At 36.4% G+C, this 142,698-nt stretch overlaps 13 protein-coding genes across 22 annotated transcripts in view; 8 read left to right on the top strand and 5 right to left on the bottom strand.

Annotated features, from left to right (window-relative positions):
• tbc1d10b (TBC1 domain family, member 10b) overlaps positions 1-9,012 on the top strand; it is a 23,981-nt gene extending 14,969 nt beyond the window's left edge. For both annotated transcript variants that reach the window (XM_030141157.1, XM_030141162.1), the window contains 4 exons: positions 1,739-1,804; positions 1,894-2,083; positions 6,467-6,621; positions 6,755-9,012. In XM_030141157.1, the coding sequence (XP_029997017.1) occupies positions 1,739-1,804; positions 1,894-2,083; positions 6,467-6,621; positions 6,755-7,702 (1,359 nt within the window). In that variant the 3' untranslated portion in view covers positions 7,703-9,012. The remainder of the gene's footprint in view (positions 1-1,738; positions 1,805-1,893; positions 2,084-6,466; positions 6,622-6,754) is intronic.
• Positions 9,013-23,295: 14,283 nt separating this feature from the next.
• Positions 23,296-31,069, bottom strand: mylpfa (myosin light chain, phosphorylatable, fast skeletal muscle a). Its single transcript, XM_030142379.1, has 7 exons — positions 30,945-31,069; positions 30,014-30,112; positions 28,897-28,972; positions 25,786-25,890; positions 25,620-25,698; positions 24,865-24,913; positions 23,296-24,094 (listed from the first exon to the last, which is right to left on the bottom strand). Exons 1-7 carry the CDS (start codon positions 30,945-30,947, stop codon positions 23,993-23,995), a joined length of 513 nt encoding a protein of 170 aa, XP_029998239.1. The 5' UTR covers positions 30,948-31,069; the 3' UTR covers positions 23,296-23,992.
• Positions 31,070-44,020: 12,951 nt separating this feature from the next.
• pheta2 (PH domain containing endocytic trafficking adaptor 2) lies at positions 44,021-48,853 on the bottom strand. Its single transcript, XM_030141941.1, has 5 exons — positions 48,785-48,853; positions 48,560-48,662; positions 46,357-46,444; positions 45,958-46,255; positions 44,021-44,665 (listed from the first exon to the last, which is right to left on the bottom strand). Exons 3-5 carry the CDS (start codon positions 46,435-46,437, stop codon positions 44,280-44,282), a joined length of 765 nt encoding a protein of 254 aa, XP_029997801.1. The 5' UTR covers positions 46,438-46,444; positions 48,560-48,662; positions 48,785-48,853; the 3' UTR covers positions 44,021-44,279.
• A 3,631-nt stretch (positions 48,854-52,484) lies between these two features.
• Positions 52,485-61,558, top strand: cd2bp2 (CD2 (cytoplasmic tail) binding protein 2). 2 transcript variants are annotated; one of them, XM_030140927.1, is made up of 7 exons: positions 52,485-52,569; positions 52,880-52,958; positions 54,262-54,391; positions 55,759-55,916; positions 56,585-57,185; positions 57,277-57,362; positions 61,325-61,558. In XM_030140927.1, the coding sequence occupies exons 2-7, from the start codon at positions 52,884-52,886 to the stop codon at positions 61,433-61,435; spliced, it is 1,161 nt and encodes a 386-aa protein (XP_029996787.1). In that variant the 5' UTR covers positions 52,485-52,569; positions 52,880-52,883; the 3' UTR covers positions 61,436-61,558. The 2 variants fall into 2 exon arrangements, with proteins under 2 accessions (XP_029996787.1, XP_029996786.1); XM_030140926.1 differs by having other exon boundaries at positions 52,519-52,600.
• A 903-nt stretch (positions 61,559-62,461) lies between these two features.
• prr14 (proline rich 14) lies at positions 62,462-80,396 on the top strand. Of its 5 annotated transcripts, XM_030140922.1 has the most exons (11): positions 62,472-62,551; positions 65,227-65,259; positions 65,357-65,543; positions 66,742-66,898; positions 66,990-67,055; positions 67,621-67,661; positions 69,076-71,760; positions 73,278-73,425; positions 74,210-74,319; positions 74,943-75,011; positions 78,553-80,396. In XM_030140922.1, the coding sequence occupies exons 3-11, from the start codon at positions 65,401-65,403 to the stop codon at positions 78,842-78,844; spliced, it is 3,711 nt and encodes a 1,236-aa protein (XP_029996782.1). In that variant the 5' UTR covers positions 62,472-62,551; positions 65,227-65,259; positions 65,357-65,400; the 3' UTR covers positions 78,845-80,396. The 5 variants fall into 5 exon arrangements, with proteins under 5 accessions (XP_029996783.1, XP_029996784.1, XP_029996781.1 ...); XM_030140924.1 differs by lacking the exon at positions 65,357-65,543 and having other exon boundaries at positions 62,463-62,551; XM_030140921.1 differs by lacking the exon at positions 65,227-65,259 and having other exon boundaries at positions 62,468-62,551.
• A 1,450-nt stretch (positions 80,397-81,846) lies between these two features.
• LOC115423509 (transmembrane protein 265-like) lies at positions 81,847-93,922 on the bottom strand. Its single transcript, XM_030140353.1, has 3 exons — positions 93,617-93,922; positions 88,580-88,822; positions 81,847-82,325 (listed from the first exon to the last, which is right to left on the bottom strand). The coding sequence occupies exons 2-3, from the start codon at positions 88,820-88,822 to the stop codon at positions 82,173-82,175; spliced, it is 396 nt and encodes a 131-aa protein (XP_029996213.1). The 5' UTR covers positions 93,617-93,922; the 3' UTR covers positions 81,847-82,172.
• Positions 93,923-95,826: 1,904 nt separating this feature from the next.
• Positions 95,827-104,491, top strand: rusf1 (RUS family member 1). The gene is made up of 14 exons (XM_030140055.1): positions 95,827-96,120; positions 98,311-98,388; positions 98,481-98,595; positions 99,861-99,906; positions 100,004-100,036; positions 100,116-100,221; positions 101,001-101,102; positions 102,546-102,616; positions 102,715-102,899; positions 103,634-103,691; positions 103,778-103,842; positions 103,945-104,064; positions 104,140-104,205; positions 104,298-104,491. The coding sequence occupies exons 1-14, from the start codon at positions 95,872-95,874 to the stop codon at positions 104,381-104,383; spliced, it is 1,380 nt and encodes a 459-aa protein (XP_029995915.1). The 5' UTR covers positions 95,827-95,871; the 3' UTR covers positions 104,384-104,491.
• Positions 104,492-105,651: 1,160 nt separating this feature from the next.
• Positions 105,652-112,917, top strand: LOC115424269 (uncharacterized). The gene is made up of 11 exons (XM_030141420.1): positions 105,652-105,779; positions 107,146-107,350; positions 107,518-107,550; positions 108,923-109,035; positions 109,505-109,607; positions 109,814-109,846; positions 109,934-109,966; positions 110,911-111,144; positions 111,856-111,959; positions 112,182-112,347; positions 112,441-112,917. Exons 1-11 carry the CDS (start codon positions 105,712-105,714, stop codon positions 112,483-112,485), a joined length of 1,137 nt encoding a protein of 378 aa, XP_029997280.1. The 5' UTR covers positions 105,652-105,711; the 3' UTR covers positions 112,486-112,917.
• Positions 112,918-113,291: 374 nt separating this feature from the next.
• elob (elongin B) lies at positions 113,292-118,549 on the top strand. The gene is made up of 4 exons (XM_030141421.1): positions 113,292-113,399; positions 115,179-115,313; positions 116,878-116,986; positions 117,122-118,549. The coding sequence occupies exons 1-4, from the start codon at positions 113,397-113,399 to the stop codon at positions 117,232-117,234; spliced, it is 360 nt and encodes a 119-aa protein (XP_029997281.1). The 5' UTR covers positions 113,292-113,396; the 3' UTR covers positions 117,235-118,549.
• A 1,570-nt stretch (positions 118,550-120,119) lies between these two features.
• Positions 120,120-124,169, top strand: LOC115424692 (uncharacterized). Its single transcript, XM_030142081.1, has 3 exons — positions 120,120-120,592; positions 122,052-122,283; positions 123,412-124,169. Exons 1-3 carry the CDS (start codon positions 120,278-120,280, stop codon positions 124,140-124,142), a joined length of 1,278 nt encoding a protein of 425 aa, XP_029997941.1. The 5' UTR covers positions 120,120-120,277; the 3' UTR covers positions 124,143-124,169.
• On the bottom strand, positions 124,094-128,412 carry LOC115424693 (uncharacterized). Its single transcript, XM_030142082.1, has 2 exons — positions 128,190-128,412; positions 124,094-126,435 (listed from the first exon to the last, which is right to left on the bottom strand). The coding sequence occupies exons 1-2, from the start codon at positions 128,281-128,283 to the stop codon at positions 125,837-125,839; spliced, it is 693 nt and encodes a 230-aa protein (XP_029997942.1). The 5' UTR covers positions 128,284-128,412; the 3' UTR covers positions 124,094-125,836.
• A 267-nt stretch (positions 128,413-128,679) lies between these two features.
• Positions 128,680-137,250, top strand: armc5 (armadillo repeat containing 5). Of its 4 annotated transcripts, none has more exons than XM_030141975.1 (8): positions 128,680-128,939; positions 129,191-129,592; positions 130,023-130,053; positions 130,183-130,293; positions 130,921-131,815; positions 132,774-133,534; positions 134,426-134,558; positions 135,620-137,250. In XM_030141975.1, the coding sequence occupies exons 2-8, from the start codon at positions 129,197-129,199 to the stop codon at positions 136,995-136,997; spliced, it is 3,705 nt and encodes a 1,234-aa protein (XP_029997835.1). In that variant the 5' UTR covers positions 128,680-128,939; positions 129,191-129,196; the 3' UTR covers positions 136,998-137,250. The 4 variants fall into 4 exon arrangements, with proteins under 4 accessions (XP_029997835.1, XP_029997834.1, XP_029997833.1 ...); XM_030141974.1 differs by having other exon boundaries at positions 129,179-129,592; XM_030141973.1 differs by having other exon boundaries at positions 128,680-128,966.
• A 2,513-nt stretch (positions 137,251-139,763) lies between these two features.
• The window catches only part of cox6a2 (cytochrome c oxidase subunit 6A2), a 4,251-nt gene continuing 1,316 nt past the window's right edge, over positions 139,764-142,698 (bottom strand). The window contains exons 3-4 of the mRNA XM_030140299.1: positions 141,151-141,293; positions 139,764-139,984 (exon numbers count right to left, since the gene is read on the bottom strand). Coding sequence (XP_029996159.1) covers positions 139,895-139,984; positions 141,151-141,293 — 233 coding nt within the window. The 3' untranslated portion in view covers positions 139,764-139,894. The remainder of the gene's footprint in view (positions 139,985-141,150; positions 141,294-142,698) is intronic.

Genomic DNA, 142,698 nt, shown 5'->3' with positions numbered 1-142,698 from the left:
CTTTTTCTCTGAGACTGGAAGTGGATAGATTTAAAAGAATATGGGAAAACTGGTTAGAGTACATAAAACCAATTAGGTCTGATTTTATCTGAGATGTATATTGTGGGAAAAAAAAAAAAAAAACCCTAGTTCAAGCTACAGAGGTTTAGTTTTTTCTTGTTAATTATATTTGTATACTTGTTTTGGTTTAATATATTCCCTGCACTGGTAACATAGTAAAACCCTGTTAGTGTAATCGGGCAAAATGTATGGTGGAAGGTATAGAACCACGAAGTCCCGGGCACAATTTTATTTTTGTACTTGGAAAGGAATGGTAATTCCCAAATTTGATTTAAAGTAAAAGAATGAGGATGTTTTTATATATGTATGTATGTATGTATGTGTATGTGTGTATATGTATATGTATGTGTATGTGTGTATGTATGTGTATATATATATATATATATATATATATATATGTGTGTGTGTGTGTGTATGTATGTATATATATATATATATATATGGATGGATGTGTATGTATATATATATTTATTTATTTATTTTTATTTAATTTTTGTTTGTTTGTCCTATATTTTCTATTTTTTGATTGTCATGATTAATTTAAAGATTTTAAATTTGGAGGAGAGTGGAAAGAGATGGAAAAAACAAAAAACTCAGCCATTGTGTACCAGCTGTATGTGGAATTTATTTTATAATGTTCAATAAAAAGATAATTAAAAAAAAAAAAAAAAAAAAAAGAAACATTAAAAAGATATAAAAATATTATTCGGTCGCGTGACCTCAAATTCCCGTCTGATTGGTCTCAAAAGGGGGACACAGAAAGAACGTCATCGAAATGTGAGAAAGAAATGGGGGTGGATGGTTTGTTTGTGCACAAATGTGGCGTGTTCTCCAAAGCCGATCTGATCGGCCCGTGGCACTTTACAGGTTGTTTTCGTAAAGCCAATTTAATCGGCCCATGGCACTGAAAGTGTTAATCACTGTTATAATTAAGACCAAGTTACTGAGTTCAATTCATGCCATATCAGACATTTCTCAGGTTAAACAGTGGGCGAGTGAGAAAGAAAATGTATTTGGCTCTTGATGCATTTCACTGTGGTTACTTGATAAAATAAAAATAGTAGCAGACACAATGTAACGATAAGACAGGACCAGTTTTGTGTTGCTTGGCAACAGTGGGGACCGACCACACACACCTGCCTCATGTGTTTTCTGAAACTCGACTTCGTGTATCTATAAATGGGTGTAGTTCTTTTTTAGATATTATCACAGAGAGTGATTAAGTGTTTATTCTGAAATAAGTATGTCATCTTCTAGTGATGTTTGTTTAAAGTTAAATGTTTAAAGTTTAATGAACATGCTAAAAAGAAAGTAATAAATGCATGCAGAATTTTTTTTTTATTTTTGCTGTCACAGTTTGAGTTGTATCAGATCTGTCTGTCATGTCCTGTCTGTCATGCAGAAAGATAAACACTGAATATAAACATCATCTCCTGAGCTCAACAAGTTTATTTTTTGTTTTTGTGTTTAATTATACAAGCAAGAATACAGTTCATCGATACAGAAGTTCATGTCATTATTCACTTCTCTGTCAAGAACTTCAGCTACAGACACTAACATCATCACTCTCCTTTGGTCATTTACCACAAACTATTTATCCCCCAAAACTAGGACTGATTGGACTTAATTAGCATTCAGTTTCCAGTCAAAACAACCAGCATTTGTTTCTGTTTTGCAGCAAGCGTTTTGGTGCCTGGTCCAGATATGTGAGAAGTATCTCCCTGGTTACTACAGTGCTGGGCTGGTGAGTCTGTTTGTCCCTGTTTGTCTATTATGGGATGTTTTTTATGTGCATTTTGTCACGTTTGGATTTTTTTCTTTTTCATCTTTCAGGAAGCGATCCAGCTGGACGGTGAGATCTTCTTTTCACTGTTACGACGCACGTGTCCGATGGCGTATCGTCACCTGAAGAAGTTCAAAATCGACCCGATTCTTTACATGACGGAGTGGTTCATGTGCATCTTCTCACGTACCCTGCCGTGGGCCTGTGTCCTACGTGTGTGGGACATGTTCTTCTGTGAAGGTAAGGCCACATCCCTGTTGGTTATTCACATTTATTTAACCTTTGTTTAACCAGGTTGGTCCCATTGAGGTTAGGGATCTCTTTTCAAGGGAAACCGGGTGAAGACAGCAGTGATACAGTCACATACTTACAGTTTTACAATAATAAAAGCGTTTTGTTGGTCTCATAGCATAACTGCCTAAGTCATACACAAATAGACAAAAGTATGTGGACATGTTGAATTCAGGTGTTTCTTTTCTAACAGGGGTCTGGGACACAAAACAATGACAAATGTCAAAATATAGTTTTGTATTGGGATAGATATCATTGCATTAGTTGGTTGGGGGTTCTGGGTGTTCCAAGTCAATGAGTAAATGAGTAAAAAAGACCAAAATGATTAACAAAATGAACAAAATAATCATCAAAATGAGCAAAACAATAGTGACAAATGTCAAAATGTAGTTTTATATTGGGATAAATATCATTGCATCGGTCAGTTTGGTTTACATTGTTATCTTTGCTTCCAAAATGCCTTTAGATGGTTTTGACTTAATTTCTCTCAACATTATCCATGACTATGATTTTAAATGTTCTACCTCGAAATTTCCATGCTCTGACTAAATAATAATTTTCTACCACAACTAACCATCTACTTTCTTCACATCTCACTGTGGAAGAAAAATCTCCCATTAAACTTTGAGGAAATATTGATGTTTATAAACTGCATGGACGTAAATATTGGGACACATCGTGTCTACAGCTGTAAGATGTTCTGTTCATGATGATCTGACATATAAACATCAATATTAATAATCAGCATGATATTTAACACAATATAAAACTATATTATGACATTTGTCATTTTTGTTTTGTATCCCAGAACCCTGTCAGAAAAAAACACCTGAATTCAGCTGAATTTGTCCCAATACTTTCCTCCATTTGTGTATGAGTTAGGTAATTATGCCATGATGCTAATGATTAGCAATGCAGAAAAAACATATACAGTCAGTTGAAACATTTATAGACCAACAGCTTTGATTCCAGAGATTTATCGCTCTGTTTAAAATCAGTCAAAGGAATCAGTGTTTGTAGACGGAGCTCAGAGTGAAGCTTGTTTTAGGAGCTGAAAACCTCAAACATGTCTTTACTGATTCAGTCCTTATCTTTGGAACCAACAGTTTCAAAGTGATCACTGAGCAGAGATTAGAACAGTGAACATAAATAAGATGGAAGTCTCCCCAAAACAGCTTTATAAATTAAAATATACCAGTGACTGAGCCGATAACGATGACAAGTTTACTTTTCTGTCTCACTGTTTCTATTTGTATATTTACCAGAATGAACAGAAACAACAGATTTTATACTTTGGTTTACATCTAATTAGCTTAGCTGGTGCTGTGCAATTTGACCAAGACAATCATTAAATAAATATCCAGATAACGATGCATATCACGACAGAGATAGAGCACATTTCTGTAAAAATTAAATAAGTAGCTTCTATCAAATGACCTAAAGGGATTTCCAGTGTCTCAGTGCATTTTGAAAACTTGGAAAAAGCAACTTTTCAAATAACGTGTGACAAAGTGTAAAATCTATAAATTTGAAATTCAAACAATAAAAACAAGTACATGTATAAAATATAAAAAGGTTAATAGACACTTCAACAAAAATAATAGCAGTTTAAGTAACAGAAATATTCCCATAATCCTCCTGACAGCAGTCTAAAACACTTCTTACATTTATCCGGGGGTTTATCCCACTTTATGTTACGCAGGATGCTTTGCACAACACATGTTGTCTGCCTCTAATCCATTACAACAAGCTTACGTACATAACCTGTTACTGGTTAAAAGGAAAGAAAGGCATTTGACAACTCCAACTGTGTATAATACAAACAGCTGTTTCTAATTGACAGAAGTGACCCACATCAGTATGTGAACGTCACTACATGAAAAGCATAAAACCTTCTGCAACGCTTTACAATTAGTCGTGGAAGAAATGATTAGACCATCCTTGTTTTCTTCAATCTCTTGTTCATTTTAATGCCTCGTACAACTAATAGTACATTTGTTTGGACAAATATAATGATAACAACAAAAATGGCTCATAGTAATTTAATTTCAGAGCTTATATCTATCCATTTAACATGTTTTCTTGATAAAAACCAAAATCACTTCAGTTCTTACATCAATATCTATGGCATTGTACTGACAAAAACAGTGCTTTTAGGCTTTCCATGTTGTCTTTTCTGTCTGTTTTAGTCACATGACACACACAGGAGTTAGTGCTGGATTGCATAACCTTTGTTTTTGATGGCTTTTGATGGTCTAATAATTTTTTCTGCGACTGTAGAGATGTGAAATGCACTGGCTTCATTGGATTATGATGTCTGCATTCCATCTCTGAAACAAACAATTTCCACACCTGTCGTTCTGAGTCACAAACTCTATGATGATTTGCCTTCATGCAAAGTGTTGCCTGATTGATGAAAAACATTGACATACAGTGTGATCTATGACAAAACTAAACAAACTACAAAGCATATTATAAAATAATTCTTTTCTACAGTTGTCACAACATATACGTCATCAAAATGCACAACCATGAGCTGATGGTAAATATGTTTTGATTGATAAAATTATAACCAGTGTTTCCAGATTGTTGCCCTTTTTCTGTTTCCAGAAATAGAAAATTCTCATTTTGAAGCAACCAAAATGCTTTCCGCTGTGTGAGAGAACAGGCCACAGCAATCTTGATATCATTGAAAACAAAACAGGAGTTAAAATGTGAGCTGAACTGACACTCCTACACAGAGCTGCCTCGACATGTCGTCCAACTTTCTGCGTAGGAGTGTAAACCGAACGGACAAAATATGAATCCTGGTTGACCATAGATTCCAAAGGGGGAAAGAAATGTAGACGCAAAGTTTGAGTAAAATTAGTCACCATAGGGAAAGGTACGATGTTTTAGGCCCCAAAACGCTTAATCATTTCATAATAATAATAATGGATTAGATTTCTATAGCGCTTTTCAAGGCACCCAAAGTGCTTTACATTATTCGTCCATTATTCATTCACTCACACATGCACACTCTGCTGGTGGCAAACTACATTTAGCATTTAACCTTTTAACCCCTGACATGTCTGTGGTGAGCATTCTGAATGTATGATTTATTTTAAATTTTCATAAAAATTCAACCGTTTGCTCAATAGGAAACATTTCAGAACATGCTGATAGAATAGACCTTGTTCTTTCCATAGACATCTGAGCATGCTCAGTGCACCCCCCAGCTGCCTGTGGAATGGGGGTAAAACACAGAGCAGTGAGTGAGAACAAACTGTCTATACAAAAATAGACTGTTTGGGCCTTTTTTTTTTTTCTTACACTGTTTTCCTTGTCATTTTTTGTTTTTACTGTTGTTTGCAGTGTTGTAGTGGTTTTCATTTCTTTTTTTTTTCTGTGTTTTTACTGAGTTTTGACTGTATAACTGCTTTTTGGAGTTCAACCAGGTGTCAAAAAGCAGCTGGACTGATTTAGAAAAAAAGAGCCCAAAACTAAAATTACTGGGTCTAAATTCAAATCTTTGTTGTTGTTCAGGGTGTTCCAGTTCGCAGTTGATGTTCAGCATCCTAAATCTCTTATTAATGTACATTCTGAGTGCCTTATTTAGTCCAAACTTGTCAAACTTCAGTTCCTCTGTTTGTCTTTTTCTGTTATTCCACTGGTTTTACCCTAAAACACACAGTAAAACAAAACCACTGAAGAAAAGGAACACAAGCACATACTCACAGCAGCTTTAATGAACCTGAAACAGATGACATTTACCTGGAATCATGTCTCAGGGGTTAAAGGGTTAAAGTTATTTAATAGTATTTTGCTGTATTCTCTAGTTAGGTGATGATTACAGAACCTCAAATGGTGGAAATAATGATGGAAATATGATGTTTCTGTAAGTTTTGTTTGTTTTTATACAGGTGAACGGAAATTATATGATGCACAAAGAATTTAGTTGGCTAGAGTAATCACACAACACACTGAAACTTCTACAGCCGCAGACTCACAGCAGCCCGTTTCATTGTAATAATTTCTCAGGGGTTAAAGGGTTAAACATATTTAATACTGTTTTGCAGTATTCTCTAGTTAGGTGATGATTACAGAACCACACATGGTGGAAATAATGATGGAAATATGATGTTTCTGCAATTTTTCTTTCTTGTTTTTATTATACAGGTGAATAGAAATTATATAATGCACATTGACTGTAGATAGCTAGAATAATCACACAGCACGCTGAAACTTCTACATCCACATATTCACAGCAGTCCGTTTGATTGTAATAATGTCTCAGGGGTTAAAGGGTTAAACTTTGTAGGAACAGTTAACAGCTTCAGTTTGTTGTTGCAGGAGTGAAGATCGTGTTTCGTGTGGGTCTGGTGTTACTCAAGCAGATGCTGGGCTCAGTGGATAAACTTCGGGAGCTCCAGGGCATGTATGAAACCATGGAGCGTCTGAGGAACATCTCCCCTGAATCCATCAGAGAGGACATACTGGTACAGGAGGTAAGACCACACCGTCCCTTTATGAGCGTCACACTCACACATCCTGATTCTGTTCTTACTCAGCGACACGAGTTATGAGTCATTTGGTCTCAACTTCCTCTGTCTGTCTCTGAATCTGCCCGACGCCGGCCAGATCGTTACGCTCCCAGTGACGGAGGCGCTCATCGAGAGGGAGTGCAACATCCAGGTGAGGAAGTGGAGGGAGTCCAGAGGGGATCTGACCCACCAGCCGGGCCGCCGCCTCCACGGCACCAGAGCCATCTACGAGTACAAGCGCCGCGCCGCTTCCATCAGCTCCGGTGGCAGCTTCTCTTTCCTGGGGAGCCCCGTCCCGCCTCCAGGACCCCTCAGAGCCTCCTCCAGCCTCCTGTCACTACCCGGGTTCCGCAAGTCTAAGGGTCCTTTCCACTCCCAGACCAAGAAGGGCTCCTTTTCCGGGCCGTCGGGGGTGGACTTCCTGCCGCCTCAGTCTCCGCCTGTGGTTACGTCGAGTCAGACCCGAGTCTCCGGCCACAAGCCCCCTATTCCACCGGGAGCGGGTCAAAGGGCGCCGGCGCCACAGAGCCCGTTAGTCGCCGCCCAGTCACGTGGTCCTCCTCAGACCTCAGAGACCACCTCGGCACTGGGTCAAGCTGTTCCTACTGCACACGCTCAAAGCACACCAACGCCACCGCCCAGCACTCTGTCGCCCTCCCCTAAAATCGTCTCTGAACAAATCACCCCCACGATCCCCTCCCCGACCGCCAACAACGCTCCTCTGCCGCCGTGTCCGGATCCGAAAAAAGAAGCGGCGGCACAACAACCGCCGCCGCCACAGCCACCAGCAGCGACGGCCGATGCACCAAGTACAGAAGAAGATGGGAAGAAGAAGAAGAAAAGCAAAGACGACAAGAAGAAGGAAAAGGACGACGAGAAGAAGAAACTGAAGGAGAAGAAGGAGAAGGAGAAGATGGAGAAAGAGCGGCTCAAAAAGGAGAAAGAAAAGATGGAGAAAGAAAAGAAGAAATCGGGGAAGAAAAAGGACAAAGGGGGCGGAGAGGCCGAGGACAAAAACGGAGCCGCCGCCAAAGACTCGGCCTAGTTTTCAACCCGGTCACTCTACAATAAAGAAAAAGGGACAAAAAAAGAGGTCAGGGGAACAAAAGACCCCCACAAACACGGAGCGTGATTAAAAACTGGGATGGCTTCTTCTGTAACCCATTATCTGAAGACATAATGTAGGTGGAGGAAACTGGATCATGGTTTTAATAGCACCTCGGGGGAGCCGTTACTGCTCCGAGCTCAATGCTTTCGTTTTCCACCGGGTCGTATCAAGGTGGGACTAATTTCCATTTTTTTTTCAACTGGAGCGCGGACTGCGAATCAGAGTCTTCGCAGTCAGCATCTTTTAGGTTTTTTTTTTTTTTTAATTTAGTTTTTATTATTTTAATCAGGTCGACGGCAGCAGTTCGAACTGACAACAGACATGGTTATGGTGCCACAGAGTATGTAAATAACAAAAATCTACATCACATAGGATCCTCCTGGCGCTCCATATACCCCCAACAGTAAAAAAAAAAAAAAGAAGAAGAAGAAGAAATGTCAAACGCAGGCACTGAAGACAGAACTGCTTGTAACGTTATGGAGGATGTATTTATTGTCATGTTCAATGTCGTGAGTGAGTGTGTGCCTTAGTAGTCTAGTGAAATGTGTTACTGTTCTATGTGCCGCCTCCCTGTTTTCAGCCTCCATCCGATCCATTCTGTGCTTCAACATTAACATTTTACTTTGTCCGACCATTAGAGGAAATCTGATGGCGACGAGGAGAAACGAACACAGACAAGGGAGAGAGAGAAAACCCCAAGAGCGTCCACCCTCCTCGGAGTAGTGGCTGTTGAAGGGTCGGTTTGGGTTCGTTTAGTTGGATCTGGGGTTGTATGAAGTTCAGAGTCCACTGTATTTACCTGCAGGAAAACTGGAACTGCTGCAGCAAAATGAAGTGTACACCGATCGGACCAGGGTCTGACAGGTGTGTTTTTACCATTATTAGCAGCCAACGAGTTCATTACAGATGTTTGGAACCAGAGCTGCAACAATTAGTCAATTTACTCGTCAACTATTAAATGAATTAACACAAATTTTGTGATTTTTGAGGATAGAAGAAGTCTTAATTCTCTGATTTAAGCATCTTCAGTGGGAATATTTTCATTTTTTTCATCCTCTGTGACAGTAATCTGACTCGAGGACAACATGAAACAGTTTTTCACTATTTTCTGACACATTTTAGACCAAAATTAAATAACTGTCAGATTAAAAATTAAACAAATCATAAGAAGTCGGAGCCTTCCAAAAAAAAAAAAAGGAAAAAAAAAAAGAAATTGTTTATGGTAGATTTCAGTGCAGTTTAACCCATAAAGACCCAGTGCTACTTTTATGTCAGTTCAGAAATAAATTTGTCTCTATATTTAACCTTTCTCAAGTGATTTATCACCATTTATTATTTTATCCTCTGTTTTGCATTTTTATGTGAACATCAGGTATTTTCCCCATGTTTAATTCACTGATAATGTAGATGTTCATAAAAGCTCAGATTAAAGTTGAGACTTATTATTTCAAAAACAGAGAAAACTAAAGAAAAAGTGACTTTTTCAGTAAAATCTATCAACTGAAGATAAACCCAGTGTGTCCATCCACTGTCATTGATTAAACTCCATGGGTTTTGCTGGTTTTGTGTAGTCAGACTCTGGATAAGCACCTCATACAACCTCTTTTCCATCCAAACGAACCCATTACTAGTCCACGTATGTGTGTTTTTATGTCGCTGACACAAAAAAAAAAAAGACACAGGGAGATTTTATTTTTGTGTTTTTATTTCAAGCCTCTGTTTAACTGTCTTAAGCGAAGGCTGATGTTGCTAAAGGAGGTGAAACGTCGTCGACAGCGGTGGAATACTAGTCCTGCAGACCAAATCTGTCTAAATCTATCTAGTATTACTTCTAATGAACAAACTATATCGTTAGACTCAGAGCATAAAGACCTGAGTCATATACTGTATGGACAAAAGTATGTAGACATGTTGAATTCAGGTGTTTCTTTTCTAATGGGGGTCTGGGATACAAAATAATAATGACTAATGACATAATATAGTTTTATATTGAGATAAATATCATTGCATTGCTTTGTTTTTTTTTTCTTAATCTTCTGAATTTGTAGACTCGGTCGGGGGTCTTGGATGTTCCGAGTAAATGTGTAAAAAAGGCCAAAATAATCAACAAAATCAACAAAAAATACCAAAAATGAACAAAAAAAGACCAAAATAATCAACAAATCAAATATAAATGAACAAAAGAACCAACAAATCCATGAAAATTTTGACCTGTTGAATTCGACCTGTTGAATTCAGGTGTTTCTTTTCTAACAGGGGTCTGGGATACAAAACAATAATGACTAATGTCAGAATAGAGTTTTATATTATGGGATAAAAATCATTGCGTTGGTTAGTTTGGTTTAAATTGTTATCTTTGTTTCCAAAATGCCTCAGAGATGGTTTTTACTTAATTTCTCTCAACATTGATTAGTATTTTTTTTTTTTTATCCATGACTATGATTTTAAATGTTCTACCTCTAAATTTCTAAAATATCTCTCATGCTCTGACTGTAAATAATTTTCTGCCACAACTAACCATCTACTTTCTTCACATCTCTCATTAAACTTTAAGGAAATAGTGATGTTTCTAAACTATATGGACATAAATATTGGGATGGATAAATATCATAAATATTGATGTTTATATGTCAAATCATCATGAACAACACATCTTACAGCTGTAGACATGATGTGTCCCAATATTTATGTCCATATAGTTTATAAACATCAATATTTCCTTAAAGTTTAATGGAAAGCATGTTAAGAGAGATGGTTAGTCATGGTAGAAGATTATTATTTGCAGTCAGAGCAAGAAAAATGCCTCATATTTGAGATATTTACAGGTAGAACGTTTAAAATCAGTCACAGATAAAAAACCTCAAAACAAAACACAGAAGCAAAGATAACAATTTAAACCAAACTAACCAATGCAATGATATTTATTCCAAAATAATGACTTTTATCATTATTCCCTGTTAGAAAAGAAACACCTGAATTCAACGTATTTTTTTTTAACCCATGACTGATTTTTAATGTTCTGTTTTAAATTTCTTACATATTTTTCATGCTCTGACTGTAAATAATCATTTTCTACCACAACTAACCATCTACTTTCTTCACATCTCTCATTAAACTTTAAGGAATTATTGATGTTTATAAACTGTATGGACAAAAATATTGGGACAGATAAATATAAATATTGACATTTATATGTCAACTCCTCATAAAGAGGACATTTTCCAGCTGTAGACATGATGTATCCCAATATTTTTGTCCATATAGTTGATAAACATCAATATTTCCTTAAAGTTAAATGGAAAGCATGTGAAGAAAGATGGTTATTTGTGGTAGAAAATTATTATTTGCAGTCAGAGCATGAAAAATGCCTCATATTTTAGTTATTTACAGGTAGAACGTTTAAAATCAGTCACGGATAAAACAAAACACAAAAGTAAAGATAACAATTTAAACCAAACTAACCAATGCAATGATATTTATTCCAAAATAGTAACTTTTGTCATTATTCCCTGTTAGAAAAGAAACACCTGAATTCAACGCGTCCACATACTTTTGTCCACACGGTGTATGACTTAGGCAGCTATGCTACGAGGCTAACGATATGTAATATATATGTATATGCATTACGTCGTCTTCAGCCAAATTTCAGCGTGGGTCGGGGCCTGGGCTCCAGAACCCATCAGAATGTGATCGAAGAGAATGAAGGATGATTTTTGCACTTGTGGTTGAGTCCCGGGGCACCGCTGAAGTCCACCACTCCGTTAGTCTGAACAGGCGTCCGTGCCTTTGGAGGAAAACCATAGGAAGCCACTCGACTGGAGGTGCCAGGTGCCAATGTAGCATTAACCCTCGATCTCTGATGTATTTATGTACAAAGTGGTTAATTTAATCAAATATAGTATATCCTGAATTCTTATTATTATTATTATTATTTTGGATCGGACTATTTTTCTATGTGGGTAAGAGACGCCTGGATGACTGGAACGACGGCTACGACATGAAGGCGTAGTCGCAGGGGGATCATAAAGTGTTTATTTTTGAGTTTTGGATTTTTTTTTTTCTTCTTTGCACGTTAAATCCTCCGCTTTTACAACTCGATGCATGTCTTTTTTTTTGCTATTGTTTACCGTCATTGTCGGTTGGGTCACGAGTCTCCGGTTTACTGAAAGCGCAGTATTAAAACAGACTTGAGTGGAAAAAGACGTCGAGGCGAGTGATTCAGACAGAACTTTTGGGAGTCGAAAGGTCTTAAATCGTACTGTATAAAAAAAATAAAAAAACAACTAAAACGGTGATTTCTGAGTTTAACTGAAGATCTTAAGTACGTCTGTCTCACCAGGTTGTGTTGTAACGTTCGTAACGGACTAACTCCCCCTGATCTATTTACACTCAGTGTTCTGTACTGTAAGATATTTATGCATACGTTCAACGGCACTGAACCCCGTCAGTATACGATGACCGTGTCGGATAGTTAGTATAAAACATTTGATGGCAAAAAAAAACAAAAAAACACATTGATGCTCTTTAACCGTACTGTTTTCGTAGTTAAGGATTAGACCAGGGGTCTCAAACGTGCGGCCCAGGGGCCAAATGCGGCCCGCCAAAGGTTCCAATCCGGCCCTGGGAATGAATTTACAAAATGTAAAAATTCCACAGTCAAGGCTGTGGAAGTCATTTTAGTTTGTTCCACATACAGACCAACAGGATCTACAGTAGAATAATAGCATCATAACCTACAAAAAATAATGACTCCATATTTTCTTCTTGGTTTGATGTGAAAAAAATATTACATTATGCCTATAAATAATGACAACTTCAAATTTTTTGTCTTTTAGTGCAAAAAATAACATTAAATTATGAAAATATTTATATTTACGAGCTGTCCTGTAACAATAAAATGTGAACCTGAAACATATAAAGAAAATTACGCGCAATTTTAACAATTTTCTGCCTGTTACTAAGTGTTTAGTGTCTTTGTAGATCTGATCCATAATGCACATGGAGAAATGATAAGTTGAGGCCAAGGTTATTATCATTAACGAAAACTAACGAAATGACGAAAACTAGAATAGAAAAAACACTTTCATTAACTGAAATAAATAAAAACTGTAATTAAAAGAAAAAACGATAATTAACTGAAACTGTATTATGTGTTTACAAAAGTAACTAAAACATATAAAAATTCTGGATAAAATTCCCGTCATTTTTGTCTTTGTCGATGTCGGATTGATACGAAAGCGATTTATTTTGCTCTAGCAATGTCAGCTAGCGGCACCGTACGACACTTGACGGTCCGTCACTTGTGGTTTCCAGTCGTCTTCTGGTCCCCACTCTACATGGAAACATGGAGACTAAAGTTAGGAGAAAGCAGCAGAGTCCTGTCTGGGATTTATTTGAATACGACGACAGAGAAGAAGAGAGAAGATATAAAGAAACTAAAACTAAGCATTTAGAAAAAAATTTAAACTAATAAAAACCAGCGAACGTACTCTAAAAACGAATTAAAACTAACTGAATTAGAGAAAAAAGTCAAAATTAAATAAAACTAAACTAGAATGACAAATCCAAAACTATTAGAACCTTGGTTGAGGCATAATATGGTCAAAATTACACTTATTTTTCTTGAGAAATTTCATTTTTTTTCAGGTTATTCACATCTTTTTTGTTTGGATAGTTTATAAAAGTAAGTATTTTCATAATTTAATAGGGGTTTTTTTGCACTAAAAAAAAGACAAAAATTTGGAGTTGTCAATATTTCTAGGTTCTTCTGTTGTTATTTTCCTGTTCCGGTCCACTGCAGATCAAATCGGGCTGAATGTGGAACCTGAAAGAACATGAGTTTGAGAGCCCTGGATTAGAGGGACTTTCGTGTCAGTGTAGCCAACACGTCCTCCATTTTCATCATTTTTCACTTATTTCAGGTCTGTCATCGAACTATAAAAACACTTTTCTCCCTTTTTTTTTTTTTTTTTTCTCCTTCTCTTTCGACGCCGGTGCATCAAAGCCCAGATTGTTGTGGTGTTAGTGAGAACAAACCTGAACACATCTATGCAAACCTTCCTCCATCCTGACTGTTTTAATGTTCGAGGACAGCAGCACTGATTTCACCTCCGTTCGGTGCCACGAAAAGTCAATTCCGTGCTCCGTCGGAGTTTTTTTCCCCGAGCACCTTCTCAGACCTGTGGATGACCATATTTTTTACGAGCAATACGTCCTCGCGGCTCATTTCTATTAACCTGTCGTCGTCGGTCTTGGGTCGGAGGGTTTTCGACGGGCAGATTAAACCCCTCATTAGCTCGCGCTCGGCTGTGCAATATGGAGGACGGATCCACACTTCCATCTGTACCAGGTCCTTTGTGCATTTCTGCATCCATCCTGAAAGCGATGCAAATACTTAAAGAAGCTGTTTTCTCCTCCCCTCCCCACACCGTTTTTGTCTCGTGTGTTTTTAAGTTTACATGTCACACTCTTTGGCGGAAAGTGAAATAAAATCATAGCTAATTGAGTTCATTCCTTCAGATCTACAACTGATGTATTTAATTGATGATAATGACATTTGTGATGAGTAATAAACCATAATATATTAAATCAGCCTCGTGGTTTTGTCTTTGTGTTTTTCATCAGTTTTCAAATCACTGAAAACAACAACGATGCACAGTTCAGAACTTTATTAACATTCATTATCCAGACAATAAATGAAATTCTTAAAACTTGGTTTGATGTCGATAGATTGTCACTTAACATTAAAAAAAAAAAAATTATGGTTTTTGGAAATCGAAAAGAAATTGATGGGGACATTAAAAATATGTTTATGCATTTGGCAGACGCTTTTTTCCAAAGCGACTGTAAAATAATATTAATAATAAAATATGTGATGCTAAAACTGAAATAATGATATAAAACTTTTAAGGGTTGTTATTGATCACAAATTAACATGGAAACAACATATTAGATATATAAAAGGAAAGATCGCAAAGTTAATGGCAAGTACTCGGATACAAGTAAAAATACTGAACCACAGATCAGGGGTGTCAAACTTCTTTCAGTTCAGGTTCCACATTCAGCCCAGTTTGATCTCAAATGGGTTTGTACCAGGAAAATAATAACATGATACCCTTTAAATAATGACTATTCTTTTCTATAAAGTGGCTTGGAATGAATAATGGCACCAGAAGGAGGCGCTGTAGACGCTACGCTTGAGTAACAGTAGAAGAAGCTGAGCATTCTGTCACTGTTTTCATCTGTTTTTTTTCTTCTGTTGGATGAGAGGAAACATTCTGTCTCTTCATTCGTCCTCCTGACCTGTTGGAGCAGACATGTTACAATTTCAATGGAAGTTAAATCTTTGCAACTTCAGAATTTATGTCAAAAAGATGTTTTTTTTGTCTCCTTAAAGCACATCTACTGTTTTTCAGGAAGTGATCTTAGGTGAGGGGAAAATATATTTGTGAAATTTGACAAGTGTTGATGTTTTCATTATAAATTCCTGATATAAATCCTCAAAAATGCTCATTAAATATGTTTATGAAAACCAAACGACATGGAGTCAAAGTGCAAAAGGAGGAACATGGCGAGTGGAGATGAATACACCTGGAATTGTGTTTACTTTAACTCTATGTCCATTGGAGTTAATGTCATTTCACTTTTAAATCACTGAAAATAACAAAGATGCACAGTTCAGAACTTTAACATCCATAATCCAGATGAGAATGCCTCTTAAGTCAGAAATATTTAATAATATCAGCTGACAGAGATAATGGAAGAAGTACTCGGATACTTCAGCACAAGTAAAAAAAAAAAAAAAAAAGTTTTTGATTTATTTTCTTCTTTTAATTAATTTTGTTTACTTATGATTGTATATCATTATTAGACACTGCAAATACTTTTTTTTATTTCACGTCGTTGGGAAGGCCCACGATAAACCACTTTGGTTTTTGGCTTCCCCGGCATGTGTTTCACTGTTATTATTATTGTGTTTTTATTGTCTTGTATACATGCGAATGAACAATAAATAATCAACCATATTAAACCACAGACCAGGGATGTCAAACTTGGAAGAAGTACTCGGATACTTCAGTACGAGTAAAAATACTAAACCACAGACCAGGGATGTCAAACTTGGAAGAAGTACTCGGATACTTCAGTACGAGTAAAAATACTAAACCACAGACCAGGGATGTCAAACTTGGAAGAAGTACTCGGATACTTCAGTGCAAGTAAAAATACTAAACCACAGATCAGGGGTGTCAAACTTGGAAGAAGTACTCGGATACTTCAGTACATATAAAAATACTAAACCACAGACCAGGGGTGTCAAATTTGCAAGAAGTACTCAGATACTTCAGTACAAGTAAAAATACTAAACCACAGATCAGGGGTGTCAAACTTGGAAGAAGTACTCGGATACTTCAGTACATATAAAAATACTAAACCACAGACCAGGGGTGTCAAATTTGCAAGAAGTACTCGGATACTTCAGTACAAGTAAAAATACTAAACCACAGATCAGGGGTGTCAGACTTGGAAGAAGTACTCTGATACTTCAGTACAAGTAAAAATACTAAACCACAGACCAGGGGTGTCAAATTTGCAAGAAGTACTCGGATACATCAGTACAAGTAAAAATACTAAACCACAGACCAGGGGTGTCAAATTTGCAAGAAGTACTCGGATACTTCAGTACAAGTAAAAATACTAAACCACAGACCAGGGATGTCAAACTTGGAAGAAGTACTCGGATACTTCAGTGCAAGTAAAAATACTAAACCACAGACCAGGGGTGTCAGACTTGGAAGAAGTACTCGGATACTTCAGTACATATAAAAATACTAAACCACAGACCAGGGGTGTCAAATTTGCAAGAAGTACTCAGATACTTCAGTACAAGTAAAAATACTAAACCACAGACCAGGGATGTCAAACTTGGAAGAAGTACTCGGATACTTCAGTGCAAGTAAAAATACTAAACCACAGACCAGGGGTGTCAGACTTGGAAGAAGTACTCGGATACTTCAGTACATATAAAAATACTAAACCACAGACCAGGGGTGTCAAATTTCCAAGAAGTACTCGGATACTTCAGTCCATATAAAAATACTAAACCACAGACCAGGGATGTCAAACTTGGAAGAAGTACTCGGATACTTCAGTACATATAAAAATACTAAACCACAGACCAGGGGTGTCAAATTTCCAAGAAGTACTCAGATACTTCAGTGCAAGTAAAAATACTAAACCACAGACCAGGGGTGTCAGACTTGGAAGAAGTACTCGGATACTTCAGTACATATAAAAATACTAAACCACAGACCAGGGGTGTCAAATTTGCAAGAAGTACTCAGATACTTCAGTGCAAGTAAAAATACTAAACCACAGACCAGGGGTGTCAGACTTGGAAGAAGTACTCGGATACTTCAGTACATATAAAAATACTAAACCACAGACCAGGGGTGTCAAATTTGCAAGAAGTACTCAGATACTTCAGTACAAGTAAAAATACTAAACCACAGACCAGGGGTGTCAAATTTGCAAGAAGTACTCGGATACTTCAGTACAAGTAAAAATACTAAACCACAGATCAGGGGTGTCAGACTTGGAAGAAGTACTCTGATACTTCAGTACAAGTAAAAATACTAAACCACAGACCAGGGGTGTCAAATTTGCAAGAAGTACTCGGATACATCAGTACAAGTAAAAATACTAAACCACAGACCAGGGGTGTCAAATTTGCAAGAAGTACTCGGATTCTTCAGTACAAGTAAAAATACTAAACCACAGACCAGGGATGTCAAACTTGGAAGAAGTACTCGGATACTTCAGTGCAAGTAAAAATACTAAACCACAGATCAGGGGTGTCAAACTTGGAAGAAGTACTCGGATACTTCAGTACATATAAAAATACTAAACCACAGACCAGGGGTGTCAAATTTGCAAGAAGTACTCGGATACTTCAGTACAAGTAAAAATACTAAACCACAGATCAGGGGTGTCAAACTTGGAAGAAGTACTCGGATACTTCAGTACATATAAAAATACTAAACCACAGACCAGGGGTGTCAAATTTGCAAGAAGTACTCGGGTACTTCAGTACAAGTAAAAATACTAAACCACAGATCAGGGGTGTCAGACTTGGAAGAAGTACTCTGATACTTCAGTACAAGTAAAAATACTAAACCACAGACCAGGGGTGTCAAATTTGCAAGAAGTACTCGGATACATCAGTACAAGTAAAAATACTAAACCACAGACCAGGGGTGTCAAATTTGCAAGAAGTACTCGGATTCTTCAGTACAAGTAAAAATACTAAACCACAGACCAGGGATGTCAAACTTGGAAGAAGTACTCGGATACTTCAGTGCAAGTAAAAATACTAAACCACAGACCAGGGGTGTCAGACTTGGAAGAAGTACTCGGATACTTCAGTACATATAAAAATACTAAACCACAGACCAGGGGTGTCAAATTTGCAAGAAGTACTCAGATACTTCAGTACAAGTAAAAATACTAAACCACAGATCAGGGGTGTCAAACTTGGAAGAAGTACTCGGATACTTCAGTACATATAAAAATACTAAACCACAGACCAGGGGTGTCAAATTTGCAAGAAGTACTCGGATACTTCAGTACAAGTAAAAATACTAAACCACAGATCAGGGGTGTCAGACTTGGAAGAAGTACTCTGATACTTCAGTACAAGTAAAAATACTAAACCACAGACCAGGGGTGTCAAATTTGCAAGAAGTACTCGGATACATCAGTACAAGTAAAAATACTAAACCACAGACCAGGGGTGTCAAATTTGCAAGAAGTACTCGGATTCTTCAGTACAAGTAAAAATACTAAACCACAGACCAGGGATGTCAAACTTGGAAGAAGTACTCGGATACTTCAGTGCAAGTAAAAATACTAAACCACAGACCAGGGGTGTCAGACTTGGAAGAAGTACTCGGATACTTCAGTACATATAAAAATACTAAACCACAGACCAGGGGTGTCAAATTTGCAAGAAGTACTCAGATACTTCAGTACAAGTAAAAATACTAAACCACAGACCAGGGATGTCAAACTTGGAAGAAGTACTCGGATACTTCAGTGCAAGTAAAAATACTAAACCACAGACCAGGGGTGTCAGACTTGGAAGAAGTACTCGGATACTTCAGTACATATAAAAATACTAAACCACAGACCAGGGGTGTCAAATTTCCAAGAAGTACTCGGATACTTCAGTCCATATAAAAATACTAAACCACAGACCAGGGATGTCAAACTTGGAAGAAGTACTCGGATACTTCAGTACATATAAAAATACTAAACCACAGACCAGGGGTGTCAAATTTCCAAGAAGTACTCAGATACTTCAGTGCAAGTAAAAATACTAAACCACAGACCAGGGGTGTCAGACTTGGAAGAAGTACTCGGATACTTCAGTACATATAAAAATACTAAACCACAGACCAGGGGTGTCAAATTTGCAAGAAGTACTCAGATACTTCAGTGCAAGTAAAAATACTAAACCACAGACCAGGGGTGTCAGACTTGGAAGAAGTACTCGGATACTTCAGTACATATAAAAATACTAAACCACAGACCAGGGGTGTCAAATTTGCAAGAAGTACTCAGATACTTCAGTACAAGTAAAAATACTAAACCACAGACCAGGGGTGTCAAATTTGCAAGAAGTACTCGGATACTTCAGTACAAGTAAAAATACTAAACCACAGATCAGGGGTGTCAGACTTGGAAGAAGTACTCTGATACTTCAGTACAAGTAAAAATACTAAACCACAGACCAGGGGTGTCAAATTTGCAAGAAGTACTCGGATACATCAGTACAAGTAAAAATACTAAACCACAGACCAGGGGTGTCAAATTTGCAAGAAGTACTCGGATACTTCAGTACAAGTAAAAATACTAAACCACAGACCAGGGATGTCAAACTTGGAAGAAGTACTCGGATACTTCAGTGCAAGTAAAAATACTAAACCACAGATCAGGGGTGTCAAACTTGGAAGAAGTACTCGGATACTTCAGTACATATAAAAATACTAAACCACAGACCAGGGGTGTCAAATTTGCAAGAAGTACTCGGATACTTCAGTACAAGTAAAAATACTAAACCACAGATCAGGGGTGTCAAACTTGGAAGAAGTACTCGGATACTTCAGTACATATAAAAATACTAAACCACAGACCAGGGGTGTCAAATTTGCAAGAAGTACTCGGATACTTCAGTACAAGTAAAAATACTAAACCACAGATCAGGGGTGTCAGACTTGGAAGAAGTACTCTGATACTTCAGTACAAGTAAAAATACTAAACCACAGACCAGGGGTGTCAAATTTGCAAGAAGTACTCGGATACATCAGTACAAGTAAAAATACTAAACCACAGACCAGGGGTGTCAAATTTGCAAGAAGTACTCGGATTCTTCAGTACAAGTAAAAATACTAAACCACAGACCAGGGATGTCAAACTTGGAAGAAGTACTCGGATACTTCAGTGCAAGTAAAAATACTAAACCACAGACCAGGGGTGTCAGACTTGGAAGAAGTACTCGGATACTTCAGTACATATAAAAATACTAAACCACAGACCAGGGGTGTCAAATTTGCAAGAAGTACTCGGATACTTCAGTACAAGTAAAAATACTAAACCACAGATCAGGGGTGTCAGACTTGGAAGAAGTACTCTGATACTTCAGTACAAGTAAAAATACTAAACCACAGACCAGGGGTGTCAAATTTGCAAGAAGTACTCGGATACATCAGTACAAGTAAAAATACTAAACCACAGACCAGGGGTGTCAAATTTGCAAGAAGTACTCGGATTCTTCAGTACAAGTAAAAATACTAAACCACAGACCAGGGATGTCAAACTTGGAAGAAGTACTCGGATACTTCAGTGCAAGTAAAAATACTAAACCACAGACCAGGGGTGTCAGACTTGGAAGAAGTACTCGGATACTTCAGTACATATAAAAATACTAAACCACAGACCAGGGGTGTCAAATTTGCAAGAAGTACTCAGATACTTCAGTACAAGTAAAAATACTAAACCACAGACCAGGGATGTCAAACTTGGAAGAAGTACTCGGATACTTCAGTGCAAGTAAAAATACTAAACCACAGACCAGGGGTGTCAGACTTGGAAGAAGTACTCGGATACTTCAGTACATATAAAAATACTAAACCACAGACCAGGGGTGTCAAATTTGCAAGAAGTACTCGGATACTTCAGTCCATATAAAAATACTAAACCACAGACCAGGGATGTCAAACTTGGAAGAAGTACTCGGATACTTCAGTACATATAAAAATACTAAACCACAGACCAGGGGTGTCAAATTTCCAAGAAGTACTCAGATACTTCAGTGCAAGTAAAAATACTAAACCACAGACCAGGGGTGTCAGACTTGGAAGAAGTACTCGGATACTTCAGTACATATAAAAATACTAAACCACAGACCAGGGGTGTCAAATTTGCAAGAAGTACTCAGATACTTCAGTGCAAGTAAAAATACTAAACCACAGATCAGGGGTGTCAAATTTGCAAGAAGTACTCAGATACTTCAGTACAAGTAAAAATACTAAACCACAGATCAGGGATGTCAAACTTGGAAGAAGTACTCGGATACTTCAGTACAAGTAAAAATACTAAACCACAGATCAGGGATGTCAAACTTCTTTCAGTTCAGGTTCCACATTCAGCCCAGTTTGATCTCAAATGGGTTTGTACCAGGAAAATAATAACATAACCTGTGGATAATGACAATTCTGAATTCTGTTTTTTTAAGTGCAAAAACGAACTTTAAATTCTGAAAATATTTACATTTCCAAACTATCCAAACAAAAAAATGTGAATAACCTGAAAAAAGTCAAATTTCTTAAGAAAAATAAGTGCAATTTTAACAATATTATGCATCAACTTATCATTTATACATGTGCATCACAGATCAAATCTACAAAGACACAAAACATTTCGGGTTCCAGATGTGATGGTTTTAATGCTGTTGTGTTCGTGCATGCTGTACTGCATCTGTCCAGCAGTCACCGCCAAAGTCTTCAGTATGGAGACATTTGTTTCTTCATTCATTAATCAAATAGAAAAGACATGACATGTCTGTTTCTGCACACCATGGAAACTATATGGACACATCATGTCGACAGCTGTAAGATGTCCTGTTCCTGAGGATTTGAGATAAAAACATCAATATTAATTATCAATATGACATCTATCCCATAATATAAAACTCTATTCTGACATTAGTCATTATTGTTTTGTATCCCAGAGCCCTGTTAGAAAAGAAACACCTGAATTTAACATGTCCACATACTTTTGTCCATATAGTTTATAAACATCCATATCATTGATTTCACTGATTTGTTCATTTTTGTTCATTTTGTTGATTATTTTAGTCTTTTTTACTCATTGACTCAGAACACGCAGAATCCCCGACCAACCAATGCACTGATGTTTATCCCATAATATAAAACTATATTCTGACATGAGTCCTTATTGTTTTGTATCCCAGAGCCCTGTTAGAAAAGAAACACCTGCATTCAACGTATCCACATACTTTTGTGCATATAGTTTATAAACACCAATATTTTCATTGATTTGTTCATTTTTGTACATTTCTTTTGTTATTTTGTTCATTTTTGTTCATTTTGTTCATTATTTTGTTCATTTTGTTTATTGTTTTGTCCATTTTTATTTATTTTATTTATTATTTTGGCCTTTTTACTCATTGACTCGGAACACCCAGAATCCCTGACTAACCAATGCACTGATGTTTATCCCATAATATAAAACTCTATTCTAACATTTGTCATTATTGTTTTGTATCCCAGACCCTGTTAGAAAAGAAACACCTGAATTCAACATGTCCACATACTTTTGTCCATATAGTTTAGAAACATCAAAATTTTCATTGATTTGTTCATTTTTGTTCATTTTGTTATTTTCTTCATTTTATTGAATATTTTGTTGATTATTTTGTCATTTTGTTGATTATTTTCTTCATTTTATTGAATATTTTTTTCATTTTGTTGACTCTTTTGTTCATTTTGTTGATTATTTTGGTCTTTTTTTACTCATTTACTCATTGACTCTCAGATTCATCCTCCAGGACTAGAAATTAAAAAACTAACCAATGCACTGATATTTATCCCATAATCTAAAACTCTATTCTGACATGAGTCCTTATTGTTTTGTATCCCAGACCCCTGTTAGAAAAGAAACACCTGAATTCAACGTGTCCACATACTTTTGTCCATATAATGTATGACTTACTCAAGTATGCTATGAGGATAACGATATAATATTTTTCATCAGTAATATTACTGTCTATAATATTTGTCATTTTCCTATCTGATTATTTCCACTCTTCTTTCTTGTAAACCTGCATTTATCACTGATCTCTTCTGAATCGTTGTCCTCCACATGTTAAGGAACTTAAAGTCCACCAGAGGTCAGTAGAACCTGCCCCCCCCCCCCCTCCCCCCCCCCAGAGCCACTGAACAGAGACACTATTGTACAAAAGAAAAGAGGTTTATTCACAGTTTGTCCCTTTTTATTCAGTCCAGAGGAAAGGCGAGGAAGAGTCCGGTGACTGTTTCAGACACAGCTTATGGAAAACAGGTGATTGAACAGACGTCAGAAGGAGCCGAGGGAAAGAAGGCGAAGAGGATATGTTTTCTTTCGTCCCTTTCCCTCCTCTCCTTCGGTCTATTTTTGTCACTTTTTTGGGGGGAAACGCTGCCGTCGCTTTAAGGAGACAACGTTTTCCCATAACCTGCGAACGCTCTCCCTCCTCTCACCCCCTCTACCCATGAGTGAGGACATCTTCAAAATAGAGAATGACGTCCTTAAATCCACCTGAGGGAGGCGTGGTTTCACTCCCAAAAACACCTCAGAGGTTCAACACCACAGAGCAGACACAGATGGAGAGGTGAGAAGACAGAAGACAGTTACCAGGAAAGGAAAACCACGGTGTTAAAGGTGTGCGTGGAAATGATGTTCCAGGATCATTTTATTATAAATCATCCCTTATTCCCCATAAGCCAACACAGACAGAGCAGGGCCGCCTCATGCGGCAGGTGGACGAGTCTTTGGTTCGACATGAGCGGCCCGACACACACAGGTGGAAAGAAGGGAGGAGAAGGACGGACAGGGAAGGCAGAATAACAAAGGGATGGCTGTTGTTCTGTTGTTCTTCTATCTTCCTCTTTACTCCTCCTTCTCCTCTCCGTGTGTGATGACGTAGCAGATGTTCTTGTAGTCTACGTTGCCAGCGACATCTGGGGGGAAGGCGGCCCACATGTTCTTAATCTGAGGAGAAAAAATACGACCAAAAAAAAAGTCAGAAAAACTACTGTGTGTACATATACATATATATACTGTTATTATAGACAATATATATATACTGTTAATACTGTTCATAGATATACAAACTGGTTATATAGATATACATATGTACTGTTATTATAGACAATATATATATATTGTTAATACTGTTCATAGATATACATATATACTGTTATTATAGGCAATACATATACTTTTAATACTGTTCATAGATATACAAACGGTTTACATATATATATACATATATACTGTTATTATAGACAATATATATGCTGTTAATACTGTTCATAGATATATACATTTACTGTTAATAGATATACATACTGTCACATACTGTTAATATTGTTCATATATATATATATATATATATATATATATATATATATATACTGTCACATACTGTTAATTCTGTAAATTTGCGTCCATTCGTATTTTTTTTCCAGTTCTGTGTTTTATTCTACTTAGCTTTATTCTTACGTTATTTGGTTAAATTTTAAAATTTCTATTCTATTTTCTTATCTTGTTTTTAGTTTTTGTAATTTTCTATTTGCTCTGTTCTTATTTTTTTCTAAAATACTGATGTTTTGTTAATATTGTTGCACTGACTGGAGTTGAACAATGACAATAAGGGCTGTTCTATTCTATTCTATTCTATTCTATTCTATTCTATTCTATTCTATTCTATTCTATTCTATTCAAAGAAATAACGTATTTCCTGTGTGGTTTAGTTTTACCTCCTCCTTGGAGAACCTGTCGCACTGAGTGGTCAGGAGCTCCTCGAGGCTGGAAAAACAAACACATTTCATGGGTCAAAAAAAATGTTTTCCCTCATCTTGTAAATCGTTATCCTCATAACATAATTACTAAACTCATACACAAATGGACAAAAGTATGTGGACACGTTGAATTCAGGTGTTTCTTTTCTAACAGGGGTCTGAGATCCAAAACTATAATGACTAATGTCAGAATAGAGTTTTATATTATGGGATGAATATCATATTGATTATTCATTCAATATTTATGTCCACAGAGTTTATAAACATCCTTAAAGTTTAATAGGAGATTTTTATTCCTCAGTGAGATGTGAAGAAAGTAGATGGTTAGATGTGCTGAAAATTATTATTTACAGTCAGAGCATGAAAAATATTTTAGAAATTTAGAGGAAGAACATTTAAAATCAGTCATGGATAAAAAAAAAAAAAAAAAAATCAACTTTGTGAGAAATGAAGTCAAAACCATCTCTGCGGCATTTTGGAAACAAAGATAACACTTTAAACCAAATTAACCAATGCACTGATATTCATCCCATAATATAAAACTGTAATCTGTCCTTAGTCATTGTTGTTTTGGATCCCAGAACCCTGTTAGAAAAGAAACACCTGGATTCAGCATGTCCACATACTTTTGTCCATTTGTGTTTGAGTTGAATTATACTACGAGACTGTAACGACATGTGGTTTATTGTTCGTAAAGTTGTACAAATACGTACAACTCCTTCTTGATGGTTCCGGTACCCTCGGGGTCCAGGACCTTGAAGGCGCTAAGAATAACGTCCTCGGGGTCAGCACCTGCGGGGGAAAGCGGATCAGGTCACATGATCTGTCAGTGCACCTTTATTCATTTTAGGCGTAATCTGACAGAGACGGGACGCCCACCCTTCAGCTTCTCTCCGAACATGGTGAGGAAGACGGTGAAGTTGATGGGGCCGCTGGCCTCCTTGATCATGGCCTCCAGCTCCTCATTCTTCACGTTCAGCTGGCCTGAACACACACACACACACACACACAAACACACACAAACACACATATATCAGAATTAGGATGTGACTCAAGGACCAGTGTGTGTATTCTGAGGCATCTAGAGGTGATTTAGACCCCACCCCCTTTTAACCCAGGGCTGTCAAACTCATTTTAGTTCAGTTCCACATTCAGCTACATTTGATCTGCAGTGGGCCCAACCAGTCAAATAATAACAGAATAATATAGAAATCATGTCAACTCCAAACTTTTCTCTATGTTTTAGAGCGAAAAAAGTGAATTTACATTCTGAACAGGTTTCCATCTACAACAGTGGTGATTTCTCTCAGACTGCAGTGGAAGCCCGGCCTCCCCTAAAATTACGAAAATGAAATGGTTAAATCTGTTCGGTTGTGTTGACATTTCATTGACTCCAAAGGCGTTAGAACACGTTCATCTCAAAGACGAATTCGTTCAGAATCAAAATGCCATGATGTTGTCCTGCCCCCGGACGCCAGGCGTCTCTGGGGGTGAATGGAGCTGTGGGCGGAGCTTGGCCGGGCTGGACGCCAGGGATTTCACATGCTGATTGGAGGATCAGTGGAAAGGCTGAATCCCATTTGATTGACAGCTGTTTTCAGATCTCCTCCCTCACTGACACAGTTCAGTTTAATTTAATACCGTCACACATTCTGCTGTGAAATCAGAGAAACCACTACCAAATGACTTGTTCATTTCTTGCTCTGTAAATAAAACACACTCATTGTAATTCCTTGTTTCAATTTAACATAATTTCAGTGTTTTCTTGTTTCAGTTCCAGAATTTAATCATTTCTTGTTCGAGTTTAACATCGTTTTGTAGATAGTTAAATCAGTCATACTGTTGGCTAGGTCGGAATAAACTAGCTATCTGGCAAGGTGCACATGATGGCAGACGGCTAATGTTGTCGACCTAATTTTGGCAAAGCCATTTGATAGTCTTCCTTATGAGGAGAAACTTTGAATTAAACAGCAGGGCAGATCAACACCTGACAAGACGCCTACTTGGTACGATAAGGTCACTGACCATTTCCTTAAAAAGGAACGGAGGGCCGAATGTATGTTTAAATAACTTGACAAATTTTTTGATGTAAGCCGACAATGAGCTTCCCCTGTCTGAAAGACGAGCAGCCGCCACTGATCTACAAACCATCCTTTCAAAACATGTGAATAACATGAACAAACTGAAAAAATCAGTGTAGTTTTAACACTATTCTGCCTCAGTTTATCATTTCCACATGTACATTATAACGTACAGATCACAGTGGATCTACAAACACACAAAACATTTAATAACAGGCAGAATCTTGTTAAAATTGTACTTACTTCTCTTAAGACATTTCAGGTCGTTCATATTTATTCGGGTTATTCAGATATTTTTGCAATATTATACTGAATTTTAGTGTAAAATACATGAAAATATTTACATTTACAAAGAGAAAAAATTGGAGTTGTCATTATTTCTATGTTCTTATGGTAGTATTTGACTGGTCTGACCCACTTGAGATTGAATTGTTCTGAATGTGGAACCTGAACTAAAAGGATTGTTCATATTTTAGTGTAATTTTTGCATTTCATAAATTCATCCCAAGGGCCGGACTGGACCATTTGGTGGGCCGGATTTGGGCCCCAGGACGCATGTTTGACACCTGTGGTTTAACCCATAAAGACCCAAACAACCACTGGCAACTAATATCATTTACTGATATAAAAAGTTAAATAACTATTGATCCATTAATAACTTAAAAATGATGACCACTTCTTATTATCATCATTAAACTTTTGTCATCGCGGTCGTCACTGTCACATTCATCTTTCCTTATGAAGTAGAAATAAAGCGATTAAAAACAAGTGGAAGAGGAACAGGAAGCAATAAAATCATCTTTACTACAACAGAAAGATGCTCAAACAATGTCCTTTTTTAGTTTTAAGCTGTTTTACTATGTGTTATACGCTTCAAACAAAAAGTTAAGGATATTTTTAATTTTGGGGCTATTTTTTTTTTTCAGTTGGGATTCTTGCACAGCGCTGTTTAGTTTTTTGAGATTGACTTGAATTGAAACACATTTTTTTTATTGACCAGACATAGTTTTATTTACAAATGGCAAAAATTACCAAAAAAAGGACAAAAAAAAAAAAGAAAAAAAGGAAATATCCTTAACTTTTTGTTTGTACTGTATGTGATTGAATTTTTTTAAGAACCTATTTTTCATGAAGTTACGCAGCTGGACACTGTGTGTTTAATTTTAGAAACAAAGAAACATGTATTTACTGACATACTGTGCAAAAACGATGAAATAAAAACATTTTTAATGCAGCTAATCTGATGTTTTCTCACATTTGAACATACTCTAATACTAGAGATAAAATGCAAAACAATCAAAACAAAGCTTTTTGTTTAAAAAAAAAAAAAAAACCTTCATGATAATTGTTCTGGTCCTCCTCTTTGTTTTTCCATCCGGTAATTTACGTCATGTAACACATAACGCATCAGTATTCTAAATGTGAACCTTTCAAGCCTTTTTTTTTTGTTTGTTAATGGAGAAGGTTGGTGTAGTTGTTCTTGGGTTTGTTTTGTTTTTGTATAAAGGTTAAAAAAAAAAAAAAGGAAATTGTGCAACAATTCATTTTCAGTGTATTTGTCACATATGATACCATGTTTGTATTTTCCAATTTCTGCAAAACTCCAAATAAACAAAGGTTGGGTGAAATTTTTTTTTAATTACAGTCTAATAACAATTAGGTATTTTTTTTTACACTCAAACATGTTTCTGCAGATCAGGTTTTTCTAGAACAGCACAGTTACAGTAATGGTTTTAAATGCAGTGTATGGGATGACGCCTAAACGTCCACTGTGTCGGCTGATGTGGAATTAAAACAACAAAAACCATGAATATCCAACTGTACTGACCACTGTGCATGAAAGGGTTCATTTTAACCCCTATATTCTAATTATTTTCCATGAATTAAACACATATCTATCTTTTCTCACCCATTGAGGCCAACACGTCCCTAAGGTCGTCTTTGCTGATGATACCGTCTCTGTTCTGGTCAATAATTGTGAAAGCCTGAAAAAAAAAAAAAACAGTATTTCAGAGCTTATTCAGTGATGACAGATGCGTTCAAGTTCAGTCAACAGAGGAACAGCAGCTGCATGGGGGGGGGGGGGGGGGGGGGGGGGGGGGGGGTCTGGAACACTTGGTAGAGGATATTGTGAAAAGTCTGAGATGCCTGTGGTGATATCCTTAAGGGGTGGGGGGGTGGGGGGTGAGTCTTTTCTTACATGTTAAATTTGGGAAGGCATCATTAGGAACAGCTGTCTGATGTGATCACACTCTGCAACTCTATGAAACTTAAGATAACCCCCTGGACTTGAACTTGAACTCGGGCTCTGACCTCCTCCCGTCACCCCCCCACCCCCAGTACAAATGCGTTCCCGCGGCTGCCCTCGCTCCATCTGCACGAGGCGCTAAGATCATCCAAATCATCGTGCCATGCGCTCCCCGGTTGGCGCTCAAGGAGACTGTATCACTTATCGCCGCAGGAATGTTTCCTCTATTCGGAGCACGGATCCCTGACAACCCCACTGCAAACACAGACACCATCATCATCCGATCTCTTGACACGGTATCCTTATAAAATCCCATCTCCTTGACCTTAACGCACCCTGAACGCCTCATTTTTACACCTTCCACTTCTGTGCGTAAAATCCAAAATGCCTTAAAAAAACAAAACAAAAACAAAAACAAAACAAAAACGCTGCTGTTCTCTTTTTAAAAGCGACTTAAGGAGATGTTTGAGTGACAGCTGAGGGGAGGGTCAAAGGTGACCAAAACACTGACAGCTTCAAATGGCGTCAGAAATTTCAGAGCTCCTCCTTAATGACATTCTCCTGCTGATTAAATTGTCAGGGGAGAAGAGGGCGCGACGCAAAATAGATAGCAACTGCTGTGAAAATAGACCCCCCCCCAAAGCCCCAAACTCTAAATCTGGTTTAAGCATGAATGAAACCATCTTTAATCCGCATTTACGTGTCTCTGCTCACTAACCAGACACAATAAAGATGTCTAACAGCTCATAAAGTGGGAACAGAGGCCGGGGAACCTCACCTCCTTGTACTCCTGGATCTGGCTCTGCTCGAACATGGAGAACACGTTGGAGGAGCCGCTGTCTCCTGCTGCCTGCCTCCTCTTGGCCTTCTTTGGTGCCTGGTACACAAAGACAGACGTGGCATCTCAGACCAAATCAGACGGATTTGGTTCAAACGCACAGTGACGCAAAAATATACGTGCGTAAAAGTTACCAAAAATCTGATTTTTCCACCTTTAACTTTGCTTACTTTGACATTTTATTTCAAAAATGGCATCATTCTGCCTTCAAGAGTAAACATTTAGGGATCACAGTGTAAAATTAAACATGTATTTAACCTCCTAAGACCCTCTGTCCACATTTTTGGACAAGAGTTTCACAACTTTATACAAGAAAAAAGAAAAGAAAACTGTCCACCACAAAGGAGATTCTATAAAAATTTAAAAACTGCATCTGACAAAACTGTTGCATCCTGATGTTTCCAATATAGGCACTGATTTAATAAAAAACAACAAAAAAAAAGCTGGTACTTTGCTGACATGTCCTGGGTCTGAGGAGGTTAATCAGATGTTTTTAATCTCAGAGTCTTTCACAGTTAAATAATGGTTAAAAATAATAAGAATCAAAGGAGTCGTGACCCTTCATGTTGATCTTGTGATCCCTTGGAGGTCCGCATCCACCTGTTGGATGCACTTGCTCTCTAAATTACACTTGTATTTTCAGAGCCTTACATGCAATCTAACGTCTAAGAAATAATTCAATCCATCCTCAGGTTAAATCCTAACGTTACATCATGAAGACAATCCACAAACTGCAGTGATGAGTCTGTTGTTTTTGTTAAATATCTGAATCTACAGGTGAGTCAGAGTCAAGCAGAAGTTAATCCAAAGGGTCGTTGTGCGTCTTTTCCACAGATGACTGTAAAGATGTGGTTTGAACCCAGTTACTCACCATCTTGGGACGGTATGAGTGGAGGTTTGGATGATCAAGAAAGAGAAGACAGTGTGAAGCCGCGTTCTACGCACATCCCCGGGGGCTTATATACCCCCGACCCAATCTAACTTTAGCCACAGCCTCAAGTTTGGATGGGGATAAAAAAGAGAGAGAGAGAGAGAGAGAGAGAGAGAGAGAGAGAGAGAGAGAGAGAGAGAGAGAGAGGATGGTCAAGGATGAAGTGATGGCAAAACTGAAGGAGAGCGAATGGCGGGACAGGGTATCACCTTACAGGAGATCAAAAATAGACCCAGGAGTCTTGGAATTAAGTAAACCTGATATCTGAGGGACCGTGCAGCAGGTTCACAGTCCCACGTGGACTAATAAGGACATTCGGGACATGGATGCTTGTTGGACCGCCGGACACTGCCTCCCCCTCTCCCTCGGTGTGTCCACCTCCACCGGCCACTGCAGGAGACTTTATTTTTGGTGTGTGATGTCCATGATATGACAAACTCAACCATTCTATATACTGATGCAGCTACTGATGCAGCTCTTCTCCCTGTATGTGCACGCCTCGGCCTGCTTATTTTAACTTTATTGCAGTTATGGGAAAGTCAGGTTTGGACATTTTCCATAGACGGTGGAGGTGGATGGTGTGAACATCAAGTAAAGGCAGCAAAGCATTTATTTATCCATGGAACTGAAGAAATGAAGCATGCATCATGCAATCCTGGAGGACAGAGCCGTGCAACATACATGCATTTATTGTCAATGAAATAGTCTGAAGTCAAAACAATTATGTGCATATTATGGAATCTAGATTTTTTTAAAATTATTATTTCAAATTATACATTTACATAAACATGTACTTATACATAAGGAACCACACAGACACACTATATACAAACAAATTATACAACAAACCTACAAACCTATTAAACTCCCCAAAAAAGAAGAAAAAAACTCCAAAAACAAACCAAAAAATACACACAAAAAACCAACAACAAGATAAATAACAATATCAACTCCTCTTTCCAATACTCAGGGCTGATTAAGAGTAAATATAATGTAAACTAACAACACATTTCTCCATCAAGAGGACACATAGGAGACAGCAGGAGTCTAGATTTAATTAGGTTAATGCATAAATATATACTTTAAACTGCAGCATCCAGAGTATGTACAATATGTGATATTAATAAATCAGTTTATAGGTCTCATATATGACAGCCTCTTTCTTGATATAGGGGTGTATATTACATTAGCATATGGGCGATAACTCTATATGATGCTATTTTTAAACAACTAATGATGATCATTAAGTAATAGTCATTGCTTGAGCCAAATCAAGGCACATTTATTTATAGTGCAATAACTTGATGCTCATTCTTTCAGTTTCGTTACATCTACGCTAGAAAAAAATGACCCTCTAAAAACAAGTAAAACTAAAATTAATACAAGATATTTTTGCTTGAATTAAGCAAAAAAAATGAATAAAAATCTGCCAATGGAACAAGTGAAAATTATCTTCTTGAAATAAGATTTTCTAGATCAGTTGTCTGTAAATCAGTTGTTCTATCTCACTGAAAAGTTCCTCTTTAGGTGATTATGTCTTATTTTAAGTGTGATGAGATATTTGGACTAGAAATGAGAAAAATACACTTGGTAAGATTTAGATTTTTTCCAGTGTAAAAGGGTTAAAATGTTAAAGTAAACATGCAAATTACTTGCATTCCTAGAAAATAATCCAAAATGCAAGGTTTAATACATTTTCAAGAAATATTGTGGAGGAAATTGCAAAATGTCAATGTGGTGTAGATCGTAAAAACATTTGCCAACTCAATAAACTTCATTTAAAAAGTTCAATTAGTTTCTTACACTAAATGTTATGAAGTATTGATGTTTCATTTACATATACTTAAACAAAAGGAACAGAAGAACCAAAGCTATTAAAGAATTACATCACAAACATATGAAATAATATTAGAAACTTACAGATTATTATTAAACATTATTTTAAAGAAAGTGATGAATTTTACAATTACTGTACAAAAGAAAAGTGAAACTAACCCGTCAAAACTTATTAAATGTCTGATTAATTGTGATAAATGCGTGTCTTGCGCCTCTTTATGTATTAAAAATGACGACCACTTCTTATTGTCATCATTAGACTTTTGTCATCATGGTCGTCACTGTCACATTCATCTTTTCTTGTGAAGTAGAAATAAAGTGATTAAAAACAGGTGGAAGAGGAAACAGGAAGCAAGAAAAGCATCTTTACTACAAGAGGAAGATGCTCAAACAATGTCCTTTTATAGTTTTAAGCTGTTGTACTATGTGTTATATGCATGAGCGTGACTGTCAAATAGCCATTATTATTCTAGTTTTAGTGTTTTTAATGTAAATGTAATTTAAATAATTTAAATTCAAAATTTCAACCTTAACGTGTTATTGAAGGACATAACAAGGACATAACAAGACTTCACTTTTGTGAAGTTTCCATATTTGGTTCCTTGCCCGTAAGTGGAAAAAAAAAAAAGCAATTAATTAATTAAGAAGTATATAAAAATACAAGAAAAATACATGTAAGGTGAAAGGAACATGTATTTCAGAACATTAGAACATCACTTTTAGAACATTCCAATAAACATAAGCGCTGACACAGACACTTGTCAACATAATTTAAATTACCAAAAATAGTCACTTGGCTGATAAAGGGTTAAGAAAGGTTAAATAAAGAGAAAACTTCATTTGGGAACAGACACAAAGTAGCTCTGGCTCTTTACGGGTTAATCCTGGAAGGAAATTATTGGATTCTACAGTCGCTCCATTCAAGTATAATAAAAAGAAGCAGGAAAGAAATAATAATAATAATAATAATAATAATAATAATAATAATAATAATAATAATAATGATAATAATAATAATAATAATAATAATAATAATAATAATAATAAAACATGTTATTTATAGGTGTTTTTCTTGGCACTAAAGGACACCATACAGTAAACAGGAGAGTATAAAACAGAGTAAAAAAAACAAAAGGCAGGTGATTTCATGAACGTGTTTGAACCACAAGAATGTCAATGATCAATTCAACAGAAAAAAAAGAAAATAAAAGAAAAATATAGAAATATATAAAGCTCCAAATATACATACATATATAACTGATACAAACCAAATATACAATTTAAAACACTATTAAGGCACAAATTTATCATTACTATACTATTATTGACTTGTGTTTATTGATTATCTGCAGTCTTCGTTGCCATGACAACTACTTCTGTCCTTTAGGACAGGATGTGTTGTGTCTGCAGCGTTTAAATGACCCACACTGTGCCAGACAAGTGAAAGCACCGTTAACCTTTGGCTGCTGTCCTCCCTCTGGTCACTACAAAGGTGTGTGTGTGTGTGTGTGTTTGCTGAGTGGTCCCCCCCCCCCCCCCCCCCCCCCTCTTAAATATAAGGGGATTACTTGGCAGGGTGATGGCAGCAGACATTCCCAGGAGAACATAAAAGGGACAGCTGAGGGAGACTGAAATAGCTAAATAAACTTGACAGTCTGCCAAAGTGCCAGGGCCTCCTGGAGCAAAATACTTTCCTGCATTTGTTTGTTTTTTTTAAAAAGTTTTTCTATCCAAATTGACCTCAGACGTAATCTGTTTTCATTTCATTAACAGCTTTTCTAATCTGGCGGGGCCGTGGGTGGTCTTATTTTGGCCCGTCCTCTCAGCTCTGCTCGGGCCTGTTTGTGTTTCCACTCGTCTTTTCTGTCACGTCGCTGCTCATCACCCTCTAATTTGGATCAGACAGACTTTTGTTTGTCTTTGGTTCGGAACATCCAGAGCCGACGCAGGCTTGTCGGTCGTCTGCTTGTGTTACCGTTGACCTTTGACCCCAGTTCACTCGGTTATCACCACCTTGTTGCGGGAATGAAATGTGTCACCAGCTGCTGTGACTGGAAGTTTCAGCAGGAAATTTAAGGGGGGGGGGGTTTGCTTTGGTTTTAAGATGGAAGAAAAAATAATGTCTCTATTAGTTCAAACAGGTTGACTTTTAACCCATAAAGACCCAGAGCTACTTTTGAGTCATATGTAGCAATCCTTAAATGATTTATCACCATTTATTACAGAATTATCCTCAGTATGTTGTGTTTTTTGCAATGAAAATCAGGTATTTTCCTATATTAACCCTTTCATGCATAGGTCACTCCAGTGGACAGTTCTTCTCCAGCTGTTCTCTTGTATATTCATGGGTTTTGTTGATTTAGTTCCATATCAGCCAACACAGTGGACACTTATGCATCATCTACACTGACATTCACACCATTACTGTAACTGTGCTGTTCTAGATAAACCTGATCTGCACGAACATGTTTGAGTGTAAATCAATTGTTATTTGTTAGACAAGAAGGGTTTTTTTGCACATTATCTCCATGAAGTGAGTAATTACTAGCATTAGAATATGTTAAAATGTGATAAGACATCAGATTAGCAGCATTAAAAATGTTTTTATTTCATTGTTTTTATATCACTTTCTGATATTGGGTTTTAAACACATTTTTCTTTACTTCAAAAATCAAATGCATGGATATTTTTGTAACTCCATAGAAAAAAAAAACCTCAATCACATTGTTTTTTTCATGGCTAAGGAGGAATAAAAACAGTCAAAAAATAAATATTGACTCAGGTTCTCACAATTCATGCATGAAAGGGTTAAAGATTAAAGTTGAGGGTTATTATTCCAAAAACAGACTCAGTTTACAGGTATCAATCACCATGAGCAGGACTTCTCAACTTTTAAAACTGAATTACTCCTGAAGTTATTATCACACAGTAATCGACCAGTTATGTATTTAATCCACAGAATCTGAACTAAATATATGTGTATAAATATTTGTGCTTTTCAGAATTTTTTAAAATATATTTTAAGGTGTTTTTTTTTTTCTCTCAAAACTGTTATGTTAGCCTTCTCCACTGTAACCAGACACTCCCACTTTCTCCACATTCTCCTCTCTGTTATGGCTCGAAGGTGTCAGATCCTCATTATTTGGACATTTGCTGACAGATAAGAAGGTAAACAAAACATCCAGATCACATTTGTCATCAGTTGGTGTGTATTTAGGAGGAGAAGGAGAATTGTAAAAAGTGAGACCCAGTATGACTATGTTTGTACTGTATCTGGAGGATTCTCTTGTGTGAAATAAAACGATATAAAAAAAAAAAAAAAACATTTGAATTTTGGGGCCAGTTTTTAACGTGTCAGGGTTTACAGGGTTAAGAAAATAAAGACAGATCAGGTCATAAAACTAAATAAATAAATTATTCTCTCTCTTTTATTCTTTTTGACAGTTCGGGGAGACTCAGCTGTTTTCAAAATACATGTTTTTTTCAGTCATTTTCTCTTTTTATAACCTGGAGATGACACTGGATAATGACTGTGGACTGAAATGCAGAGTGTGTCCTTGTGGATTATGTGAGTGACAGGTATTTACTAAAGACATGAGAAAAAGCCATGACATGTCTGACTCTTCACAGATGTTTCAGCTGCTACCGTTTAATGGCATTACTCTGAGGTCGTAAAAAAAAGAGAAAAGGTGTCACCTCCCAATGTGTTTACACTTTGTTATCATAAGGAGGCATTTCCATACAGGTGTGTGTGTGTGTGTGTGTGTGTGTGTGTGTGTGTGTGTGTGTGTGTGTGTGTGTGTGTGTGTACATTGCCGGGGCTGGTTCCTGCAATTCGACTCGTCTCGCCACACTCCTGTGAAGCCATCAATCACTTTGTAGATGATTGGAATGTCTGTCTGTCTGTCTGTCTGTAGGCTTTGGAATGCAGAGACGCTCCAGACTCGACCTATAGGGAACTGATCCCCACGGAAACGCTGCGACATGAGACGTCAGCGTTGGCAGCGTTTCCACTCCTGTGTGTTCGCCTCCTTCTGCTTCCTCTGATTTGTCATTTGACTCCAAACTGGTGCAGGAGGACGTTCACTAACAAAACACAGTTCACTCCACCTGAAGCTGCTCTGTGTAATTAACTCCTAATTAATTCATTAAAGTTACATCCAAAGGTTCTCCCTGCAACCTGGCCCACATGTTCTTTTCTTGTCCCAGGTTACTGAAATTTTGGGGCGATTACTTTCGATCATGACTAATATTCTGGGGAAAAATAGCAATACTTGCTCTTTTATAACGATATTTGGGCTCTCTGTTGACTCCTGTTTGAACCAAATTTTTTTCTTTTTCTTTTATTTAATTTATTAGGATCCCCATTAGCTGATGCAGTACATCAACTACTCTTCCTGGGCTCCTCCCATTCCAAACAAACATACAGTATCCATTTCCAAGCATAAAAACAATGTGATTCACCCTTATACTTCCTTCTTAAGAAAGCACAATAGTCAAACAAAACAACATAAACAATAATAACAATACTACAAGATCAAATTAAACCAACACAACCAATTAAACAAACAAACAAAAACTAAGTAATTATATTAAATAAATAAACCTAATTCTAATTGTGTGTGTGTGTGCGCATGTGTGTGTGTACATGCATTTGCTGATATCACATGTTCATGTTTACATGTCTTCTGAATTGTTTACAGACGTTGGGTTATTTGATGTTGCTTCAGTTGTCTTTTAAATCTCGCTTTTGTTTGTTCTTTAGTGATCTGTTCTGGAAGACAGTTCCCTTCCACCACAGCTCGACATAGAACTGTTCTGTGCATCGATTGTGTTCTTGCTATAGGAATTGTATAGCAGCCTCTGGTGGCCCAATAAAGTCGGATATAATACACTGAAAAAAATATTTTTTGGTGCAGTAATATTTATTAGGTTATCTGTCACAATTTTTATTTTGTAATTGTAAGTATCAGTGAGAACTGGAATTATTCAAGTAAAACTACATATGTCATTTGTGTAATAAATAAACTGTGTGAGAAGAGTAAGTTGTATTATGTATTTTCACATAATATTCAAAGGTTATAGTCATGACATGTGAACTTAGAAATACCAAGTAAGTTTTAATAGACAATGTAAACTACAGAAAAAAATTGTAAAATGTTGTGTAAATGTTACTTAAATATTGTCCATTAATAAAAGTTACAAAAAGTATTTTAGCGAGTCACACAGATTGTAATGGGGGCAGCTTATGCCGAGTCATGTGACTCATGTAGTTTACGGTGTCATTGTGTCATGTGACGGTGAAGTTGTAAATATTTGTTAAAAGCAAGTTGCTGTTCTGTGTTCTGTAGTTCTATGACTCATGTTCTGCCTGTAGGGGAGAGTATCTGAGTGAACTGGGTGGAAGGAATATTTCAGTTTGACACCATGACTGAATGGTCTGTGCTGCTGTCAGACAGTCTATGCTGTTTTTAACACGCATTGTTTTAAGAATATAAATGTCACTGTTGAGAAGTGTAACCAATGTTCACTCTCTAGTAACTTCGTTGTACCAAAACATTACAGTATTTGACAATTACCTTGAAAAGCCATTAGCTTTGGGTGCATTAGCATTAGCATTTTTTAGCTTAAAGCGGTCAGAATGTAAGTAAAACTTATAAAGAAGGAGAAAGTAAAATTCAATGACCGTATTAATAATCATCAGTAAATTACCTGAGGTTTGCTAGTAAAATAAACATATATCAGCAAGTAAAGTTTACTTGATGATCGTCCGTGTAGAATTTACTTACAATTCTAAGTGCAAATACTTTCCTAAGTTTTCCCAAGTAAATAACACCCCCAATTTTTTTTCAGTGTAGCTTTTACATCCCTCCATGCAAGACGACACATTTTATTTTTATGGAAGTCTCTTAAAAAAAAACAAACAAAAAAAAAAAAACACCTGTCTATTTCACTTTGGCTTATTAAGGATGTTATGTTTTTTTCTTAAATTAGAAAAGTTTAGACTCTCACTACAAGGTTTCTCAACTACACTGTGAGCCCGGATAAGTAGAGTTTACTCCAAAAATTTGAGGCAAGTGATTGCACTTAAATGATTTGAGTAATGATCGACTAATCAATTGGTTTAAGTAGGTTCAACTTCAATGCTAAAAGTATTGAACTTAAACGATTAAGTAGAAAACACTAAAAGACAAGTTATTTGTACTTTAAATCTGTTGTAAAATCAACCCCACTATCCAACCATTCAACTCAGCATTTTAGCTTACACTGACTCATTTACTCACTTGCAGCCAGATTAATTTATCATTGATTAAACAACTTTATTAAGTTAATCAAATTCAAAATCCTATTCCTGACCAAAATAGTTATGAAATCATTCAACTTAATATATTGTAGCATGTATGGAAGTCAGCTCCTTGTCACTCCGTCCGTCCGTCAATCAATCAATCAATCAATCAGTGATATAGATTTTACTGCTCTGACCCACTTTAGATCATATGAGTCTGGATGTGGAACCTGAACTAAAATAATTTTAACATCCATATTTGTTCATATCTTCAGTGTAATTTTTGCGTTTCACAGATTCATCCAACCCATCGGTGTATGTTTAACACCTGTGAATTAAAGGCTCATCATTTTTTTTTCTTATTTCTATGCATCCTTTTCATTCTTACATAAATCGTCCTGGTATTTGTGACTCCATTAAACTGCTCAGACCTCCAACATGAACAGATTTCAGTCCTGCATCAGCTTCTCTGCACTCTACTGCTGCTGTAGCGCCCTCTGCTGTTCCACATCCTCCATAACCTGATGCCTTCACACCAGGGGATTTATTTATCTGCCGCCGTTTTCCTTCATTTAAGAGGGAAATTGGTGCTTTTTTTTTTTTTTTTTTTTTTTTTTAATTTTACATCACTGCCTGACTTTCCAAAATTAAGATGGGATTTCAAGCTAAACAGATGTAAACAGAATAGACATGAAATATGTTTTTTTAAGGCACAACAGTCTGTGTGAAAGTACTCAAGACAAACAATGAGTAGAAAAAAATGTAGTGATGTGCAAATTAATCACAAAAGAGATAGATAGATAGATAGATAGATAGATAGATAGATAGATAGATAGATAGATAGATAGATAGATAGATAGATAGATAGATAGATAGATAGATAGATAGATAGAGAGAGAGAGAGATGGATGGATGGATGGATGAGAGAGGGGTGGATGGATAGATAGATAGATAGATAGATAGATAGATAGATAGATAGATAGATAGATAGATAGATAGATAGATAGATAGATAGATAGATAGAGAGAGAGAGAGAGAGAGAGAGAGAGAGAGAGAGAGAGAGAGAGAGATAGGGATGGATGGATGGATGGATGGATGGATGGATGGAGGGAGGGAGGGAGGGAGAGAGAGAGAACCCGAACCCTTCATTTCTGTCACTGTTATAAAATCAGGTTCATACATACAGTATATTCATGTATAAGTGCTTGAGTCCCCCCCCCCCCCCCCCACTACGATCACACAACAAGAAAACAACAAAAAGACTTCAAAATGCTACTTGGATGTTTAAGTCATAATTTTATTTTTCATTCAGTGAAAATATAATACTCTCTGTATGTTAATACTGCATCAAAAAAGACAGAAAAATGTGCAAATTATTAATTGTCACCACTTGGGACTTCAGGGGAGTTTGGATTTTGTACATGATGACGAATTAAAGGAAAAACTTGAGATAATGAGTCAAGAAATCTAACAAATACAGGTGTACCACATGGTACAGCTGATCAAATGACCCTCCTTTTATACTCTGTAACATCTTACAATATGTACATTTAAAAGGCGTTTACCTCTGTTTATATTATGACAAACAACATAAGTGAATGAAAAACACAGCTTTTTGAAATCTTGATATCAAAATTGAATATTAAAAAAAAACAACCTCAGGTGCTTAAAGGGTTAAATATGAGGAACATTTCATTGCTGTTGTTTGAGGTTGAAGTCCAATTTGCAGGAAACAGCGGTGTATTATGAATAATACGTTTAATTAACGATAGACGACTTAATGATAGAAATAATAGATGCAAAAAATAAAGCAATGGGACCATTAAAATATCTAAAATAATTAAAACATAAAGCAATTAAAGTGAATAACACATGAAGATAGAAGTCAGATTAAAACAATATCATCATCATCATCATCATCATCATCATGTGTTTTGTAAATCATATCCATTGATCCATTTGAATCACAGGTTTGAAGGCTCATTAAAGCTGTTCAACATGTCAGTAAAACACTTTAGTTGGTTTTTCCTTTAATTTGTCGTCTGTCTGAACATGAAACTAAATAAAGAACCTTTACATCAGTGTGTGTGTCTTCTAGAACTGCAGACATTCAGCAATTACTTGATTATTTGTCAAAAACAAAATGATAAGTGATTCATCAAAGTAATTTCTAAGATAAAAAGTTTAAGTTCTCTAACATCAACTTCTTAAATTAAAATATTGTCCACATTCTTTTCCTCCTTTAAGACAGTGAACTGGGTATCAGTGTATTACACTGGTCAACAACCAATGTATTGTTTCAGTTTTTTGAGCTGATTTAGGATCATTTTGGTGCTGAATCCAAAATCACATTCATTTTGCTCAGTCAGGTCAACTTTCTGAACTATGCTACATATTGGCTTTTTAACATTTGTGCTTACATTTATGGGCATTTTCACATCATATGACACAAAATTCTTTCATATTTCTTGCAATAAACGAGTTCTGAAGATTTGACTTTTGCCAATTTATGATGAATGTTTTTTTTAATATTACAGGTGAATGAAATGGCTTCGACTAGAAGATCTTGCAAAAATAAGCCTGACGTATTCTGCTACATCTGCGGTGAATACACCATTGTACCTAACAGGAATCCTGTTAGAGAATGATTTTTTTTTTCTCTTAAAACCTATTTTGGGTGAGAACTATATAAAAAAAATCAACTGATAAAGTCACAAAATGTAATCAATTTTGTGAGAAGATCAAATTTTTCCAAATCAAATTAGCAAAAAAACCTGACCTGATTGAGAAAAACAGATGTCATTTTTGGATTTAGCGGTGCAAAATGGTTCTAATTCAGCTGAAAAAACCTAGACAACTTGCAAAAAAACATTTTTTTGTAACCCAGTGTTATAAACCAAACATTTGACGTCTTTAACAAACACTTGTTAACATTTTTAAACAACTTTTTAAACTAATTAAGTAATTGATGAGTTGAGAAAATAATTAGCAGATTACTTGATAGTAAAAATAATTATTATTTACAGGTTTATTTTCATTCAAGGACACTGTTAAACAGCTTTGGCTCAAGAAAATCAGGAAATAATCTTATCTTACAGCATGTGTGTCAAACATGCGGCCCGCGGGCCAATAGTGGACCACCAAAGGTTCTGATCCGGCCCACAGGATGAATCTACAAAGTGCAAAAATTACACTGAAGATGTGAACAGTCCAGGAGGTTGAACTGGTTCCGGTTCCATATTCAGACCAACTGGGACCTCATGTAAAATAATAACATAATGTCCCATAAAACAACTCCACATTTTCTTCTTGGTTTCACCCTTTGCCGCTTAAGTGACTATTTTTGGTAATTTCCGCATACAAAACAGTGACAACAACATTTCCAGTGAGGAAACAATCTCAGGTCCAATGTGGTCTACAGGGTCCAGGGTCTGTAAGGTCCACCCCTGCATGAACCGTCAGTGGACCTGCTTTGTTCGGTACCATGAACTAATGGTACCTAAGGCTCCGTTCAGACCGCAGGTAAATGTGGCCCAGATCCGATTTTTTTACCAAAATGTGACCTGGATCCGATCTGTTAAAGACAGTTTGAACGGCACTGATCCAACCCAGACCACTTTCATATGTGGTCCAAAATCTGACCCAGACCACTTTCATATGTGGTCCAAAATCTGACCCAGACCACTTTCCTATGTGGTCCCAAATCTGACCCAGACCACTTTCCTATGTGGTCCCAAATCTGACCCAGACCACTTTCCTATGTGGTCCTAAATCTGACCCAGACCACTTTCATATGTGGTCCAAAATTTGACCCAGACCACTTTCATATGTGGTCCCAAATCTGACCCATATCTGATATTTTGCAGTGTGACTTCAGTGTGAACGGCCAGGTCGCATTTATCCGATCTTTACTTCATTGAAATACGATAAACATCCCAGTTCTGCGTCCCAGGAGTGGTCCTTCCGTAAACACAGTGTGTGTCTGCGTGGTCACGTATTCCATCAGGACCTCTTTTGCACATGTGGGTCACTTCAGGACCTCTTTTGCACATGTGGGTCACATCAGGACCTCTTTAGTTCATGTGGGTCACTTCAGGACCTCTTTAGTTCATGTGGGTCACTTCAGGGTCACATTCAGTTCAGACTCAAAACTGATAGAAGTCGCATTTAATGTGGAATATGAACAAACACACACAAAAAAAATCGGATTTCAGCAAAAAATCTGAATTGTGCATCCTGACCTGCAGTCTGAACATAGACTGTCGTTCTAATGTTCGAAAACACACATCCCTTTCACCTTACATGTGTTTTTCTTGTATTTTAAAAAAAAAAATACACTTCTTGGATTTTTTTTTTTGCCACTTACGGGCAAGGAACCAAATATGGTAACTACACTGACCTTGATTTTCTACATAAGGGTAAAACCTTTTTGAAAAATGTCACAAAAGTAAAAGTCTTGTTATGTCCTCCAATAACACACTAAGGGTGAAATTTAACCCTAGAAAGAGAAATAAAATGAAAATAATATAACGTTATGCCGATAAATTATGACAACTCTAAATTTTTCTCTTTGTTTTAGTGCAAAAAAACCCAACAACATTAAATTATGCAAATACTTACATTAACAAACTATCCTTTAACAGTAAAATGTGAATAACCTGAACAAATGTGAACAACCTGAAATGTCAATATTCTGTCTGTTACTAAATGTTTTGAGCCTTTGTAGATCTGATCTGTAACGCACATGGATAAATGATACGTTGATGCATAATATTGTGAAAACTGCACTTATTTTTCTGAAGAAATTTGAGTTTTTTCAGTTTATTCACATCTTTTTTGTTTGGATAGTTTGTAAAAGTAAACATTTTTATAATTTAAAGTTCTTTTTTTGCACTAAAACAAAGAGAAAAATTCAGAGTTGTCATTAATTATTGGTTATTATGTTATTATTTTACTGGTCCAACCCACTTTAGATTGAACTGAGATGAATGTGGAAGCTGAACTATCATGAGTTTGACATGTGTGACTTACAGGAAACAGTTCCAGGTGTCTGAGCGTCAAACTCTGCGTTTCAAATATAGTTTAAAGAACAGTTCCAGTTTGGGTTCAGTTCCACTTTGACACTCTCACTTCCTCTTGTGCTGGTTTTCAGTTCAGCCCAGGTAGATGAGGTCTTGGTCACTGTCTTCTTCTTCTTCTTCTTGTCGACTCCTCATCCATTCTTCTCTCACTCTCTTCACTTCCTGGCCGTAGTAGTCATGCAGTTTCCTGAAGTCCTCCAGTGGGTCCAGATCCACCAGAGGCCATTCTCCGTACAGAGGCGCCGGTCCGTTGAGTGGCGTGACGTGGGCGTTCCTCCGGTGCCACAGTTTCGGAGACTTTCTGGCCATGGCTTTAGTGTGGAAGGACGGCGTCTGCAGAACGGTGCCGGCGCTGAAGCTTCGACCTTCTCTGACGGCGGCGGTCGAAGGGAAGAAGAGGTCAGAGTTCATGTGGGCCGAGGAACTGGACTCACCAGAACCTTGGTTCTGTTTGGCCTCTGTGCATAGAACACACCAAACACACACTGTCATTAAAGGAGGGATATTTAGCTTTTTTTTATATGGAATTTTGCATTTTCTTCAATCAAACATTCTTTTTTATTGATTTTCATTTTCATTTCAGTTGTGAATTGTTTCTGTCTAATCATGTAAATTCACTGCATGCTGAGAAATCTGATGTTTAAATGTATGTGTCGCCTGAATCACTTGGAAAATACTGTAATTTTATAGCTGACAGATCTAGCAGATAGTGCAGTAGGTTACACATCTGTGTTCTGGGAGCACTGGGATGACTGCCTCTGGAAAGGAGAGAGTTTATGTTTCTTATTGTGTTTGTATTTATCTGTTTGATTTTTAATGTGGTCCATGAGTCTGTAATATAGCCTCTCTCTCTCTCTCTCTCTCTCTCTCTCTCTCTCTCTCTCTCTCTCTCTCTCTCTCTCTCTCTCTCTCTATCTATCTATCTATCTATCTATCTATCTATCTACTATCTATCTATCTATCTATCTATCTATCTATCTATTCATTCTTTATTTGTTTGAGCAGAAGAAAAAAATCAAACATTTTTTGTGATCAAGGAACTAATATCAGAGCAAATAAACTAGAAAAGCACTCCCTTCATCAGCACCAAAATTTTATCATTTGTTCCTTGTTTTTGTTTTTTTAGTATCAACATTTCCTGAAAATTTCATCCAAGCCCCCCCCCCCCCCCCCCCCCCCCCCCCCCCCCCTTTACTTTCAGGAAATATTGATGTTTGTAAATTACATGGACAAAAATAATGAGACACATCATGTCTACAGCTGTAAGATGTCCTGATCCCGATGATTTGACATAAACATCAATATTTATTATATTTCTCCCAATATAAAACTATGTTATGACATATATAAATCAATATGATATAGATAAATATTGCATCGGTTATCTTGGCTTCAGTTATTATCTTTGCTTCCAAAATGTCTCAGAGATGGTTTTGACTTCATTTCTCTCAACATTAATTTTATTGATTTTTTATCCATGACTATGATTTTAAATGTTCTACCTCTAAATTTCTAAAATATTTTTCATGTTCTGACTGTAAATAATAATTTTCTAACACACAAGTGTATAAAGCTAATGATATGTTAAATTATAAAAACACTTCATGTGGTTCAGAATAAACTCAGACTATTTTCCTGGACTCCTGTTCTGGTGTAAAGTAAATATTGTTTCGTTTGTGTTTCTGGACTCTATTTATGAGTCAGATTAGGTGTAAAATGCCCGTGTCCAGTTCCTGAGCCCTTCACTGACCTTCATACTGGCGTCCCAGGTCTCGGACCAGCAGGGACAGGTAACAGTGACTGGCCGACAGCAGAGACTTCACCCAGCTCTCCTTGGTCTGATGATCCACCGCTGCCAGTCTGTAGGTTTTAAAGCCTTCAAACACCAGAGAAAAGGCGAACTGTCCTTCAGACTCTGAACGCCTCACAGCGCAGCCCTCCAGGACGATGACCCCCAGCAGGTGGCGGTCAGCCGGACGCTCCTGGTAGAAGAGCAGGTTGGCCTTCAGGACGAACCACCGCCGCTGGTAGGTGGCATTCCGCTCTTTCTACCGAGAAACATGTCATAAAACAACAATGTATTGGAACAATTAGATTTAATATGAATTAGAAACAGAGAAAATGTTGTTCTTTCTGGATAAAGTCAAACCTTTTTGAAGAGATATCCTTCTTTATCCACTGGAGAGGTGCACGACAGGTAATGGGTCAGAATCTTCTTATGGATCTTCATCTCAACACTAACAAAGGAGAAGTCTATTTATTTATTTATCTATTTATTTATTCATTTATTTGTTTGTTTTTTCATTCATTCATTCATTCATTTATTTATCTATTTATTCATTCATTTATTTATTTGTTTGTTTGTTTGTTCCTTCACTCATTCATTCATTCATTTATTTATTGCTTTATTATTTGCTTCCATTTTATGGTACTTTTTACTACTCTACAAACTCTCTGAGGCAAATATTAGACTTTTTACTTCACTGCTTCACCTGAGCAGTGATTTTTATGGAATCAAATCGAATCGAACTGAATAGAAAAGAACTGAATCGAATCAGATCTTTTTGTAATTATGGATGGCACAACAAAATGTAATAACAAACTGTAGGATGAAGCGTGTCCTTTATGGTCTGGGTTTAACCCATAAAGACCCAGCGCTACTTTTAAGTTGGTTCCCAAATGAAATTTACCCCATACCTTACCCTTCTTAAGTGATTTATCACAAAATACTATCCTCTGTATTTTGTATTTTATCAGTATTAATCATGTAATTTTCCGTATTTAATTCACTGATCATGCAGATGTTCATTAAACCTAAGATTAAAGTTGAGGGTTATTATATCAAAAACAGACCAAACTGAAGAAAACGTGATGTTTTCAGCAAAGATATTATTAATTGAACATAAACAAAGTGTCTCCACCCACTGTCTTTTATCAAACTCCATGGGTACACAATGGGTCTACAATGTTGAAGAAGATGTCCGTGTTTCCATGGTAACTATGGAGCCTCTGAACATCCAAATGGGTCATATCTGATGACCATGAAAAGATGAAGAACTGTATTTGATACCAATTATTTCCATGTATTGACAGGATTGTTGGATCAGATGTTATTAAACATTTTAGATCAGTAGATGGGTTTAGTCGTCAGGGGCTGTTTGGGTCTTTATAGGTTAATATTTTTCTTTCTAATCTAAATCCTCTTAGAGTCACTATAAAATACATCACCCCAAAACTGAGGCCTGTTTTTCTGAGCTCATAAAAAGTTGACGTTTCAGAGAATCCCATCATATTGATCATATTCTATTTAATGATCTGCCTTTTTTAAACTTAAGGCTCGGGACAAAAATGAATCATGGAGCTTTTTTTTTTTAAATCAGGGGTGGGGAGATGTCAGTTGTTAGAATAAAACACCAAATAATACTATAACATGATATATGAATTCATTTTCATTATTACAGAAAAACACTATTCTCTGCAAAGGTGTACAAATGCTGACTTCATTAAAGAGATGCTGAATGTGGAAGAAGCAACAGGATGGAGAACCTCTTTAAAGATTCAACAAAATGCAAACAACAAATTATGAAAGGTGGAATAAGATAAAAATATAAAAGACAAGAAGATGAAAAAATGATGTAAAAGATGCACTACAATGAAAACAATCTTTTCAACTTTTTTTTTGTTTTCATGATTGAAGAATAAAAATACAGAGTAATTTGGAAATTCATGATCTTATTTTGTAAATGTGGATCCCAGGAGACAAAAAAATGAATTTCCTGGGTCTTAAATTGAAGAACTGATGTAGATTAAATGACCGACAGTATAATAACATAGTTAAATGAGCTCAAATTTATTATCTACAGCAGTAAAATGAATCAAAAACATCATCTGTAACAGTAAAACACAGGTGACAGGGACCGTTTTACTCCAGTTTCTCATAATTAAAACACATTTAATGGATGATACAGACTTTTTACTTGCAGGAGAATTTCCCACTGCTTTCACTTCAGTAAATCGTCTGAAAAACTGATGCTGTTTTTATTAACTCTTTAAAACACTGACTGACACTATTCAGTAACTGGAGCATCTGCAAGTTTTCACTTTTTAAAAGCAAAGTTTCAATATTTCAGCCCATTTAAGAGTCAAAATGCAACTTCAAAACATGAAAAAAGAAAGAATTTAAACCAAGACATTACTTTTAAACTACAAAGATGCTCTTAACTGATATAATTTAAGTGGAATATGTCTAAAGGAACAGCTAATACACTTAAATCCTGAATGAATTGACATCATTTCCAGGTTTTCGAGGCTGATATCAAAGTGACAGAATAGAAACAGTGACTCAGACTTACCTCCACCTCTGTTTGAATCTGTCACAGGTTCTCTTTACCCTCTGCACGTACAGGTTCTACATTATTTACATCTATATGCAGCTTGTTTTTGTCCTCATGGCTCCTAAAGGTGAAGGCAAAGACATGAACCAGACAATGTTTTAATATATAGTTTCAGGTTACAACCAGCGGCTCTCTCTCGTGGCGTTAGAGGATGCGTGTTGAAATATAAATAACTCGACCCACTTCCTGGTAACAAAATCCTGACACATTATATTGTCTTTCGTCTACGCTTGAGTCCACCTTGAGTCTGGCGGCTCTACCACCCTGAGAAGAGCTGTCGCCTGGAAATGAGATGAGAAATGTTCAAGCAGAGTTTTAGTTCAGTCTTTATCTTCTCACTTCTGCATTTAACCCATAAAGGCCCACTGATGCTTTTGTGTCAGTTCCAAAATTTACCTCTCCATAAGCAATTTATCAGCATTTATTGTGATATTATTCTCTGTATTTTGTGTTTTTTTTTTTAATGAAAATCATGTATTTTCCTATATTTAATTCACTGATCATGTAGATGTTCATAAAAACTCAGAGTAAATTCAAAGGTTATTGTATCAGAAACAGAGAAGTAACTTGACTGGCTGGCTGTTGGTTTGACTTGAGATAGAATCGATTGCTTATCCTTGATTTCCTGGATGTTTGATCTGAGTTTTTTGCATTTGAATGTTTGCAACGGAATTTTTTGCATCTGAATTTGGCCTATTGCATTTGAGCAGCTTGAATTTATATTACTTGAATGTTTTCAATGCGAATTTTTTTTTTATTCTGAATTTATGAAAAATGAAAATGAGGTATTGAAAACATGAAGAGTTTAATTTAGGGACAAAAACATTCAGATACTTAATTTCAGAGCCAAAAAATTCAGTGCTAGAATTATGTAACTTATATAACCATGTAACTTATTATTTTGTTGATTTATTATTCATTTTTGTTCATTTGATTGCATATTTAATTCTTTTTTAAAAACTTTTGTTTATTTCTTCACCTTAATTATTTTATTTTATTTTATTTTATTTTTTTGTATTATTATTTTTTGTTCATTTCTTTATAAACCCAGTGTGTCCATCCACTGTCATTGATCCAACTCCATGGGTTTTACTGGTGAATCAATGTTGTAGAAGATGATGGTGTTTCCACGGTAACTACGGAGCCTCTGAACGTCCAAATGTGTCATATCTGATGACCATGAAAAGATGAAGAACTGTATTTTACACCAGTTATTTACATGTATTGATAGGATGAGTGGATCAACAGGTATTCAACAGTTCAGATCAGTCGATGCTTTTGGTCACTGGTGGTTGTTTGGGTCTTTAAGGGTTAATGGTTTTCTACCAGTTCTTTTTTATTCTTCTAATTTATTATGTATAGTGTGTTTTCTGTTGTATTCTATTTTTATTCTTATCTTCTATTTTTCCTGTTTGTCATGCTGCTGGTGTACTACAGTTTCCCAGTTTGGGATCAATCCAGTATATATCTGTAACTTCAAAGACATGTCGTCCATACCCCTGTGGTTTCTGACAGACATACAATCTCTTAAGAATGTGTCACTGCGTTTCTTTGTTTGTTGCAGCTATTTACGACAGCCACTTATCCTTTTATCCCCATGAACCTCAAGGAATTTCAAAGTCACAGGTTTAAAGATGTACTGTACAGACCTTGAATAGTTTACATCCCAAACATGTCTCCAGTCTCAGTCAGTTCACTTGGGAGACTTTTCAATGTATAGCTTTAAGAATAACTGTCCATACTTCTAACAAACTGTGCAGTGCATCAGTGGACAGCTATAAATATGAAAATACAATAGAATATATTGATTATTATACTGCGCTTTTAAGTCCAAACTGAAAATTCTTGAGGCCGACTCCATAACTTGCACTTACTTTTCTTAATCTGCTTGTCAATATTATTTTTACTATTTATCGTGAAATATGTCTATATATATATATATATATATATATATATATATATATATATATATATATATATATATATATATATAGAGAGAGAGAGAGAGAGAGAGAGAGAGAGAGAGAGAGAGAGAGAGTCATAATTACCTCTGCCAAGGAGGTTATGTTTTTGCTGGTGTTGGTTTGTCTGTTTGTCCGTGTGCAAGATAACTCAAAAAGTTATGGATGGATTTGGATGAAAATTTCAGGAAATGTTGATGCACACACATGCACAAGGAACAAATGATTAAATTTTGGTGGTGATCGGGGGGTGGGGGGTGGGGGGGCAGATCTGCCTTGGTGGAGGTTTGTGCTCTCCGAGTGCTTTTCTAGTTAACATTAAGTTAGCCACTTTAAATTCTCAGTGCTATATACAACAATTTATAAAGTAAAAACAACTTTCCTCTCAGACAAGATATCATTATATAGTGATGTAATCATTTAAAAGTAATCAGTGAAGTAATGAACAGTAGGAACAGTATGTGTCTGTGTTCATATACAGGGTGGGGAAGCAAAATTTACAATATTTTGAGGCAGGGATTGAAAGACAGTGTATGACCAATTAGTTTATTGAAAGTCATGAGAATTTATTTGCCACAAGAAAATGTCCATAATAGAAAATGTTTTTATTCTATGTGTCCTCCTTCTTTCTCAATAACTGCCTTCACACGCTTCCTGAAACTTGTGCAAGTGTTCCTCAAATATTGGGGTGACAACTTCTCCCATTCTTCTTTAATAGTATCTTCCAGACTTTCTGGTAATAGTTTTGTTCATAGTCATTCTCTTCTTTCCATTATAAACAGTCTTTATGGACACTCCAACTGTTTTTGAAATCTCCTTTGGTGTGACGAGTGCATTCAGCAAATCACACACTCTTTGACGTTTGCTTTCCTGATTACTCATATGGGCAAAAGTTTCTGAAAAGGTATGGATAATAGTGTTAGGTATGATTATGACATCAGTATATGTTTGGTTTCAAAACAATTGACGTAGTGCCTGCTGAGAAAAAACAACTAAATGTTCAGTGTAAATTTTGCTTCCCCACCCTGTAAGTAACAGACTGACAATAGTATTTGGAAACTGTAAATGCTACAGGTGTCATATTCAAAATACAGTTAAAAATGATAGAATCAACTTAGAATTTTTCTTTTATTTCTATCCATCAATCAAAATCTGTTAGCAATTTAATTTGTCAGATACCTTAATTAATAATGTGGTTCTCATCCAACATCACAAGATGGACACTACAGGATCAGTAGATCTAAATTTGTTAATGCCTTACAGTTGGAGACAACTCTGCACTTTACTAACATCAATCACATGGGATTTCAAGGTTACAAAAAACCGTAAACATTATATTTTGTGTCCTTGGTTTTATCTATTTCATCTAGTTGATTGTATTATTTTTTGCTGGTTTCCATCTGTAATTTGGCACAACATTAAATATATTATACAGAGGCATATCTAAGGTACTATACACACTTAGAATAATAGGATCCTGACGGCCTCATGTCTGAATAAACACTATAAAACACACACATGCAATAAAAACATATTCCTTCATTCAGTCCCTAAACTATAATATAGAATTTGTAATAATTCACTTGAGTTAGTGGATTGAATTAATGTGCCTAATAATTATTTAGATTAATGATATGGATCAATTAATTAATTTTATAAGAAATAAACTTATGAAAATGCCTACTCAAAATTTCCCATCGCAAGATATACAATCTAATGTAATTACATGATAATAAAGAATAACAATCAACAATATCAAAATGCTGAAATCCCGGATAAACAGTTCAGATCGTTTCACTGACTGATTCTACATTATTTTAATAGAATATAAAGCATTCCAACAATGTTAGTGGCCAGGGTATAATTTGCAGTACCACAGTCCACACGAGGTGGCGCCAAATAGACAGGTTGTTGTTTTCCAACCGCTAAACGGGGGCAGTAAAGACACGAAGAAGAAAAATCCGTCGAAGAAGAAACGAAAGCAAACGTATTTTGAATTATCAGCAGGTTTTTTTTTGGAGCTTTTACACCTCTACATGTATGTTTTCAGTCGGGTAGTGTATAAAATTGTATTCGTGCAGATGATGTAACTCAACCGTACCTGTATTTAGTATTTTGAAAGTGGTCGTTAAATGCTTCTCTTATCCTGCATGCTTTGTGCTAACATTTTTAGCAACTAAGCTAACATGATGTCTGTAGTAAAATTCAAAACAGTACAAGCAGTTCTATTTAGGTGTTTGGGAGGAAGCCCTAACGCTACAGCTGACAATTAGTGGTGTTTAGAAGGTAAAATATCTGTCTTTATGGTTTATTTTAGCGACATGTCAAAAAGAAAAGTAACGTTTGAGGACGGGAACGGGGAGTTTGAACTGGAAGATGACCTCCCAAACAAAAAGGTAAAACTGACTCTTCACCACATTAGAACTGTTTACTAAGAAGAGGGGCTGTGTTCATGCTTTATGCTCTGCAGCTATGCACAAATTACTAGTCAGTTAAATCCATGTTATTTATTAACCCCAAAGTCAAACACTTACTGAAATATATCAGAGTTATTTCTGAAAACACTTAATTTGAATTACATGTTCATGTTCCTGTCATTTTGCTGCACAGATAACTGTTTTAGTAAGCTTCTGTAGTTATTAATAACATACTAATAGAATACATATTACATACTGTCATCAGTAGGGCTGTGTATTGGCAACAATCTGGCGATACCATACAAATCACAATACTAGGATCACGATACGATATATCACGATGTATCATGATACTGTTAAAAAGGCAATGTTTTTGTTTGTTTCTTTTTTTTTTTTTTAAATGATTATTTCCTGGAAGAATTGAATTACACCAGAAATCTGCACAAATACTAAACACATTTTTATTTGATCCCAACAGGATCTAATGTTATATCATAAAATGTTCCTGTGTTCAAACTGAAATGATGTTTTACAGACATTGCAGTTTAAGATCCTGTTCAAATGTTCATGTTCTATTAGTTCAGAACTAACATCAGAACAGTATTTTAGTTCAGTTCCAACAAAGGAACTACCATCTGCCTCTCAGACAGTAAAAAGTGCTGTTAGGATGATTCAAATAACCATTATTGAATAAAACATTTTTAAATAATAATAAATAGGATATAAACCATGAAGAAAACCAAAAATAAACCTCCACAATATCTGCATTTGAATAAATACCTAAAAATATCGATACAGTACTTTTTAATATTGATACAGTGTTGTAAAATGAAATATCGCAATATATTGCAGAACCGATATTTTCTAACACCCCTTGTCATCAGTGATTATAAAAAAAGACAATCTTAAGCTTCATCAGTCACTTATTCAGACTGGTTCAGAGCTTTACAAATTCAGTTATACTGTACAGTTATATGTGAATATGACATACAGGCAGACTATTGTGAATTTCAATGACCAATTTAAGTCAGTCAACCTAATTCATGACAAGATATTGCAGTGATTAATAAGCTTGTGACACTTGCTCTGGATAGTAGCTCTTTTTTTTTTAACTAAAGTGGGATTTCTGCTGTGAAGACTTTGGTACAGATTACTTGGGTAAACACTTGAGCAGCATGAACAATAGTGTTAGGACAAGGAACTTAATCATCGAAAAAATATAAGAATGAGGCCTCATGTCTTATTATTAATGTAATTTTCTGTCTTTCACTGTTTTTCATAGAGTTGTGAGGCAGTGAGCGGACCAGGCTCCAGGTTCAAGGGTAAACACTCTCTTGATAGCGATGAAGAGGATGACGGAGAAGAGACAAACAGCAGCAAATATGATATTCTGGCCAGTGATGACGTGGAAGGTACGACTGGCTGGGGAGTTGACTTATGTGGGGCGTTATTGTTTTTTGCACCTACCATGTCTTTAAGGCTTAGATCCTGTGGTGCTCTGTCTGCAGTTGAAAGACCTCTTGTCATCAGGGTTGAGACCTAAAATGATGGTTCATTTTCTCAGCAGGTCAGTGGTCATGAGGTCAATAATTTCAGATCATTTTAAGAATGTTTTGTAGGCTATTTTATGTTCTTTTTATAACTGTGTAGTGCAACAGTGTAAACAGGACAGAAAAAAACAAACAGGTTGGTTGAGTTCACTAGTCCACTGTTCATTTGAGTCCCAGACATTGTGCTTTTGTGGCATGTGTCCAACCATCACGGTACCACAGATAAATATTTACTCCACTTTATTATGCCAGTGTTTACTCTGTTGCTGCCTAGATGTTACGAAGAACTGAAAAACAAAGACAAAACAGTGAAAAACAATTTAGCTGACTTGTTTAATTATAGTTTATTTTTATGAAGTGGCTTGTATTTTTTTATACATATACAGTGGTACCTTGACTTGAGTGCACCAACTTGTGAGTTTTCCAGGTTACAAGCAGTCACTTGGTCAGTTTTTTGCTTTGAGTTGCGAGTCAAAATGCGATTTACGGGCAAGCTTCAGATACGCCGCTGCTAGTTGTTATAGCCAATAAAAAGACAGATGATGGAGGAAATTTAGTCAGTATTCTGGTGGTGGATCGTCCATCTCTCTGCTCACCACGGCGTCTTGAGGAGAACTGACGGGTTCCTCCTGTCAACCTCATGTTTATATATCCTACCAGGCTCCAGAGACACATGAGGGTCTTTCATCCCTCTGCTGTGGGTCCCTATGGCTTTGGGAAATTAATAATGAGTATTTAATTTAAATTTATTTTATTTTATTTTTATTATTATTTTTTTTTTTATGTATTTCTAAATTTGAAGATTATGATGATATTAGGTATTACAAGTATTATCTCCTGCTGTTGCTGTCCAGAGGGGAGGTGCTGAAATGCTTTATGTCTGGAAGAGGTGAAAAGATGGCGTCCAGAACATGTCAGATATGTCAATATGAGTTGGAGATAAGTTCAATATAAGTTACACATAGGTTCAAAGCAGTTTATAGGTTAGAAATAAGTTTTAGACACACTAGATATTATCTCGACGTATTTCGACTTATTGTGCTGGAACGGATTAATGGCATTTCAGTTAATTTCAATGGGGAACATTAATTTGATATATGTGCAAACTGAGTTACAAGCTCAGTCATGGAACGAGTTAAACTCAGATGTCAAGGTACCACTGTATTATGTTTTATTTTTCATAGATTTGTACCAACAGTCCGGTAAGTCTGTGCTAATTTTGTGTTTAGGTCAAGAAGGTGCAACAATCGACTATGATGAGGGAGTTTCTATCACACCCTTTAACCTGAAAGAGGAGATGGAGGAAGGACACTTCGACTCTGAAGGAAACTATTTCATCAAAAAGGAACAACAGATCAGAGACAACTGGCTCGACAACATTGACTGGGTATTTACAATTTAAAGACATTTACAGGGTTCGTACGGGTGCTTCAAATCCTTGAAAATGCTTGAATTTTAATATTGTGTTTCCGAGGTCTGGAAAGTGCTTGCATTTTAGTTTAAGAACTCGAAAATGCTGCAATTGTAACTCTGATGTGATTTATTTATTTGTTTTTAATATTAACTCCGCCGGGTTAGATCCCAAGCCAAAGCTACTTACAGAGAGGTGATACATTTTGAAAATAAAACTTTATGTCAAAAAAGAAGATTACCAGGTGTTCTCAGATCAACTCTACGTACATTTTTATCTTAATCTTGGACTCAATGAGAGTGTGTTTGAAGAACGCCAAGTGGCGTCCCTTTTTTTTTTTGAGATAAAACTTTGTATTCTCTCTCAATTTCTAAACTTTTTGCTATAATAAAACATAATTTTAGGTGTTTATAGGATAATACAATGTACATCATTGTGACAAAAAGGTGAAAAAAATTATCATGAATATATGTATTTCTGTAGATATGTGTTTTACCCCAGCGATAAGAAGAAAAATTTGCAAATGATCCTTAAAGGTGCTTGAAAAGTGCTCGAATTTGACCTTGGAAAATGTGTACGAACCCCGCATTTACTTGAAAAAATGTCAAAAGAATAGGGAGTGATTTGATGTGATTTTCTTTCAGGTTAAAATAAAAGAGCAGCCTTTCAAACAAAAGAAGAAAGGTCTGGGAGCCAAACGGAAACGTAGAGCAGGTGATGAAGATGAGGCCGAGGAAGAAAAGCAGAGAGAAGAACAACAGGCAAAGCAAGAGAAAGATGAAGAGGAGGAGGAGGAAGAGGAGGCGGAGCCTGCCGAGGACCCACTGGCATCCTTCACACAACACCAGCTCACTGAGGCTGTGCTTGAACTGCTGCAGCCCGGAGAGACGGTCACGGCAGCGCTGCGTCGGCTCGGGGGGCTCGGAGGGAGGAAACGGGGGAAGCTGAGGGAGGAGAGTGAACCCACAGAGGACGCCAAAAGGGACACAGAAAAACTGGAGAGGCTCACGGCCCTCGCTGACAGACTGGTCGCGTCTGGGATGTTTGAAATCTATCAGCAAACGTACGAAAAACTGGCTTATTTGTTGAAGAGCATGAGCAGCAAGAAACCAGCTGTGGGACGAACAACCAGGGCTGGTGATGACGAGGAGGAGGAGGAAGATGAACTGGACATGTTTGCAGATGAATTTGATGAGAAACACAGCAGCAGATCGGAGGACGCCAAGGAGGAGCAAAACACAAGAGGTTATTGAGTGTTTACTCACTTCTGCTCTGATTTTGTCTTCAGTATCGCAGAATATTTCGTTTTGTTTAATCCAATGTTTTGTTTCCTCAGTGAGTGATGAAGTCATGTGGGAATACAAATGGGAAAATAAGGACAATTCAGAGATCTACGGTCCCTTTACCAGCCAGCAGATGCAGGTATATTTGCACAGAAAGTCTACATAAGCCTCAGTTACACTAACAATAGTTCTACAAACTGATCTGATCAGAAAAACCAGCTCAACATAGTGAATCTGGTTAGATCTCTTTGCAAGGTTCCCGCTGGGTCTTAAAAAGTCTTAAAAGTCTTGAATTTACAAATCTGCACTTAATACTTTAAAAAAGTCCTTAAAAGGTATTAAATTGGATACAGTAGGTCGTAAGTTATGTTGCCGTAAACATGTAGGCTGTGTTGTGTTTCAATGTCCGAGCTGCAAAGAAAGTAACTAGTGATGTCCCAATGTGGATTTTTTTTGCTTTCGATCCAATTTTTTTCGGATTAGTTTTGCCGATACCGATCCGATACTGACTTTTTACAATAAGATTTTAATTTAAATTTGGAGTCATTATTTATAGGTTATTATGCTATTATTTTGCTTGAGATCCCAATTGAGCTGAATGTGGAAGCTGAACTAAAACAACTACGACACCTTTGACTCCTAATAACTTTGGTATAATTTTTGCACTTTCCAAATTCATACTGTGGGACAAATTAGAACCTTTGGCGGGCCAGTTTTGGCCCACAGGCCGTATGTTTGCCACTGCTGTAGCAGGTCTATGGATAGCTCTGTCCAGGTATTATATGGGGGTGCATTCTGCGCTGTACGTTGCACATTGGCGGGCTACTCGCAGGTCGGGTTGGGACGGGTCAAAAGAATGTCAGTATATTTGCGGGGCGGGTTGGGACGGGTCAAATAATTCCACAAAAGCCCCACACGTTGAAAGAAACATTACTCGTGCATCACTACCGGACCTTAAAGTGAAAGTGAAACCTATAGACGTTTTACTAATTCCTCTAAGCCTCCCTCTGTTGTGCAGCTAATTTTCCTCTTCCCTACCTTCGGAAACTTTAATTTGAGGGAACAGGATGTGTGTTTACCCCCCTCCCCAGAACCAGGTCTGGATCGGCCCGATCTTGTGACTAAATCCGATCTTCTAAAAAATGCCAGATCGGCAGCCGATATCAATCTGTAGATCAGATTGGGACATCCCTAAAAGTAACATTAGTCGACTCAGGTCCATCCATTCCAACCCGACAATTTATATTGAAATTAGGAACCAATTATCGCTAACTTTGCAAACCCCCAGTGAGAAATGACTCTGAACAGTGGGAATCAAGGCATTGGGACACAATGACAGAGAAAAGCATTCAGTATTTTTCCACTAAACCACGACGCAAAAAAATACTGGACTCTTCTGCTGTCAGTGGAAAAATAAAATCAGTGACCCTAAGCTAACATCGCTAAACAGGACCACTTTTAAATTTAGTGGTAGCTGAGGGGAGAAGCTGTCTTCTGGTGGCTCTTGTGGTGTTTCTTCCTGTTGTAAAGCATCTAATCTGCTGCAGAGCAACTTAACAGACAAAATGTAATAATTTGAATTCATTCAGCTCTTTCAGATTTGAGATTCAAGATTCCTTTTATTGTCATTGTAAACACAACGAAATTCTGATGTGTTTTATAGAGATGATACTTGAGTAAAAAAAGGAACTATACAATATAAAATATTTAAATAGTATTAAATAGTAAAACAAAACAAAAAGTAAAAAAAAAACACACACACACACACCCTGTCACACATTCATACCTAGTTATGTGCAGAAGACAGTGAGAGGTAAGTCCAGTAGTTCTGGTTAGTTAAAGTAGATTTTTAATTTTTGCCAATAATTTGATGAACAAATGGACTTTGACATTGTTCATCTGTTAAAACACTTGTTGCTAAACGTTTGACTTTTACGTCTTTTACAGTAAGGTAACATCAGACCAGGTTTGTTTTGCTTCCTCTGTGTTTGTGTCTCCTGGAAACTGGATGTAACCTCCCTCCCCAGAGAAAAACACTTGGATTAAGGGTTGCCATGGTTATTAGGAGCTAAATTTATCACCTATGAACTGAACTGAAAATCACTGTCAGTCAGACCAGTCCTTTCCGATTTCAGTTGACAACCAAGACATTTTTATGCTAATTTGGCTGCTATTCTGACGATTTGTCGGATATTAAGAGTCCATGTAAACGCTGCTAATGACACAGAGCGCTCTGGTTTGTAGGTGACACTGAATCAGCTGTTTTACAATAAGGCTCCGTTTGGTGCAAAAGTTTCACACAGACGTGATGATTAAGATGTAAATGCAATATATACTGAAAGCACAGTAGGATTAATATTCGTATAAAACTGAAACATCTTACCCTCATTAATGCAGTTAATTGTAAATGTTTAAGTGGTAAAATTGGAGATTTTATTTCTTTGTATGTGAATTATTTGCTATGAGATATTGTGAAAGCGCTGCGTCCGGCATTGGCAATTTCTTCAAGCATCTTCTCCGACGAAACTACTGGATTTATTTGAAATTTTATGTGTATCTTCCATGGGACAATGTCTGCAATGTTTGTTCACAGTTTTGAGAAATTTAGATTTCTTTAAATTTTTGATGATTTTTTTTAATGTGCCTTTACTTATAACTAGCAGCATCGTACCTGTGGTGCCATTGTGTGCGAAAAGTGCCTATTCATTATTGTAAATGCAGCCTTCACATTTTAGCATCGTCTGCTAGCAGTAGAAATTTCATGAACGGCAGCGTAACCACTTCTGACAATGGAGTATGGCGGCAGGGATGAACAATTCAAAGTAGAGAGAGGCTCAAATCGCCCAGCATTCCTCACAACATTTGAATACGGACATAAAATTGTGCCTTGTAGATAGTCAGGTAATGTTTCTATTCATTTGGCGAGTTTCGCGGCGATCGGGCCTGTGAAGGCTGAGGAAAACCCGTACAAACGCCCTCCTGTGCTGCAACATTGATGGGACACAGAATGTGTATTATATAGTAGGATGGTCCATATTTTGATGGCTTATAACATGTAAATAGTTAGAGGTATCAATATAATTACTATTAATCACTGATAGAAGTGGACTTTGAATGAATTCAGTTCTCCTCCAGTGAAAGTCCCGCCCACTTCTATTGTTAGATTGATGTGCATTCAGACCACAGGACTGGGACATAAAACAGAACCTGACAACCTCACAAATTCAACTGGGGATTGATTCTTGAAAGAACATGACACAGACATACAGGGATATTGGAACGATTTTATTTTTAAAAGGGGACACAGTTAAGTGTTTTATTGTTGGTTAGTATAATTCTGTCCTCATGCTGACATTAAATGGTACAGTTATCGAATACACTATATCAGTGGTTTCCAACCTTTTTTGGTTCATGACCCCATTTTAACATCACAAATTTCTGGCAACCCCAGACTTTTTTTTTTTTTGCTAAAACTAATTTGGTTTTGATCATGTAATAGTTCGCTATACTATTTTGCAAATAAATGTTAATTTTAGACATCATTTAGTCTATATAATGTATATTGCTACGGATGGAGGCAGTAAAGCCAGGTGTAGATTACTGCACAAAGTGAGAATTTGATTTTCCTTGGTCAGGATATGTACAGTCAGTCCAGCTTGGATTTACAAGGCTGACAATTAATACTGAACAAACAAGAACTCAAACTATGAATTATAAAAGAGCTGCAGCATCTGAAACTGACCACAATGAACATTTGACACATAAACAGAACCACAGCGCTGCAGTTTCAGACTCACAGTTTGTCATGTCTTTTATGTATTCTTATTGTCTCTCTCAACTCACCATATATTTTTATTAGTAAGGTTTTATTTATTTATTTTTTTTTATCAATTACTAGAAATTTCAGGTGACCCCACGTGGGGTCCCGACCCCAGTGTTGAAAAACACTGCACTATATGTTTTTCACTTGCAAATCTGCCTATCTGCAACCCCATCAGTAAATCTTGTTACGTTCACTAGATTATTGAGTTTTACGCAGGTACGACCTTTAAGCACAATCCCTCCAGGTGGGCTTTAAGCTTCTTATTGTCTGTTTTGCAGGATTGGGTGGATGAAGGTTATTTCAGCAGCGGTGTTTACTGCCGGAGGGTCGACCAGGAGGGATCTCAGTTCTACAACTCCAAGAGACTGGATTTTGAGCTCTATACGTGATTTGTCTGCAGCATCAGATGAACCTCTACCATTACAATCACTGTCTGCCTCTATGTGAAATCAACATTTAACAGAGCATCTGTTTTCTGTACATTGTTTTAAAATAAATCATTTGCGTAAATAGTGTTGCCACCTGGTGTTTTTTTTTTTTTTTCTAGGAGGTGTTTTTTCTGATGTGCATTGCTTGCCTCAAACAAAGTTAATATTTTTTTAATGAAATTAAATTTGACATTTTTCAGCATGTTTCACACAGCGTTTTAATCCCGTACGTTGACAATGTCATACATGAGTTCAAGCAAATTGATGTTTAGATTATTTCTCACTTTGAAATGCAATAAATAATGGAACTGTTTGAATTACCCTATGAAATTTAACTTAATTAGTTTTCTAACAAATATTTTAAACTGGTCAATGAAGCTGAAACATTCTTAAAGCGTCAATTTAAGCCAATACTGAGCAGCAATGTTTTTTTGAGGTTTTTTTTTTTCCAAGGCATTTCATCCAAACTTTAGATCAGGGAGTATTTGTAAATGTAAGTCTATTTTTCAGCATACGCAAACATTCTCCAACATTCGGTTTGTTGCAATCTGGCCACCACTGTTTTAATGTTAAATATGTCAAGTGAATATGGGTAAAAAACTAAACCACATTTGTGCATTTTCATTAAAACTGCTTCTATTTTATGAATATGACTAACGCTGGAAAAATGTCATTGTGACTGGGTGTGGTAGGGGTGTATTTATACCCTCTAATCATATTAATTTCATTAAGTTGACTTGCATTTAAATTCTTCTGATTTAAATAAAATATAGGTCTTGTTGGATTTTAGGTCACCCGAGGACGTTAAAGAAGACTATAAAATCATCTTTAATGAGCCGTTTGTGTGCGCCTTCTTATTGGCCGTCCACCATTTACGACGTTTCAGATCGTTGTCTGATTGGTTGGATTTCTAAGGCGGAAAAAGAGGTCGTGCTGTGATTGGTGGGTTGGCCTGTCTGGCTGTTGGATTTGTAAAAACGGATCCATCAGAGAGTCGCTGCCAGTGGGGCGCCGTCCGGCATGTCTTGTTTATGGTGAGGGCGGAATACTCTCCAGCGGCCAAGCTTAGCGATTCAGGTAAGTTGTTTCACGCCATTTAAGTGTAAAAAGCGTCTGTGTCTTACGTATATGATAAAATATATTCAGTTAGTCTACAGTTAACACCTGAACGTTAGGAAATGTATGACAGCTCTCGGCTATGACTATCCCCTGGAACAGAAAATACTCTATGCTTTATGTTTCTATCGCCGTTAGCAAAGCCATGTAGCATAAGCGGAGAAATAAACTTCTGCTAATATGTGTGTAGAAAAAAATTAACGTAGTATTTGTTACGATGGGTATTTTCGGGACGGACGTTGGCTAATGATAACATACGTTTGCTCACATGTAAAACTTTGAATTAGAAACACGGTCCGTTCCAGCAAATAGACATACCCCGCTCTGTGTTGGAAACGGCCGCTGTCGTTCACTGACTGAAACATTGTCAACCGTAGTTAAACCGCTATAAAACCGATGCTTTCGCTTTTTCACCAAACAGCTGACGTTATCAGATGTGATAAGTATGGTTACTAGATGTAAGTGTGGCTGACTCAGCCAAAGGTTAAAGTCCAACAACATACAATGCCATAGGTAGAATGTATTTTACCATTTGATCTGGAAATAACAGACATATTCGAAAGACACGTTACTATTTTACTTTAATATTGTCATTAAAGATAAAAAAAAACCCAAAACAAAACAGCGTTGTTTTCAGCTAATGGACAACTTCTATCCAAAAAAAATAATAATAATAATCGCAAAAAAAAATAAAACAACAGATATTGTGTAAATCTTAGTTTGTTGTGGATGTTCAGAACTATTGGGCATTTTTTTAGTTCCTGGTTTTTAATTGAAGAATTTCTGACGAGACCCATGTGGTAGAAATCAGATTTTTGAGTAATAATGTCAGGGTTTCTCCAGGTCTGTGAGTATTTCGGGTGCTGCTTTAAGATGGGATGGGAATTTGTAGGTATTTGACTAAAACAATGAATTTTTGCTAATTTTTGGGCCATGATTATTAAAGTATTTACAAAATGGCTGAAAGAAACATTAATCAAGTGTCATTGATGAGGTCGACACTAAAATCTTAATTCCAGGGAATTCAGGAGTGTCAGAAGAGTTTTTTGTTTGTTTGTTTCTTCAGCTCCACCTGAGTTTTACAATGGAAGGGAAAGTCTTCAATCACAAACAACACAATACACATTTTAATGGTATATTCAAAGACAGGAGAGCATGTACACTTAAACTGCAAAAAGTAATTCTAAATTGGACCAAATCTAGTCAATTAAGAAAATATATGAGCTTTTTCTCCTTAATTAGCCTATCATACTATAGAGTTTTCATTACTAGTTCTGAGTGACATAGTCCAGTTTTATTTGTTTTACTTTAGTGAAAATTTCTGTTTCCTTAGCACAAAAGTGGAACAGAAATAAGTAAATAAATAAATATTGGCCAAATTAGTATTTTAACCTCAAGTATTGGCCATGAATTTCAGACGCAGTAAGTTACATCCCAACTTAAAATTAGAACTAGACTTATTACTAGATTGATTTAGCTGTTTAATCAACAATGACAGGTACAAAACTGTTTTTTAGACGTTAGAGCCCTCTGATAATTCATTTATCATTATTTGAATGTATATATTGTTTGGTCATGAGGGAAATGTAAAGAAAAATAGGCCTACAAATGTGAACATCACTAACCTTTATTATTATTGGAATAGTGGCCAAATACTGCATCCAGAAACTCTTCAGAAACAGAACCTTTATTCAGTTCAAAACCATTATAGCCTGTACTGTGTTATTATTATAATTTTTTAAAAAAAGGATGCTAATTAGGGCTGAGCAATTAAAACAAATCCTGTTGGAATTATTCTGACAGATATTGTATAATGAGTCACGATTCCCTTATTCCTGGACAATATGAGTTGGAGGCTGTGGTATCACTGAACACTAACGATGCTCGATGGTATGGCAGCTCCTGGCTCTAGTGATTTCAACTGTATTTTGATTATTTGTTCAGCTCAACACTTTCCCTCTGTGTGTGTAGTGTTTGATGAGTGTACAGCTTTAGAAGTAATTGTTAGATTCCTCTCTCAAATTAACAGCCCTTCAAAACTCTTGGTAATTGTCTCCAGATTGTTTTTCTTTATCCAAAGCTTTTACAAGACAACTAAATTTTTTTTTTTGTCAGTAATTCAAATACATCTTATTTCTGCATTTAATTTGTAGCAAATAATACTTACTTTGTGTATGTTTTGCCCTATTTGCACACAAAAAATGTAACGTGACTGTATTTTTTTCTTTTTTGTACATGTCATGAACTTGCCAGCTGATTTTAGGAAAATAAATTTCGATCACTACTTCTGTCCAATAACAGCAGCGAGTTGCTCATATTCAGAACATGGTGCTGTGTTTAGTATAAATGCCTGTTTCCACCATAAAGACATTTATATGTATGTTTTTAGTTTAATGATTTACGCATGGTTTTAAAACTGAGCTTCATGTACATTTTTAGTGTTGATGTATGGATGAATTCTCTATTGTCTGCTGCTGTCTTGGCCATGACACTCTTGCAGAAGAGATTTTTAACCCCAACAAGTTTTTTCCTGGTTAAATAAAGGTTTAAAAAGTAAAAAAAAGACTTCACATTTATTTTTATTTTTTTTACAATTATCTCCATCCAGTTTAAGCTAATTCTTATTTTTATTGCAGAAAAAAACCCCACCCATCCCACAAATTAGCGAAGTAAGTGTGGCTTAATTTTTGCGAGCTGTTTTAAAGTGCTGTGATGCTGATGTGATACCCCGCATGTTTGTTTGTTTTTCGTTGTTGTTATTTACAGAGGAAGACAGACAAGGAGAGACAGACAGAGAGAGAGAGCCAGGGATGTTGACTTATCCCTCTGACTCACTCCCTCAGATAGTTTGTCCAATGGATGAAGATGCTATTCCCCCAAACCCTTTTTGTAGTGCACCCCCCCACAGTGAACCTCCACCACCCGTCCTCCCCTTTTCCTCCGTCACTCCCAGGTATAGTTCTCCTTGCACCTTTTTTGGTTACTTTTGCTTTTGGTGTATTTGCCCCTCCTTGTTCCTGACACTTTTTTTTTTTATTCATAGATGTCAAAGCTTTTGGAACATGTGTTTGATTTTCTACATTTTTTCTATGGTTTATTAAATCTCCGTGGGCATCCATTCCATTTACTCCTATCCATGTTGGAAACGTCTTCAAAACACTCAAGTCTTGGCACGGGTACTGCGATATTGCAAAATGTTGTGCTTGCCAAAAGAAATGATTAGGGCCAGCCATGTCAACTCAAATGTAGAAATCCTGTGACATTTATTGTGAAATAACTCAGTTAAAGAATGTAGATGTTGACACTAGCAGTCATTTTTATCGTTTACTGAATCTGCCAGATATTTGGCAAAAATAGGGGAATTTCCCACTACCCACTATGATTATAAATAAACTGCAGGTTTACTTTATGCTCAAGGGATTTTTAATTTGCTTTTTAGAAATGACAAGAAAAGACTTAGATGTTAACATGTTGCAGCCTTTGAAAGTGAGGACTGAAAAATGAAACAGTTAAACAGTGACATAGAAGAGTTTCAGGTTTTCTTTTTCCTTTCACTGACTCATTGATTAGTTGTTGCAGCTCCAGTTGGCAGCCACACCTCGGCTGGAAAACGGTTTTGGAAATGCGTAGAGGATTAATCCTACCTCATTAGGCTGTAATGAACCTTGTGAATTACAGATTGACAAGTAATTAGAAAGTAAATGTATAATTGTAAAATGTGCTTTCCAGATGCTGGTTGCGCTCTGTTAAATAGAATAGTAGAAAAACAAAGAAAAACACGGATTATTGGTTGTATTATGGATTGTCAAATAGAGAAAACAACAAATGGTCTAAAAGTGTTCTTTCTAACATGTTCTAAATGAAAAAAGAAAACATTAAGATGCACCAAAGAAAGAAATCAAAAGCTACATCACCACGGTTTCAGTAATAAAAATGCGACCTACATCAAAACAAGGGCAGCAAATCTAATAATGTGATTTTAGTTTAGAATTCTTTTTTCTTCGTTCCAGAATAAAAGCCCTAACGTGACTTCTGTAAGCGTCTTTGATATGTAACAGAAGGCCGGTCTGAGCCTCTACAAAAGGAACGTCTGCTTACATTATCTGCTTCATGTTCCCTAAATCTGCTCACATTTTTTTCAACATTCACAGCCGAGTAAATGATGGAATATCGGGCAACAGGAGGAGCGGTCGCATACAAGGGATTCAAAGTCAAACTCCGAAAAAGCAGAGCAACACAGACAGCAGAGCAGCTCAGAAACCGTCCAGACAGAATCAGTCCCCCCACAAGAGACCAAGAGACACCATGGTATGACTTCAGCCGCAAAAAAACAAGTCCGTCTTCATTTCTGTTGAGAATTAAAACCAGTCACTGCTCACGTGTCTCTCTGCTTTTGTAGGTCCAAGTGTCACAATCCAAGCAGCCCAGAGTTGAACGCACACATGGGCCGGAGGAACAAAACGAGGTCAGATTTATCTTCCCTGCAATATGTCATTCTGGTTTTTTTTTCCCTGATCTCTTTGTGACTGCTTGGCCCTGCTGGTATTTTTACTGTAGTAAAGCCGTCTAATCGGTCTACGCAGCATCTGTACTACGGAACCATGTATGCCAACATTGGAGACCTGTACAGTGAATGGGGTGTGAGGGTTAATTGAGTGATCTAATCCTCCTTCACGGTCTGCTGCTTCGGACACAGACAAGCAACAGAGTGTCTTAATTTGACCCACTAACACGAAGGCGACAGATATTATAGAATGCCATGGAGCTTCAGTGCATCAATTACACTCATTCAGTCTAATTGCAGCAGTCAGTGAACAAGTGTTGCTGTTATTTTGTTAAACAAGTACAACATTTTCCAGTTTTTGTTGCATTTTTGTTATTTTATCTATATGGAAAGTGACATAAAAAAAATGTAAAAGCATTTTTCTGTTTTTCTGTTCAGCTGTTGCGGTTACAGCTGACAGGAAGTGTTACATTTTTTTATTTGTTTTTTTAATAACTCTAAACTGTTTGGTGTATTTATTTTGCAGGATGGACTTGATTTCAGTGTTGCGTCAGAGTACCATAAGAAGTAAGTCTGAACTAATATTTTCCTAGATTCTGCTGCTTGTTTTTGTTAGTGGGAGAAGCTGCTCAGTGTAAAATTTCATCATGTCATTGTTTTGTCTTGTGTTCATATAGTGTTCCCTTCTGCCTCTCAATACTGCTCTTAGTTCTGTTACTTCTCCTTTCTACACAGTCTTTAACAGTTTTAGTGAAACACAACGTCTTTCTTTTATATTTCATTAAGCACGAGTTAATCATTCAAGAATCAAGAGTCTTTCTAAATACTTTAAACCTTATCATTTACATTCATTCAACACAATCACAACTGTTCAAGTGCTTCAATCAGTTTAGTGAATCAACTTAATCACAGTATTAGTCGTTGTTATACAAAATCACTATTTTCCCTCTTTAATGCCTGTTCTACCGCGGTGCCCTGGGCCTCGACTCTACTTGATACTATATTAGAGGGGTTAAATCTGTATTACAGTCGCATGTGAGAGCAACCAATGTAGAATTGGTTTAAGTAGATTTCCATATGATTTGCAATAACAATCCAGTGGCGAGTGAAGATCTGCATATCATAGTTGGGGGGGGGGAATTATTAGACCATCAAAAGCCATCAGAACAATGGTTATGCAATCCAGTACTAACTCCTGTGTGTATCATGTGACTAAAACAGACAGAAAAGAAAACATGGAATGCCTAAAAGCACTGTTTTTGTCAGTACAATGTCATAGATATTGATGTAAGAACTGAAGTGATTTTGGTTTTTATCAAGAAACCATGGAAAATGGATAGATATCAGCTCTGAAATTAAACTACTACGAGATACTTTTGTTGTTCTCATTAAATTTGTCCAAACAAATTTACCTTTAGTTGGACCAGGCATTAAAATGAACAAAAAATTGAAGAAAAAAAGGGGTGGTCTAATAATTTTTTTCTGTGACTGTATCTTAGCAGGGGACTAGAGTGTGTTACGAGTTACACCTGTGCACCCACATTTTAAGTATGTTGTTGAGTAGTTTCAGACATTATGCTGTGGTAATTTTGTGGTATTTGTTGTGTTTTTTTTTTTTTTTTGCAATGTTCAAATTGAATACATGTCATGTAATGATAATAGTAGATATGCTGATTGTTGCCTCCTTGTAATTTGTGACACATTTATCAAACGTACGTACCTGCGTTACGTATCTTCACCACACAACTAGGGTATTAAGATACTAAGAAGCTTAAGTAGCTTAGAGTAGTAGTAGGAGTTCATGTGGATGTGCCCAAAATATCTTCTTTATTTACATTCACCGTTTACACTGTTATGGATAGTTCTTGTTCATGTCCCAGGCTAACAGATTAGTTAAGATCTTGATACTACTGGGGAAATGGTGCGATGAAGTATAAAAATGTACAGTTTCTCATTTCTATTATTTTTTTTTTTTTTATAGGAAAAAGCTGCAGAACGCCCCACTGGAGGAACCAAATATCTCTGCTGAAGCAAATGTAGTTGAGGAGTTTGCTGAAAATACCTCTGACATGAGGACTTGCATAGGATTGACTGTGGGACATGCTGTTGAAAGTACGTCTAAGCCGAAGGGATGGGTGATCGGCCCGTTGTTTCAGTCATTCAAGTCAAAGATGGCCAGTTTTACAGAGATTGTCATGAGTCCCGTTAAACTCTTCAAAGCTAATAGTCCTCTGCCATCTCTGGACTATTCACACAACGTCACTGAGTATGAACCAAGTGCTGACAGAGAGTTTCGAGTTGAGAACCCTGAACAAGGCGATATGTTGGAATTAGGACAAAGCAATGATGATTATCAGGACGCTAAAACACATCAATCAAGCCTCAGTGATGTAGAGAGCAACAACAAAACTGTTGTTCCTACACATTCCAGAAGGTTAGAGTTTAACATGAACAGCTCTGATCAGGTGGACAAATTTGCTGTAACGTATAATGAAAAAAGCTTATGTGATTCTGTGCCTTTGCAACCCAGCCTAGATTCAAAGGAAACCTCACAATCTGGTACTGCATCTTCCTCACTGTCAAGGCCTCCCATCTGTCAAAGTGCCTCACATGCATCCAAGTTGAAAGTGTCAGGCGTCGGTGAGGACCAGAAAGGCAATCCGGCTACTCAGCCAAAACCACTGCCCAGAAAACACCCGGGAAAAAGGTGCGAATTAAATAAGACTCCTGCATCTGGTGTCAAAATCAAATTGGAGAAGCTTCCTCAGATGAACTCAGTCAAAGCCAATTCAGCTGTAACTGACAACAGCCATTATAGTCCGCCTGACACAGACTGTTTACAGCACCCTGACGACGGCTGCATCGGTCCAACCTGGAAGCCCAGTTTGGACACTCAGCCGAACACCGAGACTCCTTCAGCTACTGGTCTTAGGAGACCGAAGAGGGGGCTAAATCTGAACTGTCATTCCCAAGAGTTGACAAAGAGGAAAAGAGTGACTGCAGACTCAGAGGAGACAAAAAACCAACAGGACTTAGCAACTCTGGATTCAGATAGCAGCATATTGAAAAGGCCAAAATCACAAAGAAAGGATGCAGCCTCGATAAATACCACCGTAGAAGGTGAAGGGACACTAAAAACTGGTAGGAAGACGGGTTTAACAAGGGCTAATAGAAAATGCAAAGGCGGACAAGAAATGCTTGTTAAGTTACACGAAGTGTTGCACAAACAGGCTGAAAGTAAACCTGATACTGAGCGGGATTGTTCAGATAAAAGCACTGATGATGTAGATAGCAACCAAAAGGGCAGCAGCATAAAGGCTAAACCCAGCAGTTCTTCCAAAAGGCCCAAGAAAAGAACCAGTGTTGGTAAAGTGAACGCAAGCACCGATAACGGAATGGATCTAGAAACCACTTTGGCAATCACTTCTACCAGTCAAACCCAGCAGGAGCCCCTAACACAAGTCTTTCTTCATCCCTCCGACGTAAAGCAGCTACAGTACAAAAGCAAAGCAACACTTAAACGGAAAGCAAAAACCCAGAGTCCAGCTACAGAATTAGACATAACGGTTTCTACCTCATCAGTTCTATCAGAGACTTTAGGAGACTCGTCCACAAATTCAGACTCCTCTCACCGGGTTGAAAGAGAGGAGAGCGGTAAACCAGGACTGAAGACCAAGCTGTCCAAAAGACCCAAAAAAGAGTGTAAAGGTCCTGTTACATCTTCTCAGGCAGCTGAGATAAAGCAATGCATCAGTAATGTGACGACCAAAGACAGTCAGGCTGAAGATGCCAGAGGTAAAAACTCAGTGGAGCCTGTTTATTTTGAAATGACGCCGTCTGAAAGTAACGGTCAACCTGAACTGAACTGTCACCAACAAATTAATGGGACAGAAAAGTTTGCTAGTTGTCACACAGAGATGTTAAACGTTGAAACCAACCACAATAGCAGCGTTGCCGTCTCCAGGAAAAGGTCGAGCACGAGGAGGGTGAGGAGAACAGATACCCAGAGGAGACGGTGCCGGGTTCTGCACAGTTGGACACATCACACTGACAACGTGAAGAACTCCGTCACCATGGAGGATGCAGACCTGGCTTTGGCAGTGACAGACTCCTCCGGAAAAAACTTTTCAAACCGCTTGTTGCGCAGCTACTCCTGTCCAGAAATCCCCTCTCTCCGTCTCCATGACACGCCGTGGATTATGCATTCACCTCAGCCCAGCAGGACCCACACGACACACCAGCACCAGTCCACTCACAGTCCCTTCGTCGCTCATTTTCACAAATCGTCGCGGCGTGCTCGTCGACACACCGTCTGCAGTGTGGAGGTGGAGAGAGAGATTGCCCCTCTGTGCCTCCGTAAGGAGGTTTATCCGTCCAGGAGATCCGCCTCGTACGACGGCGGCTCCCAGCACCTGTCCCCGAGTCTCGCGCTATCTCCCAGCTCTTCCCTCACCGCTCTGGCATCTTGTTTCCTCTCAAGCCCCTTGGCTTTCCTCTCTAAGAAATCTGACAGCAGAGGAGTTGTTAGCAGCCCACTCACATCCAGTCATGTTTCTTCTCCCACCTCCTCTTCCTTTGCGTCCCCGCTGAGCTCTGCGGCACGCCACCTTCCAGGATTTCATCCAAGAACTGACACCTCTGGAGCTTCCTCAGACTCTAGTATCAGGTAGGATGCTAATTAAAAACCTGTGAATTTTTGCAGGCACTTATACTGCATTCCAGAGTGCTGGGAGGTAGAATATATCACAGATGGAGTTAACTATTACCCACCTCAGAGTATTCCAGGTGATCCATGTTGAACATAAATAACAAATATGGAGATCACAGATCTAAGCTCCAATTTGCTTTGTTACTGAAGCGGCATTTTGACTGTGGACAGTTCAGTGTATTCACATATGCAAACAAGATGGACGAGGCGAAATGACCGATGAGCTAATTATACATTGTAAAGTTTATTTTTTTCATTGTAAAACTTGCACACTGTGTGCTACCATTGTTGTGTTGACGTCACATTGTAGTTCGCGGTGAGGACAGGTACTTCTATCTGGCCCCACTTTGCAACAAGGACCTCTGGCTTGGACAGGCGAGTTGGACGTGGGAAATTTCCAATTTCCCAGCACTCTGGAATGCAGCATAAGTCTTGAATCTCCAAATTTGAATTTCAGGCAACAAAATGCTATCAAAACAATTTTGAAAGGTCTTAAAAAGTGATTGGATCATGAAATTAACATTGCTTTTCATGGGTTGTTTTTTAGTAATAATTGACAAAAGTAGTTTTTGCTTACTTTCATCTTATTGGTAGGTGTAAAAACAGTGCCTTTAGTGAATCTCATATCTAGTAACCTAATATTAAATTTTGCAATATATTTAATAAACCCCCTGAATTAACGCTTCAATCACACCTTGATTGTTTCATTTCATTTTCAATGTGGTGGTGTATAGAGGAAAAATTACACAATTTGTGTCACTGTCCAGATACATGTGGACGGACTGTTGAAGTGTTTAAAATTTCAGTTACAAACAAAAACATAAAGGATGTCACAAAACCATTTTTTTGTATTTAGCAGACTAAAGTTCAAAGGACATGACAAATGAGTTTGTAGCATGTATATGTCTGAATATATACAGTATAGGTGGTAAGAATGTAGTGCAAATCACAAAATATTTGAATGTGATCAGGATCTACTGACTTTTGTTTGAACCACAGTGAACAGAGGGAATGTGTTGAGCATTAAAGCATAGCAGGGCCTACAACAAGTTCATTTGAGGATATAAAGTATGTGTTATTACTGAGGCCAGTTCTCTCTCTGACAGTTCACTGTGTGTTTTCACTCGGTCTTACAGAGTGTGATCTGTGTAACTGCAATGAACGAGTCACAGCATGATCTGAACTCCCTCTTATCTGTTGTGACTTCTCAGTGGTACTGAAACATGTCGTATCAATGCCTGTAGGTTAAAGTTGATCATCCTAACATTTAGCATAGCAGCATTAATGCTACAGTCTGTGATGAAATGGTGTCTGAGAGGGACGACGGTGTGTACCTATCATCTTAAACATTAAACTTCTACTGAATCCCTTAGTAACATGGCTCCTGACAATGCCGGTGATCTGTGCTGATATGAGTTGTTGTTGCTGATATGAGTTGTTGTTGTTGCTCATATGAGTTGTTGGCGTCATTGCAGTGGAAATCCTTTGGACTGTGAGATTGAGAGACGACCACAGAGTGAAGAAGAGGAGGAGGACGATGGAGAGGACACGAGCTCCTCCAGCCAGGAGTTTGAAGACGTTGGTTTGAGAGAAGAAAAAGCACTGTCTGACTCGGAAATCAAGGTACTATTACTTCACTTTACAGTCATATCACTATCATAGTAAATTTATCGTTGCACGTTGTTTTTTTTTGTTTTTTTTGTATGTACATGTAAACTTTATACCTGTTTACCATTTAGGATGGGTTATACACAAAACTTGAATTCTAATGTAATGTTATAAGATTATTGACAGATAATTTGATGACTGAATGTGTATTACTTGTAGGAATTATATTTAACAGGGATATAAAATAATAAATATTAAAAAATTGCTTCTGGATAATCCCTATTCACTGAGAATTCAGAGCTTTTCTCACTTGATTTGTATCTTTCCTGCATTTAACACCAGGAATTCAGTGATCAGCATGTTTCTTGATCTGCCATTATTTTATTTCTGGAAAACTAATACTCTATTTTTCTCACCAGATTTGCTGTAGTGTCTCCTGTTTTTGGAGTGTTTTTTTTTTAATATATATATTTAACCTTTGATCCTTTAGGGGCAGCGGAATAAACACAAACGCATGTTTAATTGCACATTGAAGTGCTTTGTTTTCATATTCTTTTAATTGAACTGTCTCAACTGATCTAGGCTACAGTCATAAAAACTTTCTTGACCTAGAGCAACCGATATTAGTTGACTGCTTTTGTGCACATTTCTGATTTTATCCTTAATTTCAGATTCAGGTAGTTGATTTCCCATTGGAATTTTGTATAAAACAACATTCCTCAGTCAGATGACTTCTAAATGACACAAGAGTCTGTGATCTTGACCTGATTTATGTCTTGTCACCTTTTCATCATTACAGGTGGTTAAAAAGGATGAGGAGCGGGGGAAGGTGTCGTCCATAAGAATTCGAAAAACTTTACCCAAACCTCAGAACAACCTCACACCCATGGGTTTACCCAAACCCATCAGGTATGTACTCGCATACATCTGGAAATCCACGACGGAATACATTTCAAATATATGAAAAACATAATAAACAAGATCCAAAGGTTTGCTCATTGGTTTTTCAGTCTTCATCATGTGATATTGATTTACTCTGATGTTTACCCACTTTTTTCTTTAAGACAGGCAGTTTTCTGCAAATCTAGGTACATGTTTCCCTGTTTGTACTGAATTTAATTATCCATGTACAGTATAACTCACAAAACAGTGGATTTTCACCTGATTGTTGACCCCAGCAAAACACTAACATGTCAAGTTCTTTTTCGTTTGTTTATGAAAGTTAATCAGTACATTTAAAATATATCTGTTTTTGGTTATGAACCATGAAGTGAAAAACATCAGTGCTGATAAAGTATAAAATATCACAATATCTGTTCAGTAGAATCAGTATTAAACACAGTGCAGGAGCGTCAAATACTAATGCAGAAGTCCCTCAGTTAAAATAGGACGTTTTCCTTTGGGTCACACTCTGACCTGCCTTTCACTGTGAACGTATGAAACTGTCAATATGTGTCTGCTGTCTATTGAACACTTTCTGATCAATATGCAAACAGACTACATGTGTGTTTTTCCTTTATGTTAAACCACAGGGTGAAAAAGAAGGAGTTTAGTTTGGAAGAAATTTATACAAACAAGAATTTCAGTAAACCCCCGGAAAGGTAAGCTCACCTTTTCTGTCTGTTTACACACACACACACACACACACACTGAAGTGCACATACATTTACACAAAGAGACACATCTGTTTCAATGGAGGTGAACATTTCAACAATGTAACAAATGAACATACATATCGTCATCAGACGGTGAACGACAGTTTTACCGTCTTTTCCCAGAGACTTTGAAACAGAAAAACTAACACATACAGTGAAATTGTCACCATAAACACATTTTATGTACATTTTCAAATTTTTCTTTCAAAAATATGTTTACAAATCCCAAAATTGCATAGTGCATTATGGGAAATGAGGCAAAAATAAATCGAATAAATTGATGATCAGACATTTGAAATTTAGATGATGAATTCCCTCTTGTTTCAGTCTGATGTAATGTAGGATGTTGCTTCAAATTCACAACTAAGTGAAAACATGGCTTTTGGCTGATGCATCAGTAAATTCCATTAGCGCTGTACTGGTTTTAGAGGTGGGTCTGTTATGCTGGAAAATGGTTAAAATGTCAGAGCCACTGGTTTCACACAGACACAGAAGTGTCGTATTAAAATGATTAAATTCTTGCAAAACTGAAAATCACATAAACGTGTGTCTGTTGAAAGTTGGTGTCCTCAGTGTGGAGTTGGAGTTGTTGAAACACATTGATATTGATAGTTTCCATCAGAGCCAGGATAAGACGAATCAACATGCAGGTCCAACAAGGAGGGGGTTCTTGTTTCTTATAAGAAAAGCACTCGGAGAGCACAGACCTCCGCCAAGACAGATCTGCCCCCCGTATGTGTTTGTTTGTTTGTTTGTTAGCAAGATAACTCAAAAAGTTATGGAGGGATTTTCATGAGATCAATCTGCTCCTGGATTTGAAAAATAAAGCACGATTAATACATAACTTGAAAAGGACTTGGAGGGCGCAGACCTCCGCCAAGGCAGATCAGCCCCCCACCACCACCACCCGATCACCACCAAAATTTAATCATTTCTTCCTTGTGCCAGTATCAACATTTCCTGAAAATTTCATGAAAATCCCTCCATAACTTTTTGAGTTATCTTGCTAACTAACAAACACGCACGGGGGGCAGATCTGTCTTGGTGGAGGTCTGCGCTCTGCGAGTGCTTTTCTTGTTTGAAGTGGAGTTGAACCAGACAGTGATCAGACAAGTGTTTTCCACATGCAAATGTGTCACTGCAAACCAAATCTGTCCACAGTGTTCTGTTCACGCAATGATAGATAGATAGATAGATAGATGGATAGATGGATAGATGGATAGATGGATGGATGGATGGATGGATAGTAGGGATGTAACGATATGAAAATTTCATATCACGGTTATTGTGACCAAAATGATCGCGGTTATCATTATTATCACGGTATTGTTGAAATATTGCTCAAAATGTTCAAAAAGTACTAAAACACACACTGAAATAATTTAACCAAGTTGTATTGTGAAAAAAAACAAACAAACAAAAAACCAAATAAAATAATCAGCACAATGTACCCTCTGTTGCAGAAACATTCAAATATTAACCCTTAGTGGTCTGAGTCTATTTTGTCCGTTTTTCAGTCCTTTTGATTTTGCCTTTATATACTATAGAAACAGATGTTTACTGTACCCATGTTTGGTATCTTTTTTTTTTTTTCAGCACAGCTTTATCTATCTCATCTGCCTATTATTTTTTTCCACTTTAACCTACTATAAAAATATAAAAGGCCAGAAAACACAAAAAAAAATCTAAAATCCGATTTGAAAAATGTATATAATTTACTGCGTAAATAACACACAGATGCTTAACGACCCTTTTCAAAGACTTTAAAAGTGAATATTGGTTCTAAATATTAGGTATGTAAAATTAGAATTGTAATAAATTAAAACTATATTCAAATATTTGACATAAAAGCATATATTTACATCAGCGTTTTTTCCATAAAAGTGCAGTAATCAAACAGAGTTATCATGATAATTAGAATTTAAACAGTAATACTAACCGTCTGCAATTTTACCACGGTTTATCATTATACCGGTAATCGTTACATCCCTAATAGATAGATAGATAAATAGATAGATACTAGTCTTTAGGGGTGCAAGAATGTTTTGATACATTTCAGTACTTTTTTTTTTTCGTTCTTTGTTTATTCAGAAAAGCAGGTGACGCTAAAACTCCCCTTTCAGGTACAATTCAATGTCCACACCTCAAATTTGAACGAAGATGCTAATCCAAGTTTTTTAGTAGAATATAGAACAAATGTTTTAAAAATGGGCAGGAGGAGAGGGCTTGCTCCGCTTCTAAATCAAAGTACTGTTTCATTATTACGTTGTCTTGTCATACTGAGTTGTTGCAGTCGTACATTTTGCACTGACCCCCCTGATGACTGAAAAGCTGTGTCCTGTTCCATCTTCAGCCCTTTGACAAAACTTCTCTCCTCATATTTCACTCATATAGTTGTTTTTATTTGGGAAAGCTTTTGGTTGATGGATTTATCCTTTTTATTTATTTTATGAAATTATTCTTATGTTTTATTGCACCCATTTTATGTCCAGCACTTTTATCTGTGAAAAGCGCTCCATAAATAAACTTTACTTCCTCATAGGGCTGCACGATTAATCGATTTTAAATTGAAATCGGATTTTTTAATTAGGACTATTTTTAAAAAAGGGAAATCGTCAAATCGGTTTCATCTTTCTCATGGCTCCGGGCCGCACACCTCCAGACTACTGCAGGCTCTTCCTCCTATCTGCGACAGCGGTCTTTCACAGAAGTCTGTAATGACCACGGACGTTAAATATGTGAATGAAACTGCAGTAATGATACCAATGTAAGCTGTGGCTTCACTCACAGATCACGCAATTGAAATATAGCTGCATGGGGATCATGAGGATTTAGTTCTCTTACTTGCTAAATTTTTCACTCACAAATGTAAGTTCAGTAACACAAAAACAAATATTTATTTTTTGAAAGATGTTGAACTTTATTTAAAGCTGTTAAGATAAATCTGGAAACAAAAAGGCTATAAAAACCATCAGTATTTAGTCTGATTTGGACATTGTATTGTAGTGTATTCCCCCTGGCAAACTTATGTTATTTTCTTGTTGTATACATTGTACTCTACTTAATTCAATAAAGATTTAATGAAGAAAAAAAAACTTCTGTGTGTTCATCACATGATACCATCACAGATTTGAGGTAGGGAGCAGTGCCTTGCACTGTGGGCTGCTCACGAAAACAACATGCTGACTTCTGTTGTCTTATGTAGTTTTACCCAAAAATCAAAATTGAAAATTGAGTTTTTCGAGGAAAAAATCAGGATTTATTTTTTCCAAAATTGTGCAGCCCTACTTCCTTACTATTTCTTCTGCTATAGTTTTATATAACTGAGGTTTTAAAAATCTGATTTACTGTTTTAAGTCGGTACCTTTTGTTGGTGTAAGTCAGGAGCAGGACCACACGGTGGCACCAGACGAAATATGTTTCCTCAGTGTTCTTAGTCCATCTTTGATAAACCACACATCATCAGCATTGGCTCCTTGTCTTTCAGTCGACTGGAGACCATCTTCGAGGTGCCGCTGAGCCGACGGAACGGTTCCGAGTCTTGGTTCGGTCAACGGCGCGTCAAGAGGTTTATGGAGTTCCTGGAGGTGGGCGAGGTCAGAAAGCCAAAGAAACCACTCGTCGGTGTCGGGAAAGCGGGAAATTCAACGTCCAGGACGAGACGAGGCGTGTCCCCTAAAGACGAGCCGTCCCTCAGTGTGCAGGACGTGGACTCACTGCTCTGTTCCAAACTGGACCAGCTGAACCTGTGGCTGATCCACGACCAGACCCAGAGCTGACGGACTGAAGCACACTGGAACGCATACGACTGTACAGAGTAATTAATCCTGCACATACGTTTTCTAGTGTTCTAACATCGCACATGAGTTTTTAAATTTTTTTTTTAATCGGTAAATATGTGTTTAATTATTGGATTCTGTAGCGTTTGTATCCTGCAGGTTGAAAAAACACATCACAGCACCATAAACCATAACACAGCATTATATGTGACTTTTTTTTACGCATTACTGCAAACCTCTACCGTCCATATTTCCATTAGTGAATAATCATCAGCGTCCTTTATTTAAACACCCCTGTAGTCTCACTGAATGTTTTTTTTTTTTTCCCCCACATTTGTCCAGTTCTATAAACCCCTATAACCACTGAGACGGTGCCGTTTTGTTACAGTGACTTACCCATTCTCTTTCTAAATGATAATGCAGAATTTGTCTGGTTTCTGCTGTTTCTCATTTAAAAGGAAGGAAGAAGTGTATTAGATATATATATATATATATGTATATGTATGAGTAGTACTTTGCAGCTTCGTTGTAAGTTATTTTGTAAAGGCAGCTATTTTTAATAAATGCTGAAAGAACTGTTAAACACGCCGGTGAGAGATTAGAGCGAACAACCAAGTATCTGTCCATGAAGTTTCTGTCCGGTTCAGAGCGTCTGCAGGTAGCGTCCACTTAGAAACTCATTCGATGCAGCTCAGGGCAGACCCTGTTTGTTGTGTTTCGTGGAATTTAATGGTTAAAGAGTTTTTTTTTTTGCTGTATAAAATGTAACATGGAAATGGTAAAAACAAAAAAAAAAACAACCCAGAGAGCATTTGTAATCCAGACTAGTGTTCATATTTGTACTCTCTCTGGATTGTTTTGTAGTTTATTATTCTACGTATTATTATAAAAATTTCAAATGCAGCTGTTTTGCGAGACTTCCCGTGTATACTTTTGTCATGCCTTTTGCCAAATTTTAATGCCTTAACTGTAAGATTTTTCTGTTGAAATGGACGTGTTTTTTTTTTGTTTTGTTTTTTTTTTTGTAGGCGTGTTTGTAGCCGTTGCTGTTTTTAATGAGGGTATGTCAAGATGCTTCAAGAACGAGCACAAAACCTTTCTGTTTCTCTTTATTATAAAACTGTTTCAACGTTTGTATAAAAGTACAGCATACTTATGTTTGACATTAATAAAAGGTAAAAATGGTAACAATGCAATAACGCCAAGAAAATAACGGCACAAGAGCAGGAACGTCCTAATGATGTGATGAAACTAGGCCATGATCACTGCCGTTGAACTCCAGTACAGACCCAATCCTTGAATGTTTCGTTCCTTCTGTTTTATTTCAGAAGAAGTAGTTTATTCAATTTAATCAATTCTGAAACTATATAATGTATAATATTCAGATTAAGTAGTTTTTCCTTTGACTGAAAACAAGGATTAGGTCTTTACTTGTTTATGACAATTCTAATATATAATGTATACGTGTCGTCTCAAACTATAGTTAATGCTGGATTTTATATGGTTGTTAGATTTGTTAATATGTTGTTAAATAAATATAGTGTATACATCATGTACAAGCTGGAGTATTTTCATTTCAAGGTGTGTGTGTGTGTGTGTGTGTGTGTGTGTGTGTGTGTGTGTGTGTGTATAGAAGTCATTTTAGTTCAGATTCCACATTCAGACCAATATGTAAAATAATAACAAAAAAGGAAAATTATAATATGAAAATATTTACATCTATATAGTTTCCTTTAAAAATGTGAATAACATGAACAACCTGAAATATCTTAAGTGCAATTTTAACAATATTATGTTTATTATTTACATGTACAGCGGATCTACAAATATACAAATCATTTAATTCCTGGCAGAATATTAATAAAATTGCACTTATTTTTCTTAAGACTGTTCATGTTGTTCATATTTGTTCAGATTATTCGCATTTTTTGCAAAACGTTAGTCTAATTTCGAGGTAATTTTTCTTTTTTTTTTGTTTTTTTTTTTACACTAAAACAAAGAGAAAAATGCGTTTTTCATTATTTATATATTATTATGTTATTTAACTGTTAAAATTGCACTCATTTCTCTTTTTCCATTCATGTTCGTATTTCTTCAGGTTATTTGCATTTTTTGCAAAACGTTAGTCTAATTTTGAAGTAACTTTCCTTTTTTTTTTTTTACACTAAAAGAGAAAAATGTGCATTTTTCATTATTTATATATTATTATGTTGTTATTTAACTTAAAATTGCACTTATTTCTCTTTATACCGTTCATGTTCTTCATATGTGTTCAGGTTATTCGCATTTTTGTGTAAAACGTTAGTCTAACTTTCATGCAATTTTCCTTTTTTTTACACTAAAACAGAGAAAAAGGTGCGTTTTTCATTATTTATGTATTATTATGTTGTTATTTAACTATTAAAATTGAACTCATTTCTCTTTATACCATTCATGTTCATATTTGTTCAGGTTATTTGCATTTTTTGTAAAACGCTAGTCTAATTTTGAAGTAATTTTCCTTTTTTTTTTTCGCTAAAACAAAGAGAAAAATGTGCGTTTTTAATTATTATTACCTCTCTGCCAAGGAGGTTATGTTTTTGCCAGGGTTTGTTTGTCTGTTTGTTTGTCTGTCCGTTAGTGTGCAACATAACTCAAAAAGTTATGGACAGATTTTGATGAAATTTTCAGGGTTTGTTGGAAATGAGATAAAGAAGAAATGATTAAATTTTGGTGGTGATCGGGGGTGGAGGGGCCCACGGGGGGGGGGCGCAGACCAGAAAATTTCATCAAAATCTGTCCATAACTTTTTGAGTTACGTTGCACACTAACGGACAGACAAACAAACAAACAAACAGACAAACAAACAAACCCTGGCAAAAACATAACCTCCTTGGCGTGGGGGGGCCCACGGGGGGGGCCACTGATCAGCCTTGGCGGAGGTCTGCGCTCTCCGAGTACTTCTAGTTTGTATATTATTATGTTGTTATTTAACTGTTCTGACCCACTTTAGATCATACTGGTCTGAATGTGGAACCTGAACTAAAATGATTGTTAATATCTTCAGTATTTTTTTTACATTTCACAAATTGATCCCGCGGCCCAGTTTTGGTCCACGAGCCGCATGTTTGACACCTGTGTTCTGGAGGAAGTAGATGAGTGTAAACGTAGAGGACAGTACATGACAGTCTGACAGTGTTGGTGGTGACTTTAGTGGAACTGCTGCTGTCTTTACTGGACGTGTTGACGGGGTCCAGTCATTGCTAAGCAGCTTTAAAGGCTTTGTCTGCCATCTGTCCCACCAGCGTCCACCGTCAGCCCATCAGCTGCTCATCTGCTGGAACGCCGCTCAGTTTTTCAGAGTGACGAGGTATGAGATCAGTGCCATTAAGATGGGGATGGAAGCCAGGATGGAAACCCACGTCACGATGGAGATGATGCCGTACTTTTTAGCCCGTCGTAAAAACTCCTTCGATCTTTCAGGGTCACTTGATGCTTTGGCCTGAAATAAAATAATGGGATGTTATGAACCAGGAGCTGAGTAATAAATGATTACACTTCTGTGCATAAGATAAGACAATATTAGGTAAGATAAGATAAAATGAGCTAAGGTGATATAAGATTATATTAAGATAAAATGAGATGAGATGATGTTAGTTAAGATAAAATAAGATCAAATGAGATGAGATAAGATATTAAGATAAGATAAAATGAGATAAGATGATATTAAGATAAAATAAAATGAGATGATAATATAAGTTAAGAGAAAATGAAATAAGATGATGTTATGGTAAGATAAAATAATGATAAGATAATATAAAGATAAGATAAAATAAGTTCAGATAATATTAGTTAGGATAAAATAAGATAATAGTTAAAATAAGTTAAGATAATATTAGTTAAGATAAGATAAAATAAGTTAAGATAATATTAAGATAAAATGAGATGATATTGGTTAAGATAAGATAAAATGAGATTAGATAATATTAGTTAAGATAAAAGAAAATTAGATAAGATGATGTTAGTTAAAATAAGATAATATTAGTTAAGATAAAATGAGATAAGAATATTAGTTAAGATAAAATGAGATAAGATAATATTAGTTAAGATAAAATGATATTAAGATAAAATAAAATGAGATAAGATGATATTAGTTAAGATAAGATAATATAAGTTAAGAGAAAATGAGATAAGATGATGTTATGGTTACATAAAATAATGATAAGATAATATAAAGATAATAATAATAATAATAATAATAATAATAATAATAATAATAATATAAAGATAAGATAAAATAAGTTAAGATAATATTAGTTAATAAGATATTAGTTAAATAAGTTAAGATAATATTAAGATAAGATAAAATGAGATGGTAATAGTTAAAATAAAATGAGATAAGATAATATTAGTTTAGATATAATACGATAAAATGAGACTCTGAAATGTGCTATAGAAATAAACTTGCCTTGCCTGTGTAAAGTGTCATGAGATAACATGTTTTACGATTTGGCGCCAAATAAATAAGATTTGTTTTGATTTTTTTTTTAGTTTAGTTTATTTTGAATATGCAACAAGACAAAGTAATCTTAATTAGTCCTTAGAAATAAAACAAGTGGTAAGAAGTCATGGCAAAAACCAAAACCAAACTTCTACAAATACATGACTTCATTTGCACATTTGAAAAGCAGTGGCAGGAAGTAGAACTTATTTAACCCCGCCCCTTCTCCACACACAGTCTGTCCTTTAGCGTCCTGTCAGCAGAATATATGAAAAGTCAAGTTCCTTAGACCTTTTGTAAGTAATGAACCTCACTAATTTGATTTAATTTGTTTGAGATCATCTGTTCTAATTGTTTTTGTTTTTGTTTTTTTTTTGTTTTTTAAGTCGTCCAAGTCCAGAGCACAGCTGAAAGGTCACAGCTGAAGGCTTTGAATCATATTTCACAAGATTCCTCTGAAAACAGTTGACACAAGACAATGCAGCCTGTCCTGAGGTCGCACTTTAAACTGACTGGTTTTTGGGGTTTTTCTTTTTAATACTGACCTCATGTATTTCCTGTTCACTCATAATGAAACTGGGAAACAAAGGGATCAGGGGTTTTCCTGTTCTTCTGACTCTTCAGTCCTTTGTTTCTTTCTCTTTCTCACTGTTGGTTGTCTATTCTTTCTAAAGGGGAGTTTCATTTATTTAATTTTAAATAACTTATAATGATAGAAATCTGCAAAAATTCATTTTTTATTTGAATAAGAACAACCATTAGAGCATCTAATCCATGGGTGTCAAACATGCAGCCCAGGGGCCAAATCCGGCCCACCAAAGGGTCCAGTCCGGCCCTGCAGGATGAATTTGTGAAATGCAAAAATAGATATTAAAAAATTAACGATCATTTTAGTTCAGGTTCCACATTCAGAACCTTTCATTAAATAGAAATAGTCTAATAAAACACTGTAAATACTACAATTAAAAGTACTGTATTTAAGACATTTGTGAATTAAAAGTATATATAATCAGCCAAAGTCCTGAGGTACAGTATGTAAAATCAATGGTCCCTGCAGTATTTTACAATTTATAAATTATGTTTTTTGATTGATTTTATTGCCTCAATAAAATGTACATAGCAACATGTGTGTTAAATTCATAAACTGTAGTACAATACGATGCACGTACTTAAGTAAATTATATGTGTTTTACTAAAATAGGTCTTCTGTTTTGTTTTTTTCCCAGAGGTTTAACATAATTTACATAGGAAAAATGCATAATACAGAGGATAATATTATAATAAATAGTGATAAATTACTTAAGAAAGGTTAAATAGAGAGAAAATTAAATTTGGGAACTGATATAAAAGTAGCGCTGGGTCTTTATGGGTTAATAATGTCAAGCTACAGGAGCAAGAAAAAGTATGTGAACCCTTTGGAATGACCTACATTTCTGAATAAACTGATCATAAAATGTGATCTGGTCTTCATCTAAGTCAGGGGCGTCAAACTCATTTTAGTTCAGGGGCCAAATTCAGCCCAATATGATCTCAAGTGTAAAATAATAACAGGGGAAAAAAGTACAATTAAATTATGATCATGTTAACATCTATAAAAATCTGAATAACATGAACAACTGGAAACATCTTAAGAAAAACAACTGCAATTTTAACAATATTCTGCCCCAGGTTATCAGTTTATCATATACATATGTGCATTACAACTTAAATTATGATCGCAAATACACAAAACATTTAATAACAGGCAGAATCTTGGTAAAATTACATCTACTTATCTTAAGACATTTCAGGGTTGTCACATTTTTTGTAAAACAACAGTTGTGTGTGGAATGTGAATTAAAATGATTTTGACATCCTCGATTGTTAATATCTTCAGTGTAATTTTTGTATTTCACAAATTCATCCCACGGGCCAGATTGGATCCTTTTGTGGGCTGGATTTGGCCCCCGGGCCGCATGTTTGACACCTGTGATCTAAGTCACAAGAATAGACAAACAGTCTGCTTCAACTAATACCTCACAAACAATGACATGTTTTTATGTTTTTATTGAACACAACATGCAAACATAGGTCTTCAAAAAATTCAAACTTCTCTCAGTTTTTGATGTGAACGTTTCCCAGACCTGTGTCTTCATGTCCAAATATGATCACTTAACTCATGTTCTTCCCAAAGTTTTTCAGAATTTCTTTATGTTTTCTTCTGTTATTCACAATTATCCTACATGATATTCAAGCAAATTTTATCTTCCGTACTGTTGAACTTCTTTGTGTCAGTATTCTGTTAAATACAGTGGACCAAATCTGTGGAATAATCTATGACCTGAACTTCAAACATCTACTTCATCATTATTTAAAAAGCATCTGAAAAGGACTGGAATTCATGACAACATGTCAGGCTGTATATTATTTGATTTGTATTTGATGATTTGTAATGTGATTTGCATTTTTTTTGCTTTTACTTTAGTTTATTACATACACATACCCTCTGGCAGACGTTTCCGGACACTAAAGTCCAGCACAAACCGTCTGAAAAACAGTTTTTATCCCAGGGCCGTAATTGCACTGAATACTGCTGGAAATTAATTAATTGTGTGGAATGCTGAATGTTGTCCAGAGTATATGATGTTTTATGTCTCTTTTATACTTCTAGTAACACTCTTTTTTTTTTTTATGCTGCTTTTTAGATATTTATGCCGTCAGGGTTTTCTTTTTATATTTTAGTTTTTATACTCTTTTATATACATTATTTATACTTTTTTTATGGCACCTAGGACGATTGCACTTTTTAATGTCGTTGTACCTGTACAATGACAATAAAGACATTCTATTCTATTCTATTCTATTCTATTCTATTCTATTCTTAACTCAGTTATATTGTATTTTTAATTCTTTTTTCTTTTTTTTTTCCTGTATATTGTTTATTTCTGGGGAGGTAATCACATAAGCCTTTTTTGGCTTCTAACCTCTCCTACACAATGATGTTACTTGTTTGAATGTTTTTTTTTATTTATTTTTTTATTTTCTCTTGCTGTTTTATGATGTGCAAATAAATACATACATACATACATACATAAATAAATGAATAAATAAATAAATAAATAAATAAATAACATTTACAGTACAGGGTGGAAAAAGTATGTGAACCTCAGATTTAACCCTTTCATGCATAGTGGTCACTCCAGTGGACAGCTGTTCTCTTGTATATTCATGGATTTTGTTGTTTCAGTTTCATATCAGCCAACACAGCGGATGCTTATGCATCATCCCATACACTGACACTGATAACATTACTGTAACTTTGCTGTTCTTGATAAACCTGATCTGACATGTTTGAGTGTAAATCAATTGCTTGTTATTGTTATTAGACTATCATTAACAACAAAAAGGTTCTTTTTTTGCATGTTATTTCCATGAAGTAAGTAATGACCAGTATTAGAGTATGTTAAAATGTGAGCAAACATCAGATTAGCAGCATTAGAATGTTTTTATTTCATAGTTTTCACACAGTATACCAGTAAATACATGTTTCTTTGCTTCATAAATTAACCCTTTCATGCATAGTGGTCACTCCAGTGGACAGTTATTTTCCAGCTGTTTCCTTGTATATTCATGGGTTTTGTTGTTTTAGTTTCATTTCAGCCAACACAGTGGACGTTTATGCACCATCTCATACACTGACATTCATATAATTACTGTAACTTTGTTCTTGATAAACCTGATCTGCAATAACATGTTTGAGTGCAAATCAATTGCTTTTGTAATTACACTGTAATTAACAGGTTTCTTTAACAAGAAGCTTTTTTTTTTTTTTTTTGCATATTATCTCCATAAAGTGAGTAATAACTAGTATTAGAGTATAATGAAATGTGAGAAAACATCAAATTAGCGGCTTTAAAAATGTTGTCATTCCATCGTTTTCACACAGTTCATCATTTTCTGTTATTGTTTCTTTGTTTCAAAAATTAAACACATGATGTCCAGCTGAGTGGATGTTTTTATAACTCCGTGAAAAATAGGATCATTAAAATAAATTAAATCACATTGTTTTTTGTTTTTTTTTCCATGCCTAAAGAGAAATAAAAACAATTAGGGGGAAAAAGAATCTTGATTAAGGTTCTCATAATTCATGCATGAAAGGGTTAAATGCATGGGGTCCAGCTGAGTGGACATTTTTGCAACTCCATGAAAAATAGCTTCATAAAAAAATTCAATTGTGTAGCTGCCGTCCAAGGCATCACTCATATATTCAGTTCATAATTTTCAAGAATATTTAAAACCATAACACATTCACAGTAATAATTCATTTAAATAGTCAATAAATAAATAATTCACAAAATGCGGTAAATTCATAGAAAATACATTTTATTTGTTTGATTTGAAAACATAGAGGTAAGAGGGGAACCAAAAATGTTTGTTCCACATGTTCACGTTGCCCTCAGGGGATAACATTAGTTGTACACTTCATGAGCCGCATGAGGCTATCCTGCACAACCTGTTCCACTGTAAGATCTGCAAAAGGACCATTCATAAGAGCTGAACAAAGAAATTTAAAACATATCTTTAAGAAGACGCTGTGAAACCTTCTGTTTTATTCCTTTGGAGTCTATGCGGCCAGTGAGGTAAAGTTTGTCAGTTTTTCTTTATTAATAAGTCATGTGAATGCTACGTGAAGCCAGTTAAGCCTGTTATTTTATATGTGTGCTTTATTTCGTTTAATGGGCATTTATTTCGTCATCTTGTGTCAAATCTTTATATTTTTTGTTAGTTAATCTAAGTCTTAATATTTTATTTTCTTTAGTTCTGACGGCATTGTTTGGGCATCATCACTGATGGGCAAGCGCAAGATTTGATTGTCCAAACAAATGGCTGTTAAAACCCAAGAACTATGTTGAGCCTTGATTAAACTCTGAGGGACTAACAAATTGCATTGTTTTTTCTTTTTTATGCCTAAAGAATAATAAAAACACTCAGGAAAAAAATCTTGACTAAGGTTCTCAGAATTCATGCATGAAAGGGTTAATAACTGGTTGACCCCCCTTTGACAGTTTCCTGTAGTTTGCTGGAATTCTGGACCGTTCCTCTTTATAAAACTGTTTGAATTCAGCAATATTCTTGGGATGTCTGGTCTGAAATGTAGGTAATTCCAAAGGGTTCACATACTTTTTCTTGCAACTGCACATATTCTCACACACACACACTGCTGTTTATATCTGACACTCCAATGAAAACATAATAAAAAAAAGACAATAAAATACCTTGACTGAGTTCTTCAAAGCCAGGATGCCGATGCAGGAGATCCCACAGATGATGCTGCAGATGGCCAGTTTTCTGTGGAACTTGTCGTTGCAGCAGGAGGCATCGTCCAGCCGTCTGCCGGTTTTGCAGCTGCATGCTTGGACGTTATTATTAGTGGTATTATTACCTGTTCCTGCGATGGTGTTCAGTGGGATTTCCTCCACATCGTCTATTACAACACGTGTCTCAGGCGACCGAGCCATCTGCAAAACACAACAGAACAGGTGACCTCAAGGACAAACGCATGCATGATGGACCAAAAACTGGTGGACAATTTGTGTCAGTGGCTGCTTCGTGGATTTCACACTTGATAGTCCTGTTTGCTTTTCCAGATAAAACGTCTCAAAGGAGGCCGGTTTCACTCGTTATCTGAGGACAAGCCCTGCCTGGGTAAATGTTTAGTTTTTTAATTCGGTATTTAGAGTTCAACGCTTGGATTCATGAGAAAATCATCTGCGTGTTGTTTTCAGAATAATGTTATGATAAAATGAGACTTCCCCGACTGTGATAAACTTTCCTGTGTAACAGTAAATATGACCTCGTCCACCCACCTCCATGTCTGTTTACATTCCTACATGCATTGTTAAGAAGCTGCAGGTGAAAACCACGACTCTGTAGGAACATCTACAGTCCTTTACTTTTTGTTTTTTTCATTCAGATTTTAATTAAGAATACAGATTTTTTCCTACATTGAAAAAACAAACGAATACACAAACTATATACATCCAGAGAATGGGTGTGAAAAAAAAAACAAAAAAAAAAACATTTCCAGCAGCTCATCATGGTCCTGGCATACAGGATCTCAAAGTAAAGAATCAATGTGTAAATAAAGATAAATAAAAACACAAAAAAAAATTTCCTTCAGAGGATTTTTGAGTTCATATTCATTCATTCATCTCAGCAAAATCAGATCTCAAAGGCTTCACATATCTCACCCATCCCTCCCAGTGCTGCACAAATAAATCCATCTTCAAATTTACAGTGAAGGTTCTTCTTTCCATCCTATAAATTCCCATAGTTGTGTCTCTCCAATTATTTATTGTCAGTTCTTCTTGTGTCATCCATCATTTAGTTATTGCCTTTTTCCCTGCAGCTAATAATATACTGAATAAGTATCTGTTTATGTTTTTGACCTTTGGAGAAATGTATTCCAAATACATGGTTTTGAAATCAAATCAACAGTCCTTTATCTGGGAGTTAAAGGATTATTTGAACCTATTTGATCAACAGAGAACCTGAAATACACAAATGCAATGTGATTAAAAACTCGGATAACCCCTGAGTACATAGAACAAATCTGATCAACATATGTCATCAGTTGCTTTTGTAATAAATGTTTTAGGTCGTTAAGACACTTTGTGGACACCCTGAACAACTTGTATTGATTTTCATTACACAGGATGTATCAAAAAAAAAACAACAAAACTATACATTTTGGAAAAATTACCCCCAGTTCTGCATTTGATAATTTTTGGAATTTTCTTTTCTGGACGTCAGTAGTTAGGAGATTGGTGGAGATTTGTCCAAATTTACAGACACAGGTTTTCATGCATGAGTGAGCAGGAGCAAACTGTGCAACCCAAGTTAAAACTGGTTTGCATGAAGTAGTGGTGGGATTTAAATCCAATCCAAGGTCATGGGAGGGGCCAATGGGCATCCATCTTGTTTTCCGTAAAATTCCCAGGTTACAGCATTAACACTTTTACCACCATGTCAGTTTCATTTCTTTCCCCATGGCAGCTGTTCCTGCCTTTGAATGTTAATTCAACTTGTTTAGGCCTGAAAATGTCAGTGAGGACAGGACAGGTTAGGGTTAAGTTTAGGGTTAGGGTTAACTCTAACCCAGTGGCCCCTCCCATGACCTTTGATTGGATTTAAATCCCACCGCTACTTCACACAAACCAGTTTTAACTTGGATTGTGCAGTTTGTCCCCTGTTCACTCATGCGTGAAAACCTGGGTCTGTAAATTTGGACACATATCCACCAATCTCCTACCTACTGACGTCCATGAAATAAAAATCCAAAAATTTCAAATGCAAAACTGGGGGTAATTTTTCAAAATGTATAGTTTTTTTATACACCTTATATGGCACAGGTGTTAAACATGCAGCCTGGGGGCCAAATCTGGCCTGCAGGATGAATTTGTGAAAAATTGCAAAAAATTACACTGAAGAAATTAACAGTCAACGGTGTCAAAATCATTTTAATTCAGGTTCCACATCCAGACACATACAGTGCAATTAGATTTGAAGTGGGTCAGACCAGTAAAATGTTTTAATAATAACCTATAAATAATGACAACCCCTAATTTTCTTTTTTTTTTTGGCATAAAAAAAGTAAAATGACATGAAAATGTTTACATTACCAAACTACACTTTTATAAAAAATGTGAATAATCTGAACAAATATAAACAAACTGAAATGTCTTAAGAAAAGTAAAAGCAATTTGACCAATGTTCTGCCTGTTACTAAATGTTTTGTGCGATTGTAATGCACATGTGTAAATGATAAACTGATAAACCGAGGCAGAATATTGTTAAAATTACACTTTTTGTTCTTAAGACAATTCAAGTTGTTCATGTTATTCAGATTTTTAAGGAAACTTTGTAGATGTAAACCTGATCATAATATATTTTTTACTTTTTTCTCTGTTATTATTTTACTGGTCTGGCCCACTTGAGATCAAATCGGGCTGAATGTGGAACTGAACTAAAATGAGTTTGACAGCCCTGCGATATAGTAACAACAGGAATATGGTGAGTTAGTCCCTCAAAACAAATGTAATGGAGTAAAAAGTACAATATTTGTCTCTGAGGTGTAGTATGGTAGTAGTATTAAACTGCAGAACATAAATACTCAAGTATGTCTCTAATTTAGTGTGTTTTTAATGTCTTTTTCTGGACAGTATTACTGTTTACTCCCTGGGCAGGTCAACATAATTCTACTTCACACTGTGCACGAGTGTTTCCTGCATGTATAAACACGCTCTGAATCATTTCCAGTCAGCAAACTCTTTTGTGAAGAAAGAAAAAAACTGCGATGTGAATATTTCCACTGCCAAACTGAAAGTATCCTCTTATGTCGCAACAATGGGCCCAGTCAAAGCGTTGTCTTTTAACCTTAACAAAAACAAAAAAAGCCTGCAGAACTTGTTAAACAAATGCTGAAAATGTCTCCCTCAGCTCTGGTAGCAGGTTATGGCGAAATGAAAACATATCTAATCTCAGATTTGATCACAGCGTTGCTCGCAGCGCACCTGCATATTTAGAAAAAATGTATCGGCAGGATAAGTGTTAAATCAGGTAATGTTGCACAGGTCTGTGAATCATTTGTGGTTCACAATTAATCATTGTTGTCTGTTTTCCAATGTAAGAGTCTGGATTAGTTAAAGGAGCACAAACTGACCCATAAAGACCCAAACATCCACTGCAAACCAAAACCGACTACTGATCTAAACTGTTTAAAACCTGTTGATCTATTAATCCTATTAATTCATGTAAATAATTAGTATAAAATGCAGTTTGTCGTCCTGTCATCATCATCAGATATGACCCATTTGGACGTTCAGAGGCTCCATAGTGCTCCATTCTCTAGTGATATATAAAGTACAATCTATGGTGTTGCTAAGAAAGGTCTGCACAACATGAAACCTGTAATAAATGGGTTTTAAAACATATTTGATGTACTCATTCTTTCCCCCTGCATTTTTTTTTTAGCTTCCTCATAATATCTGAACAAAAAAACATAAACATAAACATATTCCAACTGAAAAAAGTGTAGAAAGAAAGAACAATGAGATTATATGAACAGTTGTAAGTTTTACATTTGGCTTCGTATTTGTTTTGTATTTTGTGACATATTTATTTACTTGCTTTGGACTGGTAAAATGTTTTTGCATCATTTCATCAGGTTTATATTTACCTATGTTTTGTACTTTCTGGATATGTAGTTTTGCACTTGGTTTTGTATTCAGTTGGTACTATCTTTGGATGTATTTAGTTGGTTTGTCTGACTTTATACTGTGTGATTTTATGGCTAGTTGTGTATGGCTAACCATTAAGGTTATTATTATTTAGAAGGGGGCAGGAAATATAAGATTTTCTTCATCCTGCTCATTTTCGAGCATGGGTGTGTACATGTTTGTTTACTTGATGATTATTGAATGTTTACTGATGAAATGCACAACCATGAACAAAATAAATTAAAAAATAAATAAAAAAATTAAGAATAAATAAAATAAATAAAGTTTGGAATTAATTGCTCAGAATACAAAAGAAGCTAATTTTATTTAAACCAAACTTAAATAGAAACCAAAATTAACCCATAATGACCCAAATATCCACCATCAACCAAAACCATCCACTGATCCAAACAGTTTAATACCTGTTGATCCACTAATCCTGTCAATACATGTAAATAATTGGTGTAAAATACAGTTTGTCATCTTCTCATGGCCCATTTGGACATTCAGAGGCTCAGTAGTTAGTTACCATGGAAACACTGTCATCTTCTACAATATTGATTCACCAGTAAAACCCACGGATGAAGATGTTTGTTTTTATGTTCAATTATTGATATCTCATCTGAAAAAGTTACTTTTTCGTCAGTTTTCTCAACTTTAATCTAAGCTTTTATGAACACCTACATGATCAGTGAATTAAATAATGGAAAACACCAGATTTTTACTGGAAAAACACAAAATAAAGAGGATAATATTACAATAACTGGTGATAAAACACATATGAAATGTTAAATTTGGAGAAAAATTTGGGAATTGGCATAAAAGTAGTACTGGGTCTACTGGAAAAAATGGGGCTTTTTCATTCAATATGTGGACAGTAAACAAAATGTAAATGTCTGAATGTACCTGTGACCATTTCTCTGTTTGTTTTTAAATAAAATAAAAAAGAAAGTACAAAAAAAAAAAAAAGTAGCACTGGGTCTGTATGGGTTAAACAGAGCATATTAAAACACTATTTAAGGGTTGAAATCTTACTTTGAACTGACGCCTGATCCAACTTGAAGGTTTTTTTCTGTGAATCCGTTGATCCTCTGGGTCTTGATGGTCAATAGTTGACAGTTGTATTTGTCCTCTCCTTCACGTCCTCTTAGTGGTGACAGTTGTTCTATGTCGTTCAGTCCATGTGGTCACGGAGACACCGCTCCTGTCATTACATGGTACAAAAGACAGAGCAGGTTCCAGTTCCCGTCCTCTCCTCGGTCCATGGGAAAGCTCTGTGTCATATAAGTTGCTGAATGACAGAAGGGAGTGAAACTCTCTGTGAAACTTCCACGCCCATTTACTGTTCGCTGCAGACTCTTGGCTTTTTTTTCTCCTTCCTTTCGTTCCCTCCCACTCATACTCGTCAAACCTTTTGTTCAGATTCCGTTCCTCATATTTACAGTTTACACTTCCTCTCTTCTTCAGTGTTCTGTGTTAAATTTTTGCGTTTTAAGCTTTCCTGCTCAGTTTTCTCACACCACATTCCAAACAACCTGGGGAAGGTGGAGGTGTGTGTCGGCACTTGTCTAGCCTTGGGCTCAAACACATTGGCAGATTCCAGTCAGTCCACCTTCCTCCAACCCCATTTTACATCCACATTTACTCATGTTTTAGAATAATTTAATCAACATTCCATTGTTCATTAGCCTCCTCTGTTATCCGTCTGTTCTCTGACCCGGAGATAAGACATTAACAGATAAGAAAATTCCCCTCTGAGTAATCCATGACTACATTTTTTCACAGCTGGTGACACCCATTATTGAAACTTCAACTTCATGGAGTAAATCAGCTGTCTCATATGATAAACATCATGTCTACTTAATTACATATTGACTACTGGTGAAATATCTATTTCTAGTCAGGCTGAATTGAGGAGAAGAATATGAGAATGTACAAGATGTTTGTAAAAGGTGAATATTTTTAGACTGGAACAAATACAAAAAATGTGTAGTTGTCATTATTTATAGGTTATTATGCTATTATTTTACGAGTCTGATGCACTTTAGATCATATTGGTCTGTATGTGGACTCTGAATTAAAATAATTTTGACACCATTGATTGTTAACCCATAAAGACCCAGACTTTTGTGGCAGTCCCCAAATGATTTTTTTTTCTCTTTATTTAGCTTTTCTTAAGTTATTTATCACCATTCATTCTAATATTATGCTCAGAATTTTGCATTCTTTAGTGAAAATTACGTATTTTCCTATATTAGATTTACAGATCATGATTGATGTCCATTAAAGCTCAAATTAAATTTTAATGTTATTATATCAAAAACAGAGAAAATGGAGGAAAAAGGGACTTTTTTAGTAAAATAAATCATTAACTGAACATAAACCAAGTGTCTCCGTTCACTGTCATTGATCCAACTCCATTGGTTTCCTGATGAATCAGTGTTGTAGAATATGACGGTGTTTCCATGGTAACTACCGAGCCTCTGAACACCCAAATGGGTCATATCTGATGACCATGAAAAGATGACAAACTGTATTTTACAACAATTATTTACATGGATTCATAGAATTAGTGGATCAACAGGCATTTAACTTTTTATATCAGTAAATGATTTTGGTCGCCGGTGGATGTTTGGGTCTTTATGGGTTAATATCTTCAGTGTAACTTTTGCGTTTCACAAATTTATCCCATGGGCCAGATTGGACTCTCTGGTGACCTGTTTTTAGCCCACGAGCCACATGTTTGACACCTGTGCTCTAAAACTGCCCCCCCCCCCCCCCCCCCCCGACACACACACACACACCTCCAAAAACTCCATTAAAGAACCACAACAATACAATCAAACATCACAGACAACAGATGCCATACAAATATAATAAAAAGGATAAAAAGGGTTATTAATCACCGCAAAGGACATTCCATAAAAATAGAAATAAAAATAAAAATGAAAATAAAAGTAAACATAAAAACAAAACAAAAACAAAAAAAATAAATAATAATAATTAAAAAAAAAAAAAAATAATAATAATAATAATAATAAATTTAAAAAAAATTTAACTTGAAAAACTGTTGCATCATGATGTTTCTAAAACAGGCAATTATTTAATATAAAATATAAAAAAAAGCCAAAAAAGCCAGAACTTGTTCTTTCCTGGGTCTCTTTTGACGTCACCCCAGTAGCTCCGCCTTAATCCAATCCACCAATCAGAATGCTCCAAACATAGAGGCGGAGAAAAAACACGGAAGTGCTGCAAGAAATCAGGAAAGGAGGGACACGTATGTATCATGGATGCACCTGAGCAGAAGTAGAGCCAATATTTTCAGTTCAGGTTGCTCATTTGATCTGTTACCGGAGTGTAAAGGAGTTTATTGGGTCACAGCTCAGATGGATACGGAGTCAGACGGGGTGTATTTGGCCACAGAGAGGTACGGTAGTGCACAGTCCTGGAGTTATTTTAGTAAAGATGGGCTGATGCACAGGAGACCACACCGAGGACAAGAAGAAGCAAAAGAAAACACCATCATTGGAGTTTTTAAAGTAAGGACTTTCACTGTTTCAAACCTCACAGACAGTGGAGCTTACTGTAGATTTTTATTTAAGCATTTGATGGACTAGTGTGTGAGTATTTTCATTTTTAGGTGCTTTATTTTTCTACTTCATAACACCTCAAAGGCAAATATTGTACTTTTTACTCATCTAAATTCATTAAAAGTCAGTAGTTCAATGTATTTTTAATATATGTGTGCATGTGCAGCACTTAAAATAAATGAAGATATAAAGAAGTGATTCTTGTGAGATACAGTATTTAATGACAATGAGAGCTGTATGTTTATGGATAGTGTTGTATCAATAAATATACTGTAATTACTGAAGAAAATTGTTGAACTGTTGAGTCTGTTTGTATGACTGTACTACCATGATCATTTTGTTGTGCATAATTCAATTACTGCATTATGTATTTGTTGTGGGTTGAATGTTAAATTAGGAAAAATTTGTTTAATTCATGTGTTTAGTTAGAGGTAAAGGTGTAAAAGCACTTGAGGAGTAGGATTAAATAAGATTATACTTCTTTCTACTCCTTTTCGACCATGCACATTCAGATATGTACTTAAAGATAGATTCTGTACATTTAAATGTTATTTTGTTTTTGTCTTATTTTGCTTTGTTTTGTTTTATTTTGTTTCTTTGTATGTTTGAAATAGATAGATAGATAGATAGATAGATAGATAGATAGATAGATAAACTTAATGAACCAAGCTGTAACAGAAAAGTGTCAGGAGTGATGTGTGACAAAAGAAGATCTGCAAGAATTAAAGCAGGGCTGTCAAACTTGTTCAGGTTCCACATTCAGTCCAATATGATCTCAACTGGGCTGGACCAGTACAATAATAACAGTGAAAAAAGTAAAATTATGTTTTGAAATGATTTACATCTGCATAGTATCCTTAAGAAATGCAAATAACATCAAATTTCTTAATAATATTACACCTTAGTTTATCATTTACACATGTGTGTTACAGCTTACAGATCACAGTGGATCTGCCTATACACAAAACATTTAATAACAGGCAGAATATTGATAAAATTGCACTTACTCCTCTCAAGACATTTCAGGTTGTTTGTATTTGTTCAGGTTATTCACATTTTTTGAAAGGATAGTCTGTAAAAGTAAATACTTCCATGTAATTTTACTTTTTTTACACTAAAATAAAGAGGAAAAATTGCCATTATGTGTATGTAATTATTTTTAGGTTATTAATTATTATTGAATTGTATGTGGAACCTGAACTAAAATGATTTTGACCTCCTTGATTTTTAATATCTTCAATGTAGATTTTACATTTCACAAATTCATCCTTGTCGGGCTGGTTTTCACATATGTTTGTTAACCACATTTGAGGATCTTTGCAAAAACAATGTTAAAAAAAAAAAAAAAAAAAGTACTGTCTATCAGCCAATATATTCACGTAGGAGCTATTCTACTTCCAAATATCAGGATTAGAATTGACCCTAAAATCCTGCAGTGACTGGGCTCAAACATCAATTATTCTTAAACAAGTTATAATTCTGCACCTCTGTTTTTAGTGCATTTTGGTGGCAGTACTAATGTGCGAATAGAATAGAATAGAATAGAATAGAATAGAATAGAATAGAATAGAATAGCCTTTATTGTCATTGTACTACTTCAATCAGTGCAACAATATTAATAAAACACCAGGAAAAAAGAATAGAGCACATCTAAAATTACAAAAACTAAAAATAAGATAAGAAATTAGAATATAAAATTTGTACAAAAGTAAGATAAGAATAGAGCCCAGTAGAGCAAAAAAAAAAAATTAAGACATAAAAAATGAATAGACACAATATTTACAATATATAACAGTATGTGACAGTATTTATCTATGAACAATATTAACAATATGAATAGTATGTATACATATATATGAATTCAAGTCTGCATACATAAAGTGCTTTTATATTTTGATAAATATTGAATAAATATTGCATTGTTATTGCATAACAGCAGATAATTGCACGACTTATTGCACATAATTCACATTATACAGGGTTATTGCACATTTAGGAAGGGATTGCATGAGGAGGATACATTACTATTATTATACTATTATATAAATAGTACTTTTCACTGTGTTATTGGTCATTTTATTCAGGTAACAGTCTGAATACTACTTGTTCTATTGCCAACATGTTCATGTTTTATTTCAGAGTGTGTTTCTACCTCAAGGATACCCAGAGAGCGTCAGTGGGGATTACCTGCACTACCAGTTCTGGGATACTGTACAGGTCCAGACCACAAAACCCACTGAAATGAATACATGGACATCAGTACATGAGGGTGGAGTTTGTGTTTATTCAGTGTGTCATCACTGTCACAGGCCTTCTCCAGCTCTTTGTCGGGGACTTTGGCCACTCAGGCGTCTCTTAAAGGAGTCGGCGTCGGAAACCAAGAAGCCACCGTCGCTGCTGCCACGGTCACCTGGTTATTAAAAGGTCAGACAGAAGTAGTAATTACATACTTAATTATATGTTACATGGATGCATAATGACAATAAAGAGTTCTTATCTCATATATTCATTGTACATTGTTTCTGCCTTTATTACACAAGTTTTACCCATAAATTACATCACATAAAAGAAAACAGAAACATTACAAGACTTGAATGTATAACAGGTTGACTAGAGATTTGCTTAAGTAGGTGAAATATTGGAAGTGCTTAAGTTATTAATTTTGGTGAGTGTTTACTTTTTAACTTGTTAATGTGCAGAATTTGTTCAAATAATAATAATGTCGTAGAAAATTCTATTTTATCCATGTTAAATGTTTTTTTTTTTTTTATCATATTGCTAATTATTGACCAAAATACTCTTATTTATTTATTTAGTTAGTTTCCACAATAAAAGAGAAAGACAAGAAAACTAAAGATCACAATACAATAAATTTTGCAGGTGAGACTGAAAATCCCAATATTTTATGAAATTATGTCACCTAAGGAGGCAAAAACCACAGGAAAATAAATTGTTACTTTTTTTAAATTCCTTTTTAATTTCTTAATGTGTAGCATTCGTTCAAATGATAATGTCTTAGAGAATTCCATTTTATCCATGTAAAATTTTGTGTTTTTTATTTTATTACCCAATTATTGGAGTCCCATAAATTTAATTATTGACCAAAACAATCAGATTTCTATTCTTTTATTTATTTATTTATAAAAATACAATAAATTGTGCAGGTGAGGCTAAAAATCCCAATATTTTAATGAAATTATCTCCCCTAAATAAGCATAAACCATAGGAAAATAACCAAAGCAGAAACAAATGAGGGATGGTAAATTTAAAAGTGCTTTTTCAATATGGTTTATGTCAGACAGACCTTTACTCTGACAGTGTTTGAGTCCAGGCTGAAAACGGCTCTGTTCAGCTCTGCATAGAACAACTGAAAGGGTTCTATCTGCACGCTTCTGTTTTACTTTATTTTAATTGATTATTAGTTATATTTTATTGATTATGCTTTAATTGTAATTGTGTGTTTTTAACCTGTCTCTTTTCCATTTTTGTAAAGCACTGTGAATTGCCCTGCGTATGAATTGTGCTGTATAAATAAATCTGCCTCGCCATGATTTATATCTCTTAGTTATGGCATATGTTAATAATTTTCCACCGCATTTGTTTATTTTCCATGTTTTGTAAAATATTAGGAACATTTTCCATCTGAGAACACTGATTTTTGATCAAACTGAACAATCCCCATGTTACAGATGGAACTGGGATGTTGGGCCGAATCCTCTTCGCTTGGCAGAAAGGGTTTGTTTTTCCTCCACGCTGATTCTTTTCATTCGTGTATTTTACTTGTTATAAAGTCATTATGAGCATCAGCTTTTCTGTCTTTTTTTTCTTCTAGGACTAAACTGGACTCTGAGGCCAAAAAATGGAGGTACACCTGGTGCAGACTCAGTCACATGTTCTTCATCATATACTTCATTTATAAACCGTTCCTGTTCGTCTTCTTCCAGACTGTTTGCAGACGTTCTCAATGATATCGCCATGTTCATGGAAATTTTGGCTCCGTTCTTTCCTGCTTTCTTCACCTTGATTGTGTGCACTGCAGGGGTATTCAAGGTAAAAAAAAAACAGAAGGAAGACTCAGAGACGGAAACACCTGTTTATTTAACACAAATATTTGGAGGACGATGTCAAGAAAATGTACGAAACAATGACAGACAAAAATACATACACGGGAACATTGCAGTACAAATTTAATTTGTTTAATGACTGTGCTCATTTTGCGATTTACTCTTTTTATGGAACAGTTTTTCCCTTTGAAATGAACTGAAATATAATTAATCTGTTCCAGCCCCAAAAAACACCCAAAAATCCTGTTTTAAAGGGTTTTTAAAACAGATAAAGTGCAGTTAGAAAGAAAAAAAAATTAAAATAAGATAAACTGGTTTAATTAATTTATTATATTTAAGAAGAAGGGGGGTTTTATTCTCTGGAAGAAGAATCTCCTTCCATTAAAACTTCAGGTAGAAGAATTTCTGGCGTTTTCGCAGAATCAGAATTTATTTGTCATTGCACAGCAGTACAAGGAGATTAAAAGCTAAACCTTAAAGTGCGACCACATAAAATAATAAAAAGGAACAACAGACAATACAGTAGCAATAAATAATTTGAGTAAAGTGACAGTGAAAGTGCGTGATGTTGAATAAATAGTAAATAAACAGAACTCTGTATGTAATCAGTATATTCAGTTCATCTGTGCATTCAGTGTTGTGATGGCTGTCTCCACTTAAATTCCTCATTCTACGGTGTACTCGTACCTCCAGGTTCCACTGTAATTACACATAATCCTGTTTTTCTACTGAAACTAAACTGGGTACTGCTTATATGTTCTCCAGTCCATCGTGGGCGTGGCCGGCGGAGCGACCAGAGCTGCTCTCACCGTTCATCAGGCTCGTAGAGACAACATGGCCGACATCTCGGCTAAAGACGGCAGTCAGGTGACGACTTCACCACACATGTAATCTCAGTTTAGTCTGACTTTAATGAGGAGAAAAATACAGAAAAGTGACGTATGGAGTCACTAAGTATGGGTTTTTGTTAGCAGATACCCTTCAGTTATAGACTCTGTGTACAGATAAAAACAGGATATTACTGAACAAAACAAACAAATAAAATGAAAACATGATTTAAAATAATACAAATCAAGATCCTATGAGTCCTAAGAGTCAAGTTTACTAGTATATACTGGAAATCTAGAAAAAAAACCAGCCTTAAATTTTAAAATGTTTCTAATTTTATGAATGCTGGCACTGTACATCTTACGCAGGGACAACATTTAAAAGTAGCTTTTTTACTAATACTGGCACATTCACAGAAATGTTCATTAATGCATACTGTCCCTGCTAAATAAACAAATAAATAAATGAAAATAAATAAATATTTTACAAGCCATAGTTTTATTTTCAGAGACATTGATGTAAATACATCTTTATATGAAAATGGTTTGTTGACTCCTGCAGTCACAAACATCTACAGATTAAAAGTCATATATGGACTTTTATTTGGGTTCATGACCTTTGACCTTGAGTGACCTTGAAGGGTCAAACTCAAGGTCACCGATGTCTAGATTTCAACAATCTTCTCTGAAACTACTGGTCAGATTAATTTAAAAAAAATGTATGTAGCTTTATTGGGACAGTGTCTACAAACCTTGTTCACTGTTTTGAGAAATTTAGATTTTTGAATTTTTGACAATTTTTTTAACTTTTAAAAATTTGCCTGTACTTATAGTGGTCCACATTTTGATGGTTAATAACATGAAAATAGTTACAGATATCAATATAGTTCCTGTTGATCACTGATAGAAGTCATATGTGGACCTTGACTGAATTAGTTGAGTTCTCCTCCAGTGAAAGTACCGCCTACTTCTGTTGTTAGATTGATCTGCATCCAGACCACAGGACTGGAACATAGAGACAGAAGCTACAGGGGTTATGTTCTTTTGTTCAGACAAAGTAGTAGTAGAGTGATGTTCTCATACCTGACATGTTTCAGCTATCACTGCAGCCTTCTTCATGTCAGGTATGAGAACATCACTCTACTACTACTTAGTCTGAACAAAAGAAAATAACCCCCGTATCATTAAGATAAAAAGACAAAATGAAAATTCTTGAACTAAAACAGAACCTGACAGCCTCAAATTCAACTGGGGATGGATTCAAATAGAACATGATGCTGACATACAGGGACATTGGGACTATTTTTGCTATATATTTTTATCATGATCCACCTCATACATAAAGCATTCAGTCAAAATCACTACGTGGACTGAACCAGAAATAAACAGTAACTGTCACAGTCTTCGGTCAGTCTGAACCTGTCTGTGATACTTTCAGACTCATAATGAGGTGCCTCATGTTGTTATATCTTCTTCCCTACAGGAGACGCTGGTGAATCTGGCCGGACTTCTGCTCAGTTTGATCCTCATTCCTCTGGTCACTGATAACCCAGTGTAAGTGACCGGAACATTCTCACACCAGTGGATCTGTCATTACAAACATTCCAATCAGGAGTCTCCATTCCCACTGTGTCTCTGCTTCTGCCCTTCAGACTCACTCTCAGCCTCTTCTTCCTCTTCACCGCGCTTCACCTTTTTGCCAATTACAAAGCCGTACGTTCGGTTGTCATGGAAACCTTCAACGAGGCTCGGCTTTCCATCGTGTTTCAGCATTTCCTGAGAGACGGGCAGATTTTGAGTCCCATAGAGGCCAATCAGAGAGAACCAGTTTTTATGGGTAAACATCATCAATTCACCAATTTATTTATGTATTTCTGTTTAGAATAGAATAGAATAGAATAGAATAGAATAGAATAGAATAGAATAGAATAGAATAGCCTTTATTGTTATTGTGCTCCTCCAGTCACTGCAACAATATTAACAAAACACCAGTACTACAGAAATAAGAATAAGACGATTATATAAAATTACAAAAACTAAAAATAAAATCAGAAAATAGAATATAAATTTTTCAATTTTACATGAACCCTGTATTAACTGTATGTGACAGTATGTATATCTATGAACGATGAGGGTAGGATTTAATAAGTTTTCTTCTTCCCACTCCTTTTTGAATAGTACATATTGAATTTATTTTGTTATTACTAGTGTAAATGGCAGTTGCTATTTTGTCTTGATCACCTTTATTTATAAATGTATTTGCCTCAATGTATTTGTATATTAGTTCCTTGTACACAAAAAAATATTAATTTTTTTCTTCTGCTCAAAACAAATAAATGAATATTAACAATATTAACTTTATATATTACCCATGAAAACAGTATGTGTATCTATGTAACAGTATGTATGCTAATGAGCCACTTCCATATAAAAATTGTGTAATTATATTTTAATAAATACTGAATAAATATTACATTGTTATCATAGAACATAAGATTATTGCACGACTTTATTTTTTATTTTGTTTATTCTGTAATGTCATTCTCTCAGTCTTTTATTTTTTTTGTTCAGATTTTAGGAAAACTGTGCCAATCAGACTTGGGGTGAGGCTGCAGGAGGTTGTACAGAGGTATTTCACATTATTACAAATTTGTTAAAAAAACTGACCCACATTTCACTTTAACACAGTCTGATGTAAGTGTTTTCTGTTTGTAGCCCAGAGGACCTTAATATGGCTCTGACCAAAAACAAAATGCCATATCTACTAGGAGTGAAAAACGGTATGTGACTCTACGTCTCTTTTCTCTGCAGACCACACTGTGTTTAAGAGCTTTGTATAATTCTGTGGATGTGGTTTTGTTTTTTGTTTTTTTTTCTCTCAGGCTGCGTTTGTGTTTGTTTGGGACCAGAGGCTTCGGTAAAAGATGAAATCAGAGCGATGTGTCTGGCTGTGAGACTCAGCAGCATGTTGATGTCAAAAGCCTCCAGTGAACGGCAACAAAGTAAGACTCAATCTGTCGTTCTTCACTTAAATGTTTGAAACTTACACTCTTAAAACTTTTCTTTTTGATTTAAAGGTCACTGGGACCTGGTGCATGACAGTCATGAGTTGATGGACAGTATGTTTGATTCATTTTTAAAAGGTGAGCAAACAAAAGACTACAAAAAAGTCAGCACAAATGTATGTGTTTTTACTCAAAGTCACTGTCATGGTGTTAATTTAATCATTTTCCAGCTGTGGAAGCAGCAGGATGGGACACAAAACGAACCCTGTTGGACTGGGATGAGTGGAGGGTCGAGTGGAAAAGCAAAATCAACTGAGCTGAATCCATTTCACACTTTAATAAAGGCTGATATTTGTATGTGTTTTTGTATTTGTGTGATTTGGTTTTATATTCAGATAAAATAAAACACATTTTTTTAAAGGGATCTGACTGTTTTATTATTGAGATATTATAGTTAATCACAAGAGAAAAAGAACATCATCAGTTTGGGTAAAGTGCACTGAATTTTCTTTATAAATAAAATCTTTAGACAAAAGTGATTTGATTAGATAAATTATTTTCCTTTTTTGAAATAATATTTTGGATCAGTTTTATATTCACTGCAGCAAAATGAGAAATGGTTTGCCATCTGTTGGGTTTATTATTGAATTTAAACTTATTATGTATCTAAATTTTATATTATTACAGTTTATATATTCATTGTTGCTTTAGTAAAGTTCTAGTGACACATGCATTTCTCAGTCTGCATTAAAACACAGTCTGGATACATGTGAAGTATGTACAGCAGTAAAAACAAAAGCTTCTGGGAAAAACAGTATTTAGTGTGACTTCCTTTTACATTTAACATGTCTTTAACCCTTTAATTCAGACAATATATGATATATGGCATTAATTTTCTGATCCTTTATACCAGTTCTCATTGGACACATGTCAGATGTGTCTAATTACTTGTGTTGCTTCTTGTCTTGGGGTCAGGGGTCACACTAGATAATGACTTTAATATTGTTTGTATCTAAACAAAAGAGAATGACAAATACATATGTTTGCTTATTTCAACCATGCAAACACAACAAACTTAGAAGTGGCCAAAGACTTTTGCATATTACCATATGTGATTTCATAGAAATATATAAAGAAATAAATTGTTATTTCATCCATGTAAATATATATATTGTGCATCTTTTTTTGGACCTTTATACTGTATTTCTGTAACTTCTGTTACTAAAAAGGTGTCTCCACCTTTTTACCAGTTTACATTAGGGGGCGCTAGAAAGACTTTATAAACTATTAGCGCTCCACGAAGAAGAATAAACAACATCCGGTGAAACTTGTGATCAAGTTACCGATATTGCGAACAGAAAAGGAAAAAAATAAGAGTATAAATTGACTTAACGTGAATAAAATATTTTTGGCTATAAATTACAAAAAGAGTTATAGAGAAGAAAAATAAAAAAATGTAAATCTAATTTTGATCATTCATCAATATTTAGACATTTTATGTTATTTTTAGTCAAAATAGCTGAAATGACTCTCTTATTTTGAAAAGGTTAACCGGATGTTACAGTTATTGCTAGCTTCACTTTTTAGACTCAGAAACAAACCAAAATTGTGTGTTTAGCCGCTAAATACCGGAATTTTGTCCAAATGGGGAGATATAAATGTTCTGCTGATATGTGCGAGAGCTCCAGCGAATCAGATGTAAAGTTTTTTAAGTAAGTAACCGATTTTACAGCAGTTTATTTCTCAAACCCAGAGAATAACTGTAAATGAATGATCAACAATGTATGTAGCTTAAACTAACTTTATCTGTTTTTCAGGAAAGAGGACTGGTTTAACACTTTTCAACAAAACAAACAAAAATCATCTCAGATTTTCTACATTTGTTCAGAAACTAAGCAAAAAAGTTTTCATTCCAGATCTGTGACTGTTTATTATTGTTTCGTAACAAAAACATCAAATCCTACATAACGTTTTAAATCACTTCTGCCACTAAATGTAATATTCTGTGGGTTTTTTATTGCTTATTTCATCTAAATACTGTACCTAACGTTACTGTGTGTATTTTCTGCCTTTTTATTTTTGGAAACAGATTTTTATTATCACTATTAAACCACAGTAGTCATTTATTATATCAATATTAGTGTGAAGTAAGAGGAAACAAGTAGTAAATAACAAATGTGGAGGAAAATATACATATTTAAGTACCATTTAAGAATTTCCCTCTGTCACTGAGTTAGATGTACTTGACATTTTTCTATCTTATAATTTACAGTAATGTTAAACTACAGTCATATCCGTGTATGCATAGCTGTAGTACTGGGTACTGTTAAAAAATGTTCAATATAATAACTTGGCATCTATGCAGGTGCCTAAATAATAATAATAAAAAATAATAATCAGAGTACACATTATGGTATTAAAGTTAAGTTTTATTTTTTAATGGTCCCGTTTGTGGTTTGTGTGTTTTACACTAAACTATAATGTAAAGGTGTTCGTTAGATAATAATAATAATAATAATAATAATAATAATAATAATAATAATAAAATAAATAAGAATAAAAAGAAAACACAGAACAAGAGCAAAAACATTATACACAATAAATTAGAAATAAATAAAAACAGAACTGGGTAAGAAATCTGTTTAATTTAAACAATAAGGTGCAATAATAAACTGTAATGTGCAAAGTAAATGTAATTTTCCAGTAGGATGGAGGTGAATAAATAACAGTAAAGTGCATAGTGGATATAGGTTTATGTCTGGGTTTAAACACTGGACAGTGGTGAGTTTATTGTAAAGAGAAATGGAATGTGGCTGTAAAGGTTTCCTGTATCTGTCCGTTCTATAGCAGAGAATGTAATATTGTAATGTAATATTATTGAGAAAAATGTATAAAGGATGTGTGAACTGCATGAACCTATAGTGTGTTTTGAAATATTTTATTTTTAAGATGGAAATCATTGTATTGTGATATACTGTAAAACAAAAAAGCTTTTTATCAACTATGTAAAGTGACTCTGCTTTACACATAACAGTGTTTTGACTTGGGTTTGTTTTAATGAGTTGTTTTTTCCGACAGATTTCCGCTGTGCAACAGTCGAAAACTGAAGAAATGGCTCGCCAACATGAAGTGTAAGGACTGGACTCCATCTCGCTTCTCTGTGTTGTGCATTAATCACTTTGAGGAGAAACACATCGACAGGACGGGAAAGTGCGTAACACTGCGAGAGGATGCAGTTCCCACCATATTTCAACCTCCTGACAACACCAAGAAAAGGAAGAAGGTTTGACACTCAGCCTCAACCAGTCATTTCGAAATAAAACACCAGAGATGGTTGATTAAAACAAGGCTGTTGTTCAATAGTAACATTCTAAGCCTGTAACTGACCCAGAGATGTCATATATTCTTCAATACTCTGATGCCATTTGTGTCATTTTCTCCTCGCTGCAGGCTTCCACTGATCTAGGAAGTAAAAAGGTGAAGGTGAGAACAAACTAAATAAGTCTGTAAGTCAGTAGTCATTTGTGGTCATATTATGTGCATATCTGTTAGATCAGTGGTTCTCAACCGGTCTGATTTAAAGACCCACTGTCACCCCTCAATGACAAACCATGACCCACACTGATAAAAGTTAAACTTCTCAAATTTATTTAATAAAAAGATGGTGTGCTTTGAACTTGAGATAATACAGAATATTACAGTATGAAAACACAGAAGACAAGTTTAATAATAAACCAAACTGAGCAGCAGGTGGTGATGATAAATATGGAAATATTCCCTTTAACACTAAATTAGATACATTTAAACCAAAACTAAAATGTTCATTCAGTTAAAAATTAAAAGTTATTTCAGTCACTTGTTGAAGAATTAAACACTAAGGTTTTTGTCCAGTGGAGGTAAAACCATATCTGATGGAGTCGTTGTCATACCAGAGTTTTTCCATGATATAAATACAAACTTTTGGGTCTTCTTTTATGCTGTGGAATGTCTGGTGTTAATTAGCATCACAGCGCATTACCGCCACCTACTGTTAGGGAGTGTGAATGGATGGCACTCAGCTCCATGAAAAATAAAGCACATTAACATTAGCATTGTTAACATTATTAACATTATCTTTTGCCCCTGACCCACTGAAAACAGGTCTGAGACCCACTTTTGGGTTGTGACCTACCAGTTGAGAATCACTGATCTAGATGATATTGTTTTCTCTGGTCTGTTTTGCATTTTCTGTTTGCATAACTACAGTCACCAGATGTTTTTTTCATGTGTTTTTATATTCAGGGTTTGTACGAGTGTGTGAAATCCTTGAAAATGCTTGAATTTCAATGTTGTGTTTTCAAGGTCTGTGCTTGAAAGTGCCTGCAATTCTAATTCTGTGATGTGATTTATTTATTTATTTTTAATATTAACTCTGCCAGGTTAGATGGCAAGCCAAAGCTACTTATAGAGGGTGATACATTTTGAAAAATAAAACTTTATGTCAAAAAAGAAAATTAACAGGTGCTCTCAGGTACATTTTTATCTTAATCTTGGCCTTGGTGCAGGTACCTAAAGAACACCAAGTGACTTCCATTTTTTGGGGGGGTTGGATAAAACTGTGTATTCTCCTTTAATTTCTAAACTTTTTGCTATTATGAAACATAATTTTAGATGTTTATAGCACAATACAATGTACATTGTTGTGATAAAAAGTGAAGAAAATAATCCTGGATAAGTATATGTGTTCCTGTAGATGTGTATTTTTACCCCAGTGATAAGGTGATGTGCTGGAAAAATGTGAAAATGACCCTTAAAAGTCCTTGAATTTGATTTTGAAAAATGACTACAAACCCTGTATATTGTGGTCTTTTTCCAGGCGCCTCGTTTTAAAGCCTCACAGACAAATCCTGCTCCAACAGCCCCCCCTGCAATGACCATGGCCGGTGTCCAAAATGAAGCCCCCAGTGACACAGAAGAAGAGCCTTCTGGGTAAATGACCTCATGTTACTGGAAAATTAGACGGTCATCATGAACATAAAGGACAACATTAAAGACTTTATACACTTACATTACAAAAAATAGAAATAGTCCATTAATTAATCCTTAACTTCAGTCGTCATTTTAACATCTACCATTTTAAACACACAATTTTGTCCTCGTTAACATGTTACTATATTTGAATACATATGAATATGGACTTTGATTTAATTAGCTGAGTTATCCTCCAGTGAAAGCACCACCCACTTCTATCCACTTCTATTGGGAGATTCGACTTGTTGTTGATTCTTGATAGAAGTTGCTGGTGAGCTACAGGGACATTGGTCCTATTTTTGCTGTATATTTTTTAATATGATCCACCCCATACAAAAAGCATACAGTCAAAATTACTAAATGGATTGAACCAAAATTAAACAAGAACTGTCACAGTCTTTGGTCACTATTTTCTGTTTTATATCAGAGACCCACAGAAACCTGAAAGGTGGAGAATTATAGTAGATCATGGACTGATGAAGATCAGTTCATTTCCACATTTCTTCCACGGAGATTACTGCGTCCCACAGGTAAGCAATGAGAAATGTCTGACTTATATTTGTGTTTTATTTCCATTTTCATTGTGATTTTTATTCAATGTAATTTCTTGTTAAAATGCTTTAGATCTAGAATTTATATAACATGGATATTGATATACTTTAATGCAATTTTTGTCAAACGTTTCAGTTTTTTTTTTGTATATTCAGTTTGTGTTTGTGTTTAATTTTCCACTCAGGACATTCAGTGGGCTCCAGATGACAACTCCAGTGTAAGTAGTTCAGATGATTTTAAACTCTAAAATACATTATTGTGTTGTTAAATATTCTAATCCAAGGCTTTTGTGTTGATTCTACAGACAGACAATAAAGATCCTGAAAACATCATCGAGGTAAGTCTGTCACGACAAACAGTAGAGTTAAAAATAAATGCAAATATAAAAGGCTGATTATTGGCTGTTTTTATTTCACCGGCCAATAGGACGTGAGTCACTGAAGGCGCTGTGTCTGACAGCGGCTTTGTTAGCAATTTCTTTTTACATCTTCTCTGACAAAAGTACTGGTCAGATTAATTTAAAATTTTTAATGTGTACCTTCCTTGGGACAGTGTCTGCAAAATTTTATCACAGTTTTCAGAAATACAGATTTTTTTTTTTTAATTTCGACAAATTTTTGAAATATAAAAAATTTGCCTTTACTTATAATGGGCCATGCTTTGATGGTTTATAACATCTAATTGGTTACAGATATGAATATAGTTACTATTGATCACAAATAGGAAGTCATATATGGACTTTGATTTGGTTCCATGACCTTTGACCTTGAGTGACCTTGAAGGGTCAAACTCAAGGACACCAATGTGTAAACTTCAATGACCTTCTTCTCCGAAACTACTGGTTGGATTAATTTCAAATTTTATTTGTATCTTCCTTGGGACAATGTCTACAAAGTTTGGTCACAGTTTTAAAAACAAATTGATTTTTTTTTAAATTTCTGATGAAATTTTTAATTATTAAAAATGTGCCTTTACTTCTAATGGTCCATATTTTGATGGTTTATAACATGTAAATGGTTACAGATATCAATATAGTTCCTATTGATCACTAATAGAAGTCATATATGGACTTTGATTGAATTAGTTGAGTTCTCCTCCAGTGAAAGTACCGCCCACTTCTATTGGGAGATTGATCTCCCGCATCCAGACCACAGGACTCTAACATACAGACAGAACCTGACAACCTCACACATTCAACTGGGGATTGATTATTGATAGAACATGATGCTGACATACAGGGACACTGGAACTATTTCTGTGTGATGTGATGTTTTGGTGCAGGTGAAAGAGCCGTGGGAGTGGCTCGGCCTGGACGTCAGGGGACCTTTGCCTCAAACAGTCAACGGACACAAGTACGTCTTGACCGTGACAGACTACTTCTCGAAATGGGTGGAAGCTTTGCCAATGGAGTTGTGTCTCCCTGTGCACGTGGCGAAGCACATCGTGGACATCATCGCCCACTTCGGTTTCCCGTTCAGGATCCTGTCCAGACTCCCTCATGATATTGTCCAAAAAGTGAGCGCTTCCTGTAGCCCTTAAACTGCTTCTATCATCACAGAGAGTTCAAGGTCTGACCTCTTCCTGACATCTACCGCATTATTTGATCACTTTCATGGCAGAGTATGTCAATAGCTAATGCAGAATCTTAAAAATAAATCAAAACCAAGCAAAAAAAAAGATCGCCTCGAAGGTCAAAATTTTAATTCCATCGCTTCAAGTCCTACAAGAGTAACTTTAATGTTTTAAATGTCGAATGTTTGCTAAAGTGTCAGAACTTCATTTTACATCCCACTTTTCTTTTATAGATTCAGGATCCAAGGCGTTTTATTGTCATATGTTCAGTAAAGAAACAGGTTTACGTGTACAATGAAAATCTTACTTTAACGTCCACACTGAATGCCAAAAGAATTTAAGATGTATTTTTTAAAAAAAGAAAAAAATAGAACAATTTAACTAACAAATAAAACAAAGTGGCACTTAAGAATGGCATGCAAAAGAGAATGCGCATAAAAATATAAAAAATAAACGCTACTATTAGCAAGAGAAAAATATATATTTACATAAATGTGCAATTTCTGAGTAATTGTGCAAAGCTGCCAGAGATGAACAGTCTGTTATATGTGCAAAATGTGCAGATTGACTTTGATTTTTTTGACATTTAACAATGATTGAAATTTTGTAGCAAAATTATGTCAAATTCAACTTGACACTGATGTTCTCTGGTAGATCAACAAAGAGCTGAAGGATCGGCTGAAGGTCAGCGTTGCTCTCGTTGTCCATCATCAACAAACTGGTTCAGCAGATTTAATCACGCAGCAGCTCATTGACAGGTCTGTACTTTGTGAATGTTATTCATAAATACACTATTTCTTGTTCTTTATCTGGACATATAGTTTCTGTTTTTTTCAGCATTTATTAGAAATAGTTTTGACTGAGTCATTTGTCATAATTTGTTCTTGTATTACCTTCTGTCATAATCTGTTCTTTTATTTCCTTCGAGGTTATGATATGCTGTTATTTTCATGGTTTGAATGTTTTCTACTTGCTAACAGGATGGTAAACAGTCTAGTTGAGGAGCATGCAGCTGACTGGGATGTTTACCTGCCTGCCAAAGTTTTCAGTTTGTGTTTCAAAGAGCATTCATCGACCAAAGAGAGGCCTTTTTCACTGCTCTGCTGTACTGGAGTAGAACCTGTCAAATCCCCCAGAGGACTTAATGTAAGCGCACATCTTGAATATTTATACTTTTTTAAAGAAAACTGTTCATTAATCAAAATAACCCTTGTTTTCTTTTATTCTTCTGTGTCACAGTTTACCTACTCCAAGATCAGAGACAGTGCATTTGTGGTCAGATAGACACATCTGTACATCTGTGAGTTGATCATACAATGTCTAAATTATTATATTTAGGTCAGTCAAACTGGAAACAAGTGTACATAATCAAACCAAGATGGAAGGATCCTTTTCCATTGTGTCAACACCTTGAATTCAGGTTTACTTCATCTTTTAAGAGGGAAACGTGATATTTGTCTCAGGAGGACAACTTTCAGAGAAAGGTTTTGAGGAGAAAACTGGACTTCTTCGACATCCGCCTCTCTGTAAAAGACTCTTCAGTTCAGATTTTTAGAATTCCGCTTATTAGAAAGTCATGTTTAGACTTAAAGGGATTTTCATATATTATTTCATTTTCGTTCTTCATATTGCACTGCGATTGAATTTTTTTGTTCGCATCATCTCTGTGATGATCATTTTTGTAAAATTGCCATTTTTCAATAAAATTGTGCAAATTATGAACATAAAAGTAAGTTGTATGATTTCATTTCTCTCCACTTAAAATAACGAGAATTAATGTGTGATACGTACACAGTGTCCAATTCACTGCTGAAAAGCCTACAAAACTACAATATCATAATGAGGTTTATTTGAAAGGGTTTTCCGAAGATTGACGTGATATGATACCTGTTACAGAATCTTTGTGATTTTTTAAATTACTTTTCAGTCCCAAGTGGTTGATAAATCATACTTTTTAATGCAAAGTTAACATTAATCTTCTTCTCATCATTATTTTTATTATTATTATTATTTATCAATGAAGAAAATATGGACAGTGTTGACATGGTGCTCCATATTGGTTAATTGAGGAAGTGCTGTGACGTCGCCCCCTGCTGGTGGGTCGTAGACGTGCAGCTGTGGCTCTGCTGTGATATCACAGTTGTCGCTGCTGTGCGGTGAAGGGTTTTTTTTCTGTGTGCAACCAACCGCAAGAAATGGTGAGTGAGGAAAACACATCTGAGAATATAATGGCCAAATGACACGACAAACATGGCTTTAGACAGCCTTTAAGCGGGTTCACATGTTTTAAAATGAACGCTTTCAGTGCTTGAATCAAACTTGTGTCATAAAGCGGTCATCTTAAGGCTGTAGCCTTTGTTTAGCTAATCGTTGCTAACGTGGGTTAGCTTACCGAGCTATGCTGTGTAACGTCAACACTGTGCTTCAACCGCTTGAACATATTAATATAATGTTAACCTTTATTGAACGGCTAACAGAAAAGGGGTCCTTAGTAGGGATGTAAATTAGTATTATTTGGGATGAGTGACATCTCAGCCGGTAAACTTTATTGTTGCTTAATTGTCTAGCTAGCAGTAGGATGCTAATCAGCTAATGCTAAAGTTGTCTGTGGGTAGTCGTCTAGGTATCATCTGTAAAACCACAAACTTGTTCCTGTTGACAGTTAAATTGACATGTTTTATCGCTATAAATATTCGACACTTGATAGCTTTTGGAAACGGGTTATGTCGAGTTTCAATGAAATGATTTTACGATTACATGTAGCATAGCTCAAGCAAAGCTAAGCTAGCTGGTCGAGACGGTAGGCAGCAGTTGCTGTTTTCAAGTGCTTTATTGTAGTCAAGACATGAACAGCGGTGGGAGATGTCTTACTTCGGTGAAAGAAGCAATGCTGTTGTATTACGTATTCTTTTACGAGTAAAATTTTAGTCCTTAAAGCCTTAAATGGTTGTATCGAAAGTAAAACTACAGGAAAGTCAGTTTCAGAATAATGTACAGTTCTAGAGTGTAGTTATTGAAGCTGTAAAGTGAGTGACTGTAGACTGATCTGTAATCTAATTCATCTATAAAAATGCATTTTACCGTAAGATCAAATCTGTGTTAACTTGTATTTATGTATAATTATGATTTTTTTTTTATTGTTCTCTTTCTTAGTAATATCTCTATATTTATGTAGTTATTGCAAATGTGTACAGCAGTTTGGCTAACCTTGCTGTTTTAAAGTGCTTCACAAATAAGGTTGGATTGGATTAAGTACTTCTAAATGTACTCTGTTACCTTCCCCCACTGGACTTTAGGAAGCAGAACTGATTTGTTTACACACCTATCCTACCACGTAAAAGCCCATTCATCCAAATTGCTCCAGTACATTTACCAGTACTGCCACTACATAAACTAACCCTGTAAAACCTGGATGCTACTAGCAGCTGAACATGATTTCATATGTGAGGGGTTAAAATATAGCTCTATACTTGTCACTTCAGTTAAGCTGATTATTTATAAAGCCCTTTTTTTTAAAAAAAATATAAACAATAGATGTTAACAACATTGCTTTACAGAGACATAAAAAAGGCATAATCAGATAAAATACAGACATAAGGTGAGATGAAGAGGAGAATAAGTGAATTAATGACAACATCGGGACAACACAGCAATTTTTATAGTCAAGTAAAATAGTGTTCTTTATGAGCAAAATAAAATGGAAACAAGTAACAGCAAGAATGTGGTCATGCATATATGTTTATGTGATAACAAAGAAGACCTTACTCTACTGTCTAATTGCACAGGCTTTTTTTCTGTTGAGCCACAGAGTAGAGCAGCAGAGTCACAACTGATATTAAGAATCCTTAAATGTAGAGCCTCCATTTTATTTTTAGAAATTAGCTTTTTCAGAGCTCACTGTTATCTCTGTGATATGAATAATCCTGGGAGTCATCATTTCCTCTACATCTCTTCTCTGTAATCTGATCTCACTTCAGGATGTGTTTCTAATGATCCGACGTCACAAGACGACCATCTTCACAGATGCCAAAGAGTCCACCACAGTCTATGAACTGAAGCGCATTGTGGAAGGTATCTTAAAGAGGCCACCTGAAGATCAGAGGCTTTATAAGGTAAATCTATCTGTTGGGAGGGCACATCAGGAAAGTATAAATGCACATTTACAGCTATCAGTGAGTGACGACAGTTTTAAGGTATTAAATTGGACCTGTTGTGTGAGATTTTTTCTGATCGGATCTGAAATTACTGTCCTGTGGGAAATGTGAAAACATCTAACCCTTCATAAGTTGTTGGACTTTTTGCTTGCTCAGAAGTATGAAATCAGAGAGCCCTGTTCAGTGAGTTCCTAAGTATATCAGTTTGTCACAGGGTTGGCTGCACTCGCACCGCAATTTCCTAAATCCTTTCAGATGTCTTTGCCTCAATTTAGGCAAGGCAAATTTATTTGTATAGCACCATTCATACACAAGACAACTCAAAGTGCTTTACGAAGGCGTAGAAACGCATAAAAAACTGTTTTTATGTTATCACACCCATATTTCATAAACACTGATGAGTTTGTAAACTTGTGGTGTTTCCCCTTGATTTGATTTCTTTTCACACAGAGAACAAAAACACACATCAGATGTCTGTTGTGGATCCAGAAAGTAAATGCAACACCTTCCTGGGTTCTGGGTTAGCACATAATTCTGTGACTGCATAGTAATGTCTCTCACATTGGTATGCAGTTTCATATGGAGTGGCTAAGTGTTGTATTCAAAATTACAAAGCATAAAGGCTACTACAGTCATTTAGCTCAAATTGATTGTAAACATAGCTACTCACAGAAAAACTGAACCACTACAGAGTTTGTGGGACCAGTGCAAGACCACTTCTTCTAGCAATGTTGAAGGGAAATAATTTCCCCTGCTGTGAGTTGGCGTCATAGTGCAATATGTAGGATAAGTACAGTGGATATTACTATGCCCACTGCCTTAGTCTAATGCAAACATGATCTAAAATTATTTTCTGCAATGATTTCAGCAAACTTTCTGTAAATATGCCTCGGTAAAATCAGATTGACTGAATCATCAGATCTATACAGCCAGCAGCTCAAACCTTAGAGGCAGAAAAACTGAGTGCATCAAGCACTTTTAGTTCTGAGACTAACTATAACCTGACTAAAATACACTCACTAGCCTCACAACATTAATTTTACAAACCCATAATGCAAATTCTTTATAAATACGGCATTACAAGACCATGTGTGAAGTATCAAACTTTGAGCAGTTCTTATTTATTAATGACCTGATTCATATGATTCCTCTCAAAAGTGGGTCATACAACAAATTAAGATGATAATTCTGTGGGAAACACTGGTAGTAAAAAGTCATGACGCACAGAAAAAACATGGTCATAGCCATTGTGACACTTACCTCCATCCCCTGCAGTTGGCTTTGAAAAGCACAGTATTGAAATACTACAGTTATCACAACAGCCTCGACCTCCTATAAAGCGTCTCTGTGTCGTTACTTTGAGCTACATCCAAGTGCGACGGTTGTGTTCACACTTGCACAAATGATTCACACCAAGAGGGAAAACAAACCAAAGTCAGGTGCAGGTGTTAAAACACTATGGGAGTGTTTTGAACAAACAGCTGCTTGTTCATGACTCTGATCGTAAACACGTTTTCTCCAGGATGATGTGCTGCTTAATGACAGTCAAACTCTTGGAAATTGTGGCTTCACAAATCAAACAGCCCGACCTCAGGCCCCAGCCACGGTGGGATTAGCTTTCCGTCTGAGCGGTGAGTAGTTCAGCCTCCGGTCAGTCACATAGTTTCAGTCTGTGTTGTAATTATTCCTAATTCTTCACTTCTCTCTGTTCATTTCTCACTACACTCATCGTCTTCTCGCTGTGGCTGCTTTTTTGTCTCTGACAGATGATTCATTTGAGCAGCTGAGGATCGAGCCCTTCTCCACTCCCCCAGAGCTCCCTGACGTCATGAAGCCCCAGGACTCGGGCAGCACAGCCAATGAGCAGGCTGTACAGTGAAGAAGGGGCGGGACGAAAGAGGGACGCACAGGGGTTTTGAGGGAGGACGCACGGGGGGAGGGAGGGGTTGAATTTTGGGAAGTGATGCCTCAGTTGGGGTGAGTTTTACCTTGCTGACGACAGCTGGGCATAAACAATTACAAACACTGATTCCCCTTCTTGTAAATGTGAGGGCGGGTTGTTCATTTGTCCTGAACTCGATGAAAGCATGCTTGACAAATTGATAATTTCACCCTTCAGAGATACCTGTCGGAGTTGTCACGACACTGTCAGTCATCCATGAGATTGGCTGGCTGAACATAAAGAATTGTACCTCGTATTTAATTCTAGTCTCTATTTGGGGTAAGGTTAAAGCTGCCTTACTTGTGTTTTTTTTATTTTGCTGGCTTAAATGTGAGAGTTGATAAGGTGTGACATTTTTAGGCTTTTATGTTCGTGTTTATTAAACTATTACTAGGATTTAACATGTTTTTTGGTCTTTGGCCTACATATGTGTTGCGACAATAGCTGGGAGTTTGTGGATTTCTAAGTTACAGTCTATATTTCAACAATATTTGAACCGTATGGATCTAAAATAAAACAGTCACCTTTGTCAGAACATACGGCACTAAAAGGAGCATTTTTCTTCACTTTTTGTGGGTTTTTAGCTGCTCACAGATGTTACTGAGACTGAATGCACTCAGTCATGGGAATCTACGGCACATGATGCTGGTGTGGACCTGGTGCTAAAAATGAAACGACCGTCAGGCTAAGCAGCAGTCAAAAATTAAACGTAGTTATTATTGATCATTTGTACATTACTAATGAAGTGGGAACTAACTAGCTTTCCTCTCCAGTGTTTGATTGTATGTCATGACATCTTTGTGATGTTGATGAGACTTTAGTGACTTCAATCAGTGGGCCTAATCATTTACAGTTACCATGAACAGTTTTAAGGTAGTTTGATGTGTAAAGACGTATGAAACTGCCCATTTAGTTCTAGTTCATGCTGCAGCTTGTTTTATTCAACACCATTATTACCTTAAGAAAACATTGTTTTCCTAAAATTAAAGGAACATTAGAAAAAAAAAAAACATCTTTGGAAAATGTAAATGTAACACTGGTTCTCATGAAATCACAATTGAAATAAAAATCCTTCATTATCATTATTTGGGGCATGGACGGTCTGACCGGGGGGTGTTGAATGACATTGTTGACATTAAGGCAAAAACAAAAAAGAAAAAGAAAATCACAATTGCAAATCAAGGCTGTTAACGGTGGGACATGATCAAAGTTGCACTTGTAACAGATTTATCATTAAAACAACTGTTTTTCATCTCTGGTGTTTTCTGTGCTTTTATGGTTCATATGTTATTTGCTAACAGTTACTGGTTTTGGATTACATGGTTAGAGGTATGCTTGATAAATGAGAGGGGAGGTATTTTCTGCATGCATTATTTGTCCTTTGGTTGTTAATCACTATTTTCCAAATACTGTTTTGTGAATTTTGCAGTTAGACAAGGAGAAAGGTTGTCTTCTTCAACCATTGAACTTTTTTCACTTGTATTCTCTATTCATCTTTACCATTGAACAACACAAGCTGAGGAAGCACCATCAACTCAATTCACATGAGGTCCAAACACATTTTGTGGGACATGTTTGCAACCAAATGATGTACATGCAAATATTCAGGTATTAAGAAGTCATACAAGCATGAAATGTGTCATGAGGAATGCGGAAACATTATTTTCTACCATGTTCTGGAGGTTATCACTGTCATTTGTATATCACAACCTATCATGTTAACTTAGAACTACATAAAGCAAAAAATAGAAAATGACACTGGCTGTAAAATCAGACAAAACATCAGATTTTTATTTATTTATTTATTTAAGGATTAAAGCTGTATTGATCAGTTAATTTAAATATTAAATTCATTGACATATTTTCATAGTAGAGAATTGGTCTGAAAACCTTTTTAAAATCAAAGTTAAATTATTTGATTCCGGCCTCTTAAATGTGGAATTTCTTCAATGATGGGTCAACAGGATATGTTAAGGTTTTGGTTCAAATACAGTGTTTGAGGGTGTCACTGGCTTTTGCAGCACCATTAAAAAAAAATGTGTTTTTTTTTTAGCATTTTGTGAGACAGTCAACAACTGTCATCTGCAGCTTAGTTCACTCTTAATGCACGTACATATCCTTAATATGTGCATTGAAATAACTTAGCCCTTAAAATGTGATGAGAATGCAGGGCTAATTACACTGGGTTACAAAAAAATGTTTTTTGCAAGTTGTCTAGGTTTTTTCAACTGAATTAGGACCATTTTGCACCGCTAAATCCAAAAATGACATCTGTTTTTCTCAATCAGGTCAGGTTTTTTTTTGCTAATTTGATTTTGATAAATTTGATCTTCTCACAAAATTGATTACATTTTTGTGACTTTATCAGTTGATTTTTTATATAGTTCTCACCCAAAACAGGTTTTAAAAGAAAAAAAAATCATTTCACCATTGTACCTGTTAGGTACAATGGTGTATTCACTGCAGATGTAGCAGAATACGTCAGGCTTATTTTTGCAAGATCTTCTAGTCGAAGCCATTTCATTCACCTGTAATATTAAAAAAAACCATTAATCATAAATTGGCAAAAGTCAAATCTTCAGAACTCGTTTATTGCAAGAAATATGAAAGAATTTTGTATCATATGATGTGAAAATGCCCATAAATGTAAGCAAATATGTTAAAAAGCCAATATGTAGCATAGTTCAGAAAGTTGACCTGATTGAGCAAAATGAATGTGATTTTTGGATTCAGCACACCAAAATGATCCTAAATCAGCTCAAAAAACTGAAACAATACATTTGTTGTTGACCAGCGTTTTATCATGAAGTTGATTTTTCCGACAGCCGTGAAAGCAGCACACTTTAGCTAACGGCTAGCTGTTTTGCTAATAGCGCCTGTTAGCATATGTAGCCACCAACAGCTAATGTTTAGAACTAAGTCAGATTAAATGGGTGTTTTTCGACCTCAGAGGAGCTTATGTTTTCTTTCCCTCGTATAAATGGACATTAGTGAGTACGTTTTGTCGGCGGGCAGGGCCATGCTGGACATGGTGGAGCGGGAATGGCAGCCTCTGTCCCCGGTGGAGCTGGACCAGAGGCTGGACCAGGCGGTGGAGGAGATCCTGGAGGCAGAGCTGCTAGCCAAACTGAGAGCTCAGCCTCCACCGACGATTTATGTCCAGTTCATACAGGGACAAGAGAATGTGGAGCCCCAGGTGTTAAACACAGAAGCATCAACATCTAGTCCACCAGAAGAAGAGACCACAGAGTCCACTGAAGAGCCGGTGGACACTGTGGACAGTCCTACAGTCAAGGTGAGGGACACTTTGGACTTCTCAGCTGCTCATCTCAAATAAGTTTATTTTTTACAGATGGTGTCAGATATAAAGTGATGGAAGAAACCTTCACGCCCATTACTTGAATATAAGTCTGAATACCACACTGGAAAAGTAAAGTAAAAGTTCAGCATTCAGTTCTGAACTTTAAAATATGCAGATATTACCAGCAAAATGTTCTTTTCACTGGGCAGAAAAGTAACAAATGCAGTAAAAAAAAAACCAAAAAAAAAAAAAAAAAAACCAACCAAAAACCTTTACACTGCAGTAAAGTTGCATGAAATGGAAATCAAGCACAGTAAAATACAAATACATCAACTGTCTGAAGTTTGTTTGAAGAACTTTATTTTTTGTGAATTTTATGGTAGTTTTTATTCTCTTCTATTTAGCTTTTATCCAATCCAACTTTATTTATAAAGCACTTTAAAACAACTGCAGTGGACCAAAGTGCTGTACAAAAGAAGAATAATTGAAACCAAAATAGAAGAATGAAATGCAGAATAGATTTAAAGACAGAAACTGTACAAAAAAGAAAAAAGTGCTATACAGAAGAATAAATAAAACCCAAATAAAAAGAATAAAATACAAGAATAGATTAAAAAGCCATACAATTAAAAACAACAAAATAAATAAATAAAATAGATAAATAAGAACAATAAACCACTACCAAATAAAAAAAAAAGAATAAAGATAGTACCTTCAAACATCTCACATGGTTTCAAAAGCCAGTTCTATTCTATCCTGTATCCTATTTTCATGCTACAAACATGAGATCTGAGTAACTGTATTTCATTCTGTCATGTCTATTGATTGAACGACAGTAAAGCCGAGTCCAAATAACAATGTCATACTTATAAAAAAAATAGGTTAGAAACAGGAATGTGTGACGATTGAGAAATTCTTAGCCAACGTTGATGTTATTTTCTGTTTATTTTGACTTATTTTTAGTATTCTATCCCCTGTTTATGTCTTTTAAATCTTAATTTCAAGAATTAACTGAGCTGTTTACTAATTCATAAATTCCACATGACAGATAAACATCAGCCACGGGCATCTGTGAAATAACATCTTATATAGATCTATGAAAATCTAGCATAAAGTAAAACGTAAAATAAAGTGCTTCAACAAAAATGAAAACTAACCAAAACTGTCAGACGAATGAGTTGGAGTAAAAAGTAAATAGTTTATCGAGATAATGTACAAGAATAAATTTGTTTTATTTATAAAATAGAAAAGAAAATACCTAAAAAAAAGAGAACAATTAAAACAATAATAGCCTACACTAGAAATAGGTTGGTTTCTTTTGAGTTACTAAATGATAAATAATTGATATTCTGTAACTTGTATTGTCTCACCCTCCTCATCTGTAATAATAAGTTTTAATTTCAACCATCCATGATAAACGTTTTGCCTGTCTTCACCCTCTCTGTCTCTCTAGTACATTACAGACCTGCTTCAAAGCTGCAAATCCAGGGCTCGAATGGCTGGACGGGCTCGTCTGTCTCTGTCCCACACTGTCCTGTTGTCTCTCACTCTCCTGTCCAGACGTGTCAGCTATCGCTCTGTGTCCACCCGCTTCGGTCTGGAGAAGGGAAACATCCACAGAATCTTCTTTTCTTTTTGTGAGCGCATCAACACGCTGAAGGAAGGACAAATCAGATGGCCAGTTGGTGGGTTCAAACCAGATTTAGGTCCAAGTTAAATAAGATACAGTTTAGGGCCTCACCATCTGCAGGGGCCTCAAATAACTACAGAGTTTTTTTTTTACTCAGTGTGTTTGTCTTAAAATTTAAAATTGCAGATTCATCATCTATAATTGCATTGACTAAATAGCTTAATTATGGATGATGTGTAATATTTAGTATCAATGTTCTTTGTGCACATAGCCTATAGATAATTCATGGAATTACAGAATATATAAATACCTCCGCCAAGTGTAACGGCGGAGGTTATGTTTTCATCGGGTTTGTTTGTCTGTCTGTCTGTTAGCAAGATAACTCAAAAAGTTATGGATGGATTTGGATGAAATTTTCAGGAAATACTGATACAAGTAACAAATGATTACATTTTGGTGGTGGTGGGGGGACTGATCTGCCTTGGTGGAGGTCTGCGCCCTCCGAGTGCTTTTCTAGTTGTGTTTGTGTTTGAATTGAGGCACTTTCATGATTATGTGAGGCAGAATTATTCCGGAAAAGAATTAATTCAACACAAAGATCTGTATCAAATCGTCTTTCAAGACAAGATTCATTTAGTTTTCCCTAATGTGGAAGGAATATTACCACTATTTCTATGTCTAATGACAGCAAATTGTTGAGGAGAAAGATAATTTTTATGGCAAAAGAGAATAAAAAATGAACTGAGAGCAACTATGTCTCAAGAAAAATTGTCCGTGCTTAGCATCATGTGCATAGAAAGTTGTTCTTTTTGCTATTATTCTATTTTTAATTTTTTCCCCTATGTTTTGTATTATGTTTGTGTCTGAAATAAACTAAAGTTATAAGTTGGGTAGCATATCTTTTGATAATGATTTTGCAAAATCAAGAAAGTAAATGTTTTCAGTTGTAACTTAGATTTAAATTTTTGTGATTTTACAACACAATCTTTGTTAGTGAACGTTATTAATAAAAATGAAAAGGAAATATATTTTAAAGCTTTCTGAGACAAGCTAGTGTCATTTAAAAAGGGGTGGGGGCCTCACCAAGTCTAAGTCTGGTTCAGATGGTTGTCGGAGTATTTGGTGAATGAAGAATGATAACAATAATAACATGGTAATGGTGTTTTTTTTCTCTCCTTTCCAGGTCAAGAGGCTGAGGAGCATGTTTTCCCACTTTCCAGTCTGCTGGGAACATACAGGTTGCAGGACCAGGACCAAAGTGTCCACCAGGTCCTGGGAGTCCTGGGACACACCAGGATCCCGATCCGGCTGCCGTTAGGAAAACATGATGTGGACAGCACAGTGCCTGAGGTGAAGAGGATGAAAAAGGAGGCGCATCCTGACTCCTGGATCAACCTGGAGCTTGTTTGTGACCATAAAGGCCGATTCCTCCACTGTGGAATCAGTAAAGGCTCAGACGTGGACAGAGGAATGACTCTGAGAGACAAACTCAAACTACATCCTGACATGTTGCCCAATGGTTCCTTCCTTGTGGCCAGAGCCGGCTACCCTCTCACCGCTCAGATTTTAACACCTTACACAGGAAATCTAGGACCAAAGGAGGAGCTTTTCAACAAAACACTGGAAGCTTGTTTTCGAACACTGGATCAGGCGGTCGCTAACCTCAAAGCCAGGTTTCAGAGGCTCAGGTATCTGGATATTGCAAACTACGATCGAGCCAAAGCTGTTGTGCTCACTGCCTGTGTGCTGCACAATATACTGTTGGACGTGGGAAAAGAAATCCAAGCAGACGTTGACAAAGAAGAGGAAGGTTTGACACATGAGGAGGAAGCGGAGGTCGATGAGGAGGGTGTGAGAAGACGTGCCATCATTGCAGATTTAATGTTAAAAAATGTAGTCACTGAAAATACATAATAAGATGTGATTCTCCACCTGCGCTGATCTACTCAAACACAAAACAGTCACATTACAAAGATTAGATATAGAGATACAGGTTTGTTTTAAGGCCTTTATATTCCACCAGTGTCACCTGTAATTCTGTGTAAATCAGGGTTAGTATAGAGTTGTACCACAAAGGGAATGAGTAAAACTATTACCTCTACTTACAGTTATACAGAAATTAAATAAAGAAAAAAAGAGATGCAAATTGTTTCATGTACTTTTTTACTCTTTAAGACATAATGACTCAGAAATGAACAAATATGGATTATGTTTTTACCAGGAGGGTTAATATTCTAACTCGTCCACCTTTAACACTTCTGTGTTTGTAAAGTGAAAGTGATTTCAATGCCATTCTCTAACATGGCTGTTACTATGCTGCTGATGTTAGCTACTGGCAAGAAGAACACGTTTATAAAATATGTCAGTTTATTTAATATTAAAAGTTTAAGGAGCAGGATCAGTGTGGAATAGCAGTTCCTTATTGTGACCACAGGAGGGCAGTAAACATTCTAAACTTGGTTCACTGTCATGACAGACAATGCTTCTGGTAAAACTTCAAAAAATAAAACTATTTAAGATGTTAAGAATGGCAATGCTTGAAATTATTTTAATGGCTTGATCTCTCATAAGGTAATTATTTGGTCATCTTAAAAGAAAATGGCTTGTTTGGTTGTTACTATGATGTTTTGTTGACTTGAGATTAAAAAAAAAAAAATGCTTTCTCCAAATGATGCTTTTTCTTATTATTTACGTTTGTAATTTCACAAGTACCAGTGGTCGACCATTAAGCATTGGCCACAATACAGTAAAGTCACTACACATCTGTGCCATCAGATGTTAAGTCTTGAAATCAGGAGGAATCGAATGAAATGCATAGTTTCAAGCCTTATTTATCCCATGATCATGAAAAAACAAGCTCTTTTCTCAAAAATTATGAAAAAAAGGCCTTTTATATCCTACAGATAACAAGATAAATTAACCTGTTATTTCAAGAAAAAAATCTTTGTTGATTTTGATGTAAAAGCATATTAAAAAAAATTACAAAAAATACAAGTATAGTTGACCTCAGCATTAGTTTCCATTATTCAAAATGACCAAGTAGGCAAAAACATCACTGTTGTTTTTTGGAACAAACTGCATAAATTACTCTTCCTGTAAAAGTATATGAGTAACGTTTGTTTTTGTGCTTCCTGATGCTGTAAGTTCTATCAGCTTGTTATGATTGCTCTATTCTTTATCGTCACCTCCTCGTGCAACACTGGTTCAGCCTTTGCATTGGCTTAAGTAACTAACAGTGATAGTAGAATAACCTTTACTAATATGACATTTTTTCATCATATCTAACCATAACTCACGTTTCTACTCTGGTATAAAAATACAGTATGTGAGCATTAAAGTGGAAATTAACAAAGACAAGCAGCTCAAGTGTTAATCTGCTTTAAGCATTAATAAGAGCCGCCCAGTGTAAGAAATATGAAGTCTATCACAGGTTCTAAGCAGAGTTCTAGGCCTAGAATATGTTCTTTTTGGTCAGTTCTTCACCAATCACACTGACAAAACAATTCTGTAACAGTAAATAAAAGTGCCAGCAGGACCAGTTTAAGAACTGGTTTAGCCTGGTCAGCTCTCTTCATGCATCACCGCCACAAACCCCATATGTTCTGCTTTCAGTGTCCATCCTTCTGTGGGTTGTTTTTTTGAGCCAGGCTGGCGATGGCTTGAGCCAGATTGTTGATGGCCTCTATCTTCCTCTCTTCCAGGGCCTTCTGTTGAGCCCACATGTTCATCTTCCTCTCCTGCAGCTCCATGTACAGCTGTAAGACGTCCTGTGGGGGTCTGGCAGGGCAGGGAGCCGCCGTCACTGGGGGGGTGGGGAGGATGGGGGTGAACTTCTTGCTGGCTATGGCTTTACCCACTCTGGTCCCACTGAGCTTGGCCCTGCGCTGGGCTTCGATCTCCTCCCTGCTTTTGCCCAGGACCTCATGCATGGCCTTGAAGAACTCCCAGTGGACGCTGGCTGCTCCCAGCCTCTTGGCTCTCTCTGCATTTTTCCTGTATGTGGCCAGCATGTTCCTCCACTTCAGGTCACACTCATAAGCCTTCACACTAACATCTGAGACCTCGGACTCATTCAGTTTGACGTTCACTTTGTCTGCAACTATCTCCCACAGCTTCTTTTTCTTGCAGACTGGCTGGTCAAAAGCCTGATCCATTTCAAGTCGGATGTTAACAAGATGCCATGTGGCCTGCAGTGTCCATATAAACTCTGAAAAAGAAGACAATTAGGGCTGCGTGATAATGTGATGCACTGACTTTTTTTTTCCAGTGCTATGGGCAATTCACAGTTTTAATCGATTTTATGTATGCAGTGTTAACAAGCAATGCACATTATCATAAAAAACATAAATAATATTAAACAGAGCAAAGCACCACTGGCAGGCAACAGCTGGAGAAATATATTCACAATAAGTAGGTTCCTGCATTTTAAATGTTTGTTCAGCAATAAAGGAAACACTGATACTAATCTTATGATTTAGGGATTTTACATATTTACCATAAAACAAAAACTTAATTTTATTTCCATACAATGATTAACCCTAGATGAAATGCTGAAATGTGTAACATTTAACCCCTTTAGCCCTATCAGCCCGCCCATAGGCTGAAAAAATTATATTAATATTCATCTACTATAAAAATATAATAAATCAGGACAATGGATGTTTTTTTCAACTTTTGCTCAAAGTTTAGACCCTAATGTTAATAAAAGTACATCAAAAGTGTATTTTAGTGCAAACTTTAATGTTCAAACATGATTTTTAATCTTTGTGGGGTGAAATATACGCTATTAAAAATCTCTGACACGAACAATTAATTTATGCATATCATCATCAATCCAGCCAAAAAAAAAAAAAAGCAGGCGAGGATAAAAACTTCTAATTTCTCTTTTAGTTTGTTACAGTTTACTCAGGCATAGTAATAGATACAATATTTTAGACAATGGGAATATATTCTGTGAGGTCTGTAAATGTCCATAGACACCAAGAACATCCATATGAACCTTATTATTATAAGTATTATAAGTAATTCTTCATTTACTTTGGGTATGTCTTTTTAGGTGCTTTTCCCCTGAAAATATGGTCAGGGTTTAACAGGTTAAAAAGTATTCAATCATTTCAAAGAACTTTTATTCAAGTACTAGAGTTAAATACAAATAAAAGGTATTTGTGCTTTGTACTGTATAAATCCATTCTCTACTGCACTATGTTTTAGGGGGTAATATTGCACTTTATGGCCTATGTTTGTTTCTCAGCTTTAATTTCTTATCAAATGAAGATTCAACACAGTGGATATTATAATAAGCTTAAAATACAGCACATTGTTAAGCATTAAGCCAGTTGTTTCCATCCTTTTTTCTTCTAGTCTTACAGGAAGCAGTGTGTAGCTCCAACCAAACAGTGATTTTCCATCTCGTGTGGGTTTATTTTAATAATTGTTCAAATGATCCAAAGAAAGAATCAATCATAAAACTGGAAACAGATTTGTGTTCCTTCTGTTTCACAGGTGATGCACCCAGAGATTTATCTGATGTCCTTGTAAACTAAAAAGTAAAAATACTGGTTTGGTTCCTCCTCTTATATCATTATAGTCATTAAATTCATGACACCTAATGAGCTGCTGGAACTGCAGTAAGTTCATTTAACATTTTGTAAGAAATGTGGGTGTACTTTGACTCAAATAGGATTTTCCATGTACACATTTTACTTGCAGTGGAGTAGGGCCCGGGTTTACACCGCTTTTTAGTACTTTTACTGAGTACAGGATGTGAATACTTCTTCCCCCACTGGTTTGTTTAATTGTTCACATATTACAAGCTACAAATGATCAGGTTACATGTTACTGTACTGATAAATGAGTGTGAATTCGGTTTCTAACCATCATAAATGCACTGCGCATTCATCAGTCTCTCCTCGCTTCATTCGATGACTGGATCAAATCTGCTGAACTTCAGCTCGTACTAACCTCCTTTAGTTTTATCGGTGTCCACATTTGACACCAGCGTTTCCTTGCCTTCCACTTCAGTACTTTGTATCACAATTGTCTCAATCACCTCCATAATGTTAATCTAAGCACTGCCAAAACACTTCAAGTGTCTTATTAGTGGATATCTATCGTGGATTTTAACAACTTCTCAAACGCACCGATGCATCAGGCAAACCGATGACTATAACAACGTTACAGAGAAACTTGGGCGTTGTAGTCCGTTTTTCTTTTTAAACAAATCGGCTCTTGTGCATTTCAGTGTAATACCTGAACTACAATCCCTAAACGCAGCGAACCGTTAATCGTACGACGTCCATGATCACGTTCACGGGGAATGTAGTTTTATAAGATAGAACTTGTGTTAATGGAAATGGTAGACAGCGGAATATGGACTACAACTCCCATCGTTTATCTTACTGACACACCCCTTTCACTCCCTGCTCCCTCCCCTGGTCGCCCCTGTTTTGTTGTTAGGCTAAAGATGGCGTTAACGGCTAACATAGGCGATTGCTTTTTGTTTCACAAATATTATTCGGCACTGGTATCAAAACATTGACAAATTAGAGATTTAGTCCGTTAATTTATGTGGAAAAATATGTCACACTGAGCAAATACACGGCCATTCAGTACAATGACGCTTGGTCGTTCTTTTCACGATGTAGGCCTGTTTTGTAGGGAGTGGACCGGAGCGGACTGAACTCCATTTCCCGACAGGGAGTGCGGCGTCAGGTGGTACAACTTTTGTTTCTCATGCTGGTACGTGTAGTTTTCTGACTGCACTAATATATTTATTTGCATAAAGTTATGAACTAAGTTGAATGAAAAGTAACTGACTGCTCATTTATAGAAAAGGATATGTTGCTAAATTTCTTAGATTTTCGCTGGATGCCTCTAGTGAGGCTCCGCCATTTGTTTATTTTTAATATCCGGTTAAACTCAGTGGAGACAAATTAAAACTAATTCTGTAGCCTTCGGGGCAGAGGACCATGGCTGCACCCTCTGTGCAAGGTGACCGGAAACAGTCTCGAACACCTGGAACTTCCAGAGAAGGCCCCTCATCACCACCTGAGTCTTCCCTGACCTGGTGTTTGGCTCACCTCTCCAAACCCCGGCCTGGAGCTGAACATCAGGGCCATGGCAAGGCGGACTCCGGCGTCAGAGAAATGGACAAAAGGTCCAGGATCTCTCAGTGGAGAGCTCTGGTGGCTATTCGGACCCAGCACATAAAGGACGACAAGGCAGGCATAGCCAGATTCAGAAGTCAGGGTGGACTCCGACCCCTTCTGGACCTGCTCAAACAGCCGGAGTGCTCCAGGAAAACCTTGGACCTGGCCCTGAGCATCCTGGCCAACTGCTGCACCGAGATGGAAACTTGTGTTGAGGTAAGAAACAGTTGGAATAGGTTTAACGTTTCCATCAGTTAAAGTTTGGATCTTGATTTAAATGGAGTTTTATGTTTAGGAGTGCATTGGTCATTTTCAGGAAGTGACTACTTTTCCTTGAGTTTGAATTTCTTTTTAGCATTAGTTTTTTTGCCAGTTATAACAGTCCTTTCCTTTTAGAGCTTAAACATGTAAGATCATTAAATATCATTTTCAAAACCATTTTTAAAGGTCCAGTATTGTCATTTAATTGTTGAGCCCATGAACTATTAACATTACTTAGTTGTAGTGCAGCTTGGTAATTCAGGTATCCTCAATTTTTAGCTAATGAAAACAATCTTCACTCCTAATTTTAGTGTTGATCTAATTTTTGATTAACTTTACTAAACTATAAATAGTCAATAAAAATGCTTTCATTCTTTCACTCTAGGTTCGGAAACTTGATGGAGTAAATGTTGTAGGTAAGTGAAATCATTCATTCTTTTAATATGAGATTATAAGGATAATTTTAAGTGTAAGATTTGAAATTCTTTTTATGTTTTATGAAGCATAATTTTCAGATGCTTCATGGTATATTTTCTCCTTTTCAGTGGATATTTTGAAGAGAAATGTGGCCCTGGTGACTGTCCAGAACCGAGCAGCACGGGCTTTGGGGAACTTGGCCACGGACCCTGAAAGCTCAGCACTCATACATTCAGCTGGTAAATGTTCATGTGACACTACGTCATTTTTAACTGGAGTTTCAGTGTTAAAATGGAAAAACAACTTAAGCTGTAACTGAAGGGGCACTAGCTGACTTTTGGTAATGTGTGTGGTTTTAATTTTTACGTCCTCTTACACCTAAAAACAAGTATCCAGTGATGTTTGTTCATTACAGAATCAGGTCAAGTTGAGATTTTTTTGTTTTGTTTTTACATTTATTTACTGGAGGTTTTCAGTTTTTACTAACATCCTGAAATTGAACAGATTTTGGAGCCATTTGTGATCTTGTATTCAACATTTAGCACGTATGTTCTATAAATCTGAAGCCATCTGTTCATAAGATGGGAAGTGGACATTTTAGAAAGCAGGAAACATGTGCAAATAAGCGTAACTATATTTCCATATTTATAAATTCCATTCTATTTTGGGGGTTTTCTGGGGAGACCATATGAGATTACAGTTATTATTCAAAGTAGAGATTTGTTTTATTTTGTCTGATCACACAACAGAATCAGTTTTCTCGTTTACTGTATGTTTGCACTTAGCTTTATCTGTATTCATTTGTATTCTTTGTTCTTTACTAACGGGTGTTCTGATTTTTTTTTTTTTTTCCTTTTGGACTATAGGTGGTGTTCCTCTCCTCCTGCTCTGTGTGTCCCTGTCCTCTGCTCCGTCCTCTCCCACTGCTGCTCCACCTACAGACTCCTGTCCTAAACTGGAGTGTGCTCAGTCCGCTGCTCGGGCGCTCCTCTACCTCTCAGATACGCCTTCGAATCGCCTCTCACTGCTCACCCAAGGGACATTATCTGCCCTCGCCCCTCTTATCGCTCCTGAATATCCCCAGGGGCTGAGGCGGGCTGCACTCAGGACCCTCCACGAGTTGACCAAAGGCTGTGGCATGGAATGTGCCAGGGAAGTGTCCCGTTCTGGAGTCCTCACTCAGCTTGGCGTGATGGCGTCAGGAGAAGCTGGCAAACCTTTTGAAGAGCTGGCATTGAAAACATTGGCCAACATGTGCACCCAGGGCTGCCTCCGGCCTCTTGTGGGTTCACTGGGGGTCATTCAGAAGTTCACTGAGGAGGTTAAGAGGGACCCGCTGAAGTCAGGAGTCTTTCTCAAAGCTCTGTGCCTGTGCTGTAAAGAGGCAGTGAACAGGGCTAAAGTGAAGGAGAGTGGCGGTTTGGAGGTGCTCACAGGCTTCCTGGCTGCCCATCAGAGTCACCCACTTTCCCGGCTTACCATTCTGGCCTGTGTGGACTTTGTTTTTGATGAATCAGCCATGGAGCAGCTGCAGGAGTTAGGGCTGGTCCACCTGCTCGTCGCACGGTTAATCAAACTCACCAGAGGAGAGGAACAATCTGCAGAGAAGATGGATGTGAGCCTCACCTCCAGCATGTCTCCCACCGATCTTCTGCCCTCATCATGTTTTGATTCCTTTGACTTTCCCTCTGCTGAGGTCTACAAGAAAGAGGAAGGCGGGAGGGAGCACGGGCTGTGTTCGTCAAGCTTTTTAAGTCTCAGGTATGTAAATAGAAACTCACTCGCTTTCTCTTTGACCTGAAAACCACATAAGTGAAAACATTATCATAAAGTGGTTAATTTCAGTTGACAACTATTAATACATTTAGTTATTTGTGAAAGGAAAACAAGCAAATACAATCAAATCAGTCAAATCAATTTCTTATTACTGGTACATATGGCTTTGTTGGCCAGGCTTCCTCATATGTGTTGTTTATCTTTAGGTCAATATCAAGTTTATTTCTGTAGTACATTTAAAACAATGCAAAGTACCCAAAGTGATGTTCAAAATTTTAGATACAAATACAAGATATGCTAAATCTGATATAAACAGATACACAGTAATAGGATAAAAAGCATCTTAAACACAACCAGAAGATAAAACAAATAAAAGTCGTACATTTATATTAAAAGCCAGTGTAATAACTATAATAATAATAATGATAATAATAATATTAATGATAAAAATGCATCAGTTTTATATAGCGCTTTTCTAAGTACTCAAAGACGCTTTACAACAAGCAGCCAAGGGACAAATACGCAATGAACTGGGTAAAAACTGATACAGAGTTAATACAAAAGGGCAAACAAAGAACAAATCGAGACACATACAGAAAAGAAGACGCATGAGAGAAGGTGGTTTAGGTGGAACAGGCAGTCAGTTTTCACATGATGATCTGAAGAGGTGAGAATTAAGTTGGCTTTTGAAGTGTAAATAGGTGTGTCTTTAAAAGAGTTTTAAAGTGCTCAATGGACTGCGCCCATGTGATATGTTTGGTCAGAGTGTTCCAGAGCCTTGGCCCTGAACAGAAAATGCTCTGTTACCTTTAGTCTTCAGATGGGTGTTTGGTCCATCTCAAATTAGGGGATTTGAGGATCGTGTTTCTTGCACGGTTAAAAGCTCTGAAAGGTAAAGGCGGGGCCAAACCATCCAGGCACTTAACTGTTTGTCTTCGTTTAGGTCTTGGTTGGTGTCTGAGGGACTGATCTCCTCTGAGGGCGACCTCCTCCATTCCTCTGGCACCGTTGACGGGGACTGGGGGAGTCTTCAGGTCCCATCGTCTTCGTCGTCCCCACACCCTGAATCCCATTCATCCGGCAAAACCTCCGCTCCCTTAAACTCTACCGTCTCATCTGCTTCTCACAAACCCTCCCAGCCTTCTCTGTTGTTCTCCTCATCCCAGCCCCAACAGAAGAATACTGATCCATCTCCCACAAGTCCTCAGCCGTCCAGTGCGTCCTCATCCCAGACCCAGACCGCTCAGACTAAAACGCCGGTGTCCCCGTCGAAGTTCTGCTCCCCTAACCGGAGGAGGCAGCGGGGACACGCAGCAATGTCTCTGTCTAAGGTCACTCTGGACACGCCCCCCTCAGCCTCCCGCCCAGTCGCCTACCACCCCTACCATCCTGAACCCTGGACGCCGGAGTCCCCCATCCTGCTGCTGCTGTCTCGTTTCTCCCACGCCACGGACCCCAGCGCCGCCCTGGTCAACACCGGCGTCATGTCTGCTCTGATCTACTACCTCACCCAGCACCAGGACCCCAGCAGCAGGTGCTTCCGTATGCTGTGCCGACTGAGCTGCAACCCCAACTGTTTACAGGCGCTGGTCCGGTCCGGGTCTGTGGCGCTGATTCAGTACCATCTCTGTCAGAGAGAAGAGGGGGTTTTGGACAGACAGGAGAGGCAGACGGGACGCGTGAAAGCCAAAGTCAAACAATTGGGTAAGAATGATTTTTATTTATATGTAACTGTCAGGGAAGGTTTCTAGAACTCTGGACACAATTCAGATGAAAACACAGATCTCACTGAATCACGGTTTAAGGAAGTATATTTTTACATATCGTTAGCCTCATAGCAGTCATTCACTGTATGGACAAAAGTATGCGGACACGTTGAATTCAGGTGTTTCTTTTCTAACAGGGATCTGGGATACAAAACAATAATGACTATTGTCATAATATAGTTTTATATTGGGATAAATATCATTGCGTTGGAAATTTTTTGTTTAAATTGGTATTTTTGCTTCCAAACTGTCTCAAAGATGGTTTTTACTTAATTTCTGTCAACATTGATTTTTTTTTTTTTTTTTTTATCCACGATGATTCTGATTTTAAATGTTCTACCTCTAAATTTCTAAAAGACTTTTCATGCTCTGACTGTAAATAATAATTTTCTACCACAGCTAACCATTTACTTTGATCACATCTCATTGAAGAAGAAAAATCTCCCATTTAACGTCACGGGAATACTGACGTTATAAACTATATGGACAAAAATATTGGGACACATCATGTCTATCACTGTAAGATGTCCTGTTCATGCTGATTTGAGATATAAACATCAAAATTAATGATCCATGTTTCTTTTTTAACAGGAGTTTGGGATACAACACAATAATGATAAATGTCATATTATAGTTTTATACTAGGATAAATATATTGTTTATTAATACTGCTGCTTATATCTTAAATAGGTCTAAAAATGTATAATATTACTTTTCCTCATGAAGTTGCATTAACTTCTGTCTCAATAAACTGTTTTGGGGAAAATTTATATTGATTACCGTGTACAACATGAAACAATCCCAATGTGAAAACTGTGTGTGTGTTTAGGTTTTGCTCTGCTCAATAATCTGCGTGTCCAGTGTGAGTCTGGCTTCGGCTCTGGAGTTCTATCCCATGTGATGCTGTCGGGCACCGAGTCGGACAAGATGAACTGTGCTCTGTCTCTGCCGTTAATCAGCAGGTGAGTAACAGGGATACAAATAGAAGAGTAGCATGTGAGAGGATCAGATATACAGACATAAGATTGGAATTGTGGTTTTGTATTATGTTACCATTTAACTGCCATGAATCTGAGAATGCTCATGAATTTGTGGTCACTCCATCCCACAGAAAATAATCCCAGCAATTTACATCACAGTGAGACCTGATATTGTAGCAACAACCATATGATATAACACGTTAAGCACATTTTAATTTGGTCTAAAGTTTCTGCTCTCTGTGGGTCAGCAGAGTCTACTGAAGAATCTGTCAAATCTAATTTGTGTCCAGGTCTTAAATGTAAACTTGGTTATGCAGTTATCGTATGAAATCTTGCGTTCTGATTAACCCTTATATGCGTGGGTTAAAAAATGACCCAGTGAGGTTGCTTTATTGCAATATATTGGTAATGAAAAGTTATTATTTCATATTTCAGGTATTCCTCAAAAACATGACATTGACATCATACCATTTAAATGTTTAACTTAACTTTTATAGACGTTATCAAATTGTAGTTTTTGTATTACTGTCCAAGCTTCTGTAGGTGAGTCAAAATGACCCACATTCATCTTCAATGGAATTACATCTGAACCTAAGATTCATTTACAGCAAAACAAAAGACTCACTGACTAAATAGGTGTTGACATTGTTCTGTTGCTGTTATTTACATATATTATATACTAAATATACTTTGCTTTTCAAAATTTCAAAATGTATATTAAAAAACCCACCTTTAAAATTGTTAAAAATGTTTTAAAAAAAAAAGGAAAAATATGAAATATTTCAAACAGGAAATCATTATGTTTTGGACCAAAATATAATACAAATGATTATTTTTCACATCACAAAATGACAAAATTGGCATAAATACACATTTGATTTTAACATGGGTCATTTGACCCACTTACGGAAGTATGGCGGGTCCAGACAGAAATATGGTCACTGTCCTAAATAATTGAGCGATCACAGTGATCAAACTGAAAGACAGATGAGCCAGGAAGAGAAATACACATTGGAGCTTTTACACACTTTCCTTTTCCACAGTAACAAGGCCTTGTTGAAGAAGCTCCTCCTGGACAGCGGCGGTTTGTTCTTGGCTCTGCAGCCGCTCAGCGCTGATGACGATGACAGTATGGACGAAGACCATTCCACAGAATGTGAACGGCTGCTGTCTGATTCTCCTCATTCAGGCCTGACCTCTCACCTTCACTCACTGTACTTTTCTCTCATGGTGGGGTGTCTGTCAACTCTGATTAACGGCATGAAAACTTTAGACAGAAAACAGTTGAGTCCAGTTAAAACCCATCCAGTCGGCGCCGGCAGCAGACTTTCACCTCCTCCGCTGAAAAAGCCTCGTCTGTCTGATGTCTGTCCTTACGGCGTCTCAAACTTTGACCTTTTCTTGCTGCTCGATGACGGTACCCAGGTCCCAGCCAACAGGGAGGCTGTGGCCGGGGTGGAGGGTGCAGACGGAGCCGGCTCTGAGTATTTCAGGGCCCTGTTGAGAGGTGGGTTTGGAGAAGCTCAGGGAAAGGCAGAAGCAGCCATCCCCATTAAAGATGTCAGCGTAGGGATGCTGCTACCGGTGCTGCATTATCTGCACGGATGTCGCCTCGCAAAACCAACAAGGGAAAAGGATGAGGAAGAGAACAGTAGGCGGTGCCAGGTTCTGGACTCGCTGGTTCTTGAAGGACTGGATTTTTGTCCAAAACAGGCAGACAACCTGACTTTTCAGAAGACCCCTTTAGGAGAGATGATGATTGGAGCCTGCAGGTTTTTGGTGACAGCCCTGCAGAAGGAGTTGGAGGATCTGTGCATGTTTCTTCTGTCCCACTTGGCCAAAGCTGCCCCGGCGTCCACAGAGGACGACGGTGGAAAGGCTGCACATAAGATGGACCACGTCTGCTTAGAGTCCGCGGAGGAGAACCTGGTTAACCGAACATCTGAGTTAGAGTTGAGCGGGTTCGAGCTGCAAACGGAACAGAAACCAAACAGCTCCGTTCAGCAGAAAACACTTCAGAAGACCAAGACAATCAAAGGAGTTGCATCCGGTTCCAAGTCCAGCTGTGTGGACAAACCCCTCAGTCCAGAAGATACCAGATTAAAACCAAAGAACTCAATGAAAGGTTCAGCGCAGGTCCTGAAATCAGAAACTCAGGACTCTGTTTCATCAGAATCCAGTCGTGGAGGCGGCGCCGTAGCTGCTCTCCTACCACAGGTCTACTGGTTTTCCCAGAGGTACAGCTACCCAGCCCTGGGGCGCACCTGCCTGTCGCTGCTGCTCGGCTGTCAGGACCCTCCCGGACCCTTATTCTCCCCCTCTCACGCTGGCGTTTGCCTTCGCAGATTAGTAAGAGTTGCAGACTGCACAGAGACCCTGAAACAGGATCTTGTTAGTCTGGCCTCAGCAGCTCTGAGCTGAGACCTGGGTGTCATAGTTATCAGTGTCATGAACTCAGACAACACGCATTCACTGACGGTTTGACTTGGATGCTTTTTAACTTCTAGAAAAGCTGCCATCATTTTATTTATGATTAATCAAGTGCAGGTTTGATCATCTGCCGTGAAACACATCTGAATTAACCCATAAAGACCCAAACAGCCACCGGCGACTGAAACCATCTACTGATCTAAAACATTTCAGAACTTCTGAACCACTAAACATATCGATACATGTAAATAATTGGTATAAAATACAGTTTATCGTCTTTTTATGGTCATCAGATATGACCCATTTGGACATTCAGAGTTACCGTGGAAACATCGTCATCTTCTATAACGTATAACATTAAAACCCATGGAGTTTGATAAATGACGCAGGATGGACACATTCATTTTTATGTTTGGTTAATGATATATTTTGCTGAAAAAGGCACTTTTTCATCAGTTTTCTCTGTTTCTGATTTACTAACCCTCAACTGTAATCAGAGCTTTCATGAATATCTACATGATCAATGAATTAAATATAAGAAAATATGTGATTTTCATTTAAAAAATGCAAAATACAGGTGATGGTATTATAATAAATGGAGATAAATCCTTTATGAACTTATGAACACTGATTTATTTGGGAACTGTCACAGAAGTAGCTCTGGGTCTTTATGGGTTAAACGGGCACTAACAAAACTCACTCTGGAATTATTTTCATAAATAGGTAGCATATATTTCTGTGTAGATTCAGTGTTAATTGATATGAACTATTTCCCTTTCCCAGCATGACATTTTCACATTTGAATTTACTGTTTGAATTATTGACATTTGTATTGTGATTTTTTTTTTTTTTTTTTATAATTTTGTATTTTTTTTTTATTTGACAGATGTCATCATTCATTTGGATAAATGTCATTTAGCTGGAAGTACTGGAATAATCAGGGTCGGTCTCTGAACCAGTAGTTTATTTTGTACAGAGATGATATGGAATAGCAGATATACAGTGTATAAAATTCACCTGTGTCATATAAATTTATGCAACTGAATATATAGCTGGAACCTCACTTGGCTTTGAGTTTGTTCTTGTTCACAGTTCAAGGTTATCTTTGTTTTCTCACTTGTTTCGCAGCAAATATTCACATAGTGACAGAAAAGGACGACATCAAAAATAGATCAAGTTCACACAAAGTACAAAGTATTTACTCTGCTGCCAGTTGTAAAATGAAATCAAAACTACAATGAACTAAAACAAAATCAACATTTTCCACCAGTTTTCATGGTGCTAAGGATCAAATGTTGGCTTTGAATCAAGTCTTTAACCTTGAAGCCTGTATAAACTGCAGTGAACGCTAAAACAAAATTTAAAAAATCATTAACTTTTCTACTTTTTTCAACAAATCCTTGTAAGAACAACCAGTTTTTTCAGTGTTAAACTCTTTTGTTGAAGATCACCACTGAATGTTTTTTGTAAAACATTTAAATCAGAAGTCTTTTCCATGACTGTAGCTATAAAGTTTCCTTCAAAAAATATCTGTTGGCTCAAAAACAGCCCTGTGTACAATATTCAGAGACAAAGTAGTTCCTAAATTTTGGTTGTACACTTAGAAAGTAACTGTTTACATGTTTAGGTTAATCTTACATTTTTTGTCTAATAATATAATCTATGATTCTGTGATGTGTGAATTCATTTTCTAAATTAAAATAGAAGAGGAAGATTATTAATTTTGACTTCCACAAACCTATGGGAAAACTGAATAGCCCCTGGTTGTGAAGTTACAACAAGATGACAATAACACAAATGATTGAACAACACAAAAAATAGACAAAACTGACATAAAAAGACCTAAAAATATTTTAAAGATTTAACAAGGTGAAAAGTCAAGTACAAAATGCAAGGTTATTTTTGCAAGACTGGGTCCCAAAAGTATGAAAGAGGATTAGGGTCATTGGAAAGTAAACTAAAATTTAAGGTCCAATATATATTTTTTATTATTATTCTGAGGAAGAAAGTCAGAATTCTGAGATTAAAGTCAGGATTGGACCTTAATTTGATTTTTTTCCAGTGGCCCTGGTCCTCTTCTGTACAAAAATAAGTGAAATTGTTGAAAGATTTTTGGGAGTCGCTGCACTAAACTATGTCCAGAAAAGAAAAGTGAACAACAGCGCTGACCTGAAGTGTTCCTTCGATATCGTAAAAACAAGCATTTGGGTTTATTTAGAAGCATCTGTACAACTGTTAGAAAAACAGAAAGGACACCAAAAGTAGTTCTTCTCCTCCTTCTCCTTCTCCTCCTCGTCCTACTTCTTTTTCTCCTTCTCCTTCTTCTTCTACTTCTCCTTCTTCTCCCTCTTCTCCTTCTTCCTCTCCTCCTCCTTCTCCCCCCTTACTACTCCTCTTCCTCCTCCTTCTCCTCATCCTCCTTCTTCTTCTCCTACTCCTACTCCTCCTTCTCCTTCTTCTCCTCCCCCTCCTACTCCTCCTCCTCCTCCTTCTCCTACTCCTCCTTCTTCTTCACCTCCCCCTCCTCCTCCTTCTCCTCCTCCTTCTTCTTCTCCTCCTCCCCCTCCTCCCCCTCCTCCCCCCCCCCCCCCCTCCTCCTCCCTCTTCTTCACTTCATTAAGTGCCAGTGTTTGACATACATGAACGTATTCTGAATCCTAATGGAACAGCAGACACATGTAGGTTGGATGTAAGAGGTGGATGCTGTTTAAACTGAGCCCTACTCTGAGTGACAAACTGAAACACCACTCATTGTAGTACAGCACACAGTGGTTTTATTTCTGTTTGGCTTGGCCCCTTGGTCAGTATACAGTAATTAAGCCAAGTACAAGTACACTGCAGACCGCAGGTTAAAGCACGCAGCAAAACAAAGCTGGGAGATGAGTCTGTCAGTGGTGCGACTCCTCGAAGCCGTCGGGCAGGGCATTAGTATGACTGTTGTGGAACAGAGAGTGGTTTCCATCGCCCCAGGGAAACTTCTAGAAGGAAGAAGACAGACAGGAGAGGTGAATCAACAAGAGGCCTGGATCTGGGCTCTGGTCGAGGTTTAAGACTAACTTAAATGTTAGAAATACTTCAGTACAAGATAACTCCTTATTTTATGTTCTTTCCAACACTAATGACAGTAAATATCTTCACTATGGAGGTACACTGCAAAAAAGGATGTCTAAAAACAGGATAAAAACACTAAATCTGAAGAAAAAGTTACTCAAAGTAAGTGAAATATCTGTCCATGCAGCAAGAGAATTTCACGAATGTCTACAGATGTGTGAGCACTTAAAATAACAAGTTAACTCCTAAAACAAGATAAATTATCTAACACCTAAATCTAAGTTTTTCATATTTTTTTAATCTTGGTAAGAACCAAATAATTTGCAGTGTAAATAGTCATTTCAAATGCTTTTTATACTGGTTATAGTATATAAACATTTAATATGTGATGATGGGGAATAACTAGTTTCGTCTGACAATAATTTTTGTCTAAATCCTTCTAAAACCTGTAGAGTAAATGCAACATGTTACAGTTACTGCAAAATGTGTAGAATTAAATTAGAGTTACCAGCCAAGTGTTTGCTGATTACACAGGGGTTACATCATCTAATCAATTCCAAAAATCACACAAATTCCAAAATTCTAATGAATTCTAAATGTTGAAGAAATTCCAATAATCGAGTACATTACAAGAAATACAAGTTCAAATATCAAATTCTAAACATCAAATAAGTTGTAGATAAATCCTTTTATGTCAAAAGTTTATATTAAGGATAAAAAGTTAACGGTGTTGTTTTGTCTGTTCTCACCGTGTAAAAACGTGTGTTTTGGAACATTTCAGCGTGGAATCAGACAAATTTAATTCACACGCTTAAATAAAGGTTTGACAGCGTTGAGTCAAACTTTTCATCAGTAGTAGAAACTGTTGTGGGGTGTAACTGGTGATATATAATGACATGTCAGTGTTTGTAATTGAGTAAAAGTACTTGATTCCTCTTAGTTCCTCTACACCTCCAGGTTCCTGTCTAGCTGCCCAAGACAGAAAATCCTGGAGTTCAGTCCTAAAGGCCTTCAGGGGAAGTGGGCAGTGATGAGGACCTCACCAAAGCAAAGCAACAGACCTCCAGCCTCAGGTGTGTGAGCGCCGACTCACCTTGGTGCGGATGCGAAGGTGAGGATACGGCACAAACTCCGGCTGCTCATGAGAGTGAGCCTGACCCTTCATGTAGGCGTTGGCCATGCACACGCCCACACCGGGCAGCGCCAGCACGAACGTCAGGATCTTCCAGGTGCGAACTGTAGAAACCAAATCAGAATCTGAATCAGAATACTTTATTACTTAAATTATACTAAATTCCAGAGGGAAATTGTGTGTTACTACTGCTCCATTCAAGGATAATGAAAAGTAGCAGGAAAGAAAACAACAAAATGGAATGAATGAATAAATAAATAAATAAATTAATTAATTAATTTAAAAAAATACATATTTGTATTTGTACTACATGTGAAGAAATGTGCATAAATAAGTTTGCCAAAACATTGTGTTATTAAAAATTATGTGGTTATAATGTGGAAAAAGTACATGATGAATCGGTGAACAGTTTGACGTAGATGCTGTATTATAAATGGTAGAATGACATTTTTTACATGAACCTAAGCGTAAATTTAAGATACTTTATATTACATTTCTATACCACTACATTTCAGAGGCAAATATTAATCCATGACTGTGGAGTAAAAATTCTCCTTTTGTGTGACAGCTTTAGTTCCTTTTCAGATTACAGTTTTCGTCATGTGTCAAGATGTGCTTATGTATCAAATCCTGACAGAAGTTAGAGGTCTGTTGGTTAATGTCGATTTTTGTTTAGCATTTCATAAACCATTTATCCAGCCCTTGCTTCTTTAAATATTGTCATTTTGAAAAAAAGCAAAGCAAAACATTCTATTCTGAAGTCAAGGCAGATCCATATATTCAGTGGAAGTACTGTGCAAATTTAAGTTACTTGTATTTTACTTGAGTATTTGCATTTAATGTAAGTTTATACTTGTATTCCACTTCATCTTAGAGGTAAATATTGACCCTTTTCTACATTTGTCTGACAAGTTTAGTTAGTTTTACAGTTTTTAATCTCCTTCCTGTCCAGGGAATGATTGTAATAAACTGTAGGATGAAGTAAAATAAACTTTAGAAACCCTCTAGGATTCAAAATGCACGGTCACAAAATCAAAAACAGGCTGTTTGTTCAGAGCTCATGAAAAGATGACTTTTAAAAGATGCATGGTTCTTTCAGAGCAGCAACACTATAAACATATGATGACCTTATCGAATATGATGCATTTCTACAGAATAAAATAAAAGTATGTAAAGTTTTTAAAATGAGCTCAAACCTGAACATGTACGACTAAAAAATTCAACACGCAAATGGATACAACAGTAAAAAAGACACAAACACAGAGGGTGGCAACGGCTGCTTTTACTGTTCGTATTTACACCTTACACCAGGGGTCTCAAACATGAGGCCCGGGGGCCAAATGCGTCCCGCCAAAGGTTCCAGTCCGGCCGCTGGGATGAATTTACAAAGTGCAAAAATTCCACTGTCAAGGCTATGGAACTCATTTTGGTTGCGGTTCCACATACAGACCAACATGATCTACAGTCAAATAACAACAGCAGAAGAACCGACAAAACAGAACGACTCCA

Source organism: Sphaeramia orbicularis, chromosome 8, assembly GCF_902148855.1.
Source record: "Sphaeramia orbicularis chromosome 8, fSphaOr1.1, whole genome shotgun sequence".
Taxonomy (NCBI): Eukaryota; Metazoa; Chordata; class Actinopteri; order Kurtiformes; family Apogonidae; genus Sphaeramia; species Sphaeramia orbicularis.
The sequence above is the reverse complement of the archived record's forward strand: the minus strand, read 5'-3'. Positions and strand labels throughout refer to the sequence as shown.

Coding starts and splice junctions, on each gene's coding strand:
- mylpfa (XM_030142379.1), bottom strand. Junction 24,914..25,619: donor GGAACCATCAAGAAGGAGTT/GTACGTATTTGT, acceptor TTGTTTTTCCAG/CCTCGAGGAGCTCCTGACCA. Junction 24,095..24,864: donor ACAGGTTCTCCAAGGAGGAG/GTAAAACTAAAC, acceptor TTTTCTCCTCAG/ATTAAGAACATGTGGGCCGC.
- pheta2 (XM_030141941.1), bottom strand. CDS start 46,437: ATGAAGATCCATAAGAAGATTCTGACCCATTACCTGTCGTGCACCTCT. Junction 46,256..46,356: donor AAGGATATCTCTTCAAAAAG/GTTTGACTTTAT, acceptor GTTTCTCGGTAG/AAAGAGCGGAATGCCACCTA. Junction 44,666..45,957: donor CCTGGGACGCCAGTATGAAG/GTCAGTGAAGGG, acceptor TTCTATGCACAG/AGGCCAAACAGAACCAAGGT.
- cd2bp2 (XM_030140927.1), top strand. CDS start 52,884: ATGTCAAAAAGAAAAGTAACGTTTGAGGACGGGAACGGGGAGTTTGAA. Junction 54,392..55,758: donor GGCCAGTGATGACGTGGAAG/GTACGACTGGCT, acceptor TTTTGTGTTTAG/GTCAAGAAGGTGCAACAATC. Junction 57,186..57,276: donor GGAGGAGCAAAACACAAGAG/GTTATTGAGTGT, acceptor TTGTTTCCTCAG/TGAGTGATGAAGTCATGTGG.
- prr14 (XM_030140921.1), top strand. CDS start 62,506: ATGGTGAGGGCGGAATACTCTCCAGCGGCCAAGCTTAGCGATTCAG. Junction 66,899..66,989: donor AGAGACCAAGAGACACCATG/GTATGACTTCAG, acceptor CTGCTTTTGTAG/GTCCAAGTGTCACAATCCAA. Junction 74,320..74,942: donor GGTTTACCCAAACCCATCAG/GTATGTACTCGC, acceptor GTTAAACCACAG/GGTGAAAAAGAAGGAGTTTA.
- LOC115423509 (XM_030140353.1), bottom strand. CDS start 88,822: ATGGCTCGGTCGCCTGAGACACGTGTTGTAATAGACGATGTGGAGGAA. Junction 82,326..88,579: donor CTTTGAAGAACTCAGTCAAG/GTATTTTATTGT, acceptor ATTTTATTTCAG/GCCAAAGCATCAAGTGACCC.
- rusf1 (XM_030140055.1), top strand. CDS start 95,872: ATGCACCTGAGCAGAAGTAGAGCCAATATTTTCAGTTCAGGTTGCTCA. Junction 98,596..99,860: donor GGTCACCTGGTTATTAAAAG/GTCAGACAGAAG, acceptor CCCATGTTACAG/ATGGAACTGGGATGTTGGGC. Junction 103,692..103,777: donor CTGCAGGAGGTTGTACAGAG/GTATTTCACATT, acceptor TTCTGTTTGTAG/CCCAGAGGACCTTAATATGG.
- LOC115424269 (XM_030141420.1), top strand. CDS start 105,712: ATGGGGAGATATAAATGTTCTGCTGATATGTGCGAGAGCTCCAGCGAA. Junction 109,967..110,910: donor ATCCTGAAAACATCATCGAG/GTAAGTCTGTCA, acceptor GTTTTGGTGCAG/GTGAAAGAGCCGTGGGAGTG. Junction 111,145..111,855: donor CTCATGATATTGTCCAAAAA/GTGAGCGCTTCC, acceptor GTTCTCTGGTAG/ATCAACAAAGAGCTGAAGGA.
- elob (XM_030141421.1), top strand. Junction 115,314..116,877: donor AAGATCAGAGGCTTTATAAG/GTAAATCTATCT, acceptor CGTTTTCTCCAG/GATGATGTGCTGCTTAATGA. Junction 116,987..117,121: donor ATTAGCTTTCCGTCTGAGCG/GTGAGTAGTTCA, acceptor TGTCTCTGACAG/ATGATTCATTTGAGCAGCTG.
- LOC115424692 (XM_030142081.1), top strand. CDS start 120,278: ATGGACATTAGTGAGTACGTTTTGTCGGCGGGCAGGGCCATGCTGGAC. Junction 120,593..122,051: donor TGGACAGTCCTACAGTCAAG/GTGAGGGACACT, acceptor CTGTCTCTCTAG/TACATTACAGACCTGCTTCA. Junction 122,284..123,411: donor ACAAATCAGATGGCCAGTTG/GTGGGTTCAAAC, acceptor TCTCCTTTCCAG/GTCAAGAGGCTGAGGAGCAT.
- LOC115424693 (XM_030142082.1), bottom strand. CDS start 128,283: ATGGAGGTGATTGAGACAATTGTGATACAAAGTACTGAAGTGGAAGGC. Junction 126,436..128,189: donor CACCGATAAAACTAAAGGAG/GTTAGTACGAGC, acceptor CTTCTTTTTCAG/AGTTTATATGGACACTGCAG.
- armc5 (XM_030141972.1), top strand. Junction 130,294..130,920: donor AGCACTCATACATTCAGCTG/GTAAATGTTCAT, acceptor TTTGGACTATAG/GTGGTGTTCCTCTCCTCCTG. Junction 133,535..134,425: donor AGCCAAAGTCAAACAATTGG/GTAAGAATGATT, acceptor GTGTGTGTTTAG/GTTTTGCTCTGCTCAATAAT.